This window comes from Manihot esculenta, chromosome 5 (genome assembly GCF_001659605.2).
Source record: "Manihot esculenta cultivar AM560-2 chromosome 5, M.esculenta_v8, whole genome shotgun sequence".
Taxonomy (NCBI): Eukaryota; Viridiplantae; Streptophyta; class Magnoliopsida; order Malpighiales; family Euphorbiaceae; genus Manihot; species Manihot esculenta.
In genome coordinates this window covers 5,002,607-5,143,954 of record NC_035165.2, presented here as the reverse complement: position 1 = coordinate 5,143,954, position 141,348 = coordinate 5,002,607, and the positions used below count along the sequence as shown (strand labels likewise).

The following is a 141,348-nucleotide window of genomic DNA, read 5'->3' as shown; positions in this document are numbered from 1 at the left end:
AATTAATTGCAGTTTAGTGTTAAATGAACTCTGTATTTGCCTATTTCAATTACTTTGACAAAAAAAAAAGAAATTAATCTTCATATTTGCCTTTGTCAATGAAGAATTATACCATGTTTGATTAGGATTTTGAGTCCCTAATTTATTTCTACATCTTCTCTTATTTAGATTTTATTTGATTCAAATATATTATTTTTTATAAATTACTTTTCAGAAAATAACTTAATTAGATTGGAACAAATAAAATATTTCCCATCCGAAAAAAAAAATCATTGAATTTCTAGAAAATCAATAAAAAATACCAACCATACAAAAAACAAATTTCACACTTTTTGAAAATTTTAAATTCCTTAGCTGAGTTTCTCCTTAGTCTTTTTCATTTTTTCATTTTTTCATTTTCTCTACCACCTTTGAAATTAGTTTTTCAGTGGTAATTATTCTAGTTTTGAAATTAATTTTTCAGTGGTAATTATTCTAGTGTTTTAGTCTCTCCCTAATTATTTTGTTGACTTCGTCAGCCACCTTTCATTTGTTAGAGGAGGGATAAACGAGATCCTTCACCTCTAAGGCTACATGGAGCAGTCGAAGCCTAACTGGCCACTATGAGTCCCAACCATTCACCGTCTCCACAACCTCTGAGTGGTTAAAATAGGTGCAGAAACCAAGCCCACGGCTCAGAAAGAAACAACGCAAGGCAGAGGAGGGTGAGGCCGTCCCATCTATCTCATAGATAGGGGGCAGCCAAAGATAATAGGCTAGCTTCTGAAATCTAGGTATCCCACCTTTGTAGTGAGCCAATCGATCCATAAAGCTTTGAGTATGCGACCCTCAGGTAAGCCGAAAAGATAAAAGGCAATCCAAAGAAATCCCAACCAAAGCATCTTGGGTCGCAACACTGGGACATGCAGGTCCTTTTCAAGAAATCTCAACTTTAAAATGAAATCATACAAAACAACTACTTATTTACAACTCAATCCCAAAGATAAAGGTGGGGAGAGGCCCACTCTCCATAGAATTAGGTTGTCACTTGCCCTGATAGGATACACAAACTATTGTTACCCGTTGAGAAAAAAAATATTATGAGAGTTTAAAAATTATTTTTACATATAAATAACCCCTAAAATATTTTAAATATCATATTCAGAACTCAATTAATAGAATAAATAAAGAGTGATATTAAAGATATATGAACCCACTAAAAGAATATATGAGTAACTGTCTTACTCTAAAACAATAGCATATCAATTGGATAAATGAAAATTTTTGTTGTTATGCTGAGAGAGAGGATTTTAAACAAGTGTCAGAGTTTTCACCTATCTAAATCTAAACTGTAGTCAACTCAGTCCGATAAATGATATTTTCAGTACTTAAATAGTAATAAACGACAATAGCAACAATACAAAGTTAAAGAAGAGAAAATGTTTGTGCATTCAAACTTGATTATTGACAACTTTGAACTCTAATTAGCTAAATCTTGATAGTGATCGATTTGATTTTCATAGGCGTTTACGTTGCAACTACATATGTTTTTTACGGTGATCACTTTTTTTATAGGCACACTAAATACCACTTAACTAATATATTACAATCTTCAACTTGAGTCCTTATGTGAATTTAGTATGGGAGATGCAAACAACATCATTGATGAGGTTGAATATTACATTTGCTCTTTTAATTAGTAAGGAAGCATAAAAACATAGTAAGAGATGGAGAAATACTCAAATCCTTGAATTTCTAATACATTCATGTTTGTAAATATGAAGATGATGGTAAGATACTAATTACAAATGTTTGTCACTGTTCACTTAGTCACATGGTAAGTGGTTGGATAAATTTATCAATTTTTTAAAATTTTAGATTTTAAATATGATATTTAAAATAGTTTAGGGGTTATTTATCTGCAAAAATAATTTAAAAGGTTAATTTGGATATTGACCTATAATTTAGGAGCTAAAATGTAAAAATTTAAGACTCGTATGATCTCATCATCATCGATTTGGGTTTGTGATTTTACTTTGTTTGCTTGAATTTTGTGATCGTCACCTTCCCTTGCCTAATGGTTTGGTTTGGAGGCTGTTCACATGGTGCTGTTGCAATAGAGGCAGTGTCTGTTTCAAAGACTCTTTATATTTCTGATTCTAGAATTTTTATGTTGTTTGAGTCCAGTGATTTAATATGATTTGTTAGGTTTGGCCTGTTTTGTTGGTTTGATTTGATTTGATGTGTTTATTGAATTGATTGCTTCGATTTGACTTTTTTGCTGTGTTTTAGGCTTTTCTTTGAATTTTGTTATTTCTTAATCTTATGAGTATTGTGAAATGTAATTTTTCAATATTTGTATAAAAAAATTCTAAAGAGAGAAATTTAAATTTGCTTCTAATATATATATTTTATCATATAAAATTATAATATTCTTCTTCTAGATAGTTTTAAGTGACACTGTTAACGTTAGATATTTTTATCTTGAATAAAAGTCATGAATATAGAACAAATATCTTGATATTAAAATCTAAAATTTTAGTTTATCAATATTCCACGTAATTTGTGATTTTATTATTTACACAGTAATAATAATCATAATAATAAAGAAAAAAAAATACTTTTTTGGTAGAAAAAAAAGTCTCTATTAGCACTAAAGTGACTGATAAATATATATATATTTTTTAGACAGCAGCGTGTAGCAACCCTTGTTTTAACAAGAAGTTAATACTTTTTTTAGCGTTAAAATCAATCGCTGTCAAATCCATATTTTCCTTTAATTATTTTTATAAATATAATTTAATAAATAATTATATTATGTATGAAATCTAAAAATTTAATTTATTGTCTATAATTTAGATAATAAATTTTTTTAAAATTAATAAAAAGTAATTATGTCATTATAAATTAACATATATATGTTATAATAATTCAGTAGTTTTAACGATTTATATTAAAATATAATTACTTTTTTATAAAATTAAATAAAATAATAGGTATTTTTTAATTATATTTATAAAAAAATAAAAATTATTACTGCATAGTAAAATTTAAAAGTAATATTTTACTGGGAAATAAAATTTAAAGAGGTCATTGTGCTCTTGACTTGACATTAAAACAGGACCTAAAAAGGAGTATAGGTTTAGAGCCCATCATAGCACTCTAAAGCAAATTGATTCAACCTCACTCGCTCTAATTTGGTGATATGAGAGCAGGCTGTACTGGTTATGCGAGTAGATCTACTTAAAATTGGCATAGCCTATGACATAATAAAAAGTAGCAGAGCAGATCCAGTCACCTTATAACTTTAGCAGTATGCGTATCGAATGAATTAAATGGCTATTTAATAGAGAGGGGTATTCTAATATGTCCGTATATACAGGACTGAGTGACAGAGACAAGTGTCACAATAGCAGAGTGGTGGTTATGCGTCACTAAAAGATCAAAGATAAAAAAAATAAAAGAGTAGAGGGGATATTTTCATATTAAATTTATTTTCGTTCGGTAAATTTTATTTTTTAAATTTTTGAATTTTTAAATATTAATATTAAAATATAAAATAAAATTAAAAATAAAAAAGGGCAATGAGAGACAACTATTTCATTAGTCCACAATAATTCATTAGTAGCAATAATCAATTAAAAGATTGTGCTTGTGAAATTATAAATTTAAAACATGACGAAAGTTCAATAAAAATATTAAAGAAAAACAATAGTTCAAAAAATTTTAATATAATTTAGGCTCAATTTATTTTGCATAAAATATTTTTAAAAAGTATTTTCTGCATTTTTTTATTTTAGAGCATTTAAAAGAATGAAAATATTATAATAAATAAAATAAAACAACTTATTATTTAAAGAGGAAATATTTTTTGAATTTTAAATATCTTATTGATACTATTTAATTTTCCATATATAAATATTGTTAACACTTTTTATTTTCTAATTTTGTAATAAAAACTAAATCAAACCTTAGATTTCTATAAAAAAAATTAAATACTTATTTGAATGAAGAAAAATATTGCTATTTTCAAATAATAATGCTTGATGTAAATAGAGTTTTATAAAAAAAAATGAAATCATCCATTTATAGACTTAGTTCAGTAGAAAATGTATTTGAGTAAATTTGAAAGATTTTAGCTTTAATTTCTTAAATTTCTAATCCCATTTCAAAAAAAAATTAAATTATTTATTTAAATGAGCTTAGAAATTTTAATTTAATAAAAAATAAGAAAATTGAATTTTATTTTTGAGTTAAATTGAGTGTAAATACAAGGTAAATTGAATATATATATATATATATATATATATATATATATATATATAGAGAGAGAGAGAGAGAGAGAGAGAGAGAGAGAGAGAGAGAGAGAGTAAAGTTATGTATATATATATATATACTTAAGTGCGGTTTTGGCTGTAATCCAGTCATGATTTGGAAGGATTGGTGGGGTTTTTAGGTGAATAAGTGGATATCCAAAAATATATAAAAAAAAAGTGAAAGTAATTGCTGAGTAGGACCAGTTGAAAATTTTTTAAATCTTATCATGATAAGCTTTACCAATTTTATAAGATATTTACGTCTGCTTATAAATGGGCATATATAACCCCACATGTTTATCTTTTTTAAACATATAAATAAAAGAATGCAACTATGCAGTGATAAGCCATCAAGCTGGACTGAATGGCGTGATTGAATTGAAATCCCCAGTTAAGCCTATGGAAATAGAAAGGGAAAAAATTAATGGGATTCCAAGTCTAACCAACAACATACACACTTTTGACGATTTACATGCAATCAGGGAAACTGTGGGAGTAATATATTTTTAGGCAATGATGTTGATTGGCTGTGTCGTCTCTCCGACAAAAGTCATTGCTTTCTACAACTTGCAAGATTTGTGCTTTCAGCTGTGTCACTTCCATTATTTTTGCATTACGTAATTATCCGATATAAGCCAAATATGGCCTCTCTTTTTCCTCCATTCCTACGTGGTCTAGCTGCCCAACTACGAAAATCCATTGCCCATTTTCAGAGATGGGGAGAAAATAAGACAGAAAAAAAAACAAACATTGAAAAAAATGATGAAGATGATGATGAAGTTGACGCCAAGTTTTCTAATAAATCATTATATATAATGCAGTCAATATCTGTGTTTCATACGATACAAGAAATGTAATTTTGTAGCATCAAATTTGGCAATTAATTCTCACCATTAAAAAATTTAGTCTTGCCATAATGATCATATTGCAAAATTGAATAAATAAACTTATAATATTATTTAAAAATTATTAAAAATTACAGACAACTTTTAAAATAAAAAACATTTTTTTTTTATAAAGCCTTAATATAATAATTCCAAGTGTTGTTTTAATCCGACTGAAACTGCATTTAATTGAAAGACCAAACCTGCCAACAGTACACTCATAACAGCAGTGGAATATTAACAGCATTTATCAAATTTGTTTTTTTTTTAAAAAAAAATGAATTTATGCATTAAAAAAAATTAAGTGGGTTGGTCAGTTTGGCTATTGGCGTTTATATATATAGATAAATATATAGGGAAAATAATAATTTAAGAAGATGTTAAAATCCAAAAGCCAAAAAAAGCTTGGTCACCTTTGAGTCAGGAGACAGAGGCGAGTGGGGTTAGTCAGGGAGAGGTGAGCTAATATCCAGTAGAAAAGGTAAGGTTTTCAATTAAAAAGGGGCGGCCTCAGGGAGATTGAGAAGAGCCATCAGCCGAAAAATTTCAGAAAAAAACAATTAATCCCGGCTGTGTGGAAAAATGGTGGACTCAAAATGGGCATATGCATCCTGTGTCCACGTGCATTGTACCAAATTGGTGTTTTAATTCCTCCTCCACCTCATCTCATGTGATTTCATTCCTCACATCTAAAAATTCTTCACTTTCTTCGCTCTTTCGTAATTACCACCTATTTATTATTCCCACCCATCAACTTGCTTTGTATCTGTGCACTGCTGCTGCATGCATGCTAGTTAGAGCATATTGTTGGAAAACTAAGTGGAATTAATGTCTCACATTAGGAATCTATCAGATAAATAATCACTGATGCAAGCTCATATTAACAATGAATTAATATTATGAGCTTATAATCCAAACACTTTTTCAGAATTTTACATACTAAGAGAAATAATTCTCATTCAGGCTTTCATACAAAATTTTACCACACATTTATACTATAACTTTACATAGATTCAGTCTAAATAAGTATTTTCTGTATTAATGTTTGATTTTGATTGCAAGTTTTAGCCATTCATAAATTATATAGTGGACGCTTCACCCAAACATCGTGAGATCGAGGTCATATGATCAGTTACTTAATCCTCTTTGCTTTTTGTTTGATTTTATTCTGGAATAAACAACCTACACCAGATAGAACTAAACAAATTAGTACCCAATAATCATATGATGTAATAATATAATGGTTTGAGTTTGGTATTCTCAATCATGCTTCATATCTCAAATTCTCATTGGACACGAAATATATATATAATTGTATATGCATGAGACCATCACCAGCCACCAGGTGCATTATTACTACGCATGAGTTCCACTTTCCAGGAATCAAATTCTAATCCATGCGTCCAAAAAGCAAAGGAAAAAGATCTGCCTGTCGACAAAGGATCCATGCATCTAAAACCCCAAGTTCTTAAATATATAATCAACACAAATGAATGAAAAAAATGCATAATAGACCACCCCAGATGTGCACGTTTGAAACTTGTCTAAATCAAGACAGCTAGCTAAAACAATATAGCCACTCTAATCTTAATTTCGTGAAAGAGACTTTGTTTTTATTAGTCAATGATGATTAAGCATTCGTGATGCTTAACTTTCACTTTCCTCTGTTTCATGACTGTATCCAACCATGTCACGCTTCTTTTGCTCCCTCTTCCAAACTTGTTGCTTCTCACGCTTTTCCTTTTCATTTCCGTCATTTTATTTTAATTTCTCCTGTGCATGTGGGCCTTACTGATTCAGAACATCTCAGCCGTTCGTTTCTTCATTCCTTGTTCTATTTATACCCTGATGCTCTCGCCTTGCAGTTGCACCTCCTCACTGCCAACACACTCATCTTTCATTACAAGTTCCTCCACTTCTCTTCTTCCTTTAAACCTGGCCCTTCATATCTTGCTCCTTTAATTTTCTTTGCATTTCAGATCAATATTTGCTCTTCAGTGACACTGCATCAATGGCTTGTCTTCATATTTTCAAAGAGGTCAGTGAAATTTCTCCAAGCTATTCCATCTCACTCATCTCCTTGTATATCTATTTCAGTTATTATTCCTCCTCTTGGGTAATAATCAGGCTCGTCATAGTTGGCTGAGGGCTGCCAACTTCTCACATTCATAACATATTATGCATAAATAAATTCAAAGCTAATTACATGATAAAAAAGAGGAGACGCGTGCCTTTTTCATCTCTAAATGTTGAAAACTCGTTGGATCAAATTTACAGGACAAGGTAGACGGGAAGATGAAAAAGAAAGAGGCAGTTTACACCCAAGATGGAAGCGTGGATGGACATGGTCATCCAGCAATCCGGGATAGAACGGGAACATGGTTCGCCGGAATTCTAATACTAGGTAATTAATCATACATGTCTCCTCCATTTATTTTCCACGTATATTTATATATGCATTTTCAAGAAAAACTTGTCTCTCCCAAAACATAAATTAATAGATTCTTTCATGAAAAGATACGGATGGGCAGACCTAAGAATTTCTACCGAGAGAGAAATCGGTTAAACTTGCGATTGTTATGTATCCTTGCAGCGTTTTAGTGCAATAAATGAAAAATAGTTAAGGGTAAAGTAAAAGACTTATTGAAAAGAAATTTCTACTCAGTACTCATTAAGCTTGACCAAGGCATTCTTTTAGTTTATATGACGAAATATCACGCTTTATTTCCTTTCTGTCAGATCAATCAGTCTTTCTTCTTTTTTTTTTTTTTCTAGAAAAATATCAATCAGTCAATTGGATTAATAAAAACCCTATCCATATTGATATATACCCATCAAAATCTTTATTTTTTGAAAAAATATACATAATTATATATATAGAAAAATATCCTTAGTCAGCTTTCCATTGTGAGACTATAAATATATAAATATATAGCTAATTAAAAGGCGATATTTATTACACTAAAGTATTAGTTTGATAATAAATATATCAAAATAAATTTGAGAGATCTCAATTTTTGCTCTTTCAATTTTTTTATTTTTAATTAAAAACAAAAAAGCGATATTTATTTAAATTAAATTTATATAAATTGCTAATATAAATGAATATTAAATTTATTAAAAATTATATTCATAATTTAAATGTATAGATAATTTTTTTTTATATATTTAAAAACTTCTACCACATGCAAAACTTTTTCTTAGTTTAGGTTATTGAAGATGTTATCAATAATAGATATTTTTAAGCCAGACATTAAAGCTTAAAAGTGAATATTTAATTGAATAAAGCAATAGATATTTGATATAAGTCTATTCCTTTTTTCTACACAAATTCTTGTTTTTTTTTTCAAATTCGTCCTGCCTTGAGCAAATACGTGCACTGATTTAATACGCTAATGATAAATAAATTTTTTAAAAAAAAGATAAGTACTATTTAAATTATGATTAATTTATTTATTTTTCAATAAATAATATTTATTAAGGTGGTTTATGTGATGGGCCATCTCCTTCCTAAATTCACTAATATGAGAGATATGATGTATTTAAATTAAGAGCAATTCTCCTGTCTATATTCAGTGAATCAAAAGATATGCAAAATAGACGGATGCATGTTCAGCCAACTTTTTTCCTTTAAAAAAAGCATAATAATAAATTTAGCCATAAAATATTTGGATAAATTATAATTTAATTTTTATAATTTAAATAATAATTTTTGAATAAATAATACGATAATGTATATTAAAATTACAAGATCAAGTAGCTGACTTGTAAAAATACATGGATTAATTTATAAGTTCTATAAAATTATAGAAATTAAATTGTAAAGTTTAAACTTTTTTTTTTTTTTTTTGTAAATTACTATATCACCTAGGATTCCCTTATGTGAAACTAAAAGATAATTGATTGTTAGTGGTGAATAATGGGAGCTAATGTGGGATTTGCAGTGAATCAAGGGCTAGCCACGTTGGCATTCTTTGGAGTGGGAGTGAACTTAGTTCTGTTTCTGACAAGAGTGTTGGGCCAAGACAATGCAGCTGCAGCAAACAATGTGAGCAAATGGACTGGAACTGTTTATATCTTCTCTCTCCTGGGAGCCTTCCTCAGTGACTCCTACTGGGGCAGGTACAAGACCTGTGCCATCTTCCAGGCCATCTTTGTCGTCGTAAGTTAAAGGACTTTATAAATATTCCTCATGTTTCATGGAAACTAAGCAATTTTTTTAATGGTGTACTGTTCTGATTTAAATATTTAATGACAGGGTCTGGTCTCCTTGTCTCTGTCATCTTACATATTCTTACTCAAGCCCAGAGGGTGTGGCAATGATCAATTTCCATGTGAATCCCACTCAAGTTTCCAGATTGCTCTGTTCTATCTCTCCATCTACCTTGTTGCGCTAGGAAATGGAGGGTACCAGCCCAATATAGCTACATTGGGGGCTGATCAGTTTGATGAAGAACACCCTGAAGAAGGGCACTCGAAGATTGCCTTCTTCAGCTACTTTTATTTGGCTTTGAATCTTGGGTCTCTTTTTTCAAACACTATATTGGGCTATTTTGAGGACCATGGGATGTGGGCACTGGGATTTTGGGCGTCTACAGGCTCTGCTGTTTTGGCTTTGGTCTTGTTTCTCATTGGGACTCCCAGGTATAGGCACTTCAAACCTCAAGGCAATCCTCTCTCTCGGTTTTGTCAAGTGGTGGTTGCTGCAACTAGAAAGTGGAAATTTGAGATGGTTCAAAATCCCGAGGATATGTTTGAAGTAGATGAAAAGAAGTGTTCCAACGATGGCGACAGAAAGATAATCCACACCGATGGCTTCAGGTAAATAATTTTATATGCTCCTGCGATTCTGTGATTATTATTCTTCTTCATATGCTGATGAGTTTGCTAAATCTTGGCAGATTCTTGGACAGAGCAGCCCTTGTCACACCCAACGATTTCTCTGATAAGGAGAATTACATTCTTAATCCATGGCGTCTTTGCACAGTTACACAAGTGGAAGAAGTCAAGTGCATATTGAGACTCCTCCCAATCTGGCTATGCACAATTCTATACTCAGTAGTATTCACTCAAATGGCATCCCTCTTCGTTGAACAAGGCGCCGCTATGAAAACTACCATCTCAGGCTTCCACATTCCTCCAGCAAGCATGTCCAGTTTTGACATAATCAGCGTCGCAGTATTCATATTCATCTACAGGAGAGTTCTGGACCCCCTTTTTGCCAGGCTAAGAAAAGATCCAAGAGGCCTCACCGAGCTTCAGAGAATGGGAATCGGCCTAGTTATCGCAATAATAGCAATGATCTCTGCAGGGGTGGTAGAGTTATTCAGATTAAAGCATGCACAAAAAGGAAAAACTTGTACAAGCTGCAAGAGCGCGAGTTCTTTAAGCATTTTCTGGCAAATTCCACAGTATGTACTGATAGGAGCATCAGAGGTATTCATGTACGTAGGACAATTAGAATTTTTCAACGGACAAGCACCAGATGGATTGAAAAGCTTCGGCAGTGCACTTTGCATGACATCCATATCTCTGGGGAACTACGTGAGCAGCTTGCTGGTCACAGTCGTGATGAAAATTTCTGCGACAGATGACATGCCAGGATGGATTCCAGGAAACCTGAACAAAGGTCACCTAGACAGATTTTACTTTCTTCTGGCAGCTTTGACGAGCGCAGATTTCATAGTATATATTATATGCGCAAAATGGTACAGGTATATCAAGTTTGAGGGCAAGTGTGATGCCATTGCTGATAACAACGTCGACGATCAAGAAGCCGACCATAGAGTTTGATTGCTGATTAGTAGTGCTTAATTTCATTTTTCATTTATATAGCATGCATCGTAGCAATGAAACTGGAGGACTTGATTTTCACTTGTCTCCAAGTTGAGCATGAGGGTTTCCAAAATGTTCATTTGTATCTTAGCAATGAAACTTAGAGGACTTGATTTGAATTTTAATTAATTGATTAATCACGACCTCATCTATATTGTTTAATTATAATAACAAGATTGAATTTTAATTATCGGAAAAATAGAAAATATAACCGTCTTCATATATATATATATATATATAAATTTAAAAAAAAACATATTTAAATTTTCGGAATTACATTATAATAATTAATGAATTGTATTTGTAATTTATACATGGTTCTAAATTAACCATATAACATTTTCTAAGAAAAGGCCAATGCTTATTTAAATGTGGTAAATCATTAATTGAAAATATAAATATATGGCTAATGAGATCTACGTATTTATATTTTCTGTATATAATATATCCACTCTAAGTAAAATTTTCTCTAATTCTTTTACGAGTCTTTGTATTGTTTATGTGGTCTCTAAAATTTAATATAAATATATGCAACTATAATTTATACATTTTTTCCCTATATATTTTTTTTGCCATGCAAACAATGATAAGATTACAAAGGTGGTAAAGATTATAAAAGTTGAGACGATTCCAAAAAATTATAAAAATAAATAAACTCTGAAAAGTTATAAAGAAACTAATCCAAAGGCAACAAATTATGTAAAGAAAGTTTAGCAACTAATTTAATAAAACGATTAACCAAACGAGGCACTAGAGAAAACTTGAGATGCGTAAACCTATAATGAAAGTGACTGTAGAGCTAATGTCCCAAGGAAGAAAAGGAAGATTACCTACTAAGAGCTGCATGAAGTATAGAGGAATTTGTCTCACACTCAATAGCCCAATAACTTGCAGCCGATGCCCACAACACATCGTCAACAGATGAACACTAAAGTTTTTTAGTAAATCTAAAAAGGATAGTGTTCATACTATCAAATGCAATAACAATTATAACCGTTAAAGAAAATTGATTATTTCAAATTAAATCGCAATTAAGTTTAATAAAACCATAATAAGGAGGATGTCAAACCGAGTCCAAAGGCACGCCAAAGGAGTTGGCTTGAGAAGAGGAGTGATAAAAAAATATGCCACTAAGTTGAAATTGATGAAGATCAAAAGATATCTAGCGAGAGATAGCATGAGGATCAGACTGTAATTTGTTAAAAATATAGATGTTCTTTACTTTCTAAATATGCCACAATGTAAGAATAACCACTGTTCAAGAGATAAGGACCATAAGAATGTGAAAGCGAGGAGTCTAACAAATCCTCCCACCATTGAACAAAAGTAGGAAAACTTGAAGGAGAAGTCTTATAGTCTGATAGATTTAGAAACCAAACTGTCGTGGAAAAATTAGATAAGAAAAATAAATATTCAATGGTTTTATATTAAAATTGACACATTGAAAAAAGAGAGGAAGGCACTAGATGTCGATCAAGCAAATTAGCTAAGATAGGTAAAGCTCCATGAAAACTACGCTAGAGAAAAACACGCAACTTAGGTGTGACCTGAGCAGTCTAAATGCTTTTCCATATATGGCTAGAGGAATTCAAAGATCGATCAAAAGTAAAAGCACAGTTTATCAGAAGACGATAACCTGATTGAATTGCATACTGCCCATTGGACGTAAAATGACAAATCCAGTAATTACTTATACCAAGTGGAACAACTGGAACGAACAAGATAACTGGTACAAAAAAAGCGTTAAAAAGTGTATGCACCAGTCATTGATACCAAGATAAAGATGGATGATCAATTAGATTAGCCACCTTAGTAATGCTAAGAGGGCAAAAATTAGGTTATGGAGCAATAAAATGGGTGTTAGTGAACCCAGAGATCGTGCAAACCAAAACATGCAGCGGAACAAAAATTTTAATATCTAAATTACCTCCTGGAACCCAAGTGATCCATTTAATTCGAAAAAAAGGATTTGAATTTTAACCTTTTAGAAGTTTTTGAAATATTTAGTGGACTCTAGGTGCTGCTTTTCATGAACACCCTTTGCTAGTATCAACACGAATACTTGCCGTCTAGAGCGCTAGCTCTTGGAACGGTTAGGACTTCTATGTTTCTCTTTTTCTTTTTCTGAAGTGTGCGTGAGGTCTCAACTCTCTTACTCTTAGAAAACGTGTTTCTATTACGTGGTCTAACAAAAAAATAGTTATCGATATATTTATCCAATTGAAATTGGAATGGATAGAGAAATTGTTGTTATCCCAATCCATATCAAATATAGATTGTTTTATTAATATTATTATTTTAAACATTATTATCTAATAATAATAATAATAATAATAATGTCTAGTCCAATAATATATTTTTTGTATGCGACCCGATAGACCCGCATTAATTGGCAGTAGACTTAATATTTATTAAAGCCTATAAGTCATAAGCGGTTTTTAGTAAGACATTATAACTACACAATTAATATAATAATTGATTGCGCAATTAGAACCTTATAGTAAAATATGTATTAATCCATTTGTTATATGATATCTAGTTTGAACATATGTCATATTCAGTGTCATATATATATTGTTAAAACTTATGATTACTCCAAGTAGACTGATAAAATCAAATATCATTGATTACGCTATCAATTTATTTGAGCACGACAATGTATTTCTCAGTCTGACTTATCGAAGGACCTAGAAGATATTTCTCTCAGAGAAAGGGAAAAATTCTATTTTGATTGTTCAATATCCTCTATATAATTTCTATCATACTCAATCATAATCTTTATAATTATCCGATTAAAAACAACGTTTGATTATATCAAAAAATAATAATAGTTCTTATGTTGAAAATTATGACAATCTCAAGTCCAAAGATTAATTTATAACTATTATGAGATTCATTAATGATACTAATCCATATAGTGATCTTAACATGTATCTATCAAATACTTTATTCTCTAACAAATATTATGATATTGATTTGCATCACCATGCACATATCATCTCATGATTATCAATTAATATGCATACTATTTATATATATTATTATCTCTATAATAATAAGAACCATAGATATAAATCATTATTATGTAACATGTAAACAAATAACAATGATGACAAAATCTCTTTATTAATAACAAAATGAGTAAAAATAAAGGTCCAAATTAATGGTTTAGGACACATACACTAATAATGGAATGCCAAAGGAATCCAAGGATCATATTAGAGAGAAGTGGATATACATCTCCAATATGCAAACTAGTTCAAAGGCGAATAACATCTTGCCCCATAAGCAAACTTTGGCACATCCAAGAACTACCTCTCTTAGGAGACGCATGCCAAAAAGACGAACGAGGAAAGTAAATGCCCTTTAGTAAACAAGCCTATAAACTACCCTGGTTATGGAGCAGTCGCTAACACTATTTTGCTAAACAAGTAAGATTAAAATTTTCAAAATCTCTAAAGCCAAATCTGCCATGAAACATGGAAATACAAGACCGTTATCAACTAACCCAATGTAGCTTATGGCGATGGACATCATTGCCCCAACAAAAATTAGAAATCAAACTGTTCAATTTTGATGACACCTATTTAGGAAACAAGAAAATAGATATTGAGTTAGAGGGAATAGCAGATAAAACATATTGAATCATAGTGACACGACCAACCTGAAAGAGTAGTTTATGTTTTCAAAATTGAGTTTTCAATTGAATCTTGTCCAGAATAACTGAAAGAACCTATTAGCAAGAATGACCCAAGAGAACGGGAAGGCTCGGATATTGACAAGATGAGGAAACCTCTTGCATACCAATTCACCGTAAAATTGTACATTTCAGATTAGAAAGCGTATGTTTGCTAAAGAAAATATGAGACTTTTGTTAATTAATAATTTGTCCTGTGGCTAAAGTATAAGACTGGAGAATTCCAAATAGAGTACTTGTTTATTGTCTAAAAGCACATACAAGTAATAAAGTATCATCAATGAAAAGAACATCAAGGATAGGAGGAGCAGAACAAGCAACCTTAATACCCTTGAGAAGCCCATGAGCATGAGCCGAAGATAATAAATAAGATAAAAAGCTGAGAGAAAGAGAGAAATAAATAAGAAGACAACGAGTCCCATTATCATATACTCCGAGAATGCTGAAAAGGAGCAGTAGGAGTACTATTGACCAAAACTGAAAAATTAACAATGATAACGCACTGCATGATCATACGACCTAATAGGAGCAAAGCCAATCTGAGTAAGGACTTTGCGAAGAAAACACCAATTCACTTGATCACAAGTCTTGTGCATATCCAATTTCAAAGCTAAAGAATGGAGTTTGCTGTTTGGACGCTCGAAGATAGTGAAAAACCTCGTGTAGTTACAATATTATTTCTCTTATTTCATTTCCTCTATTTGATGTACAAATAATAGTTTTTGAGAAATCAATTTCCTTTTTCAACTTTTCTCAATCCTAAGTATACAACATGCTTATTAAATTTAAATTAAAATAATATTTATATTTTTTAACAATGCAAGTTGCGTTTATCGTGGCCCTAAGGCAGATTGTACAAAAGCGCTAATTCAATTCAAAAGTCTATGAGAACAAGTCAAACCAACCACAATCCAACCCAAATTCAAATTTAGACCAAAAATCAACTTACAACTTAAAATACATAACCCAAACGCCAACCCAAAAATTCATTCACCGACCAAATTGACCCAGCATCCCCAAAGCATAAAACCACTGTCGAAGAAAGATAACACCAAATAGAGACAATCAATTGATTAAGGGGCTAAATTCAATTTCAACACTATAATCTCCAGAGAAATAAACATAAACTAAACTTCAAAATTGCATGCAACAACACATAGAAAATTCAAGAGATACGATCGGACAAAGTGGCTCTAAAAGAAAAACAATTGCAAAGGAGGAGGCACATCACAGTTGATCTGTCTAAGGAAATATTATCTACTGATAAGCAGTAAATGTTACACAATAGAGATTCTCCTGCGAATATTAAAACAGAACCATTGCCCCTATAATGGCAACATGTTTAAAATTGCACTCTCAGTCACAAACAACAAAAATCTATAAAAGAAAAAAAAAAAAGAATACAACCATTGCACTCAATAAGAGGGAATTAAGAAAACCAACAAAACTAAAAGAAAGCAAAGAAGAGAGAAAACAACAAACAACGAAACGAAAACGAAAGAAAAAAAAAATCAAAAATAGAAAATTTTCTAGTTTTAAATTACCGCTTCAGCCTCCAATTAGAAGATTCGGCTACCTGTGGTCCACCTGTGGCTGTGCCGGCAATCAAAATCCTTCTTCTATTCTTAGTCTTCTAATCATCAATTTCTCTCTCGTTCGCGAAACATCGAGTGCCTTTCTCAAAAATTAATGTTTATTTATTAATTAGTATGATAATAAATTAATATAAAACAGATTTATATCATAAAAATATGACAGAATGTAAGAATTATTTAGATCTTTTATTTGATAAAAAAGCGTAAGTAATATCTTCTTTTGTTCTATAGTTAATTAATTAATTATTTTTTATTTATAAAAAGCTATTTGTCTTTTTTTACAGCAAATTATATTTATATAATCTTAATTTTACTAAAATTGTTATTCTAATATTACTCAACATTCAATAATTATAAAATATTTAATTTACAAATAATATAATTATAAAAATAAAAAAATTTAATTGTGTAAGATATAATTTATGAGTATTATGATTGAAATTATAATTAATAAAATTATAAATTATAAATTAATTAAAGTTTTATTAGTGATTTAATCAGCGAATTGAGCTGAATTTAAGTCTTTCTGGAGCTTCAAATCTAATCTTCAGTCGAGCTCGAGACGGCCCTTTGATTCGAGTACCTTTTCGCGAATGCTCGCCGCTGGTACCTGAAAAGCCGAAAGGACAGACCCAACTCTCTCGGGGAACCTCCGACCCCCGCCATGTGGAGGAACACGCCGAGTTTCGCCCCCAAGCTGTTATCAAACTTGAAATACTATCATCATGGGTCTCGGTCACCATCGATTTTCAATGCCAACGGCATCGTCTTTGTGCCTCAATTCCTTTCGCGTTGCTCGTCTTCATCCGCTGCCATCCCTCCACATTCGGACTCACTTAAATCTAGGTTTCTGAACCGCAAATCTGATGGAATTCGAGCTTTCTCCCCAACTTCCTCGGCTGCAGCTGTCGATCTCTCACCCTTGACTTCTGCAATGCAATTGGCTCGCCACTACAGCCGCTGCTATTGGGAGCTCTCCAAAGCTCGCCTCAGGTTACCTTTTCCTTTTTTTTTTTGGTTTGAGTTGTAGCTTATTCTTTAGCTTACCTTAGTTTGTCAATTCTTTCTTGTTCTTAAATAGTAGTTTATATGTAATTAATAGAATTCATTTCCCTTTTGCAATCGTTTTGGATGATAACATTTGGAGCTGGCATCATTGTTTTTTTCAGAGATTCTGTATCTTGACTTATTAACCTAAGTGAATAACGTTTGATTCTATCACATTATGCATTAATTCCTGTTGAAAATTCTCCTCTAACTCAGTTTTTGGAACTTATACATGATTCCAGTATGTTAGTTGTTGCAACTTCTGGAACCGGATACATTCTTGGGAGTGGAAATGCTGTTGATTTTGCAGGCATGTGTTGGACTTGTGCTGGTACTATGATGGTTGCAGCATCTGCAAACTCATTAAATCAGGTTCTCTTTGGAGAGATAATATTTGGTTATGTCCATGTTGCCAAACAAATTGCAACTTTTAACACTGTATTGTTTTGCTTATGCTGAATGGCTTGCCCTCCATTATACTGTTTTCTTTCCTTTAATAAATTTTTGTTTATTGTTTGCATTCATTCTTCTGGTTTTCAAGCAATTTATAACTGAAGAAATGAATCTCACTGGCTTTATAAACTATCCATCTGATTAAAGGTTTAGATATCTGTATATTAAAATAGGATAGTGAAATAAGAAACTTAAAACATCATAAGTTGGTGGTATGAGGCTGCGAATGCATTTGGCTGTTTTTTGAAGTCAATAACTTAAGGTGATCCGTGAACTATTTGATATTCCAATCATTTTTTATTTCTCTACAATAATGCTCCTTTTTTTCGGGGGAACAATAAGAATAAGTTGTATTAGAGATTGAGGTGCATGAATGATGAAGTGTTACATCATCAGTAGGTGACTCTAGAGATGATGTGGTTTAGCTATATCCCATTAACAGCTATATATTTAGGTCATTCTCCACGTTGTTGTTGCTGACTCTGGCAGATTGGGAGGCTCAAGTCTAGTCGTTGTGGCCTTCACTGGTGAGGGGTTTACACCTTTCTTGCTCCTGGTGCCTTATGACAAGTGTGCAAGCACATGAATTTTGTGATCTCACTTGCCTGATCCTTGTGGAGGTCTAGAGGTGTTGGCTTGAGGTTCTAGAGCACTTTTTACAACTATGAAAACAAAATTAATATAACTTCTCAGATCCTGTACTTTCTCACACTTTAATTCAACCATATTTAAATAAATGGCCATAGTATGTGGGAACTGCAAACTGTGAAAGTGATAGTATAAAACTAAAAAGGAAAGGAATGAACTTTTGTTTGGAAATTTGGTTGTTTCCTTGTAATAAATTGAGCCAATTTCTCCTGATAATGGCATAGGAAAGGAGGCAACCTAGAAACTTAAGTGAGGAAATTACAGAATGACCATGTTAAAGTTCATAGCATGTGGCACATAGTAAACGATTTCTCATCTTATTAAACAAAACGAAAAAAATAGGGTGTCCCTTATTTGGTTTAAATGAAAATGAACCAAACCGTTGTTAGTTGAATCATTGGATTTAGGTTTCCAAAAGTATTGTTGGTTCAATTTTTAATTTTGAAAGATTTTGGTTTTCTGTTAGGTTTTATTATATTATCATCATTATATTTTGTTCAAATTTTCAGTTTTCTTCCTTAGCTAGTGTGACTTTTGCTTCTGTATAATTTGGTTTATTTGCTTCCCACAAATTTCAAAATGAACCAACTGACACTCACTCCCAAGAAGGATAGGTGGCATACAAGTTAAGAGTTACAGCTAAAAACATTTTTCCCAATGTCATTCTTTAATTATGATGTTACATGCCATCTCTTGCCAGCTTGTTTTTTTATCTTTCTTACTTGATTTTGCTACTTTACACAATTAAATTAAGCCTTCCAAGCTACTTGGAATAGACCATATAAATAATTTCCTTTTCCTACATCTTGAACAAAGACTTGGGACAGCTAAATCTTTTTCCTCTACTTTCCCTTATCAACTTAGATTTGCTGCTTGCTTTCTTTTTTTCCTGCAATTTCAATGTGCTAAACCTTTTTGTACAGGTGCATTTAATTAGGGCAAGGTAGAAGCCAAATATAGCTAAAGGGGAGAGAGAGAGGATTTTTTTTTTTGGGAAATTATAGGCGCTTCACTCATTAATGTCCTAGTTTATCTATTATCAGCAGTTGGTATTTTATAAGTGTTTGATTGCTAATAGCATCTTGTGTTTTATTTGCTTTGCATGTTTTACTCAATTTTGATTTGAACATCTGAGATAATGGTTTATGTATGTGTATTTTTAGGTGTTTGAAATCAGTAATGATGCCAAAATGAAAAGAACAAGGCGAAGACCACTTCCTTCAGGGCGTCTTACAATATCACATGCTGCCACTTGGGCATCTTCTGTTGGTTTAGCTGGCACTGCTTTGTTGGCATGCAAGGTGGCCAAATAAATTCACTTCCTTCTTTTTCCCCATATTGTTTGATTCTGATACTTTGATATCTTATTGGTACCCAATGTTTATTTTGCTGGGAGCTGAGTGACTAATGTAGCCTCCCTGACAAGGTTGTTGCAGGCTAATATGTTGGCAGCTGGGCTTGCAGCTTCCAATCTTTTTCTTTATGCATTTGTCTATACGCCATTGAAGCAGATTCATCCAGTCAACACATGGGTTGGGGCCATTGTCGGTGCCATTCCTCCTCTTTTGGGGTAAATTTGTCCTCCAGTTTCACATGTTTTCCTGTACAGCTTCCAAGTTGGTTTGTATCCCAAAAGGATGGGCCCTGATTAGGGATTCACCAGTTATTTTCATATATATATGTATGTATATTCATGTGATTTCGCAACTCAAAGATGTAGCAAGAAAAATCATGGTTTAATATTAGCCAAATAGCCCTGCATCCTGGCTTATGCTTTTCTTTGCTTGGTTTCAGGTGGGCTGCAGCTTCAGGCCAAGTTTCACTCAATGCGATGATTCTTCCTGCTGCACTCTATTTTTGGCAAATACCCCATTTTATGGCCCTTGCTTATTTGTGTCGCAAGGATTATGCTGATGGAGGGTATGTGCAGATGCTGTGATTTAAAAGTTACTTGGTGGTGCTTTAATTTGTCATTGGTTTATATATAAGCTTATATTATATTATATATGTATGTATAAGCTGCTGTAGAAGATGTTCTCTGATCAACCTGATTGGTTGCTCTGAGACATAATTTCACAATAATGGGTGTATTTCTTGATCAAAGTAACAAGTTAATGACATTGGAATGTTTAATCTGCATTATAATCAACATAGCTAATTTGGAGGGAGGTGGTCTCCTCACACATTCATGTGAATGATGTTGTTAGAATATTTAATACCATCTGCTCAGATTCTCCCTTCTTTTTCATATTAATCTTTTCCTCTTATTTTATTTGTGGTATCTTCAGGTTTAAGATGTTCTCTCTTGCTGATGCTTCTGGTCAAAGAACTGCCTTAGTGGCTCTTAGGAACTGTTTGTATTTAGTTCCATTGGGCTATTTAGCATATGATTGTAAGTTTCTGCCAACTGAAGAACACCTATATATACTTGTTACTCTTTTATTCCTTTTCATGGATTCTTCAAGGATAAGCCTTGATGCAACAATAAGGTCTCCATTTAGAAAGCAAGGGAACTCCCTAGTAACTACAATGTGGAAAGCCTAATGCAGTCTTTTTTTTTTTTTAAAAGAAAAATTTTTATGGTTTCTTCATTCGGTTCCCTTCTGCATGTTCCTCATGTTAAACAGAAAAAGGGAATGAAGCAAGTTATTTATTTACTTCATCTCATCTATATCTTTTCCCCCATTTTTCAGCATGGAGTCATGACTTTTGTTCGTATTGTTAAACTGATGCATGCATGTGAAGTTATTCACATGAGATTTACTTTTTGTTGCTGTGGTTATGCATTATAACAAGATCTTCACATAATCATTAGATATGGTATGGTGCTCTTCTTGTTACATGGCTCTGCTTTGAGCATAAGGAATGACTCCCCAATCTATTGTTCAATATCCCCTGTCCGGCACGGGGAATATACTTGTTTTAGGGGCATTGTTTTGTTAGGAGAGTTATATTTGTTTGTTACGTGCAATTATTCCATGAGCTCTTTGATGATTACTTCTGCACAGTTGACAAGCTTATTGAATCATGTAGAATTCTTGGTCTTTGCACATCAAAAATTTTTGGCCCCTTTAATGAGAATATAATTTTATATCGTACCCTTCCTTTAGTGTAGTACACTTTATTAATTGATATTTACAACTGGAATCTAGTTTCTGAGAACTATCTTTTTGGTATGTCATAACAATATGTACACTAACTTGATGTTAAAACAATGTCAAAGATCATCTCTTTTAATCAGCTAATTTAGTGAATATTGTGTGCAGGGGGTGTGACTTCTGGTTGGTTTTGTCTAGAATCATCTCTTTTGACTCTAGCAATTAGTGCCTCAGCCTTTTCATTCTACCGAGACCGAACAGTACACAAGGCTAGGAGAATGTTTCATGCCAGTCTGCTGTATCTTCCTGTATTTATGTCTGGGCTTTTGTTTCACCGTATCAGTGGGGAGAGTGAGCTTTCATCTTCCTTGGAAGCTCAAGAACTAGACTCTGGAACTGATAATCAGAAGAGCAAAGGAAGGCATACAATTGCTGGTACACAAGCACGTGCGCCTGTAGCCTATGCTTCTGTTGCACCATTTCCTTTTCTGCCAGCACCTTCATATTCTGTTCCCTAATATGTTGCACGTCTTGCTGTTAGTGCTACTTTAATCGAATAAAGTAGGAAGGCAACTCTGATATTGGGGTGCTGGGCCTCTCTCTTTTCAGATGTTTTTCCTCTCCCCGCTTCTTGGATTTTTTTTTTCCCTTGTCAGTTTGGTGATAGTACTCTCTCTTTTTTTTTTTCCGGTTTGATAAAAACTAAGCAATTTTTGAAGATGTGATTTACCATTCATGATCATGTTTTGTGAACTAGTATCGGACTGCAGAAAGGGTTGTTTTCAGCAGAAGAATGTTGGGGGCATCATGCTTCAGTAGAACTTTGTTGGAGGTGGGGTTAGATTTGTGCTCTTGTGATGGTATGGGGCTATGCGCGGTGCAAATGCAACTTCATTACTGTATTTGTCATGTAAATTAAGAAAATAATTCTTAAACCAAATAAATTCCAAGGAAACAGCCCTTGGTCAAGCTGTTATTGAGTGTGATTGTCTCTTGCTCATTTAGGCCTTAAAGTCCTCCTCCTCAGGTCACTTGGGAGATCTCATGTTCCTTTTCTTTAAATTTTCAGTTATATACCCCCGTTTTGATTCTTCTTCTCATGTAAATGGTTTCGGGAATTGGCCACTAGAGGGCCAAAGGCTTGCATAAGCTATTTTGTCTGCCTCTCTGTCATGGCAAGCTTGTATCTTCCAGGAGTTCGATAAGCATGGCCTTGTAATGCAGTACTTATAATTTTAAAAAAGGGAAAAAAAGAAACTGCGGTGATGCTAGACTTTTGATGAACTAAGTGTTCTCGATATATTTGCCATGATGCCTGGTGTTGAGTTTTTGGGCTCTTTGTTTGTGTCATTTTAGTGTTCGAGTAAAGTGATTGAAAGGTCGATATAAATTGTTGGACGTAATTAGCCTGCATTATGCTAATCACAAGTATCATGCATGAAGTAATGGCGGACATAGTCCAGTGGTTAAGCCAGATTAGGTTTTAATAAAGAAAAAAGGTATCAGTACTGAGATTGCATGAAGAGGGGGACAGAGTATGCAATAGTAACCTCGGTCAATGTTAAATGTAATATAGTTTGGTATTTTAAAGAAAGATTATCATAGATATAGTGAAAGAATATTCAAAATAATTTCAAGTTTTTATAATTAAAATTTAATTAAAATTAATACGTAATGGGTGATTTTGGAGTTGGTGGAATAAATTCACAAAAGAAAATGATAAACTAGGTTAGTAACTCGGTTGTAAAAAAAATAGTATTTATAACTAGCAATATGATAAATATACGACGGGCGGAAGGCCCAAAAGCAAAAGGTGGTGGGAAAGTAGTATTGGCCTGGGTTGGAAAAGAAATGGATAAAAGGACACATTATTGTTTTCGGCGCTGAATTCCTCGATGATTTTATATTTCCCCTTGCTATGGATGCAGATTGAACTTTGGATGCTTTTATCATGTCAGGGATGCCGTTTGGTAAAAGTTTCTAAATTGGCTTTGATTTTAAAGGAATTTGTCTCCTCCCTTGGACCTAACTTTAGAATTTGCTCAATTCTTTCTGCATATGAAGCTCTTTAGGTATATTTTTCTGTTGTCTTTCTATTGTATCTTAATATACTTGTTCCCCTTCTGTCTTATTAGGAATAGAAGAATTCTATGAAAAAACTCATGATCTGTTGATCTCCACAAATACTACCGCACCGTCGGCTTCCTTCTGGCCCGTCCGAGTAGAGGAGCTCTCCTCCTTCCCACCTGGAGAGTGGGTTTTAAGGTGGCGTTTTGAGTTTTTTTTTTTTTTTTTTTTTTTTTTTTCTCTAGTTTCTATTTTTGTTTGTTTCTTTCTTTCTTGGTCGGCAAATGTCTGGCTGTTGAGAGAGACCTTTTTATTTATCGTGCCTTCTTGTTGCCAGGGTTTCGAGAATGGGTTTAATTTACTTGCAGGTAAAGGTTATAATCGGCTCCGGCGCTTCAATCTGTCCCGTGTCCAGCGAGACTTGGTCGGAAGGGGCTTGCAGAGTTTTCTAAGAAGGCACGAGTGACGATCTGCCATCTTTGTCTTTTCAGTTTGAGTCGGTTTGAGATCTCCTCGATGTCTCCCTGATGGTTGCGGCTAAAAGGCTTTTGCTTGTTAGATCTTTTTCCTTCGAGCATCGGTACCTAACGAGCTACTGTAGCGAGAATCTCTTCCATTTTACTTCTGTGGCAGACATTGAGCTCAGATGACCAGAGGAACAAAGGAGAAGCGGCGGTTGTGCAAAAGCTGTAACCGGGTTTCATTGGTTGTCATGCAAGTCGGGTTTTTAGAGCTTCAAATATTTGGGTCTGCTTTAGACTTTTTATATGCATTGTATTTGAGACCTTTTATGTTGATATTGGATCTTTTGTATGCAGACTTGGCCTTTTTTCGTACGATCAATAATTTTTATTTACTAACCAAAAAAAAACTCACAACCAGTAGGATGGAGGGCAAAAAAAAAGAAAAGAAGAAAAAAATTTCTCCAAATTCTCTTGTTTGAATATTAAATAAATGAGAGAAATGAAGTGAAATTAAGTGAAAGGAGGAGAATTGATATTTCTCACCTCCTCAATTTTGACTGAGAACATTTCTCTTGAAATTGGTGGGAGACATCTCTCTTCAAAATGATGGAAATTGGAGAGAAATAAAAAGAAATTACAAATCAGTGTTATTTGATTCAAGATACTTCAATACCTTCATTGTTCTTAAGCTTTTCTTTTTTAGTTTATAAGAGTATAATAGTCATTTAATGTATTTTTAGGTAAGAGAGATATTGCATTTCTCTTGTATTTTAAGAGTTTATCTAAACAAAATAAATTAAAATTTTATTATATTATTTGCTCATTATTTCTATTTTTTAATTTCTCTTCATTTCCCTTTCACAACAAAATATGTAGGGTTAAAGTCGGATGAGTTTTTGCATACATGATAATTTTTAAATTTAGAAAATTGCACTTTGTCGAATTGGGAATTTGGGACATAGGGTTGTTTGGATGAAGAAATTCAGTACTATTTTTGTGAGCATACTGCAATGACAGGTTCTGTACTTCACTATCATAAGGCTTTAATTCTTTTATTGGTTTTAATTATCTGATCATTTTTTTTTTGGTCGAGAATTATCTGATCAAAATTGATTTGGAGGGTACACGTTCATTGCATTGGTTTAATTTTCTGGGCTTCTAATCTAAATGCTTGGAGAATAGGAGGCCGTACTTCTGGGTTTCAATTTTTTTTAAAGGTTATATATTTTATTTATTTATTTACGGTGGCATCTGTCAGATTTTGACTGCCTTCGCAATTTGGGGGTTGATTGATGAAACCTGATTGAACCCAAATTGAAGTACTCGAGCCTCCCATATAAGTTGAGGGGTGAAATTGGATGTGGCCTTTTGGCCGAAGGAAGTGAAAACAAAGGGAATGGCAATAATACGACAGAGAGCGGTGGCTACACTGCCGAAGCTGATACAGAGTCTGCGAAAGCCCGCAGTCGAGGGAAGGACTCATGCGTTGCCATCGTTGAGACGCGCTTTCTCTCTCTACGACCAGATCAATCTCATCGACAACGTTCCTCAGGACCAACTCCGCTTTCAAGGGTTTCTTTTTTATATCAAAATTCTTTAGTAACTTTTCATATTTTGATTATTTGCGATCCTCCTAATTTTCTTCTCTCTAAGGTATACTGACACGGGATTCACGGTGAATGGGGTCGAGTACGAAGGTAGCGTGCTTTGCGTTGGCAATTTGCTTCTATCTTGGTCTCCCAACCGCTTATCTCAGATAACTCCTGAAAGGTTCTTTTTTCCCCTCCTTTTGTTTAATATATAAACTGAAATTCAGTTCATAGAAATCAATTACTCTTGGTTATATACATATATATGCTGTCTTATATATATTGTTTGCTCAAAAATGAATTATGATTGGTAATTGTGCACCTTCATCTGACATTTTGTGTGTGCCATGCTGCAGCTTATCTATCTTCCAAATTTTGCGCCCAATACCAGGTGAGAGTTGGGGAGTTTTGGTATTTGATGCTTCCTACATTCAATCTGTGCTGTGTATATCTGCTTCAAATTGCCATCCATTTGATTAGGGTAATTCACTTTGGCTACTAATAAAAGTAACCAATAATATAAGGGAAACTCATATTGCTCTATTTGGATTTTCTTTGTCATTCTACAATAGCAAATTTATAACTGACTGATCAAAGCACTTTGATTTGCTGTTTCCTATGTGAGAATGGTTTAATTCTTTAGATAGTTTCAAAGTTTCCATGTCTTTGCCCTTCAAATTTATGGCTGTACGCATTATTCATCAAGGGGGAATCCTTGGTCATGGATGACAAAGTCCTTCCAAGCTGGCCACAATATGTCTATTTCTGTTGTTTACTTTCACCTGGAATGTGAAAGAAACACAGTCAAGCACTTTGCCTTCGTCAAAATGCTCTCTACCATACTCCTTTCAGGCATGTTTTTTAGGATGTGGAATGATATATGCGAGTTGGGCCCAGAACTGGCCCAGTCAAACTCTAGATCAGGATTGATCAATGGTTCTTGAGCTTGACTCAAACCATTACTGCTCTGGGGTCATTCCTCCCCCTTGAACCATGAACCACCAGACTGGCTCGGCCTCACCATTTTTGGTTCTGACCTGCCTAATTTATTTAAAAATAAATAAATAGATAAAGAGAAACACCCCAAAGTCAACAGTCACTTGATCATTTAAAAGTTCATCTTATTTGCTACTTTTCCATTTAGCCATTTTTCTTGCTTTTTTTTTTTTAAAAAAAGAAATGTATATGAAATGGAATGGCAATTTTACCTTTGTAAAACCATGTATAATTAGTTTTAGGGGAATTTTGGAAAGATGAAAAATTTAGAATTTCTTATAAATATCCACCCAAACCATTTTTTTTTGGACCAACATTGTCTAATTCTCCTAATCTCTCAATTTTCATGGTCTCAATTAGTTTCTCTTATCCTTTCAATTATTTTCAACTTTCATTTTTTTTTTGTCAAAATCTATAATTTTCCTAATTAGTTACCCTGTTCACTCAATATTTCATCCGATTTTTACTCTATCATAGTCAGGCTTCTCTATGTATTTTCTTTTTCCTAATCCAAGCATTTATACAACATTTTAAGTGAAGGTTCTTCAAAACATCCAAAAAGTGACAAGAATAAGGAAATCATTGAGGAAACTCATTTTTTCTTTAATCTGAATTTTAATCAATAGATACCAACAAAGTCCATGACATGCTGCAAAATCAATGACCATTCGTCCAGCCTAGTCAATTTCCTACATAGGAGAGTCAATATGCTGACTTGGATGAAAATGAAACTCCAACACAAATGGAGTGAGGAAATGCTAAAACTCGACATATTCAAAGTGCATTTCCTAAATTTCATTTAGGAAATGAAAGTAAAGTATAGTATGGTCGATTATGCAAATTCAAATGAAGTGGTGGGTATGGAACATTTAAATGTACTTGCAAAACAAGAGGAGATGTATGCATCTCAATTATTAAAAAGATTAAGATCAAGCCTCATTATTTTCCCTAAAATTGTCTTATATATATATATATATTCATTTCCCTTTTTTTTTTATCATAACCTTAATTCATCATTTTTTTTAAACTATTGTAACCCAACACATTTTATTTAAGTTAATGCACATTCTTTTTCTATCAATTATTTTTGTCACCCTCCATTTTGTTTGTACATTAAAAATTTTAATTTGTCCAAAAAAACAATGATTTGGTTGATTGACAATTAGAATCAAAAGCGAACTGGCCTTAATTCATGTCCGCATTGGAATCAAACCTGAACAATGAGGAATGGGTCCCTATGGTCCTGTTCAGGTCCCCCCACCCCGCATCCCCCCCCCCCCCCCAAAAAAAAAAAAAAAAAGCTACTGGAAGTGGCTTGTGGCTGACCCTAGTATTCTCTATACTTAAGACTGAGGAACTATCATTTATATTGCTATTGCATCACTAGATATTAGTTAGAAACTTATTAAATGACTGGTAGGATGGGTAGCTACTTAAAATAGTTAATAACTGAAATATTTACTAAAATTTTGTATTAAAATTTAGAAAGAGTCAGATATTTGTGTTTTAATTTGGAAAGGAAAGTTTGGGTCAATGATATTTATGTTTTTGATTCCTTCTGTTGGAACTTGGAAGGGATGTTCCAAATAAAAATTTCTCAAAGTAGATAGATTTATGCCAACCTTGTGCTGTTGAGAAGCGATCAGTTTATGATCTATCTTCTGAAAGCTAGTTTTAAGGTTATGCATCACTTAACTAGCTGCAGAAAGATATTAAGAATTTTTTTAAGATAACTGTGAGAACAAATGGATAGAAGTTATTCTTATGTGTTTGGACAATTGAGATGGTCTCTAGACTTGCATTTGTACTTGAATATTGATCAAGGACATGGGCCTCTCACTCTCTCTCACACACAAGTGTCTGGTTTTTTGCTTATTATCTTAGGTAGATAAGTTTGTAAAATTTTCCTTGGTGCATGAAACACCCCCAAGAAGATGGTTTTCCTTTTTCTTTTTCCCCTTTTATTAGCTTTCACTTGTGGTTATTTTATTTCAGAGATTTTGATCCTTGGATGTGGAAGGCAGATTCAACAAATTGACCCAGAATTAGGACGCTTCATTCGGTCTACTGGCATGAAATTAGAAGCCATTGACTCGGTAACTTGTTTCGTTTATGGGAATTGGATGTTGTTCATGCTCTATGTTTTTTTGTTGCTTGTGAAAACCTTACAAAACAAATGGTTGCTGAATGAACAAAATGTGTCTGCAATCATAAACATGTCTTCCTATCAAGCGAAAATCGGGTAAGGATTCCATATAAAAATGACAACTTAACATACTTCGTTTATGTTAAAGCTTTGTACACATCAAGACATGTTAAATTATGATAATATAATTAGTGGAAGTGATTTGGTGATTGTTTATTTTCCATTGAATAAGATAATAATTCCTTTGAAAAAAAAAGAGTTAATAATTCTAACAGATCACCAATACTGCATGCCAAATTGCCTTCTTCATATGTTGCCATTTGTTGCTGGCTTCTCTTGGACACTTGGTAATCTATTGTTTGACTTTTGTTGCAGAGGAATGCAGCATCAACTTACAACATACTGAACGAAGAAGGGAGAATTGTGGCTGCTGCGCTTCTCCCATCTGGAGTTTCTTCATAATGTCTAATGTCTGGGATGCTCTTCAGCTGCAACCTTCTCCTGTGGACCTTCTTGATCACATAAATGCATTTCACCTTAATGTCATTGGGATCTTGTTAAAAGAGTTTTCCCCTCCATATCTTGTAGCAACTGACTGATAAGATCCATGACTTGCATATGTATTTGACAGTGCTGTTTGGATGTGTATCCTTTGCATGTCTTGTGTTTAATTGTTTATTATTACTTACTGTGATGAGATCTTATTTTTAATTATTTTGTGAGTTTTTCTTAACAGTTTCCGCCCTCGATCTTGATTTATATGATGGATATTTGTTACTAAATAATGTAATTGTTTCAGTTGTGAGTTTTTTTTTTGGTGTTGAATCAGTTGTGAATTGAATCACTATTGTCTAGCGTAAGAGTTGAAAGTGACAATGGAGGATTGGTGATTGCACTGATAGTGAAATTCCTTGCTTCTACCTGAGCGTTTGCTGTGCTTGATTCGATTGAAAACTGTAGAATATAATGGGGTTTGGGTGAAGTCGGGGCTTAGGAGTAAACTTGCAGAGAGGTTACTATGTCTAATATGATCTTATTGAAAGGATAAGATTGGAGGATTTCCTTCCATTTCATTTCCTGAAAAAGTAGTGTAGGTAAAATGTTTGTTAAAAGTCCGTGCAGATAGTTACGGTTTGCAATTTTATGGTTTTCGATTACAATTCCAAATTAAAGGCTATTGTTGGGTTTGCAATTTTAGGGTTTTCAACTAAGAATTTTCACCATCTATAATTATTGACGCCAAATTAAAGGCTATTATTGGATGAAATGACCGAGTCACAACCCAACTATTTTGTCACGGTCCTTTTGTTCTCGACCCACAATAAGCCGAAATTCAGCGTGGCGCGGCATTTAGTTACTAAGACAAAGCCGGCCTATCAGTGGTTCCTCAATCAAAACCAGCAAGAATCTCGTACAACAGAAGTAGAGTATGGAAAAGAAGAATAACAGTATACATCCACAATCACAGAAGAAGTGCTGGTATTACTTGCAGAAAAATGTTGTACAAGTATTAGAGTCTCTCTTACTCACAATCTCTCTAACTAATTATTTACAGGGGTGAGAAGTTCCAGAAGTCTCTAAACAATAAACAATTACACTAGCTTGCGGATCAAGGCAGATTGGAAGACAGGTTCTGGAGCTATGGTCCCCACTGGAAACTTCTCCTTGAAGATGCTGCCTATCCCTCCTTTTCTGGCGCTGGGCTCCCTACAACTTCTTGGAGGTCCGGGCTTGGCTAGGCTATTCAGTCCCTCATGCATTCACAGCCAGCCCGACCTTGCCTGTGTCCAGCGTCTCTGGGTTCTCGAGTGCCAGTAGGCCTGCGAGCTTGAAGTCCTCCGTGGGCCTGACAGTTCTGCTTGCCTCTAGGCTGTCAATTATTTCACAAGCCTACTGAGTGCCCATAGGCCTACCAGATGTCTATGCTGGATCGGCAGGTCATCACCCATCTTCTGAAATCTGGCTCAGCCTTGGTTGGCCTATTACTTGTCCAAAATATTTTTAGATTTTCGGGGAGAAACAAGATGGCTGTGACATTCTCCTTTAGCTATTCTGGCGATGCCCTCGTCGCATCCTACCAATAAGACAGAACTTCATCCTCATTCTGCCAGAGGTTCAGCTCGTGCTCTCATGTCACTTCAGCATCAGGCAAGTCCTTTCACTTCACCAGATACTCTTTGTAACTCGGATGATTGTCCCTCCTAGGTACCACCTTATGAGCAATTATCTGCTTCACTTAGTTTCCATGAGTGGTGGCTACTGAAGTTGGTACTCTGTTGGATTCTCTCCTTGATGGCTCCCCCTCATCTTAATAGTAAAGTTTCAACAAACTCATAAGATGGGATGAGTCTCAATATGTAGGGAAGCTTCAGCTTATATGCTACCTTACCAACTTTCTTCTCCAGAGGGAAGGGGCCCTCATACCTCCTCAAAAGTCCCTTGTAAACGCGACCATTGTTCTGCACAGTGTGGGGAAGCAACTTTACTAGCACCAAATCCTCTTCTATGTATTCAACATCTCGTCGGCTCACATCTACCCATTTCTTCATCTTTTTGGAGGCTTTGCTAAGGTAAGTTTTGGCTATCTTAGTCTTTCATTCCACCCTTTAACAAAATTATAGGCTCCAAAGCTCCTTCTCCTATAACCAGTAGCCAAAGTAAGGGGGTCAAAGGCTGGATTGGTGCCTGTGGATTCACTTTTCTGCGTATTATAGGAAAACTAGGCAATGTCAAGAAAGTGGATACAATCTTTCTAGTTGGCGCTTACGTAGTGTCAAAGGTACATCTCCAAGAGAGCATTGATTCTCTCGGTTTGCCCATTTGTTTGCGGGTGAAAGCTAGTTGAAAAATTCAGCTCAGTACCCATCATTCTGAACAATTCACCCCAAAACCTTCTAGTAAAACGGGGTCCCAATTGCTCGCAATGCTCCTTGGGAGGCCCCAGTATTTTACCACACTTCGGAAGAATGCCTTAGCTGCACCTTCAACATTAAAGGATACTGGCATGGGCGTAAAAATGACATACTTGCTGAATCTGTCAACCACCGCTATGATATTGCCATAGCCCTCAACCTTTGGCAAGCCAACGATAAATTCCATCGAAATGGACTCCCACGGTTTGTCAGGAATTGGCAATGGCTCTAGCAACCCTGCAGGTTTTTTCTGCTTACCCTTGTCTTGTTGACAAACCAGGAAGGTCTTAACATAACGCTCAACATCATCGTGCATTCTTGGCCAGTAGTAAGTGCGCTCAATCAATGCCTGCGTGCGCGCAGCCTCTGGGTGGCCAACCCATAGCGAGTTATGGCACTCGCAGATGATCTCTTTCCACAGCTCTGCCCAGTCTAGCACATATAAGCACCTACTGGTGGTTCGCAAGACATCCCCATCTGCCACAAATCTCCGCAGTTTTTCAGTCCACACCAGTGCCTGCAACTGCCTAGCCTGCACATCTAAAGCCATCGCCTGCCTTACATGCTCCTCCAATGATAAAATTAGGCTGGCTTGTAGCAGCTAACTCGACTTTACGACTTAGAGCATCCGCAATAAGGTTTATCCTCCCTAGCTTGTATACCATGACAAAGTCAAATTCAGCTAGAAACACTTGCCACCTAGCTTGCTTTGGGGAGAGTTTCTTTTGTGTCAAGAAGTAGCTCGTGGCTACCTTATCTATCTTCACCACAAACCTACTGCCCAACAAATAATGCCTCCAGGTGCATAGACGATGAACCACAACCATCATCTCCTTTTCGTGCACCGTGTACTTCCTTTCCGTCTCATTTAGCTTTATGCTCTTATAGGCCACTGGATGTCCTCCTTGCATCAACACTCCGCCTATGGCAAAATCAAATGCGTATATATGCACCTCAAATGGTTTGCCATAATCTGGCTACACCAGGACTGGCTCCTCTGTGATTTCCCTCTTCAGCTCTTCAAAGGCACACCAACATTGTTCATCCCAATCCCATTTATGATCTTTCTTCAACAAGTCAGTTAGGGGAGCTACAATGGTTGAATAGCCCCAGATGGATCTTCTATAATAGTTAGCGAGGTCCAAGAATGATCTGACTTCAATAACTTTCTTTGGTACCTCCTAATCTTGTATAGCTTCGATTTTTGCCTCGTCCATCCGAATTCTGTCACCACTAATGATGTGACCAAGAAACGACGCCTCCTGCTAAGCAAATGCACACTTCTCCTTCTTCACATATAGCTGGTTCTCCCTCAGCACTTGGAAAACCTGTCTCAAATGCTCAAGGTGCTCTTCCAAAGTCTTGTGCTATACACCACAATGTTATCAAGATATACTACAACAAACTTAACAAGAAATGGTTGGAACACCTTATTCATTAGTATGCAGAAAGTAGCAAGGGCAATAGTATGTCTAAAAGGCATAACATAAAATTCAAATCATGCGTACCTTGTCACACAGGCGGTCTTCGGTTCATCACCTTTGTCTATTTTAACTTGGTAGTACTCTGATCGCAAGTCTATCTTCGAAAACCATCGAGCTTCCCCCAATTGATCAAATAAATCAACAATAAGAGGGATTGGGTATTTGTTCTTGACCATCACCTTGTTGAGTGCACGGTAGTCAATGCACATCCGAAGAGAGCCATCCTTCTTTTTCTGAAAAATCATTGGTGCTGCATAAGGTGCTTTTGATGGCTGTATGAAGCCATCTTTTAGCAATTCTTTCAATTGCTTCCTCAGCTCTTCTAGCTTTGGTGGGGCAAGTCTGTATGACACTCCAGCTGGTGGCTTGGCACTAGACTCTAGTTCAATCACATGGTCAACTTCTCTCCTCAGAGGTAACTTATTCAGTAGTTCAGGGGGCATCACATCGCCAAAGTCATCAAGCACAGGTAGGACTTCCTTAGGCACATCAAGCAATTGGCCCCGGTTTCTTCCCTTAAAGCCACAAGATAAGTCTGCTCCTTTTGCCTAACTCCTTTGGCCAATTGCATCGCCGATCCTGCTCCTCATCAATGGGATAGTGCACACATTCCCTTTCTCCATAATGCACATGGAGTCCACAAATGGCATAGGGATAGCATGCGCACCATCCATAAATTCCATACCCAAAATATAAGTATAATCATCCATAGGCACAATAGAGAAGTCAAGGTTACCTTGCCATTCTCCAATCTTGATAGGTACCTCTCCGACAATGCCATGAACCATGTTGGGCTTTGAATTTACAACCTTCATCTATGCAAGGGTCCTTTCGTACTTGATCCCTAGCCGATTTGCCTCTTCAAGTCTCATAAAATTATTGGAAGCCCCTGTATCCACCAATGCCTTCAATTCATGTTCACCCACCTTCACACTAGCAAAGAGCTGCCCCTTCTTCACTTTCGGGGGTTCTTGCTTAATCATGGTAGCGGCAAGTTGCAAAGATCCCATGCTGACTTCCTCACCCTATTTGCCACCTGATTCCTTTTCTTCCACAAGCGTCAACAGCTTGTTACGTTTAGGACACTCCCTGACCCTGTGAGGGCCTTCACACAAGAAGCACTTGATTGGGGGCCTGTCACCAGCTTTGTATTCAGGCTTCTTAAACTTGAAGCCTCCTTCCTTTCTCTTCCCGTTCTTAGAAAGTCCAGTCTTCTCCTGCAAGTTGTCCCCTCCTTCTCTAGTCTTGTGAGTCTTGGCCTTTCCATTGTCCGGTCTCTTAAGCTCCACAACCGACTCAGGTATAGAGATTGTCGTGGCCAAGTCCTGTGCACCCTCTGTTGCACTTCCATCCTCACCCAGTTCTGGAGACTGTCCATAAAGAAAAAGAGGGCCTCACTATCAGGATAATCTGGAATCTCTAACAACACTTCAGAGAATTCTTTCACATAATCCCGAACACTTCCTCGCTAGGTCAGTCTCCTCAATTTAGCCCTCGCCTCATGTGCAATGTTCTCCGGATAGAACTGCCTCTTCAGTTCCTTTTTAAAGTCCCCCTAGGTGGCAATGGTGCAAAGTCCTTTCTCTATATCAGCATGACGTCTCCACCACCACACCATTGTTGTATCAGCCAAGTACAGTGTTCAGTGTTGCATTGTCCACCTTGACGCCCTCATCGATAATTCCCATCGCTCTAAAATAATGTTCCATGATCCAAAGGAAATTTTCAATCTCTTTAGCATTTCTAGAGCCTTTGAAAGAAGAAGGTTTAGGTACCTCCATTCTCTGTGCAGTGGCCAACATTCCCACATATGTTGACGGGCTGGAAGTATTCCCTTGCACCACAACCTTCTTCACCAAGGCTAGCTCGTCAACGACTTCACTAAGTTTGCCAAGCACTTGGTCCAACTCCTCTCGCAAGTAACGGTTCTCCTCCTTCAGTGTAGCCACCTCTTCTCCAAAGGTGTGGTGAGCAGTCTCGTTGTCACTAGCTAGTTTCTCAATGGCACTGTTCAAGGCAGTTTGCACCTCCTCACGGAACTCCTCAGCAGCCGCAGCAAGTTTCCAAGTGCAAGTCAATTTCCTCAAACTTTTCCTCACCATCGATAAGCTTCAGCTCTACCTTGGCCATTCTCATCTTCAAGTCTTCCAGCTCGCTGGAAGCACGAGAAGGCTCACGAGACTTCCCTCTGACTCCCTTCTTCTTTGTAAAAGGTTGCACCACCACCAGAGGTTGTTCTTCACTGCTACCATAGCTCCCATGACCAGACTGATCAATTGGATCTGCCATCTCAGCTTCTTCACGCTCTGATACCAACTGTCACGGTCCTTTTATTCTTAATCCACAATCAGTCGAAATTCAGCGTGGCACCGTGCGACACTCAGTCACCAAGACCAAGTCAGCCTACCAGTGGTTCCTCAACTAGAACCAGCAAGACTCTCACACAACAGAAATAGAGTATGGAGAAGAAGAAGAAGAATAGTATACACCCACAATCACAGATATAGAGGAAAGAAGAAGTGCTGGTATTGCTTGCAGAAAAGTGTTGTACAAGTATTAGAATCTCTCTTACTCACAATCTCTCTAACCAACTATACAAAGAATACAAGTGTAGCTTTTATATTTACAGGAGAGAAGTTCCAGAAGTTTCTAAACAATAAATAATTACAATAGCTCGGAGACCAAGGCAGATTAGGAGATAGGTTCTGGAGTTGTGGTCCCCACTGGAAGCTTCTCTTAAAAGCTACTGCCTTTCCCTCGTTCTCTGGCATTGGGCTCCCTTGCAGCTTCCTGGAGGTCTGGGCTTGGCTAGACTGTCCAATCCCTCATGCATTTGTAGCCCAGCCTAATCTTGTCTGTATCCAGCGCTCTTGGGTCCTCAAGTGCCAGGCTTGCGAGCTTGAAGTTCCTCGCGAGCCTGGCAGTCCTGCTTGCCTTCAGACTGTCGATTATTTCATAGACCTACTGAGTGCCCATAGGTCTACCGGGTGTCTACTGGGTGTCTATGCTGGCCTGGCAAATCATCACCCATCTTCTTAAATCTGGCTCAGCCTTATACAAAATATTTTTAAATTTTCAGAAAAAAAAAAAAAAAACAGGATGGCTGTGACAATTTGCCTTGGGTTCTCCGGTACGAGCATGCACCAAATTCGCAAATCACATCGCACCAAGCATCGGCTAACGAACTGAATGCATCTGGATTCGAGACATTCAGGCTTAAATTAATAAAATTCGAACAATTTAGTAGCCTAATTGACTAAAATAAAGGATTGGAGTCCTAATTAATTTTCGGGCTAGGTGCAATTTGAAGCGTTTTTGGCAAATTAAATGAAATATGAATGGTCGGTGAGTCTTATTATGCTAAGCTTAGCGGGAGCTGCTCCTCCCTTCTCAAGGAAAATGAGAAGCGTCTGAAACCATAACCTTGTGGGTCTGGTCTGGTCTGATCAATTCTCTCTCTCGCTCACTCGGCGCTCGCTTTATTAATAACAATGGCATCTCTGCTTCACTTATCCACCACAATATCCACTTCTTTTCATCGTTCTTCCAGTTTCTTCTCCAAAGAGCCTCGCTTCCCACTCGGACACGGCGTCGTAAGCGCTTCCTCTTTTTTTTTTTTCCGTCCTTCAAATTTCGAACTGACCAGTTCTCCATTTTGCTAATAAATTTATTTTCGTCTTATGTATGTGTGTTTGTCTATCCACTGGTACTGTATGCTTCCGTCTGTTGTAGAGGTGTAATCTGGTAGAGCCGCTCAAGTTTGAGAATGGTAAACCATGCATCCAACTCCTCAGTCCTAGCGAACAATCATTCCCAAGTTTTTTAGCTTCCAAAAGCCATTTGGGAAACGCTATTCCTAGTAGACATGACACCAGGCTCCGCATCTTCTCTGGCACTGCCAATCCTGCACTCTCTCAGGTATATTTCCCCCTCCCTCACTTCATCGCTCCACAGAAAACACATTCATTTGGTTAATTTTTGCTTCTGAAGAGTGCATTACAAGTTCTGACCGTGTATTAGCTTATCTGATTGTTTTCCCCCAATTTCTTAGGTAGTTTATTTGATGGTTTTGCTAACATTCCATGTATTAGCTCTCAAGGCTTCTTTTTAATTTGTCAAGACAGTTTTCAATTGAATCCTTAGGGTCTACGACATATATTTGTTCAAAAATTTCTTCGATAAACAAAAAATTACAAAAATCCCCCTCTTCCAATAGTTGGTCTTGACAACAATCTGTCTATAGAACTCAACTGTAATTCCGTTTTAATCTTTTGAGCACTTCCATTTAATTTTCGGTTTGTTAGGTTTGTTTGCAAATTTCACAATTATTACACAAATTATAACTTTATATTTACTCAATTTCTGATTTATTGTTGTTTATGCTATGTAGGAAATCGCAAGCTATATGGGTTTGGAACTTGGAAAGATTAAAATAAAGCGGTTCGCTGATGGTGAGATTTATGTTCAATTGCAAGAAAGTGTAAGAGGCTGTGATGTTTATCTTGTGCAACCTACGTGCCCTCCTGCAAATGAGAATCTCATGGAGCTTTTGATAATGATTGATGCTTGCCGGAGGGCATCAGCCAAAAATATTACTGCAGTAATTCCATATTTTGGGTATGCCAGAGCTGATAGGAAGGTAAACACTGTAATGACCTTAATATTTGCAAAATTAGTCAATATAATTTTGTAACTTAGACCATGCAGCGTGGGCCCTCTCTTTCTTTCCTTAGGTTTACGAATATTATTCAACATTTTATTTATTTTATCTTTTGTTGTTTCAGACTCAAGGGCGAGAATCCATTGCAGCCAAACTTGTTGCAAATTTGATCACAGAAGCAGGTGCAAACCGTGTTCTTGCTTGTGATCTTCATTCTGGGCAGTCAATGGGCTATTTTGATATTCCCGTGGATCATGTGTATGGTCAGGTAATGAACCATTGTATCTGTGATTGTGACTGTTACAAAAAATTTCAAAGGTATTGTTGTAGGAGTGTGATGTAAAGTTCAGGTAACCTACACTAAGGCCTAAACAGAGTTAATTTTTTTTTTGAAGTGGTTTCAAGTGGTCTATATAGAGTCATGAGAGGCTGATGTCTTATACCTATCTTTTGACCGTAAATAGAGGTTTTTGTTGCTAATGGTCTTGCTTCCATGTTGATCATATGATTACTCATCTGTATGCTCCACTGAAACAACCGATACCTATTTCTTTGTGCCCCACCAGCCTGTGATACTTGATTACCTTGCAAGCAAGACCATATGTTCTGATGACTTGGTGGTAGTCTCCCCTGATGTTGGTGGTGTAGCAAGAGCACGTGCTTTTGCCAAGAAATTATCAGATGCACCTCTAGCCATTGTAGATAAAAGGAGACACGGGCACAATGTTGCAGAGGTAGAATCTACTTACTGTCTTACACTCTTCTTTCTTATGCTTAATTGAGTGTTTTTTTTCCCTTTAATGGAGTATGCTACTGCTATATGTTCTACCAATTTTTATACGTCTCTGCACTGTTGCATTAGCACTCCATGCTAAGAAATATAGGGATAGAATCTCCATACAATAGGTTTGACATAGCAAAAGAGACGTTCACTACAAGAGCACAATTTCTAAATTAACATAAATAAATGTTTAACGTGGAATGGAAGAAGTGCTATTAGAAGTTGTTCATTTGGACATATTAATTTTAATAATTAAATAAAATTTTGGCATTTAAATGATTGATTGTAAGCTAAAAATTTTAAATGTGATAGTCTTTAAATAAAGATTAGAAATATATTTTCCCCCTTCCTCACCGCTAGCTCAGGCTTTGCCTTTTCACTTCCACATCATCCCATTGTGCTTGTGCAGGAAATGAGGGCATCACGTTACTTTTATTGTATGCATCTGACATTACAAGCCCTCTGACAAGTGATTTTATTGAGTTAGTTGTATGCATTGAAGTTGCAAGATGTGATTGTTTGTTGAATGGCATCTTGCAGGTGATGAATTTGATAGGGGATGTGAAGGGAAAAGTTGCTGTTATGGTTGATGACATGATTGACACAGCTGGTGAGCTTTGCTCAAAATCTAAGTTGCTGCATTGTTCTATAGAAAATGCATGATACAAATATCTCTTAACGTCAAAGGAACAGGTTATAGCTATGATTATCTAACTATATTGAGCATCAAGTTGAGGAATGCCTGGAGAATTTTTCATTGACTTGACCATTGATGACTTTTGTTGGAATATAGACTACATGTATGTGCACATTGCATATATTTTCATAAAATTATGAATTTTATTTGGTTATCTTAACTCTTTCTTATTTTAGTTGTAAATTGTACAAGTATATAGTGAACAATTTTTTATATTAAAACCACCATCACCTAAGTGGCATTGGTCATTTATGTTTATGTGAGTTTGAATCCAGTCATAACTCAATAAGTCGAGGTTCAAGACTTGCCTGGAACTTATTTTGTGTCATTTTTTACCTTGATGAAACCAAAGAGTGGTGTCCCTCAGAGGGGAGGTTCCAGTATTTCACGTTTCTTGGTGGAAGGACCACTAAAAGTAGAGGGAAAATGGTGTTGGGGCCTTTGAAGTATGTCCTGGCCTTGTGCATGGTTTCAAGTAACAAATGGCTGTTATTTATAGGTTTTTGAGGAGTCGGTTACCTGTTATATGGATAATATTTGTTACTACTGTTGCATAATGATGTTGACCGGTATTTGATGTTAAGTAACAGTTGCTGTTTCCCCAATTACGCATTATCTAAGTCATATACAAGTTCTTCCTTTCTCTTCATTTCTGAGTATTTCAGCCATCCAAAGTAGTGGTTTCTATTGTATTCTCTCAATCATATTTCTCCTCATTCTACAAATCTCTCCTTTTAAGCTAAGAATCATCATCTATTCCATTACACAACATATTCTATGAATGTGTTCGTCGAAAAAGTTGAAAAAGATTTGTTGTAATTCTTTTAATAAAAAAATCTGTTAGGTGAATTATTCACTATCTAATAGATTATTGGCTATAAATCAATTAGTGCTAGTGGTCTTTAAGAATAATAGCTTTAATGTATTTATGCATATTATATAGTTGGGTGTCTTAGTTTTACTTGTATCTACCAATATCTGTCTATTTTATGAACTTTGTAATTTTTTTAAAAATCTGCATAGCGCTTGGCTATTACTGTTATGTTACAGCTGTTATATGTTTGTTTCTATTAGCCGTGACCATGACCGCATTTAAAACCGTGATCTTGTGTAGTAAAGGAAAGTGGAAGGAGAGGATGAGAAAATTAAAGGGAACTTTTTTCTTTTTGTTATTAAAAGAGCTGTTGGTCTCACTGTGTTTGACCCTTTTGACGTGTATATTTCTCATCAGTAAGAGAAAAGAGTTTGATACCATGTTTCATGGTTTAACTCATTTGACCACTAATTTTGGTCAGGTTCTGATAAGTTTTTCAGTTTGTCTTTGCTGTTGCTATCATTTAACACCCTAATCCTTGCTTCTTGTTTGTTTGGTGCAGGGACTATCACTAAAGGTGCAGCTTTATTGCATCAGGAGGGAGCAAGGGAGGTCTATGCATGCAGTACACATGCTGTTTTCAGGTATTTGGATCCCTTTGGAACAATATTCTATCGTATATTATGAAAATTTTGGTTTCAGACGGTTCAATGGAGGGTGTTAACTGTCAACTGGAATAAACGACAATCACTGTCTTGCCTTTTATATTTATGCATATTTTCAGTAATTTTTTAGAAATAAGAAAAATCAGTATTAGACCCTTTGGTAGTTGGAATTCTTATTGTGTGTTGGATCCAAAGCTGTTAGGCAAAATCTGTTTGCTATCTAATGTGCAGTTTCAGTTCACTACAGAACTAACTTAAAGTTAGTTAGACTAGATGTTTGACTGTGACCATCAGTTTACAATTACGACCATTAATTGTAGCTGAAGTACTTCAAAATTCTTTCATTTGGCTGAACACAGGTGCTGCCCCTATTATCTTTTGGATAACATTTACAGCATGATCATCCATGCAACTGATGTTGTTTTACATAAGAATTCACTACTTTGCGATTTTATTTGCAGTCCTCCTGCTATAGAGAGATTATCAAGTGGTCTTTTTCAAGAAGTGATCATAACCAACACAATACCAGTGTCGGAGCAGAACTACTTCCCTCAGCTCACTGTCTTGTCAGTGGCAAATCTCCTGGGCGAGACCATATGGCGCGTTCATGATGACTGCTCTGTGAGTAGCATCTTTCAGTAGAATTGGAGTAACATAATAGTGAACTCAATGTAGTTGAACCTTACCCAAATGTGAATTATGAAATTTATTTTATTTGTTTTTGCCCCAAAAACGCAGATGTGTTGCGGTTTCCTCTCTTTTTTATTTCTTCCCTTGAGCAATGCATATGCATGTTAAAATAAGATCATGCAAGCATAATTACTCTTCAGAAATTTGAACGCAAAACCAATGAGTGAAATTACCAGTTCTATTTCAGAAGAGTTCTTATATTTTATTGGTCTATTGTCTTAAACAGGAAAACTTCGAAATTGATACATCTTTCATTAATGGCTGGTGCTCCATGCGCCTTATTGTCCAATTTCTTTCATCTATATAGAGATTTATCTCACTTTGGAACTGATAGCCATAGAATAGAATAGTTTCATTCTGGATTTTTTTTTCTCTCATTGTCAGGGTGGCTTTGAACCCTGTTCGAGCTTGGGCATTGACTGATCAGTTGACAAGTAGTGGTTTGTCTCCCAGCTGCCAACTTTTAGCCGTCCTTGGAAAGTGTAATCAATATACAGCAAAGTCAAAAAAGTATTCTGTAGAGAGACCATGTCTTTAGCCTTTTGTGTGGTGAGCTTGATAAACAGGGGTTGTTGGGCGCGTTTTTGATAGCTTGAGCTAGACTCGTCTTCGAGGCCTTACGTTTTTACTTTTATTCCCCTTATATGATGATCTTGATTATAAAATTATTTCATATCTATACCAAATTTATTCATTACTCACTGCTTTAGTTTCATGAATGCTTTTTGGTACGGTTCCTGTGTATGTAATAGATTTTTGGCTATGGTCTTCTCATTGGATCTGTGAATGATGCATTCAATTGGCTAGCTGATGCTTGCTGCAGTGTGTTGTTCTATCATCGACAGCGGCTGCGGGTTTAGGTGCGTACATGTGCCAATGGACCCAAGGAAAGTGCTCTGGAGCAATTTAAAAAAAAAAAAAAAATCGATGATCACATTTCATCCAAAGTCACAAGTATCATTTTCTTGGTTATAAACCTCTAAATTATATTCTTTAAAAATTAATTAAAAAATTATAATTTATATCTACTATTGAATTTTATTTGCAGGATACTTGTATTTTACTCTATACAAAACGGTCCTGAGGTTATTTATAAAGGCAGGCAATCGAAATCCGCGGTGTTTATTTTATTCTATATAATGTAATTTAAATTTTAATAGTATCCGTAATTAACCTAATGTGATGTGAATGGTGGAGTTGAATTTTACAGTAACTCATCAGCGTTGATTCAAGCAATGAAATATTATCAAATTGAATAAACAATAAAATAAAATGACCAAGTCGAAGCATGAGTGGCTCAATATGTTTCTAACATTGGATATGGTTTCTAAATTACAATAGGCATTGATTTGTGAGAGCCGGAACTTAAAATTTGGGTTTAAGTGTCTTCAGTAACTGAATTAAATAAAGGTTTTTTTTTTTATGAGAAGCTGAATTAAATTGAGATAGGCTAATAGAGTTGGTATATTAATTTATTTTTGTATTATATTAATTAAGATGTCCATTTAATTTATTCAATTTTTTTGACGTTGGAGATTAAATAAACAAAAATAATTTTGTGTTTCACCCAAAATAAATGAAAATAAAAATTAACGAAACAGTGCATAAGAGGATATAAAAACGAAGTATATAATGGTGGTGCAAGCACTGAGATTATGCATTCGATATTCACTAACATATCCAATGTCAATCTGTTAGGCGGAAACGAACGAAGATGATGAAATATGAAGAAGCAATGCCAGGTTTGAAGTGTAGGCAAAGTATTCAGCATTCGTAGTTGTGTTATTGCGGCAACTTCATCTTTTGGCGGGAATAACTTAGACCCCCTGAAACCCCCAATTTTCCCAGGAAAAAAAAGAAACCCTAGCAGTCTATAGGGAAAGAGAGATAATCGAAGCATTTAAATCCGGGAAGAGGAATGGGAAAAGACGAAGAAGAGATGAGGGGAGAGATAGAGGAGAGGCTGATAAACGAAGAGTACAAAATATGGAAAAAGAACACTCCATTCCTTTACGATCTGGTCATCACCCATGCCCTTGAGTGGCCTTCCCTTACGGTCGAGTGGTTACCCGACCGTGAGGAGCCTCCTGGCAAGGACTACTCCGTCCAGAAGATGATTCTTGGTACTCATACCTCCGAGAACGAGCCTAACTACCTCATGCTTGCCCAGGTTCAGCTTCCCCTTGAAGATGCCGAAAACGATGCGCGCCACTACGACGACGATCGCTCTGATTTTGGCGGCTTTGGAGCTGCCACTGGCAAGGTTTCTTCTTTTAATTTCGATTTTTCAGAATTATATATGCCAATGCAAGAAATGAGTTTAAATAAATTCTTGCAAAATCATGCAAGGTTTTTACTTATTTTGAAATGAAAAATTTTGAAGTTAAAAAGAATGAAAACTCTTCATTCCAAATAAAAGAATTCTTAGAAAAGAAATTAATTGAATTGAATTCTCGTGGAATTTTTATTAATCAAATGGGGGTGTTAGTTTAAATAATTACAAAAAAATGCTGTAAAATTATTGTCTTTTGCAGGTGCAAATAATTCAGCAAATCAATCACGATGGAGAAGTTAACAGGGCTCGTTATATGCCTCAAAACCCTTTTATTATTGCCACTAAGACTGTTAGTGCTGAAGTATATGTCTTTGACTATAGCAAGCATCCATCCAAGCCTCCTCTTGACGGTGCTTGTACTCCCGATTTGAGATTGAGAGGCCACAGCACTGAAGGTTATGGTTTGTCTTGGAGTAAGTTTAAACAAGGTCACTTGCTTAGCGGTTCTGATGATGCTCAAATTTGCTTGTGGGACATCAATGCCACTCCTAAGAACAAGGCCCTTGAGGCTATGCAAATATTTAAGGTACCCTTACATTGTACACCCTGTTATTCCCCTCCTGTAAATTTTTAAATAAAAGTTGGAGTTCAATCCTAGGAATTCAATTATGTGGAATTGGTTCTAACTAAAATCAACTCCTACAAAATTTGATAAAATATTAAATGAAACTTACATAACAATTTTTAATAGGCTTTCCTAATTATTATTTTTTATATTTATTAAATAAATGAATAATCAAATACTAATAGTTAATGAATTTTAATTTTGGAAACTATATCAAACATGATTTATATGAAACTCAATTGAATTCTGCATTATAATATATCAAACCAAATAGTGGAATTCATTTCAAATGAATTATATCTGGAATTCAATTGAATTCTACAAAATTCTTATTCATAGAATTGAACCAAACACTACGTAACTTTCACAATTTCACTAGAGTCTAGACATTCTTGCTCCTCTAAGCAATGCCTCTTTTTCACAATTTTGACAGTAATGGGGAAAAAGCCATCACCTTTAATGTTTCATATTAATTTGACAGCTACTTTTATTGCTGGGTTTATAAATCATGATGATTTTTAACTTGTGCTAAAATAGGTTCATGAAGGCGTCGTAGAAGATGTTGCATGGCATATGAGGCATGAATACTTATTTGGCTCTGTTGGGGATGATCAATGCCTTCTTATATGGGATCTGCGGACGCCAACAGTCACCAAGCCTGTCCAATCAGTTGTTGCTCACCAGAGTGAGGTAAGCTTCTAACAATTTTATGATCCTTGCATAGTCTCACAAATAGGATGAACATATTTTATGAATTTTCTTTGGATCGTTGTGATAAGTTGCATGCTTTTTTTTTTTCTTTATCAAGTTCTGTACTATTAATCCTTCATTAGGATCAAGTTCTGTCTCTACTTTCCTGCATGGATTAGAGAAGGTGCAGTTCAGACCACGTGGTGATTCCATTTCCTTGCACAGCAGTACTAGGATACTCTAGGTCCTTTGCACCCTCTGTATTGTTTGTTACCTCAGCTGCTCTGTTATTTTTAATCACAAAATTGGAAAAAAACTTTTTCTTGCCTTAACATTTTCATGCCTACTTAATTCATTTGATTTTTCTTGTGTTAATGTCTACTGCTTGGTCCACTGCATCTTAAGATCTGTTGGTTGGCATGCTCTGTGCAAAATGACATGCTAATCATGTTTACTCATCTCCTTATGCCAGAAGACTGTGTAGTTGTTGTGCATTGCTGTGGCATGATAATTGTGTGGTTATATCTGTTGTATTCCTATTTTCTGTGCAACTTGCAAGCTTTTGTTACTTAGATTGCTGATGAATAAATATTGTTATCTTAACTGTGATTTTCTTTGCTGGCTTTGATATATCAAGAGGCCTAAATTCTTAGGTTGTGCAATTATGTGATTTTTTTTCCCTTTCTGAATGTATCTCAGGTTAACTGCTTAGCTTTTAATCCTTTCAATGAATGGGTTGTTGCAACGGGCTCCACTGATAAAACTGTAAAGTTATTTGATATACGTAAAATCAGCACAGCACTTCATACATTTGACTGTCACAAGTAAGTAGTCTCCCTCTTGGTGCATTTTTTCAATTCTACTATAGACTTCTAAGCACAATATTGCATGCAGATGCATGCATGCCAATATACATAAAACACTGTCTAAATTTTCTATATAAAAACCATGTCAACTCAAATCCTGATTTTTTGTATTCCATGCACTTGATTTTTTATGTGATGTACATCAGGGAGGAGGTTTTCCAAGTTGGGTGGAATCCCAAGAATGAAACCATCTTAGCTTCTTGTTGCCTTGGTAGAAGGCTCATGGTGTGGGATCTTAGCAGGTTTGTCCTTGCATAGACTAGTGAACAGATTAGCTGAGATTTGTAATTGAATAGTTTAACGCCACACGCGTCTTTTGGTTTCAAGTAATATTTGGCTTTTCTTTTTGTTAAGTTGAGGTTTTTTTTGCAGGATTGATGAAGAACAAACACCAGAGGATGCTGAAGATGGCCCCCCAGAGTTGCTGTTTATTCATGGTGGTCACACAAGTAAAATATCAGATTTTTCTTGGAATCCATGTGAAGACTGGGTTGTTGCCAGTGTGGCTGAAGATAACATCCTACAGATATGGCAAATGGCAGAGAATATCTACCATGATGAAGATGACATACCCGGGGATGAATCCACCAAAGGATCCTAGTGCAGTTTCCAATGCTTTGGTAGCCTAGGGAGATGGATAAAACGTCAATTATGAAATGGAGTTCGTTGGACTTTCTCTCTCTCCTTTTACCATGTTGTTTTGTTTTTGAATGTGGCCTCCAAATCTGTTGGCTCCCCCTTTTAGGAGTAGAAGCATATGCGTGAATTGGAAGCGTAGTGACCCATGCATCAAGTAGTATATCCATTTGCATTAACACATTGCCTCGGCGTCCTGCAGTTGCCAAATTAATGATATTTATGTAGTCAAAACATGAGCTACTGTTCATACTTGTGATTTGAAAATTAAGAGTTAGCCGCTGGAAGTTTTACCATTGGAGAGCCTGTTATAAAAAATGTATCTTACACATGCATACCCGGTGAGTGTATGATCATAAAAGTTCTGCCTGTCGCATTTATGCAACTCGGCTTGTAACAATGTTATAGCAGCAGCTCCTTTAGAACAATCAGATCATAGGTACAAAATGAAAAATTGTTCTGGTTCAAACTTAAGTCTCCACTGAAACTCCCTGGTTTGAATTCAATTGATGCTCATGTTGTCTTGACTTTGACACCCCAGTTGATCCTGGGTGTCATCGGAGCCCGTCTTCATGAAGTGAAAGCTCATTATATACCTAGGCATCGGCAGCAGTCGCTGAGGCCTGAAAACCCTGCCCACACGTCATACACCTCGAGAAGCAATTGCAGGAGAGTTTTATGGAAGTTCCACCACTGTTTAATTTTTGTTATTTATTTAATAAGAAAAAACAAGAGATAGTTTACAAATTATAAGAACATTTAACTGGATAAAATTTTGTTACCTCACATTTTGGTCGTTCCCCTTTGGAAGGATATAGACAGAGAAACCAGCGGAAATCTTTAAGCCATTTCTACTTTGATTCCCAGTTTATGTGACAAACTCAAAAATAAACTCGTCGGGATCGAGTTGCCTTTTCTTCTTCAAACACGTACAACCACCAAATAATTAATATTCAATTATACAAAGATTTACTTGAACTTAAAAAATTATGAGTTATTTAGTAAAAAAGCAAAAATTGAGCTTCTTTAACCTCGATAAAATGTACAAGTGACTATTTGGAATTCCCCCCTCCCAAAATTCAAGGCAGGGCATACTTAACCATACAACGAAGATGCTGCTTGACTCTGATGGTAAGTCAAACGATCGTTGAAAAACAAAAATGTGTTGGGAGGGAGGCCATTTTATAGAACAATGGTGGCTTGACTGCAAACCACACATGGGGGATCAGGCTTCTTTCTTTTTTCTTTCCGGAAATTTGACTGCAACAAGACAAACGATGTCCAGAATATTGATTATTAGCCGCTATTTTATGGCGAGATAAATGAACTCCGAGTCTTTCATTCAACTGCTTCATAATGCATAGCAAAACCAAGGGTTGGATTTGAAACTTGGTGGCGGGTGGTGGACGTCAATGTGCCAGTCGACAGCTCACTCTAAAACCGTGAGCGAGAGATTCAGAATTTGTCCAAAATTGCTATGATACCTCAGTATCTATCATGGACATTAACTCCTACAAGTAAATTTCATATCATAGAGAGAGAGAGAGAGAGGCTTGCCTCAGCTGTGATTACCTAAGATGGCTTGGTGAGAGGAAAGGCATGGCAGAGGAGTGTTTTTTGGAGTCCATCCGATTTCAATGGGAACACCGTCGCTACCCTTCTTCTTGTTGGTGTCCTTTTTCGAATAATTCCTGCCTGCCGCTTTCAATCGGACAACCGTTGGCGGAGAAGCAGCTCTTCTAACTGCCATTAACCTTGGATTCGATCATCTCTTCCCGGCCTCTATAATTGAATAATATACCGATAACAATTAAGTCCAAATAACTCCACAAATTGGATGTGCGTAGTAACCTACTGATAATATGAGGCCGGTCAGGTGATTGTTGCGGCTGCCGGCAGCGGCAGAGCGGAGAAAGGTCAGGCCGTTTCCGTATTTACCCTTTCATTCTTTGTATAGAAAAGTTGCATGAGAGTGTTAAATTTGTGCTTATGATACATAAATTATTATACTAAAAAATCAGATTCACTGTCACTGCAAAAAACCCGCACAAGTAAACAAAGAAAGAAATGGCTTTATTTGATTATTCTTGGCAAAGAAAGAAGAAGGTAAAAGAGTTGCATTCTGCTTGCTAGACTAGAGGATCGGAACGAATGGATCACTCATTTTCATTTGCATTTTCTTTAATGTTACATTACAATCACAAATGCATGGACTTCTAATCTCACAACTATTTGCTATCATGGAGGTTTCTGCCTCTGCCTATGGCGGACCTTACCACTACCGATACTGGTCCTGGTATTATTTCTGCTGTTCTAACCAATTAATCTTTAGGCTTACGGTCCATTTATTTGAATCGCTTTTCTTCTCTTGTTCCTTTGTGTCTGCTGCTAGTCTGCTACCACATTTGCTAAGCTATTGAAGCTCTGTGACCTCATGGAGTACTCTTTTATAAGTTTTGAGAAGAATGAATCCTCTCTCTCTAGCAGCCTTGCTGGTGTGTCATATTCTGCAATTCTTCCTGTTGTTTCACACCAAAATTTAATATTGTTATGTAATCATTCAAATTCTGCACTTGCAATATATCCATGCTTGTCTATGACAAGATTGAATGGACTTACCATCGCTAAGCACCAAAACAAGATCACTGTCTATAACTGTGTGAATTCTGTGAGCTATTGTCACCACTGTCCGATCTTTGAACTCTTGGCTAATGATCTTCTGTATCACTGCATCTGTCGCTGAATCAACCGATGCTGTGGCTTCATCCAGCACAAGAATGCTGCTTTTCTTCAGCAGGGCTCTTCCCAGACAGAGCAATTGTCTCTGCCCTACACTCCAGTTTTCTCCATTTTCAACCACTGTCACAAACATATTATTTCTTTTCTTTTTGCCGGAAGATTTATACAAATCTGCTGCATATTAAAGAACTAAACACTAAACAGATGATTGTACCTGGGGCATCCAGCTTTTCAATTTTTGAGCGTACCAAATCACCCAGCTGACTTTTAGCTAGAGCCTGAATTAAATTAAACTTCAAATCAAGCTCTTTCTTAAAAGTTCTGCATATTTGTGATTTGATGTTTCTTCTCACAAATCACCATAAGAATGTAATATTCATCAACAATAATTACCTCCCATACTTCATGATCAGAGTATTGCTCTAGTGGATCAAGATTTCCTCTCACTGTTCCCTCAAACATGGTTGGGTCCTGAGGGATGATGCTAAGCCTTGATCTCAAGTCTTGAAGACCTATCTTGGAAATGTCCACATTGTCAATTAAAATGCTTCCTTCTTTTGCTTCAACGATTCTGAAAATGGCCTGTATGAGGGTTGATTTCCCACTTCCTGTCCTTCCTACAACACCAACCTTTTTCCTACCTGGAAATGTGCAGTTAATGTTTTTAAGGACAGATGGGAGATGTTCGGCATAACGAATCTGCAACACATTCCATTGGGTGTATGAGTAATAAGGAATTAAGGGCATTTGGAGCAATAAATTTACAACAGTAGCAGCTATATTTTTCAGTTTCAAATGTCGAAGGCTTGCTTTGTAGACCAGAAAATCTCTTATAAATTGAAAATTTAGACATCACAGTTTCTGAAATAACTTTGCGCTATAAACTGTGTTAAATTTGGGCCAGCCCTAACTCACCCAAAAACTAGTTCAAGGGGAGGATTGCCAATAACTCTCCCCTTTCCACAACCAAAGTGGGATTCAACACGCCCCCTCACGCCTAGAATTTTTTACTGGTGCGTGGCACATTTATGGGGCGCCCAATATCGGATGGGGAGGCTCTGATACCATGTTAAATTTGGATCAGGCCTAACTCACCCCAAAACTAGCTCAATGGGGAGGATTACCTATGACTCATATAAGCTGCACATTACCCCTTTCCACAACCGATGTGTGATTCAACAAACTGCTAAAACCTTGGTCAAGATTCTTACCTCCAAATCTCTGAAGCATATTGTTCCTATTACTGGCCAATTGTTTGAAGGTCTACAGTCTTCAACCACATGGGGTGCTTCACTTGTTAGATTTGAGTACTGAAGAATTCTTTCTACAGAGATCATTTTGTTTTCTGCATTACATATGTTCCATATAACTGTAGCTTGCAAAACATTCAAATTTATTCCATATGTTACTGCCAGTCCTGCAATGCCTGCAAAATGAAAAATGTCAGTTCAGATAGAACTCAATACTTTCTTGTTGTCAGGTCAGTATGTGTGGAATAGATTTTATTGATTCCTCTTCTATCCCTATTGTCCAACTAAACGAGTGATTTAATCGATCACTCGATTTCATTGCTGTCAATAAATCTTCACTTGTATGTTCATACTCACTTGGATTGATTACTCCTTCGGGAAGAGTCACCAGCAAAACCAATGAGAATGCAAAGACAAAGTTGGATAGTAAGTTCAATCTGAAAGAAAGCCATTCCATTGCTGATACATTATGAAACCATGGCCTTGAGTGGCTGTCTATGAGATCAAGGTTTGCTTCAATAAAACGGTCTTCTTGATCAAAAGCACGAATAGTTGCTGCTCCTGCTAGTGATTCTGCAAAGTGGTGAAGAATTGGAGCTCTCTGTATTCCTGCTAAGCGGGCCAGTTCTCTTGCCGTCGGTATGTAATATCTCTGAAGAAATCAACTGTTAGACAAGTTTCCGTAATAAGACTGCAACTTAGTCCAACTAATCCTGAAATTAATCATTTGGATAATGAACTGGAGCATTCATGTACCATAAAAATAATCAGCTTTGGATAGATTATATGTTAAAGGCAAAAGAAATTGCTTACTTGATACCACATGCAGATTGCAGTTACTGGAATAAAGATTACAAATACTTCCCATGCAACCTGGGACATTACTGCGATGGTTCCTATAATCTGTATGACAGAGAAAGCGCACCAACCTAGTCTCATTGCTATTTCCAAATCCAGTACACTCTGGTCTGTAGATGCCTGCAAAGTATATATAATATATTTTTTATAACAAGTACACCCATGAAAACTTACATGCATGATTATAGGTCTCCAACATCACCTAACATAGCAGAAGCATAACCTTCAACCACTAGGGAATTGAGAATGTTACTTATTTGTCTTTTCCAAAAGTTCAGTTTTCTAGGCCTACTCTCACTTTCAGGATAACTATTGAGTCTGAAATCTGTTTTTGAAGCTATTATTCATATTTTAACTTGCAAATTTAATAGCCTTTTGAACTTTAGGTTTGTTCAGTTTAAGACCATATCACATTGTTCTTGCAAGAAAAGGTTTGTATCTTTCTGTAGCAATGGTCCCTTTTGTTCAGGACTTCTTAAAATCACTTTCTCATGCTCTTCAGGGACTTGGGATAAAAAAACGGCAGGAGATCCAGGCTAATGCTTCTGGCTAGGTTTGTTGTTGTGAAAAGGGAATGTATTATCTTGAAAACTCAAAAAAGCCTTGAGTAAGCCATATTAAGAGGTAGTATCCTTAAATTTGTTATTTAACAAGTTGACTTGTGGAATTTTGGGTTTACATTTAACTGTTGAAAGTAGATCAAATATCATTGGACTGTCTTTTACTTATTTGCTCGTTAAAGTTTCTAGCATCTTCAGCTCAGGCTTCAGGGTGAGGTTTGATAGATAGTAGAGCAGTTATATTTTGTTGCAGGCTTCTTTTTTTTCCTGTACAAGTTGATATTTTCACCCTGATATGCCCTTCATAAAAGGGGAAAATGGAGAAGGAAAAATTGATATATATGTTGAATGAAAATGAAACCTATATATTACTCACCCTGTTCAAAATTCTACCAGTCGGGGTTGAATCAAAGAATGCCATTGGAGACCGGAATACACTGTGCAGCATGTTTGTGAAGAGCTTTTGTGCTGTCGAAAGTCCAACTACTGCAACTAGCATGGCTCTGATCAATACACAAAAGGAACTTCCAACAGCAAGTACTATATAAACAAGTAATATGATTTTCATTCCAATTACTGGTTCACTTTCACTTGTAGGAGGAGAAGCCCATGCCATCCAGTAGTTACTAGCAATCTGTAACACTTGGAATGATGACTGTGCCAAGAGTATGACAGGAACCAGGGCTCCATGTTTCACAGTGGTTAAATATGACCAATAAACTTCTTTTCCAATGCTTCCCTTTTCTCTTTCTTCATCTTGCACCAGTTTTCCTCCTTTTTCTTTTATCTCTGCAGAGAGGTCATGGTCTGAGTCATGTCTTGTGCTTGAAAGTTCTGCATTTGAAGTGGAATCTGTATTGGATTTAGCATCAGATGCTGGGGTCTGAGACATTCTTTTCGAATTTTCAACCTTGAGAACTGACTCTAAGGCTTGGCTATGAGCACCAACTAGAATACCAAACCCTGTGTTTTGATTCAAAAGTTCATCAAAAGTTCCAGCTTGTGCTATTCTTCCATTTTGCATCACCTGTTCAAATTTATATCAGTTATACATATTCCTAAATCCACAACCCTCTGTATTACTGGATTGCATCATTTGAAAGTCCCAAGCCATCCATTAAGCATAAATTAGCACTAATACTTGATCAATTACAGATTTCAGCAATGTCAAAAAATGAATTTATTTTGGAATGAGCGTTCATGATTTTTGCATACAATATGATGTGCGCTATAGTGGTCATTGTTATTCTTAAATGTCTGAAAGATGGCTGTAGAATTGTGTCGTATCTCTCTTACCAGAATGAGGTCTGCTGCGGGAAGAAACTCAACTTGGTGGGTAACATAAAGTATTGTCTTGTCTTTGAGAATCCCCATTAAGCATTCCTGGAAAACGTAAATTCGAACAACATTCAGTGCTGCAAGTAGTAGCTTGAAAACATCATTGTTGAAGAGCAGATAAGATACACTTTATATCACTCATCTCTTCCCTGTTAATTCACAAAGTCAAGGTGGAGGCAGGGAAATTTCGGTCGGAAATGGCCGCAGAGATTTTCTTTTTAAAAAAAATTATAATGATAAATTTATTTATTAAAAACAAAATATATGTTAAAAATGTAATTTTTAAACATAATTTTGATTTATAAGGTTCCATTCCACCAACACAAAATCAAGGTGATCTTAGAATAGCAGTTGCTGTAATTTGGTAATAGTAAGAGTGGAATAGTAAGATACTACTGACCCGAAAGAGTTGGGTGCCTGTATGAGCATCTACCGCACTAAAAGGGTCGTCGAGTAGATATATGTCAGCATCCTGGTACACTGCACGAGCAATTTGTATCCTTTGCTTTTGTCCCCCACTCATATTTATTCCTCTTTCTCCGATCTCTGTTAAGTCACCACAGCTGAACAGTTCAAAATCCTTTGTCAAGGCACATGCTTTAACTGTACTGTAATACTTGGCACTGTCATACGGATTCCCAAACAGAATATTCTCCCTGATATTTCCTGTCAGAATCCATGGAGATTGAGGAACGTAAGCCTTTGTACCACTGATCTTCACAGTCCCTGACTGCTTCTGTATTTCTCCAAGAATACAAGAAAGTAAGCTAGACTTTCCCGATCCTACAGTCCCACAAATTGCCACTTTCATCCCCCTCTTCACTTTCAACTGTATTCCATCAAGAGTTGGTGTGCTCGACTCAGGATCCCAGCTGAATTTTCCAGCATCAATTTCAACATCAATTTCTGTTTGATCTTTTGGAACATACTTGATGGCATCATGTTGAATTTCACCTTCTTGCAGGTAGGAAGCTACTCTATCTGCTGAGACTTTGCCTTGTGCAATCACTGAGAGCAGATCAGGTAAATTGAATATCGGGTCCTGTAACATTCTGAAGGTAGCCAATGCTGATAGAACTCTTCCGGCAGTGAGCTGAATTCCCATTAGCATGCATGATCCAAAGGTCACCACAGATATAAATGTGGGTGATCCCCAGAATACAAAAGCTGAAATTGCTGAAAGTCTAAGAGACTTCCACAAGCAATTGTATTCAATGGTCCTTAAGCTTTCAACCTTGCGGAGGAATTGACTGTCCCATGCTTGAAGTTTCAGAATCTTCATGTTCCGAAGCACTTCTGAAGTGGCTTTCATTCTATTGTCCTTGGCTTCCATGATCTGAGATTGGAATCCTTTTTGAATTCTTGTGATGGGTATATTACAAAACATTACCATTAAAGTTGCAGCTAAGGCTGCCAATGATCCTAAACCTAGGTTTGTCTTCAGAATGTAGATTGCCAAGGAAATCTGTATAGGCAGCATCCATATAATGTTCACATACCACATGAAATCTGTAATTCTTTGGATATCTACGCTCATGTAGTTAATGATCTCGCCACTACTGTGAGTTTGGCGGGATTGGCTTGACAAAAGTAGTCCCTTCTTGTAAATGTGAGATATCAGAGCAGCTCTAAGGCGAAGTCCTAACTGGCGAGCACCGAATATCCACTGCCTCTGTGCTATCGTCTCAATCATCTTGGCACATAGAAAGGCTAGTGCAAGAAGGTAACCCCTCCCTAAGCTCTCGGTTCCTCTCTCAGTTAGAAAATTTACAAAGTCGTCAATGAGATAAGGGCCTACATATGATGCTGCAGCACTGGTAACTGCAAATAATGCATTAATGGCTGCTTTCTTTCGGACAAAGAAGAAGATTGTCTTGTAGATAGAGGGATTTGTGGCTGCATCTTTCTCCTTGACTTGATTTAGGCACTCTTGGAAGACTGGGGAAAGATATTCTGCAGAGTCCTTAGTATCAACATCTGGGATTTCGTCCTGTTCAAGAGGTTTCTTGATACCAGTGGCAAACAATGGATTGAGCCAAGAGAATGTAATCAGCTGGAGAAGATTAGCCTTCCCATACGGAGATTCGCTCCTTCCTTCCAATTGTTTACTAGTCTTTTCATGAAGAAGTGGCTCGGTGATGGCAGTAGATGAATTGAAGACTATGCCTGTCTTCCCATGGATTGAAACACCCAACAGAAAGGTGGATGAGAGGACACCAAGAAAGTCTGCGTAGTCTCGAACTCTAAGACGACCATGGTTTGTAATACTGAAATAGGTGTCTAGAGATGCGCAGATAATGGATTGCAAGAAGCTGCAAAACCACCAGACTCTTAGAAGCCAAGGGAACTTAGCATACTTGTCATGCAGGATCCTGTATACTACAATCAATGTAATTGCTGATGATCCTAGTTGCATGATCTGAGATGAAAATGCAAAAAGTTTAGAGTTGCAGCGGTTCTCCTGACCATTTAGTAGCATCAAGAGCCCTAAAAAGTGCACTCCCAGCAGCAAAATGGAACAAACAATGGTGGCTTTATAAGCAGTGCTGAATTTAACTCCGATGGAGTACTTGTGCATGCTTTGATCTGGACCAATGCTCCTCCTCCTTTGGCATGCTATACCCACACATTTTCGTAGAAAAAGGACTAACAAGATTCCAAGGAACCCAAGGTGTATAGGAATGTTTACATGCTCCCACAAACAGGGCGAGTTCAGCTCTGGCCATGCCATCTTAATCAGAAGCTTAAGTTCTGCACGCATAGGAGAGAGCAGGTTAGAAGCGTAGCCACCTCCAAACTAGAAGCTCAAATTATGCCCACGTAGTAGAGCAAGTCAAGAACATAAATTTTTCGGAAGCCTGAATGTTAACACAGCCACCTTTATGCAAATAAAACAAGAAGAGAAACTGCGCATATATATATTGCAGCAAAAGGAACATCTCTGTATCAGACTTCATATATATGCATCTTAAAAGGGAAAGCAGAATATAAGAGAAAAAAAAATAAAAAGAAAAGGGTACGTCTATGGCGGAGCTTACTTGTAGCAGCATGTGAGTGAAGCCAACCAACTAATTAACTCGAGTGAACCTTGGGACATAGTGTTGAGAGAGAATTAAAGGAGGTGTGTGGGACTGCAACTGAGCATTTTCGCAGAAATGGCAGCTGGGGAGAGCAAATACAACAAATTTGATGATAGTAACTAGGCATAGGATTTTGTTTCTACACGCCTCTGCGACATGTAGAGATCAGTGATTGATTAAGCGGCGATATCACGTGACATGCAAGTGATAGACGGTCATTTTGGCTTTCAGCTTGTCTGGATTTGATGCATGCATTTGAGAAAACAAATGCTCAAAGTATAAACTAGAATTTCACTGTCGAAAGAGGAGGAGAGTGCTTCTGCTTTATTCCCTTTTGTCTATAGAGATTTGTCCTTTTCACTTGCTGCTAAATTTTTATTCAAATTGCCAGTCTTGATGCACATTGTTTCCAAACAGTCGCACCTAATTTTCTTCTTCTTCTTTTTTTTTTTTTTTTTTTTTTTTTTTTGATTTTCCAGTCTGCCAAACACTCCATTTTTCTGCAAGAAGAAAATATTATTATAGCTTGAGTTTAGGATCTCTACCCTTTGATATTCCTCTTAACCACTTAAATTAGACTCCAGTGCCACGCATTGCGGGTCCTTGCATGTTTAGATTTTTTTTATTATTGTTAATTCATTTTAATTTTAGTTGATGACATTTCTATTGTGCTATGAGACAAAATTAGGTGGAAATTAAATCATAACTATACCAATTTAATTAAAAGAAAAAAAAAAACTCCTTTTGTTAATTGTTATACGGAGATTTCTCTTTTTTTTTTTTTAAGTATAAATTGATAATTGGTTGGTCCAAAGGGTATGAGATTGAGATGCATGGATGAATGAAAGTGAAGTGGAGAGTGAGGACTATTGAATATCAAAGTAAATGATCTGAGCTTGAACTCAGATCTGTTTAAGATAGTTCTATCATGGAGGAGTTAATCACTCATGCTGTTAAGCATGAGTGTTCAAACATTGAAAGTTAAGCTTTTCAATAGTAATTCGTGTTCATGTATTGTCCATTTCATATTGGGTACGTCAGATAAATTGTCCTATTAAGTTATATTATTGTTTTTTTAAAAATTTCTAAATCGGCTCATTTATTGCGAACAATAAATAGTTTACTTATTTAATGCTACACTGGATGATCAATGGAAAGTTATTTTGTCCCACTTCCACATGTTATATAAAAGAATGATGTTATACAACCTAAGTTCAAATTACTGGATGATATTGTTGTGTGCTTTAATCTCAAATTGTGATATTACATAATTATCCATACCCATATTATATATATATATATTAAGATATTATGGAGGTCATATTTTATTTATTATCATAAATCATTTGATATTTAAACACCGAGTCAACCTTTTAAACTCATTTTATAAGAAAAATTTATTGATACCATACCACCAAGTTTTCTTTTTGAAGGCAACACATAGTAATGAAATGCATCATGCATGCAGTCAGGCTTCAATTCATCTAACTGTTTCCTCCCAACTTAATTAGTAACCATAACAAAACTCTTTATCAAATGGGTTTCTTGCAAATGTTGGAATTTTATATAATATAGCCTAAGCCAGAGCCTGCCAACGATGGACAATGTATGGCTATGAGATATTCTCTACTACTGGCGGTGTATGTGTTGACAAGAAGCTGAAAAGTTGAAAGCATGCCATACTATTTCCTTGCACATTCATCCATCCATTACAATTTACAAAAGTAAAGAAAAGAAAAAGACAGCAACATATGCACAGTAACACCATGCGTGCGAAGAGACAAGTGATGAGTATGCTTTAATTGGAAGCCACTTTTAGCAGGAAACTCGCCAAATACACTCCTTACCACACAATATCCAGAGTGGGAAACACCTTTAATATTCTCTTTATCTCAGAGATTTGATGTTATTACCTTTTGGTTTTTGGACATAACATTTGTCTTACTGCCTGCTGTGCTATATAAAAAAATAAAATAAGTTGCAGGTCACGTGGATCTCTAGAAAATTGGCATTTTCCTGAAACCTGCAAATAAAATTTATTATTCGCTACTAATATTAGAGTCCATGATTGCATGTCACGTACTTGAGGTGGCCACTGAGATGTACAGTACAGGCAAAAAAAAGGTGGGTAGGCATGGAATTTTTGGACGTGGAATTTTATCACTACAAATTAAAAATGAAGTGGGAAGTGGTGTTGGTGGCCTTGTCAAGCACAAAATAATAATGACCAACGAGAGAAAAGAAACTGTCTGACGTGTATATGATTCATAGGCAACTTCCCAAGCAAATGCATGATTAACAATTATGTGATTTTGAATCCATGAAAGGAAGATCTCATTTGGATTTCACTTTCTGCATATGGCAAAAAGTTAACGACATGGGGAAAGCCAATTCCTTCATCAAGTATTATTTATTTGCGGCAACGGCCAAAAAAATTTCACAGACGCTTGCAGGCAATTCAGCTTATAAACTTTTTAACTTGGAGACAAATCATTCGGCTGGTGGCCACACAAGACAGTTGTCTAATTGAAGGATGGATTAGATTATAATTAATTTAGATAGTGGTTGCAAAGCTAGTCTATGAAATTTTATTAAATGATAGTTAATGTATAGATTTCTAAGAAAAAAATAGCACTGCTGATGCTTTTGGCATGCAGGTGTAGGTGTGACTGTTTTCAATGCTTCGCTCATGTTCAACTAAACTTCGGGCAGCTTTTGTTCTTTAATGAAATACTCGGCATGTGGTGAAATTAGTTCTGTGGTTATTTAATTAATTTCTTTATGTTGTAAACATATGGGGAGTTGTTCAAAATCGAATTTTGTTATTCTGGAGAAAAAAGAAAAGAAAAGAAAAAAGTTGAAAGAGGAGTATTCATTATATGTAGATGGGCAATGATAGAGTCAATAATTCATGTAAAGTGGGGAAATATGGAATGATTTCCATAAGATTGGCTTTTCTGTCAACTTTCTCTAAAATCTGTCACGCCACTAAAATTGGGACAACGGAATCTGAATCATATTGCAGCATATGCAAATGCAAATGCAACCACAACCACGAGTCGGGGAAATTTAAATTTAAATTTAAGTAAAAATAAATAAAGCCCACTCCATCATCTCGGACCTGTATAGGAGACAAATTTTATTAAATCAAGAATACCTTCAAGAAATTTGCATTGGTCTATCTTGAGAATCGAGGGAGTCACTAAGAAAAAAAAAATTACCTACACAATTACGTTCTAATTTCTGGTGAGGTGTGACGATTTAATTTCTATCATTTACAAGTTATAGATAGTTACAAAAAACTTTGAGAATTATATACATATTTCAATCATATTTGAAAAAAAGAAAAACAAAAAAAAACACTAACTTCCATTTGGTTTTGTAATGAGAAAAGTAGCCAAAATTTATAAATCAAGAATACCTTCAAAATTTATTGTTTTGCTCTACAATGGGCTCTTGGATCTTAATATCCTTCTGGGACACATTCAGAATGCCAGACTGCTCCTCTACTTTCTCAATGAGAAGCTTAAGCAATGGGATGGTTGAAAGGGTTTTACATGATCCCACCATAATCAATTTTTTCTGCACAAACAACATAATACTGTTATGGACAAAAGTAATATTACAGGACTAAATATAAATGAAGTGAGATTATTAGCGTTGCCTACCTTCGCACGTGTGAGCGCCACATTAATCCTATGCCAATCACCAAGCAGTGAGGAATTATAATTTCTTGGATTTTCACTGGACCTAACAAAGGATACCAATATGCAATCCTTATCCCTTCCCTGCCAAAAAAAGGAAACAAAGATACCACGCAAGAAATCTTACTTACGCCTGCTAGTTTCAAAGAAATGCATAAGGTGGCGGATCACTTAACAAATTTATTACAAGCCAACTGCAACAGGCAAAAGCTCAAAAAATAAAAGCACCCAGCAGTCGGTTCGGAATTACATTAGTTTCAGGAAGATAAAATCTACCTGGTACTTATCAATTGTATTTATCTCCACAGAGATTTTGGAAATAGTAGTTCTGATGAGATTTGCCTGGGAGTTATAGGGGGTAATGATTCCAATATCTTCACTTTCAATTCCACTTTTAATTAATTCCTGCGTGATCTATATCAAAAACAGAACGAGAATGGATTGTCGTTTAAGTACAGCTTCAGGGTAGAAATATCGCTCACAACACAAGAGATCACTGGAAAGAAAAATATTGTTTGTTCTTAGGTAACAGGCATTATTACACCATTAGGGAGCGCACGTATAATACCTCTGCGAGTATGTAAGCCTCCACTGGGTTATTCACAGTCTTCGAATCTTTTGCCTCAAAAGCTGGCAACTTATCTAATTTTTAAACAAAAAATGACCAGTTGAAGCAGAGCCAAACGAAAGAAATTAAGTCCGCAAAAAAGATAAAGGAAAATGGCAAAAACTTGTACAAACCTGTGTTAACAAATACAATGGGCCTGTGTGGATTCAAAACCTGAAACCACATTAAACGAACGTTCAATACCAAAAACATCACTTTCCTAACAGATTTTACAAAATTTCACTTGGAACTTCTCCTCATCCAGACAAAAAAAAAGGGAGTGATATTACGGGAAACTTCTGCATATAAAAAACACAACTAAGAAAATCTAAGCAAACACGAGAGGGTTTAGTATTGCAAAAACTGGAGCATATAGCATGAAAACCTGTAACCAGCCAGTTCCCATGTTGGAATAGCTCATTAAAGCGCACGCTCTACTGCACATAACCACATCAAGATACAAATTGTGTAGATTAACAAACACAGATACATAGTGAAGCCCACCCTAATTTTAGAATCTGAATGACTTTCATGCCTTTGTCAGACAACATATGCACTCATGCTCGTTAATAAATCTTAAATTTTCTAACAAAAAAGAAGCATAAGAAATGAAAGAAGGAATCATGTACAAAGGGGTAGTGTTATTGCAGGAGGAGATATGTCGGGGCCAGAAAATTCAACTGACAATTATTCTCGCATCTAACATACACGAGATGATTTTATTACAGTAGACAATAACTGAAGTTCCCAAATTTTAAGGTTATTTTTCTGGCCACAATGATATTTGCTTAAGACAAAATTTCAAAAGACCTGCTTACCTCATTTAGCCATGACGAACAAGATTTTAATCTTGAAAAATTAAGTTTGCCATTAGCTATTTCAGAGGAGCCACAACGCAATCTATCACCGTATATCAAAGCATTTGATAGTTCCATAATGCCTTGACACATTCGATACTGCATATAAAGAACTTTCAGTAATTTACCAATCCCAAGAGTATAAGAATAGGAGGGAAAATGGGGCGATTCAGAAATTAGAGAAACCTGGCTTTGCAAGGCTGAAATTGCCTGAGGATGTGCTTCAGAGAGCCTGCAAAACAAACTTATCCCCATTCCATTCTCTCGAGCCTCTGTACTCTAGAAATTAATTAGGAGACGAGTTTCAATGAGGTTAAAATTTGAAGCAGCAAAATCCAATTGGATCCAAAGACACGCATTTCATACCTGGACAAGTGGAGGCAATTGATAATGATCACCAACAAGAACAAACTTTGAAGTAAACATCAAGGGTCCAAGGGATATCTGCTAGGGACACAAATCAGAATTTTACCTATGTTATTAACTTTCTTCACACAACACATTACTCCAACTCACATGCAAATAGCTTGAATAACAAGAGGAATGCCATTTTTTTTTGTGAATCAACTAGCAATTATCAAATATTTCTATTAATCAGCTCACATTCATAAAAGTAAACTAAACATAAACAGTTTTTTAAAAAGAAGAAAGAAAGAAAGAAAAGGAACTGCATATTTTACAAAACCTGAAAAAGGAAAAAGTTACTTCCACCATATTTACTACTAAGTTTACTAACTTGTGCAACCTACAATATAAGTCTGCCCAATCATTTCAATTCCTGGTCCATCAGAAATACTGTTGATTACAGCACATCCAGAAAGAATACTTACTGGGAGAGTGATCTGCCCAGCTTCATCCATGATACATATGTCAAATTTCTTGTTTGCAAGCAAGGGACTAGTAACCCCCAAACAAGTTACTGCAACAACTTTGACTTGGTCAAATCTTAGGCTAATTTCTTCAATGCTCTGTATGTCCATTGCTGTAATTCAATCTTTGGTTACAAATGGAGAAAAAATAATCTAATTGCTGAAAGCAAATAATCCTTTCATCTTACCTGAAAAGCAATTGGCCCTAACTTCTTCATTAACAGCTTCATGTCTTCCAATACGTAGAAAATCAATACCCTGAAAATCATTATTTCAGTAACCATGAGCACAGCAGCAGTAATTTAGTGTGATGATGCTACTTTGTATTGAAACAATTTTTAGATTTCTAATTTGAACACCATGAATAGAATTCAAAAGCTGAAAACCGAGAGATGGGAAAGCTTTTAATTCTAACACCTATAAGGGATTCAAACAAACAGGCTTGACACAACATCAACCCAAAATTTAAGGCTTAGATATACGGAGACTTCCCACTTATATCTCATGTCTTTCCTATGAGTAACTATTTGCACTTTCAATTCAGACGCAACTCACAGTTGCTCTCCCAAAGTAAGGCAGCCGAGGGATGCCTTTTGTTAATTGATCATGTGGTAATAAGTGGAAACTGGAAAATCATTCCCAAACATTTTAAAGCTGTGTTTAAAGGATGATAATTGTTACTTTTTCTTTCGCCCATAGTTCTATTGATATTCTTTTCTTCATTGAGTTACTGAAGCTCCCATTCTACAAGACTGCAAGCAGTGGACAAGTTTTTGGCCTCTGTAACACCTAAAATCCAAACCCAATATGGCAATATCTATAATTCAAATTGCACATCTGCATGTTATTTTCTTGACCATCTGAAACATAAAATACACTTGAAGGTTGTAGGAGTCCAGAAATTTATAAATATAGGGAAAGCGCATATTCTATGTGATTAATGAAATGCATAAAGGATAAGAGATGACCTGTGCTTTCAATTTGATTAGTAAATTATCAACAGCAGAGTTTGTGTAGGATGTAAGCAAAATGGATGCACCTCTCATCAACAAGGCCTTGACAGCATAAACCATAGTAGATGTCTTGCCTGTCCCAGGCATTCCAAGTATTAAAGCATAATCCTTAGCAGTAAGTATCTGAAACCGTGAATTTATAGCATTACTCAAAAATAGCCTCATTTTCAAAGATTTCATTAGCATCAATTAGGTGACATGCAATGAGGCAAAAGGAAAAACAAAATAAAAAGTTGTGCCTGACCTTAAGAATTGCTCGACGCTGATCACCATTTAAACTCTTCACTGACCAAATATAAGATATTGCTGGATCTTGGCTAAATACACACCCGCTATCAAATCTAGGAGGCTGAAAGAAGAAGGGAAAATCAGAAACATAACCAGAGAAAGGAGTGATTAGGATGGAACAAAAAGGACAGAAAATCACGATTTTGGAAAGAAACCAAGATAAAATTTAATGATCACCTCAAGGTCAACAACTATCTTCCTAAGATGAGAACTCTGCTCAGCCTGAAGAAAAAGTTGTACAAGGTTGGACCTTCAGAAACAGATATGAGCATGAATTAGCCATGGTATGATACATCAACCTAATTGTTGACCTTCTACTAGTATAAGTGCAATAAAATTTATTTTACAGTAGTAAGATATGAGTCCAAAAATTACCTCATAACTGAAAATGAAGTCATGGTTTCATCCTTATCAATCCGCCACACCTCCTGAAGGAGATCATTTGCTTCTGGAACAGAATTACTACTGGGAAGTCTTAAGCGCTTAGACAAGGAAACCTATGAGGCATGGGCATCACAGAAAAGAGAAAACCCTAGTTTACAACTACTTTTTTACTCATTTGAAAATGACAGTTCAAGAACTGGAGTTGCTACTAATGTTTCATTCTATGATATAGAACCACTACAATGCAATCCAAACACTAAAGGCCATGCTTATGCTTGCACTCTACAGTAGATAGCAAAAGAGAGAAGCAAATGTTTCACTTACAGAAACATGAAACTGACCAATATCTGTTATGACTCCACTTGCAACAGTCTGATGACCAGATTCAGTACTAAGAATCTAAAGAAAAAAGAAAACAATTAATTGTTAACAAAACAAATAAATTTGAAAGTAAAGTTATTCTCTTTAGATAAAATGCTCAATGAATGAAAGAATGTTCAAAAGTGTTGGCATCTCTTTAGTTGCCAATTGTCTATCTGTCAAATTTGAGGAGATTAATTGGGGAACATAAATTGTCATAATTAACATTCTCTCAGTACAACAAAATCAAGGTTGAATACACATGGACATAAGCACTTACCCATGCAATAAAATGAGGCCTGGACATTGGCAATTATAAAGTTCATGAAAAAAAAAATAAAAACAAATCAAATAAAATTGTTGAGATATAAACCACCACAAGGCCATAAGTTTTAGTTCCAACTTAAACTTTCTTTATGGAATAGAATATAAATACTACAAAAGCTGACATTTTAGTAATTACAGAAGGATAGCTTAGTAACTTGGGCAATCACACTCAGTGTGAGTTGTAGACAATGAAGAAGTAAATGTAGGGAAAGAAGGTGATAAGAAATCACGTAGCTCCAGCAAAGGCAAAAATAATTAAGAAAATTGGGTTGCACATGAATAAATGTAAATAAAGAGAAAACAGGTCAACAGCAGTAGATTAGTGCAGTTCCAGTCTCCCACTTTGTACTGTATGATATTACAGTTAATGCAGAAAACAAGCTCTAGGTTCTTATGCAATGGATCTCATAACTGTAGAATAATAAACCGAAGCCACAGAAAAAATTTACTTGGCAGTTTCAGACTTAATCAAATAAAAAATCAGATCATCCCTAACTGTGAAGGTAAAAAAAAGGAAGAAAAGGAAGAGAAACCAGATACACGAGAGATCAAGAAATGTATCTTAACGCCATGCATTACTTACTAAATAACTGGATTCACCCTGTGATTTCCTATGTATAATTTTTGAAAGTTGTGTAAAAAAATGCATCCTGATTTAGAGAGAACAAAGGGATGGTCATCTAACCCTTGAAGCTATATAATAAATATTATAAAAGAAAGATAAATGAATGTAAAATTCTTGAGAATTCTTCCGGAAATCTAAAATGGCAGCAAGGCCATAACACCAGTAATAAGCATTTTGTGTCAAAAGCCTCTTTTTTTTTTTCCTTTTATTTGACAAGAAACGCCTTAGAAATAATCCTTAGGAGGCTAAGCCACCCATTATTCCTAGGTTCGAATGAATTCAAATACCTTACGCTCATTTTATGTCACTTGTTTAGTATTTAGCTCTAGTTTATGTAATTCAATAAATATGCATTGCACAAATAAGTTTAACAAATGAAAAGTGTCGTACCACATAGTCTCCAATTTTAAGTGTACAATCTAAACCATGCCTTGGTGGAGATGGTGCATCCACAGAATCTCCATTAGAGACACAGACATTGTGAGAAGGCACCATCTGAGGCACAAAACGATAGATGAATCGATTATCCTTGAGAGACTTTTGATGTGAAAGCCCATTTGAAGAATCAAGAACAATAGAAGAAATGCAATTAGTGGAGCGATCACTCTTGATGCCATTTGAATGCCATATTTCACTTTTTACAAGCTGCGCAGATATAAAGGTAAAAACAATGTCATTTACCATGCACTGAATTTCAGGGTCTCACGACCTAAACTAAATGTATAAAATGACCTCACTTGTGTCTCTTTAGCCTCTAAGTCAATTAACCGATCCCACTGTTGGAGGAAAGCACAATGAGCAGCACTCAAATGGTGAACACGTGAATCATACAAATCACCCAGCCCACTACTTTCTTTGCTTCCACCATGCACCTGGAACATTAGAAGAAGAAACAAAAGATAAAAATTAGTAAACTGCCTGAGAGCAGTTCACATCCCCCAACTTAAAAGACCAAATGTACCTTGTGATAGATGGTACAAACAGCAAGGTGACGGCAATTTCTGCACATGCTTGGACTCTAGTATAGGAAAATTCAAAAAGATAAAAATTGAAGTATTTGTGAACACGTGACTTCTATTAATATACTAGTGTGTGTAATAGTCATACCTGTAGCACTGGGGGCAATTGTTGTATTTTTGATGCCTTGAGTATGTCACTTGCAAGCTCATTACGACGCATAATTAGCCCAACCACATCAGACCTTCGCACCATAATTCCCTTCAGAAAACATAAAAGAAAAAAAAATTCACTTACATATATAGAATAATAGAAGGCGCAAATGTAAATAATTAACTAATTTTATACCTGTGTCTGATCTGACTGGAGATAATGTAAAATGCCAGAATCGATATGTTTTAGGTACCTGAGACATGACAAGTAGAAAGCAAATAAAGGATGATCGCTAAATCATTGTCCAAATTTGGAAGCCTAAACAGATGTCCACCCCCTCCCCTGTGGAAACGGATAAAAACCTACCTTTCAGACATAAGGAGAGTGTACAAGATGACTTGAGCACAGTGTTCCACGGATGACTGCACAATGACAGGTACAAGCAAAAAGGCAAATAAAACTACAATATAGAATAGTTCTTGCATGTTTTGTCAACTAAGTTATGGTAAATTGGCAATCCTTAGTATCATGGAAATATATCTAACATAATTTTTAGCACAAACGGGAAACTTGCCTGTCCATTGGGAACTTTTCCAGTTTTAAACTCTAGTGGCAAAATCTTCTCATTGACTTCATTTCCAGATGACTCTACTTTTACTCTAACAGAAGCATCGATTATTCCCTTCAAGCCATATTTTGGGGCCCATGCCATCTCCTCAATATCAATGACCTACATTTAACATTTGATCAATTTTGATAATTGTATAACAATGTTTACGTTGAAGCAAACAAGGGTTTAACAGTAATATCTTCACTGTGTTGTTAGAAATGCCACTGATCCAAAAAGTTCACTCAGAGTCTATGCAGAGAAAATACGGCTAACAAGTGTATATTGTCAGTAATATATGGAACAATGATCAATCTATATGCACATTACGTGATATTGTTGGATGCATAAAAACAAAGCACAAAAAATGATATAAACATACAAGAGTGTAGTTCTAACCTCAGATATTTTTAGGTTTTTCAATCCATAATCAGAACCAAAATCAACAATAGGGGCTTTTGAATCCTGCCAACAACTTATAAAACATTAGCAAGAATGGACAGAAAGAAGAAGTTTCTACATAAAAGAATGTGTATATATCATCGTCAGACATCCTTTGCTTGCCAAAAAATATAAGTGTGTATATATATCAATGTCAGACATGCACATCATCTCCAGCATACCGAGCTTCATAAAAAGAGAAGACATATTCGACAAACAGATGCAGACAGCACTTAAATGGGAATAAGGTGAAGAAAATAAAGGTTTATATGACAATAATATACATAAATAAGTTCATATTTCACATTTCACACAAGATTCATGATAGACTGCAACAATTAAAATAATAAACTCAGAGTTCACGATGACCAAAATAGAGATGACAAAAGGGTGGCTTCATGCAATGCATTCCCAATATATGAATCAAACCAAACCAATAATCCTGCAAGGCAGTAATATACCTGTGAACCTTTGAATAGGATGATCCAGTTTAATATTTTTGGAATAGCCTCAACCAAGGTCTTCAACATATCATTTTCATTGACTGCAAAATTCCACAAGATTGTGACTGGGACTTTCAAACAAGATAACCTAAAACAACCAATACTCCTGTTATCATGAAATATGAGATGGAAATTTTTTATTCAATATGGTGCAATATCTAATATAACAGCATTTATAGTTTGATGTCTGATAAATTGATACTCTTTCTGCCTTCTTTTCTTTTTTTTCCATGAGTAGTGAATAATTGGCGTATCAAGCCTTGAGCTAACCAAAAGAATCGCCCAGGTTCCTGATAAATCTCCCAAGTTCCACAGTTTTTTAGACTTGAACCCAGGTCTCAGTTAGAACCCCAAGCTTTCACCCACTAACATGTCCTTCAGCAATAAACCTTGATAAAATCACCAAAGTGAGGCTCAAAATAATAGTTAATCAACATTAATATAAATTCCCACCTCCACATGCATACAAGGTCTCAATATTTTTCTGAAGAGCTACTTTTGCATATCCCTCCAAATATTTTGCAGTAGGCTTCTCATCCATAAGTCCAGCCTGAAAAAGGCAAGAGATATCACACTCCTGAAAATTTATGAGTTCCAAACTAGAGAAATTAACACTCTACTAAAAATGTCTAACAATTAAGGGAAATTTTTTAATCATGAAACCTGAAATATTTGGTGCAGCAAGGTACCGATTAATGCTGCATCTGACTGCTCACTGCATTTTAGCCTCTCATCCAGTACACTGCGTCTGGCACAACTGAAACTTGCAGCAACCTGAGATTGTTTTCATTTATCAGGAAATCTATGGTGAAATTAGCAAAATCAGATCAATATAAATATTTGTAAACAATGCCCAGCACATTCACAATTATGAAAGACACTCAACATCATTTTAGTCAAAAGTAATTGAATTACCCGAGTTCCAGAGACTAGAATGTCAGGGTGAACAATCAAAAGATTATTGTCATGGTCCACTTCACAATTTCCTTGGTCATCAAATTCACCAATCACATTTACAGTATCTCCCGGTGCAATGACACTGTAAAACCTGATAGAAATTGGAATAGTATAGTATTCTTGTTGTGAGATCAACAGACCAAAGGGAAAAAGAAAATTAGATTCAAGTCCAAACATGATTGGAAAGAACATAAAAAAAATAAATTAAAAGCAGCATAAAAATAGCATGCTCAAGACAAAAAAAGATATAAAATGATAGAGCTTGAATGATGGTGCCATATAGTAAGAATATGACAGCAGCAAACCATCTGATATTAAGTTGTTTAACTAAAATATGAATTTAAAAAAATTTAGGATCTATGTTTCACTAATTAAAATAGCAACTCTTAAGAACTAAAGAAAAAGCGGAACTCGCAACACACATAGCAGAAGTAACAAATGGTCCAAGCAAGGAACGAACTGCTTATTGAAGAAAACATGATGTCATGCAGAAACCATTTAGTTCTCTTCACCCTATATGAAATACGAACAAAAAGAGTTCTTTATATTAATCGGGCATCCAAGATGCCCTCAGCTTACATTTAATTCAATCAGCTTGTTTGGAGAGCTATGGGGCAAATTCTATTCCTATGACTCAGTTAACTGGATCATCCCAACTGCTTCAGGAATAAGGCTTGGTTGAGTCTACTTTAATGAACTTGTTAAAATTTTAAAATGGAGTTTTTGAAATTTAATGGGCTTCTTTGCCACATTTTTCATGTTGAATAGCTGGCACTGTTAGTAATGGTATTTGTAATATGAAATCCAACAATGTCAAATCGGTAGTTACTCCTTCCAACCTGTGTAGCTTTCACATTGCACTTTGACATACGTGGACATTCAAAAGGAAATCTTCATCTTGCTAGGGATGGGATCAATAAATGGTAGCAGCAGCGGTCAATGCCACCAAGAGAGGAAGTATGAGCAATGCATCCTAATTGATGTTGGCATTAGATTTTGGTTTTACACAAATCTGTAGAATTTGATTCAATGACACTATCTTGACCATAAAACTCAACATTCAGTTAGCACTTGTGAGGAGTTGCTAATTCAAGTTATCATTGCCGAGTTCAGCATGCTTATCATCAATATAAACACTATGCAGGCAGGCTTGTGAACTTCTGTTTGAAGCATGACTTTTTATCCTGATTTGTGAAGGTTGTGGAGTCCTCATTAATTGATTTATTTCATGCACAAGGCTTTAGGGCTTAGGCCAATGCGCCCAAACCATAACAAATTACGATTTATTTTTTTAAGAGAGAGAGAGAGAAGCTACTTACCACTCTCCATGCAAGTAGACAGACCTTTCTTCTCCAGTCTGCTCATTCAACAAGCGAAGAACCTAGAAAATCATTTGATCATGCTTAGTAGCTTGCCTATTGACAGAAGTAATGAAATTAATTTGACTAACCCATACAAAAACAAAGGTGAGAAGAAAAGAAAGAAAACAGCACACACACACACCTTATATGGGCAATGAGCACCAGAGGAATCAGCAGGCCTGTGCTTCTCAGACACCTAAAGGAAAGATATATGGGAACATAAACAGGCAATTTTTTACTTCCATTACAGAGCCAGTAACAAAATTATTTTCAGTATAGAACTTAAGCATACCTCCAATATGAGAAATTTATGATTTGATGTTGACCTAGTTAACTTTTCCTGAGGAACTGGCGCCTCTCTTGGTACCAGAGGACTAGATTTGAGAGCCATCTCAGTGCCATTTATTTGTTGATCTGTAGGTGAATATGCTTTATTGCCAATCAATACTGAATCTTCGACAGAAATTACATCTTCTACTTGATCTAAAAGTTCAAGCAAGGCCTAAGAAGATACAATAATAAACTGATATCAGAAACATACAAATGTAAAATGAATATATGCATGATTAAATCATTTGAAGTTGCAACTTAGCAGGGAAAAGATCATGCAAAATGTTTTGGTTCAAAGCAATTAAATTTGTTTAACATTGGAACAAAATGGTCCAAAGCAAACCTTTTTATGCTGTCTCAAAATCGGTTGGTTGGATGGTTCATCGCACTGAACATCATTAGCAGGCTGCAGTTAATAGCAGAAATTACAAAAAGATGACATGACTTCCATCTAGTAAGTGCATTACAAGAGAAAATTTTTCTTACAAAAGTAAGTTCAACAAATTTTTCATAATTATCCAATAATTCAAACAGAATCAGAGTTAAATTAGTAAGCATAGTTAGGCACAATCACCCTTTCGTGGCAGTAGGACAGAGATGGTGGAGTCCTGAAAGGACTTTGTCGGGTAGCAAGGGAGCCATTCATATCAGACACGCTTACATGGATTGCCATGTCCTGAAATGGGTTTACCCTTTTCAAATTGTCTCCATTGGCAGGTAATAAAGTTGTTTCAGTGGCCTCCTGTATTGATGAAGATAACTGCTTGTCAACCTTTCCAGCTATGTGAGAAGTCTGTACCATTAATCATCACTAAGCCAACAAAAAGACAAATTTATAACAAGTAATATAAGCAAAACTAAGCACATGAACATGCCGTGTTTAATGAACAAGGGCGCATGCTTAAAGAGTTAATCTTTGAAGTATCCGCCCAGAATTTAGTAACTTCTGGCAAGTGCTTCGACACAGCCTGCAGTCTTTCATTCACTGGAGATATCCGCCACGTGATCTCTTCACCTCCATCATCTTGACTTTGCTTTATTAACTGTTTTCAAATAGTTTCACATAACCCATTTGAATAGTGATCATATGTACGATAAAAAAAAACAAAAGGAACTCATGGGCACAATTAGTATAGCTCAAGCAGCGACAAAAGCGATAATCCTGCTTATAAAGAAACGGAATGTGGAAGGTGTATGCTAAAAATTACCATTCCAGGTGAGAACTTGAAGCGGTGGAGATCGAGAGAAACTGACTTGGAAATTTCGGGTGAGATATCAGCGGGACAGTCCTTGGCGGCATCCATGTCATTGGTCATGACATTCTCAGAAGGAAGATCTTGTAAAGCATTTTTCGCATCAAAAATCCGTGCATTTGATCCATTAGCAATATCAGGATGTATTGGAGGCGAAGTAATTGGGGCTTTAAGGACTGGTAAAGTGGAAGCAGCGGAATTTGGAGCAATCCCATTTGCAGGGCCGTGAACTGTTTGGGGGGCTGCATTACATGGATTAAGAGTAGCAGATGAGTGAGGGGGCTGTTTGGGATTATCGGGAGCAACATGAGGATTCTGGGCAATGGTGGAAGAGGCAGAACTGGGGAGTTGTGGATGAGAAGATGTGCAACTTTGAGAGGCTGAAAGAGCGTTTTGCGTGTGGCGCTGGAAGAAATGTTGAATGCCATGCTTGACAGGCTGCTGCGAGCGTTGTTGATTTGAATTGGATTTCTTTGTAGCTGGTGTTGAGTACTTCAATTTCTTTCTTGGACCCATTTCGTGCTAGGGTTTTTCTCTACCATCTATATGAGCAGATGAGAGAGGAAGAGAGATTCTACTTAGCAAACAGTGCTTTCTTATTTCCCGCCTAAACTCGGTTGGTGGCCATGTTTTCAAGGAAGGCAAGTCGAACCGAACTTGAGTATAAAACCGAACCTTATCAAATCGATTTTTTTGGTTTAGATAAATTCATCGGTTTTTGCATTTTCTCCTGAAACAGCGATCCAAAGATAACAGACCAGAACTATTACTCCACCTTTGTTATTAGAAACTCAAAATTTTCAAATATTAAACTTCAAACAAATTCAAACCCTATTTATTTGTGGGAAATAGCTTTTATTTTTATTGTATTTTATTATAAAATTTTGGTTTTATTTTCTTGGAAAATAAGAAAATTGCGGTTAATAAAATGGGTTTTATAATAAAAAAATTTTTAAAAAATATTTATTTATATCTTTTATAATTAAAAAAATAATATGATGCACTAAAATTTTATTTTACTTTTAAATTTCTTGATATGTGTTATTCATTTATGTTAATATGATTTATTAATAAATCTTTTGAAGAATAGTTTAATTTTAATTATGAAAAGTTACCAAATAAATTTAATTATATAAATTTTTTTTTCTTTGAAAAACATATGTTACAGCTCAGACCTATATTTTCTATGTTAAACTTTATAAACGTAAAATATTTTTTATACTATTTTATAAAACTTTTCTTAATAGAGAATTGTAAGTATAAGAACTCGAATCTAACTTGATATCTATCGAGTGATATATTTTTTATCATTAGATATGTACATGGAAACCATTTTTAATTTTTTTTTTATGGAAATTTATTTTTTAAAAAATTATAAAGATCTTTCTAAACGAAAATGCCCAAATGTTTATCTAATAAATCTTCCAGATATTTTAACAATTAAACAAATCCTCAATTGAAATTAGAATGGTCTAGTAGGGGAAGTAAACCTAGTTCAACAACATTCAAACCCAATCAAACGAGTCCCTAAACACAGTTAAAAAGAAAACAGAGTATTTTCCAAGAATTGTACTAAAAATTGCTTAATGCTTAATGAAATCTCGAAGCAAACGATGAAAGAACTATATTGAGGATGACCACGTGAGGAGTTACAAACTGACAATGCATAAGACAAGGAAAAAGGGAGAGAGCCAGAAGTGGGTAAACAGAACAATGTAACAGAAAAGCAAGAGAGCAAAATTTTCAAACTCGGCTCAGCCATTAAATTGATGATGCAAACAGTTAACTATTTAATATTCAACAGAAGTCGCATTGTATATTATTAGGTAAGTAACAATCTTGGAATGTTTTGCTAGATTAAGTAATTAGGCCTTAAGGCTACACAATGCATAATAAACAGGGTTGCATTAGGCAAATGCTGAATAATTTGGGAATTCAAGAGACCCAGAAATTTTTCATAACCACGTGCCCCTGCAACAACTTTTTCAAATTACTTTTGCAAGTCTTCCATTTCTTGAATTAATTCTGAAGTGCATCTGGGGAAGCAGCATCTTATAAAATCTACTCGGGATCAGCTTATTTGTACGTTGCCCCTCTTTCATTTGTGGCTGCAGGGTGTTGCTAACAGGCCTGGTTTTCTTTCTTTGGAAATTCAAGGCTTTGAGTTCCTTCGACATAAATTCTTTTTTCTGTTAGATTAGACTTGGATCAGATACTTCGCTGGGAAAGCAAGTAGATTCAACTGTTGATTAATAATCAACCTCTGTAATTTCACTACAATAAAACTTTTATGAGTAGACAGCAAGGGGATTTAACTGTTATAAAAGCTCAAACAAAATTGACTCAAACTTATCATGCAACTAATTCACTAACATATTTTCTGTTTTTGTTTTCTTTTCTTTTGTCGAAGATATTTTCAGTTTGGTTCACTAAATTACATTTGGATTTGAACATACTGATATTACCCTTTGATCTAAAATGAACACTATAACACTTCGAAGTACGGAGCATAGGCTGCACGCACTTTTAGTTTTTTCCCACCTTTTTTAATAAAAAAGAAAGGGAACTTTGTTGAATCATAAAGTAACAAAATACCTTCCCAAACATTTTTGCACTATCTTGCACTAAAAACAGGTTCCGCATCTAAGCTTGGTTGTGTTCTTCGAGTGTATTTGAGCAACAATGCTTCTGAAGAAAGACCAGGTACCTTCAGATCCCTAAAAAATCATTTTCACCCAGGAAAATTATCTCTTTTAATGTCAGATCAAGAGAGATAGCAAAAAGTGAAATAAAATGAAACATAATTGAACCTGATGTACGGATGTAAATCCTTCCATTCCCATTTTGGTCGCTCTCTAAAGAGAATGGAGAACCGCTCAGCAGGAGTCAAGGGCAACGAAGAAACGCTGAAGGCTCGAACCCATGTCTCAACACCAAGCTTCTCCGTCAAGACTTCACCTTCCAACATATCAAAACTTGCCTGTATGCCATCTGGAATCTTTTTCAACCATTCTACCATAAAATTTTCCATCTTCCTTTTCCCTTCTCTCAATATTTCTCTTCCAAAATGCACACATACTTTCCTCCCATCTAACTTCCACACATAACTTGTACACACATCCCCATCCATCTTACTGCCATAAACATCCAAACAATGGAGGGCAAGCTTTTGCGGAAATCCATCTGACGCAAGCACCCTCACAACTTCATCTTCATTGAGTGCATGTAATGACCAGTCATTCAATACTGAATTGTGCAAAAGCATCCTTAGGATCATGTCCATATATTTTTCCTCCACAATTCTCCAATACCCATCAATCTCTACAGCTGAAAGAGCACGCAATCCAGCCCTCAATTCATCATTACTTGCCTGAACCCTTTCAACAAGATCATCCCATGTATATAATCCAGTTTTACTTTTTCCCATGTCCCAATCATCCATTTCCAGGACCTCCTCAGTCCTATAAGGGTTCTCTGATAGAAGTAACTTAAGTTTGTCAAGCCTGGGAGAAACTTCATTAAGCTCCATGTTACCAGGCGCAACCTTAATGACGGGTGCAAGCTGCTGCAGATCATAAACTTTGCTATCACAAACTAGTGAATTTTGAGACGGCGCAAATTGATCTGATGGGGGTATGAGGAATGAAGAATTAGAAGTTCCAACAAATTTGATGGCATAAGTTTTTGACCGAGTGCAAAGCACTGCACCTTCATCTGGCTGACCTCTTAAAGTTACTCTAAAAACAATAAAACCTTTAATTGAATGAAAAGAAGTCGAATACTAAATGAATTGTCAAATAAAAACAGAAAATATAGATTACCTTTGTTGGAGTACATCTGGGAGGAGTTTCTCATCAACCTCAAGAAGCATCAGATCATCGTGAGAACCAAAGTGAGGGTGATAGGCAATAGCAATTAAAGAATCGGGTTGAAGGTTTAACACTGCTTCTGCTCCACTGCAACCCATGACTGCAACAAAAATGGAAATCAGAAACACAACAACTTTCTAAATGCGAATAACAGTGACCCAAAAACTTAAGAGACAAAAAACAATATCATGGTACATAGTATACGAATTGCTCACATGACCAAATAATGAATTCATCAGTAGCCATACTGAGGCAGGCATTACAACAGTCCTCTGAAGACCATGGAAACTAATTGTCAAAATAATTGAGTCAGCAGAATGACGCACTACATTTTCTTCATCAATGCACTATGGGATTTGTAACAATTTTCACGATTCACCTTCGATTCATGCAATTCTCAATCGATTCTTGGCTACTTATGTTTCACTTATTGCTTTGTATCATTAGGCTAACGATTCAAAAGGAATCGTATGATTTATATCATGAATTGTAGGATTCTAACACCTAAGCTATCGAAGAGCTTCTCTTTCTTTTTAGTTTAAAAAATTGTTATTAAGATGGCTAAGAAATAATGATGTCTCGTGAGCATCATAAGCAAGTATTTAATATAATTGCAAGTTTGAGAATTATTGAAATTTGAGAAATAGAGAAACAGAGTGTGTAGAAGCAGGAACATAAGCAACAACTACTAAAAAAGGAAGTGCTGAAACAGTTTGATCAATTTTAGTTACTCGGTTCTCAAAGCCACCCTTGTTGGGTTGATTGATAATTTGTGATTAAGATGAATAACACTGAATTAAAAAGAAAATGGATTAATCGGTGATGAAATTCCTAGCTAGAGAACATACTATGGTATGTTGTTTCTTACTAGAAGAACAAAGTGATTCTACTTGTGAACTGAAAGAAAATGATTTCCTACTATAATTTGATCATATCTTGCGTATAGAGAAAGTAGAAGGAAGACACATAACGATATCCTTTATTATAGACTCGTACATGAATTCGCTCATGTGGTTTAACCTCAATTATTTCACCTAACATCTCCAAACTTCACAGTATATCACACAAAACTTCACCTACTATATTTTGTTTATTTATAATGATAAAGAAAGTTGACTACAATTTGATTATTGTTCCAACTCTCAACTAATTAATGGCCAAGCAAAAACTAGAAATGATCCTGGTTAAACAAGTACGCTTTTATGCCTTTATTGTTAAATTGCATACATCTGCATTACTGTTAGAAACACCGCTTTTAAAATAGTAAAAATAAAATACTATTGGAAAATAAATAAATGGCACATAATAATTTTACCTGGTTCACCTTTAATTTTAAGTTATGTCCATAGGTCGAATTTTGAATAATTCTTCCACTGTAAAAATAGTAGGTAGAGAGAGAGAGATTACAAGTGAGATCTATAAAAAAATAATGGCACTCAAAATGTTTTTCAAAATATTTTTCTCTATTTTTGTTACTCTCCAAATAAACTCTTCCACTCTAATATTTTTCTCTCTCAAAGCTACAAGCTTTGGAAATACTCAAATCACTCAAAGGAGATTTGTTTCAACTTCAACGGATGTCAATTGCCTTGTGCTCTTGCCTATTTATAGGCAAGAGTATTGCCCAAGCATTAAATACAAATCAAGAAAAAGATTTGCCTCATTTGGTGGCAAGATGGCCATGTTAGTGGTTTTTGTTGTGTGGCTGAAAAATTTCTCTCTTTTTTTAACTTCATAATCATTACCGTGGGCTTTTCATATTTGAGGAACCCACCTAACAATTCTCCCCTCCCGACTACATAGAGGGCTCCACTACTCCAGCTACTAGCCGATAGTACTCAAACTTTTTCCTTAGTAAAATCTTAGTTAACATGTCTAATTCATTTTCTTCTATATGAATATTTTCAAGCAGTAGTTGCTTCGTCTCCAACACACTCCTGATCCAGTAATATCTCAAATCAATATGCTTCAAACTTGAATGGAAAGAGGCATTCTTCACAAGGTGAATAGCACTCCGACTGTCACAAAATAACTGATATTTTTCCTGTTGGAGTCCAAATTCATTCAAGAACTTTTCATCCATAGCAACTCTTTACATACTTCAGTCTTCATTAGTGGAAAGAGCAACACACTTTTGTAACCTTGATTGCCACGACACGACTCTCCCTGCAAATATAAGCAAATATCCTGATGCAGACTTTCTCGAGTCAACATTACCGGCCATATCTATATCTGTGTAACCAACTAACATAGGATCACTACTCCCAAAACATAAACACAATTTGAAAGTGCCTCGAATATATCTCAGAATCTATTTCACTGCAGTTCAATGTTTCCTTCCTGGATTTAAAAAAAACCGACTCACTACTCCGACTGCGTAAGCAATATCTGATCATGTGCATACCATGGCATACATTAAGCTTCCAACTGCTAAAGCATAAGGAACCTTGTCCATTTCCTCTCTCCTCATCTGAAGGACTCTGCTTTCAACTGAGATGAACATGGTTAGCAAGAGGACAACTAACAGCTTTAGTATGCTCCATGTTGAACTTCTGAAATACTTTTTCTATGTACTTCTCTTATGACAACCATAATCTCTTGGTGCTTCTATCTCCGGTTATCTTCATGCCAAGAATTTGCTTTGTTGGCCCCAAGTCTTTCATGGCAAAAGACTCACTCAGTTGCTTCTTTAAACCGTTAATTTTGGAGACATTCTAGCCAACTATCAACATATCATTCACATAAAACAAAAAGATGATGAAATCACTATCAGAGAATTTTTGAACAAATACACAGTAGTGGTCTGCAATAGTCTTCTTATAAACTTGCTTCCCCATGACAGACTCGAACTTCTTGTACCACTATCTCGGTGCCTACTTCAAGCCATACAAACTTTTCTTTAGCTTGCAAACATAGTCCTCTTTTCCTTTTTTCTTAAAACCCTCTAGCTGCTCCATGTATATCTCTTTTTATCTTTACATCCATCTATTCAATCTTAAGGTCAAGAGTAGCGACAACATCTAGCACTGTTCAGATGGATGTCATCTTCACCATATCTCTTCAAAATCAATGCCTTTCTTTGGTTGAAACCCTTCGCAACTAATCTGACTTTGAATCAAGGATAGAGACTGTGCTCATCATGTTTGATCTTGAACACCCATTTATTCTTCAAAACTTTCTTTTCTTTGGGCAGCTTCACCAATTCAAATATTTTGTTCTCATGCAAAGACTTCAACTCGTCTTGCATGGCCTCAATCCACTTTTGCTTGTATTCATCCTCCATAACTTATTCAAAACTTTCTGATTCTCCCCCGTCAGTCAGCAACACGTACTGATCTCTAGAGTATCTGGTAGAGGGTTCTCCTTTATGGAACTAGAGAAGCTACAAGTATTGATGGTTGCATATGATCGTCATCCTTATCGTCTGATTTATCTTCATCTTTAATGGGATCATTATCTGCTTCAGGTTAATTTTCCTCAACTCCATCTCCAACTTATCTTAGCACCTCTGTTGGAGGAATCAACTCTAGGTCTATTAAGTCACCATCAGGTTCTAGGACAACTTTTTGCCCCTTGCCAATATCCTTGAAGGTCTCATTTTCAACAAACACTGCATCACGACTCCTTACAAGCCTTTTCTAAACCGGATCATAGAATCGGCAGTCAAGTTGATCTTGACTATACCCAATGAATACACACTGTCATGTTTTAACATCAAGCTTTGACCTTTCATCCTTAGGAACATGAATAAAGACTTTGCATCCAAATACCTGCAGATGATCATAGGAGACTTTCTTTTCTAACCAGACTCTCTTTGGAGTTTCATACTGCAGAGGAACACAGGGTGAGCAATTCAATACATAAACTGCTGTCAGTAGAGTTTCACTCTAGAATAACTTATGCAGCTTTGAATATGAGAGTAAGCATCTAAGTCTCTCCGCCAAAGTCCTATTCATCCTCTCAGCCAAACCATTCAATTGCAGCGTCTTTGGAGGTGTTGTTTGATGTCGAATGTCATGCTCGTTGCAGTAAGCATGAAATGATCCAGTACTCTCCGCCATTTTCTATCCAAACACACTTGACTTTCTTCCCAATTTGTCTTTCAACCGAGGTATGGAACTACTTGAAGATATCCAAAACTTTATCCTTCGACTTTAAAGTGTATGACCCATCTTCCTAGAATTATCATTAATGAAAGTCACAAAGTACGGAGCACTACCAAGTGGCTTTAGGAATGGCCTACACAGATATGAATGTACCAGATCTAACACATTCTTCATTCTGGAAGGAGAAAAACTCTTGAAAACGACTTTGCTCTGCTTTCCTACAAGACAATCACTATACTTCTTCAGATGCATCTCATTCACCCTAGATAGCACATACTTCTTTATTAGCTTTGCCATCCCTTTCTCACCAATATGGCCAAGCCTCTTGTATCATAGTTCATCTGCACTTTCTTTCTCCACTATATTGATAGCGTCACTAAAGAGCTTTACCTGCATCACATATAGCTTTAGTGCTTCGAGCCTCTAGCCACCACTAGTGAGTCTTTGGTAAGCTTCTATTTGCCATTTGAGAATGTGTTGCAAAAACCTTCATCATCAAGTCTCCTCAGCCGCATATCTGGAATATGCTTGACATCTTTTAGAACTAATTTCGTCTCATTTCCTGTCATAAAACAGACATCTCCTTTGCCAACGACTCTCGATAGATTGTCATTTCACATTTTAACACCACCAAAATTCCTGGCATGTAAGATGAGAATAATTCCCTTCAAGAAGTTGCATGAATAGTTGCACCACTGTCAATTACCTAGCTGTTTTTATTAATTGCCAAGTTGATCAAATCTTCATCATAGACGATGTTAAATTCACTTAGAGCACTTGCACGTTCATTATTATTGTTGTCATCTGTCTTTGCTCCTTTGCCTTTCTCCTTTCTGCCCCTTGAACTTCCGATAAAATCTTTGAATGCGTCCCTTCTTCTTGCAGTGATGGCACTCTACATTGGCATACTTGTTTGACTTCCCTCTGCTTTTGTCTCTGGGCTTTGGACTCCTAGATTAGCTTCTTTATCTGGATTCTGTAACTAGAACCTCTAATTGAGAAGAAGAGATTGAACTTTGTGATCTCCATCACATCTCTTCGTTTAAAAAATTCCACTCTTCACATAATCTGCACTTGGTATACCATTTGGTGCAGAGTTTGACTGAAATTTTCAAAGTCTCCCAGGACTCTAGTAAGGAAGTAAGCAGCGTAAGAACGAGCATCTCATTTTCAATTAGCATGCCCATTCTTGACAACTGGTCCACGTACCCTTGCATCTCATTTAGGCATCTCATTTAGGTGATCTGCTACAGAAGTGTCTTCCCAATATTTCAAGTATATCAGCTTAGTCTAATAAAATAATTTATTATATAGTTCTATACATATATAGTTCTGCAATTAGTTATAAAGAATGCAATGAGATATGCTAGTTGGTCCTTTGTTTCAATGAAACAGGATGCTTGATTCATTTTTATAGCAGTGCTTAAGGAAGTGCTTTGTTTCTCTCTTTCATTAAGAAACACTATTTATATTATTGTTTTATAAATGAACTTCTTTGTTTAGATGCCACTGCCTCAAATAGTATAACAACATTGCAATTGCATACCAAAATTATATTTCAACTCTTCTGAAACAAAATAAAGAGAACATTAATAAGGAGAAAATACTACAAGCTGGAATAATACAACCCAGAACCCAACAACATAAACCTGAACCCAACAACATAAACCTAAACCCAAATCAAAAGGACAACAGTAAAATTCATCGAGGAAACAGAATTAAGATATTAGCGTGTGTAAGATTGAAAAGGTTCAGCAACAACAGAAAGAATAAAAATTGCAGTATATATTATCTCCATATTACGAGAGGGGAAAAACTTTTTCAAATTCAGATACTAAATGGAAAAATTGAGATGAAGAACAGTAACGTACCGGAGAAAGAAAAAATTAAAAACGGAAGGGAATTCGTGCAGCTGAAAATTCCTTTTTCAAATCCGAATAGAGTTTGCTAATGAATCAAATCTCTAAATATAGGCATTTCCATGGTCGACCTTTCATCAAAATAAAATATAAAATAAAGAATCGACACATCAGATGAAATAAACATACAGAAATAGAAAGGGAACCCGAGAGAGGAGAGAAAGATAGAAGCAACAGGAGCCATGGTACCATAGTCAAGAACGAAGAAACAGAAGGAATAAATAAAGGATGAGGAAAATGGTTTACCGAATAAGCAGCTCGAAAAACCGGTTGAGTGAAGAAACGAACGAGGAAGAAGCTGGTGGAGGGAGAAGCAAAGGCGAAGGAAAATTTGGGCTGCAGCTGCGGTGGACTGTCGTCTAGGTTATCAGTTTAATTCCAAAACGATATTCGCATTTCCTTGGCGCCTTCTTTATAAAAAATTGGCGGGCTACGAACGCTTTCACTTAATTTCTTAAAAAAATCTGAAATAACATATCAATGAAGTCGCTTTGGCCGAGTGGTTAAGGCGTGTGCCTGCTAAGTACATGGGGTTTCCCCGCGAGAGTTCGAATCTCTCAGGCGACGAAATCATTTTTCTTTTGATATCTATCTGTGTTTAATTAATACTTAAATTTTATATTTTAAAAGTTTTATATATATATATATATATATATAAACTTTTTAAATGTATTCATAGGAAATATATTAATTTTTATTAAATATTTAGAGAAATTTTAGAAAAATTTTTAAAAATAAAATAAATTTAAATAAAAATATAATAATTCATTTATATATTATTATAGTCTAAAAAAATAATTTTAAGATAAATAAAAATAATAAAAATAAAAAATAACTTAATTATCGCATTAATTACGTCTAATGAAAACTTAAGGAGAATTTTATAAGTACACCCCTATTGTTGCTTTCCATGAATCAATGCTTTTTTTTATATATAAGTACACCCCTATTGTTGCTTTCACATGATTCAACGATTTTTTTTATTTAAGTACACCCCTATTGTTGCTTTCACATGATTCAACGATTTTTTTTATTTAAGTACACCCCTATTCTTTATCCCATAAAATTTGTCCATTTTATTTTTTAATATATATATCTTAATTTTTTAAATGTATTCATCGTAATTATATTAATTTTTATTAAATATTTTAAGAAAATTATTAAATATAAATTTATCTATTTATATATTATTATAGTTTAAAAAAATAATTTTAAAATAAATAAAAAATAAAATAAATAAAAAAATAAATTACTTATGGCATTAATTACGTCTAATGAAAACTGAAGGAGAATTTTAGTACTACACTCTAATACTCTATTGAGTTGTTTGAATTTAAACCTCGTATTTGTTTTTTAAACAGAAATTAGAAATTGAAAAAATAAAATTTAAAATTTTTTATATTTATTATTTATTATTGAATTAAATCTATAAATGCAGGTATATCTTATTTTTTAATATTATATTACCTTTTAATTAAAATGGCTGCATAATTAATTTTATAAAAATAATCGAGTTACTAAAAGTTGATAACCGCCGGACTTTATGCGCCTCCGAAGGAGACCGGACCTATGAAAGTAGTATTGACCCAAAACTCATACAACCTCCTTGATAGACCGATCCATTACCTTCAATCTGGATCCATATTCGTGGGACGGATCGGATCACTCACAAATTCGAATTTGTCAGAAGGAAGCTCAGCCTTGGTGAGGTGATAAGAGGAAGGATAACAGACCAAGTCACTTCACAATCCTATCTGCATGCACACCAAAAGGAATTAAATGGCCGACTGATGTAGAAAGAATGTCTGATATTTTCGTACGTACAGACCTACGTAACAGAAATAGGTGACACTGTAGCAGAAAGGTTGTTAGACATCTCTAGTAGGCAAAAAAAAAAAATGAATAAAAGAAAATGAATACCCTTCTCTCTAACCAACTTTACACAATTATTGTAAATTTTATTTTCTGAATATCATAACATTGAACGAAAATTAGGAAAAAAATTTTAATAAATTATTTAATTATAAAACATCACTTATTTACAAATAAAAAACTCTTAAAATTGTAGATAAAAAACGGATGATATGTCCCTTCGAATTTTTTTTTTTTTTTTATGAGTGTCATTTTATGCTTATAACGTTTTATTATTTTTTATTTGCCTTAACTAACTGGAATATTTATAAAATATTAATTAAATTTATCAAATTTTATATAAATATTTTAATTAAAAGGTAATATTATTTTTTATCTTTAATTTTATTAAAATTTAATATATTTGTTGCTATTATCAAAATATTAAACGAGAAAAAAGAAATAATTTAGAAATCGCCTGAACATCGCTACCATTTCTGCCAAACAAAACAAAGCAACGCATGAAACATCCGATAGAAATAATTTCACCCACAGCCATTTGCAATCACTCGAAAACCAACATGAGAAGGTTTAAATTATAAATAAAATAGATTTTACGTAGCTAAAAGCAAAGTGACAGAATCGATGGAAATATAGATTATCAAACTTAATAGTGCAGTCGTAAATTGCTATCACCGAGATGCAATACACCTTTCACATTATAAAAATAAAATCACTATCAATCGAGGAGTAAATGAATATGACAAATTTCCTAGAGCAGCCATCAAAATTAATTTCTCTAATTAAATTCAAATAAAATTTCTATAAATAAAATTAGACTCATAACAATTAAATAAAATTATACACTCAAACGAAAAAAACGAAATTAAGAAGATAAATTCTTTTGGATTGAGCAGCCATCAAAATCAATTTATCTCTAATCAATTTTAAATTAATTTCCACGAATAAAATTAAATTCATAATAATTAAATAAAACTATACACTCGAACTGTAATCAATTTCAAATGAATTTTCATAAATAAAATCAGACCCACAATAATTAAATAAAACTATACACTCGAACTAAAAAAGATAAACATTCATTTTCATTGATGAAAATATGAATTATTAGACATAACACTGGAGTTTTAATTTGTCATTGTCAAGATGGAAGAGACTTTTCAAATTGCAAAAATGATATCACCAACAGTAAACGAAGAAGATAAAGCAGCCATCTAAATCAATTCATCTTTAATTAAATTCATATGAAATTTCAACAAATAAAATTGGACCCATAATAATTAAATAAAATTATACACTCAGAAGAAAAAAAAAAAAAAAAAAACAGGAGAAATATCCCTTTCCATCCACAAAACGAGACCACCTTCGTCTCTTTCTTTCACTCTCTTTTCTTTTATTTTCTATTTAATCCCCAATGCCATGATATTCAAAACTTCTTAAATGACCATAAGCATAAATTTGGTTGTACTGTCGTTTTAGTTTGCCACGTCTTCCAATAAACGCGAACAAATAATGGTGGAAGGAAAAAAACAGCATAATAAATATCACTCAATAAGTCAAACTTGTTCAGCCTAACTTTGACTGTTCAGGCCGCCATGTTAATGGCATTATTAAGGAGCGGCTCAAATCAAATTTTAAACTCTAAAAATGAGTCGATTTATTTATTTACATATATTTTTTAATTTTATAAATTAAAAAAATAAATTAAAGAATCAAATTTTCATTTTAGTATTTATAAGTATGAAGTCTATAAACTGATTCAACTAATTAATTTTTTATATTACTTTTATTTAATTAAACTGATTGAATTAATTAATTTATATATTATTATAATATAAATAATAATTTTGAAATCATTATAAAATAAATAAATAAATATAATTTATGAAATAAAGAAAATAGTAAATATTTAATTATTATATATAAAAAATAACCGTTAATATATATCTATATCTTTAAGTTTTTTATTTATAAATATAATATGTAATTTAATAATTATTAAAATAAAAATATTAATATTATTCTACTTGAAATTATATAAAGGGAAAATTACTTCTTAGTCCCTGAGATTTAACGTAATTAACACTTCTATCCCTCTATTTTGGCGACCCAACACTTAAGTCCCTCACTTTCTCTTCCGTCCAAATTCGTAGTCCTTCCGTCTATTTAAACCGTTTGGTCAAATAGTCAAAGGTGAGAGGTGATAATTTTTTCCAAAAATACCCTTCTCTCAATATGAAATTCCTATTTTTCTTCTCGAGTTGAAGAAGAAGAAGAAGAAGAAGAATAAGAAGTTGCAGAAAGGGTAGGAAAAAGAAGAAGAAGAAATTGTAAAAATGGTAGGAAGAAGAAGAAGTTGCAGAAAGAGTAGGAAGAAGAAGAAGAAGAAGAAGAAGAATAAAGAATAAGAAGAAGAAGAAGTTGCAGAAAGGGTAGGAAGAAGAAGAAGAAGAAGAAGAAGAAGAAGAGGCATTTGGGTTAATGAGGGTTAATTTTGTCAATTCAAACGGCTATTTTTGACAGAAGGATCACGAATTTGGACAGAAAAAAAAGTGAGAAACTTAAGTGTTGGGTCGCCAAAATAGAGGGACAGAAGTGTTAATTATGTTAAATCTCATGGACTAAAAAGTAATTTTCCCTTATATAAATCAACAAAAAATAAAATATTGGTATTTAATAATTACTCTTTTAATTTGCACTTATCATTATGAAAATTTCTATATAAAATAATATTTTAAACCTAAAATTGAATTTTAATTTCCTAAATCACCTAATATGAGTTATACAATCAAATAAATTAAAAAAAGCTCATATCAAATTATTCGTACTAATTTATTTCAAATATGTTTCTAACGTTAAGATTTCATTTGTTTTATAAAAAATATTTTTTAATTAAAAAAATATTTTTTATATTTTCAAATTTTTGTTAATTTTTTTATATATAAATTTATTAATAAATTTTATTTTTTAAATTAAAATTAAGTAATAAAAAATAAATTATATTAGTAACAAATATTTTTCAAATAGTAATTATTTTTTTTGTAAATAAATGGAATCTAAATAAAAATAAAATGCTAAATATTAATATAACATCCAAAATAAAAAAAATATTTCACAATTTAAAAAGTTTTCTAATATTATACCATTTAAGAATTTCTATTTTATATGTAGATAGAAATATTACATTAGTAGCAATTCAATGAAATTATTAAAACTAATTTACAATTTAGTTTTTCCCATGCCAATCCGATTCAACGCGGCATTTATGGGCGTGCAAATGTTGCCGTAAAATCAATCTGAAGCGCCGGCTGTAATTTGTGGCGGTACTTGGAAAAGGAAAAGATAAAAAGAAAAAAGAAAATTGGTGGCCGTTGGAAGTTGGCCCACAAATTAAATTTTACATTAATCGCACAACGCCCATTCACTTCCATAGTCTTGTCACCGTTGCCTACTGTGCTATAAAAGGTTTCTATCTCATGTTTTTTAATGAGTTCATGTGATGCAATTAAGAATGTGCAGTGTCATAATCCACGTACACATGCATTTTCCATCGTCAATCCTTAATACTTTGTTTGGATATGTGAATATAGTGGATAACAAATAATAATAAAGAAAAATTACTTTCAACATTTAAAATAGAGGCAGAAAATATTTTATTTTTAAAATCGAGAGAAAGTAAGAAAATCAAAGTGCATTACTTTGTAAATTAACACGCATATCCCATAATTTTTTATTTAATTTTTTAAATTCTATATTTTATTTGTAGCTTTTTGAGTTTGGAGATTCTAGCAGTATATTATATTTATAGATTTGTATTATTAAAAGTTAAAAAAATATTTTAAAATTTTTATGAATGTTATTATTACATGGTTAATTTTATAGATTTTTTAATAAATTTGGTTAAATAATAAAAATATAATTTACTAAATTTTGATGGGTCCGAGAATGTGTTATTAATTCTTTATGATGATTTTTATTGTATGAATTTGGTGGTATAATAAAAAAAATCTACAAAGGTAAAACAATAATTTAATAAAGTATTGTTATCGTACTTTTCTCCTTTTTATTTTAATTCTATCCATCCAAAAAAATGGATGGAAAATATTTTTTTTTATTATTATTTTTTTCCTTCCTCCCTAATGATGTATCCAAAAATACTGTAATTTAAATAGGGGTAAATGGGATATAAGTCTACTTTCTAATATACAGTAATTTTAAATGCACTATATATTATATTGTATTTAGCCAATGCCCATAGAGTATATATAAAAGAGGGTTACATGAAAATTAATAAAAAAACCTAAAAATCAGTCTAAATTAAAAAGATAAAAATTAAAATTAAATAAACAAATAAAAAAATCAACAATTCAAATCAGAAAAAATAAATTCAACCAAAAAAATAAATAAATATGCAATTCAAACAATATTGACTTTATCGAGTTACACTCTAATAATTATTAACATTTTAGTATAATTGACTAAATAGAAATAAGCGCAAGATTTAAACACTAAATAAATAAAATAACTAAACATTAAATTGACTCGAAAAGAAAAAAAAAAACCCAAATCAGAATAATACAACATGTACCGAGTTAAAGTAAATTTTTGTAACAAAATAAAAGTATTAATGATTCGAGCAGTACTATAAAAGAGAGGATGTTGCAGAATTCAGCTTAATGCTATATGGGAGGAGAAATGGCCGAATATAGTAATATGGTCTTGAAATTCTAAAGTCACTAAAAGCACACCCTTCTCGAAGTCAAAAAGGAAACCCTCAAAGTAAATTTGGTTCAACAAGCAAATTCAGCAAAGCAAAGCAAACAAATAAAATAAAGCCATCCACAGTCAGTAAGAAAACCAATGACAGAAGCCTCACAACAAACATGCTACTACAAATCTCTGGAACTGGGAAAGAAAACTAACACCGAAATTTATTAATTAAACTTTGAAGTTTTTATCTCAAAACTTCCTAATCCATTATCATTTTATCATTAATAAAAATTATTATTTAATTTATATATTATCGAGAAATTTATTAGTTAATTTTTTTATTTTAAATATATTAAAATATTTATAATATTTTAAAAGTGTATTAATTAATTATTTTGTTAATTTTAATTAATAAATATTTTATTATTTAATTTTTATAATTTTAAAAAAAATTTTAATTAATTTTTTAAAATTTTAAAAATTTATTAATTAATCTCTTTAGAGATATTTTATTTTTTTATAATATTTAATTATTAAAATTAATAAAATAATTAATTAGTAATTTTTTAAAATATTAAAAAAATTTAATATATTTTTTAAAATAAATTAATTAATATTTTTTATAATATAAAAAATAAAAAAAAATTTTAATATTATTACTACTTTTTAAGTTTTTTTCCCCGACGCATCTCATTTTTATCTTACTGTGTTATACGTTCCTTTTGTATATCAAGTCATATCATACAAGAATTTCATCAAAGCACGAGGTAGGCATTTTGGGGTTGCGGCCTAAATGCTGGCTCTTAATCAGCAAAAAACGAACTTGAACACGCAAATCGAATGAGGGAAGTTTAATTAAGAGCTTCTTTTCCGCAAAACAGTTGCGCATCGCTAGATTATTGAATGCCTCTGTTTTATTTCATCCTAATAAATATTAAAAAAATAATAATAATAAATTTAAATTGAATTTCAACTTTCACATAAACTTTTACTTGTGACTTTTAATAAATAATTTTATTTTTTAAACTATTTATTATTATAAAACGGTACTTTTAAATATTAAAATAGAATGATTCATGTATCATTTTTCTTTTACTTAAAAATTTTAAATTTAAATTCTATATATAAAATATATTTAAAGTTTAAAAAGAAATATTTTATGTTTTTTTTTGAGGGAAATGCGTTGTTTTATTAATTTAGATCAGCTAACAAAACAACATTTAGAAAGTTGGGTGGAACACCTCTCCACGCACCAACAGAAACAGGATTTCTAGTAGCCTGAGCTAAGCAATGGGCAGCCGAATTAGCTATTCTTGGAACTGCAGCAACTCCACAATTACCACGCCAAGACCTTACAAGAGTTTTGATATCATTAATAACAGCACCGAAAGACGTTAAATCCAGCAAAAAAGCAGACTCAATCGCATGAACAACATCCAAAGAATCACCTTCACAGCACACATGTGTCCAACCTTCAGCTTGAATCCAACTAAGAGCTTTAATCGAGATAAACTCAAATTAATTAAATTCATGAATTTTGAATATTAAATTATTTATATAAAAAAAAATATTACGAGGCGGTGCGTTTGGAGCACACGATAAATACAGATTGAAGAGCACAAACTTGGGATGATAAATGGAAGACACGTTTAAGAACTGCAGCCAGCAGAATGGTCCTGGTAGATGGCAACTAATGAACTAACACCAACTCCCTATCATTCTGCATTTATGCTTCCTTAAAAAAGGAAAATAATTTAATAATAATTTTTTTACTCTTTATACTCATTACGATTTTATATTTTTAATTTAATGCACCGATTTGTTTTATTAGTAATAATCCGTTTCTTATACAAGTAAGAAATTTATATATACATTCTATAAAAAAAAAGGAGAAATTTAGGTATACATCTCTGCCGACTATTTAATACAATTAAGTGCACCAGTGAGAGCATCGCCAGCTCTCTCTCTCTATATATATGAGTAAGTAAGTACGAGTTTGAGATAAAATACAGCAAGCAACAATGGCTTCTATGCCTGGAATTCTCACTGACTGGCCATGGAAGCCGCTCGGGAGCTTTAAGGTCTGGTTCACAATTCTCTCATTTTCTCAGTAGCGTCAACTTTTAATTTATGCATGAAAGGATCAATTTGCACGTATTTTAATAACAAAGGCTTTGGTGGTTTATATATTTGGAATGCAGCATGTGATATTAGCACCCTGGGCCATTCAAAACACTTACTCTTACGTGGTTAGAGGAGAAAATGGCCTCGCACCCGCTCTCGTTTTCCCATTTTTGTTGTTGAGAATGATCCACAACCAGTTATGGATCAGCCTTTCTCGCTACCGGACAGCCAAAGGGAATAATCTGATCGTCGACAAAGCCATTGAATTTGATCAAGTTGATAGAGAAAGAAACTGGTCCGTACTCATTAATTAATTAATTAATTAACGGTTTTTTTTCTTTAAAAAAAATAAAATTTGAATGTCTCGTCTTTTTGTTGCACTATCGGCAGGGATGATCAAATATTGTTCAACGGAATCCTTTTCTATATCGGCGCCATGCTAATTCCAGGGGCCAAGGATTTGCCTCTGTGGAGAAACGACGGCGTAATAATAACGATGTTGCTTCATGCGGGACCTGTGGAGTTTCTTTACTATTGGTTACATCGGCTTCTCCACCACCACTATCTCTACTCCCGCTACCATTCCCACCACCATTCCTCCATCGCCACCGAGCCTATCACCTGTAAGATTTTTATGGCTTCTTTTATTGCGATTCCGTGTATTTCATATTGTTTAAACAATATTTTCAGCATTTTTAAAATGAAAATTCATTTTTCTTAATTGAAAATAGTGTTAAAATTAAAATTAACTTTACTCCAATTGTATATTAGCAAAAGATAATGAGAAATATTTTTCTTCAAATATATTTTATATATTAAATTATTTTTTACCAAACTAACAAAGAAATGTCTTGATGTATATTTGATTTGGACAAAAGAGCGATGAATGAGGCAAATCTGATTATTATAACAGAGTATATATAAATTTGATATGTAGACAAAAATATGAATAGGAGATACTGAAATTTCATTTTCGATGCTTAGAAACATTAACAATCAATTCCCCTATCCCCACTCTTATTTAATTCAAATGACAAGGCACGTACATCCAACGTGACTGGTTTCGCATTCCATCCCTTACCTACCAAACAGTTTTTTTTTTTTTTTTTTTTTTTTTTTAATGTTGTATATTGACAATAGTACATTTGAATATTTTTGAATAAATTACTGTGGAGGTTTTGGTTGGCCAAAGGTTAAAAATTTTTTGAAATAAAAATATTAAATTTATTTTTAAACTATAAAGTGGGTTAGAAATATTAAATTTTATATTTCAATTTAAATTTGTCCATTTTTATATATAATAGTTTTATTTTGATATTTTAATAATAATTTAAAAATAAATATAAATAAAAAAATAAAATTTAATATTTTTAATTTTGCTACATGATTCATCAGTTAATAAAAAAGAAAAAGAAAGCAGTGGTGCAACAAATAAAGAATTTTGTAATCTATTGGAAGAATGCTCAACCTGCGGTTGTGCAGTTAGTTTGTAATTAATTTATTTATTGTCCTTCTAAGACATGTTTAATTTATTTTTCTTATTCTAATTCGAGTACTCCACTAGGTTTTCGATCTGACCTAAATTTGATAATTGCCTTGAATAAAGTCAAAATAAAATCTCAATCTTTTCATTAATATATAATGAGGCCATATTTCACTAATATTAAAATATGATAATATCAGTAATTTTAATAATTTTTTATGGCAGCTAGGGAATTTATTTAAAATATGAGTTTGGTTAATTAAGTAAATTTGGATTGGATACAGCTGTGATTCACCCATTTGCGGAACACATAGCATACTTCGTGCTATTTGCAATACCAATGTTGACAACGTTGTTTAATGGAACGGCAAGCGTGGTAAGCTTAACTATTTATGTTCTTTACATCGACTTCATGAACAATATGGGCCACTGCAACTTCGAGCTCATCCCCAAATGGCTATTTTCAATTTTCCCTCCTCTCAAGTACTTCATGTACACCCCATCGTAAGTATCCTCATCTTCACAAATAAGTGACTTTCTTTTAATTTTTTTTATCTAAGTAAGTTTTTTCATTACTGCATGTAGGTTCCATTCTCTTCATCACACTCAGTTCCGAACCAATTACTCGCTTTTCATGCCCATTTACGATTACATCTATGGCACAGTAGACAAATCTTCTGATACCCTTTACGAAAATTCACTCAAAAGAAAAGAGGAAGTCCCTGACGTCGTGCATCTTACCCATATTACCACTCCCCAGTCAATCTATCATCTACGCTTGGGATTTCCCTACTTGGCCTCCAGCCCCGAGACACCAAAATGGTACCTCTGCTTAATGTGGCCTGTCACAATGTGGACCATGATGTTCACTTGGATTTATGGTCGCACATTTGTATTTGAGAGGCATCGCCTTGACAAACTCCGATTACAAACCTGGGCCATATCCAAATACAACATCCAGGTAAGAATTAGTATTATATATATTTCGCAATTTTGTTCTTACTGTCTTCTCCAAAGTCCATTAATGTTGGGTTTGGATCGTGTGTACTTTGTTGCAGTATTTAATGCAATGGCAAAATCAATCTATTAATCAAATTATTGAAGAAGCTATACTTGAAGCTGACGAAAAAGGCGTTAAAGTGTTGAGCCTTGGTCTCTTGAATCAGGCAAGCTAGTTATCATGTTACATATACAATTAGCTCCTTGTTTTTTTTTTTTGGTTATCATTTTTTAAAAGCTGCAAACATTTGATAATTTAAATTGCAGGGGGAAGAGCTGAATAAATATGGTGAACTTTATGTCCGTAAGCATCCTACGCTGAAAACAAAGGTGGTGGATGGAAGTAGTCTAGCAATTGCTGTTGTGCTTAGTAGCATACCTAAAGGAACCACCCAAGTTCTTCTTAGGGGACGGCCCAATAAGGTCGCCTGTGCCATTGCCTTGTCCCTGAGCCAGAGGGGAATCCAGGTACAAAATTAAGTAATTACAACACACATATATATATATACTAGCCTAATTTTGTAGCCTTGGAACGTCTAAGCTTGAAAATTACAGCCTTGGAATTGAATTGTCTTTAGGTAGCAACTACCCACAAGGAAGACTTTGAGAAGTTGAAGGCATCATTTGGCCGCGAGTCTACCAATAATCTAGTTCTTTCAAAAAAATATACTGTGAAGGTATGTAAATTTTCTGATTTCGGCTTGGCGGCTAAAAGTACTTTAGTTATTCTAATCGTACTAGGTAAAAAATTTAATTACAAGTAGAAAAGATGGGTTGATTGAATTTGTGCAGACATGGCTAGTGGACGATGCATTGAGTGAAGAGGAGCAAATGAAAGCAACAAAAGGAACAGTATTTATTCCCTTGTCCCAATTTCCACCAAAGAAAAAGAGAAAGGACTGCTTTTACCATAGCACCCCAGCATTGGTGGCACCCGCTTCTCTTGAGAACGTGGACTCTTGTGAGGCAAGTACAACAACTAATATATCGGAAAAATTCTACCATATATGTTTGTCTAATTTAATTTAAAATTAAAAGAAATTTTATTTGAAATATAATAAAATCCACATATTAATATGAAAATTTTTAATTATATAACACACTTTTTCATTTGAGATTATAGAAAATAATTAATTTAATGTGCATTTTATCTATGATGTAAATTTTTTTTATCAGAATTGGTTGCCAAGAAGGGTGATGAGCGCATGGCGAGTAGCTGGAATAGTGCATGCCTTAGAAGGATGGAATGTGCATGAGTGCGGCAACTCCATTTTCGATGTTGACAAAGTTTGGCAAGCAGCTGTTCGACATGGCTTTCAACCTCTGGCTATTACAACTGCTTTTCGCTCTAATTAAACTATAGTTTGTGAATTTACGCTACTGCGCTCTGTATCTTGGCACAATATAAACTTATATGATTTAATATATATTAAAAAAACTAGTTTATGAATTTAGTGCTACTGTCGATTGCCGATATATATACTTATTATATGATTTATGGTATATTTAAATTCTTCAAATGGTAAAAATTAAGAGTGTCATCTCATCAAATTTAAGAAAAACAAACAATGCCAACAAACCAAACAAGTACAAACAATAATCAAGATAAAGTTTAAGTTTCTAAAAAGCAAGGTGTTTGCATACTCAAAAAGTATTATATAATTCGACTTTGTTTAGTTTAAAATTATTTATTTTTTTAAAAAGTATATTTTTTTTAGGGTTAACTTTTATAAAATTTACGTATAAAGATGCATGATAAAAGTATATTAATTTAAAAAATAATTTTTTAAGAAGTAAATTTATTTTAAGTTATAAAAAATAATAATATCCTTAATATAATTTAAAGTTTAATAAATTAAATGATAAATTAATAACTTTCATTTAGCTTAGAAAATACAACTTATCAAATATCATTTAGATATATTAAAGAAGTAAAATATTTTAATAGTGCAATCAAATAAAAAAATTAATTTTTTAAAAAATTTTACTCTAATTTTTTTCTCCAACCAATAACATATAAATAATAGAATCCGTTAAAATCTGGTCCGACCAGATTTAAAAGGGACGAGTTAACTTTTTATCTGGTTCGACCAGAGAGCAGAAAATTTGATATATAAAGTATGAAGTTCAAACTATCAACAATCTTAACTTTATCAATACTTTAAATGAGCAGACCGACTACTTTTAGACCTATATCACAACACCGAACACAATCCAATATAGTCTGAAGATAAATACAAGACTTGATTGATCTCTTCAAAATTTGGAGAGGACGAGAATATCTCTTCAAAACTCATATTACAAAGAAACTTTAGATGTAGGCGTAGCTGAGTTCAATGACTGAAAAAAATTCATTTTTTTATAGGTCGGATGAGTCGAGCACGACTTCATGAAATCAGAGTAAGGCGTCGACTTCCAACGCGATGGTCGACTCTCTAACCCTCTCCGAGGTATTAAATATGCAAGCGAAGAACTGACTAACCTGACGTACACGATAGACAGGATATGGACTAAACCTGCTAGTCATTTATGAGTCATCTGACACACACCTGTTAAAAGCTGTTCATACTTGATCTGATGAACTTAACGTCGAATGCCATTAGAATGCCTCTCCATTATATATATTTCACTGATCTAGTCCCAAAAAGGGGACGGCCTATTCGAGAAGTTAATTTCTCTCTTATATTTATAGAGGAACTCTCAAAATATAAGCGTTCTAGAAATTTCTTTTGAATATTTTATTATTATTTACTTTTTCTTTATGTTAATAAATTTTAAATAATTTTTAATTTAATTTGAGTGTCGAAGAGTTTTCACCAAGATATCTCTAGTAGATCTGACTATCTTCTTATATTTTGTAAATCTCATTCTTCAAAATTAAATATGGAGAAACTTTTATTAAATTAATTACGGATCAATAATCAATCCATCGAATTGAGTTTCACTTCAAATGTCCGTAATCGGTCACTCCACTGAATTTCAAATCACCACCGACCAAACAAGGGTTTCATATTAAATCATTAGCTTATGATGAGTGAATTGCAATTAGAGAAGGAAAGCTTCAATCAGAAAGTAAATCATGAAAATCGTTAAAAATCAATATATTCACTGATCTAAAAAGAGAAGATCAGAAATGGCGAAATTCAAAAGGAAAAGAGAAAGGAAAAAGGGAAAAAGACATAAATAGTAAGAGAAAAGCATCAAATTAATGAAAGAAAAGGACAAGACCAAGGTAGTCTTTATTATATTGGTTTAAAAATTTTAACTTGCTATTTTAATTTTTTGAGTTGAAGCACAATAAAGTCATTAGGTTCACTTTCCTCAAATGTGTAGCATATGATTTGGATCTATGCATTATTTTCAACTACTTTTTTTAAATTGTACTAAATAATGAAAAAATTGAATATTTACATTATTTTATATTTTAATTTAAACATTTAAATTTGATATGAATTGACTTAACATTTATATTAAATATAATTTGAATAATTTTAAAATAAAAGGATTACCATTGGGAGATTGAAAGCACAATCTGAGAAGACAAATACATGGAAGCTGTGGGGAGGAGAATAGCAGTTGGCAACAATTAATGAAGTAATGACAACTCCCCAACGTTCTGCATAGGTTTCTCAAATCAAATATATCCCATTAATAGTTGTTGTTGTGATATTTTCCAACTCATGAATTCTTAATCATTTTATATTAACATCAAATTAAATTAATTTAGATCGATTGACATGAGTGATCCGAATTCAAATTATTTCGTACAGGTGCTGTTTCGTGGGCCTCACCCCTCGAGACTCATTCTTCAAGAATAGGGTCTGCTCGGACAGGAAGATTTTATTGGTTGGAAATAACTGGATATGTGTGTAGTGATGGACCTATTTCCTTGCCTTATTTTTGTTTGGTTCTGGTATTCTTTTATCCTTATCTTGTCCATGAGTTATTGAGACTCTTTGAATGCTAAGTTGTTGTGGTTTTAACCTTGCACTTATGCAATTAAGTTTTTCAAATTTTTTCGCTTAGTAATTATTTTTCAGGTTAAAAATTATAAATTATTTTTTAAAAATTGCTACTTTCCGTTCTTTAAAAAATTAACCGATTATTATATTAAAAAAATTACTTTTTAATCTCTCAAATATAATATAATTAATAAATTTATTTTTTTATTTTTTAAATTCAATATTTTCGTTCTTAAAATTTAATTTCGTTAAAATTTAATGTTAAGTCAACGATTTCCTTTAATTAAAGGAAAGAGAATAAATATAATTTTAAAATTTTTTTTATAAATAATAAAATAAAAAAAATTATTATTTAATTCTTATAATAAGAAAAAATTTACTATTTAATCCTTTAATTTTAAAAAATATATTAAAATATTTATGATATTTTAAAAAGTGTACTAATTAGTTCCTCTATTAATTTTATCACTAAATATTTTACTATTTAATCTCTATAATTTAGAAAAAATTATTAGTTGATCATTCAAATTATTAAAAAATTTATTAATTAAGTATTTTAAATTTTATTTTATAATATTTAATAATTAAAGTTAAAAAAATCTACCTAGTAAATTTTTTAAAATATCAAAGACATTTTAATGAATTTTTTAATGGTGCGCAGTGATCAATAGCGAGTGACGTCATAAAAGTAATTTCTATTTATTTTTAATATTTTATTTTTAATAATTTAAATTTTATATATTTTGATTTTTATTATTTTGATTGAATTTAAATTTTAAATTTATTGAAATTTTTATTTATTTATAAAAATTGAGTTTAAGATTTTTTCTTGAATTTTGATAAAATTAAATTTCAGTTAATAAAGTGTTGAATTCAAAAAATAAAGAAACAAATCTATTAATTATATAGTATTTTATGGACGAAAACATATTTCTTTTAAAATTCTTTAAAAAAGACTTATAATTTTATAAAAATTAAATTTTAAATATTAAAATATTAAGATTTAAAAAAGTAATTCGGTCATTTTAATTGTCACTGATGATATTTTTTACAGAATGACTTCTAATTTTAATCAAATTAAATTTTAGGATAAAAATATTATATTTTAAAAATAAAGAGATAAATTCATTAATTATACTATATTTCAATAATTAAAAAATAATTTTTTCCATTAAAAAATATTCAAAACGAGAAAAGGCTGTTTCTTTCTTTTTCTTTAAAAATTAAAAATTGAATATTTCATCTTTTTGTTGCAGTATTGGCTGGGATGATATGATAGTTGAATCGGTTATTCCGGGGGCCAACAATTTGCTTATGTGGAGAAGTCGATGGCATAGACGTGTGGAGATTTTTTATTTGTGGTTACATCGGCTGTTTTTACCACTATTATTTGTAGGTAATTTTTATTAAAATCATTCAATTTTTAATATATTTTAAATTCAATGACTTAATTTTAATTTGTTTTTAAAAAATTTTCAAATTTCAGTTTAATTTACGTTAAACTCTCTCTCTCATCTATAATTATAGAGTTCTAGATTAACATGATTTTTTAAAATAATTTTTTCTCTCCTATATTGTTTATTTTCTATTTTTATTGTTTCCGTCTACAAAAAAAAAAAAAATCTTTCTTTCCTTCTTCTCTCTTTCTTAAAAATATACAATTTTATTTTTACAAAATATAATAAAATAAATAAATTTATAATCATCTAAAATTATTACAATTACTCATAAAAAAGTGTAAAAAAAATTAAAGGTAATTAGAATATAATATTTCTTTTTGTTCTGATCGAATACTTTCTATGCATTAATTTAAAAAAAGTAACATCAATTTTCAATAATCATCACTTATAATATTATTTTTTTAATAAAATTAAAGGAATATATGTATAAATTCTATTTTTATTCTAATTTTTATAATTTATTATATGAAAGTATTTTAAATTATAAATATTAAAATTTTATTCCATACAAAATAGAATAATAATTATCTAGAATTCATTTTACTATAAATATGTATAAAATTCTTTTAATGAGCTTATTCATTAACTTATTACTATATTATTTTTTTTAAATATAAAAGTATTAAATTACATTTAAAATAAATTAATAAACAATATGTACAACTTTTCTTTTTATTTGTAATCTAATATTCAAAAGTATTTTTAAATTTTAAATGCTAAATTTTGTCTTATATAAAATATAATAATAGTTACCTAAATTCCTTTTAATGTATAAAATTATCTAAATTAATTTATTCATTAATATTTGACACAAAATTGTATCTAATTGATATTTTTATTATTAGAAAATTTTTTGGTGTGAATTAAAAATAAAAATATAAAATAAATTATTAAAATAAAATAATAAATAATCTATAAATTATGTGGTAAATACGTATAGAAAAAAAAGTAAAATAAAAGAGAAAAAGAATTTATATTGATAAGCAATAAGAATTTATTTAGAAGAGGAGCACAACAGAGCAAAGCACTACTGATGAACAAAGGAACCACTGCTAAACACACCTGGACAAACACAGAAACGTTACCGTTTTTTATCTATTAGTAATTGTTTAAAATTAACGACAGATAGGTAAAGGGAGAAAGCCATGACGAAGACTAGCTTGCCAAACTTTGTCGATACAGAAGAGACTGTCACCACACTCATTCACCTTCCAATCTTCCAGGGCATGAACAATTCCAGCAACACGGCAGGCACTCATCGCCCTTCTTGGCAACCAATCCTATATATACACGTAATACACTAAGTTCTTCAAAAGAAAATCGAATCCTTAATTAGAAAGACGTGGAAGGATAACTATCACAAACCTCACAAGAGTCCAAGTGCCAAAGAGAAGAAGGAGCCAGCATTGCTGGTGTGTTGTGGTAGAAGCAATCTTTACGTAGGCGTTTTGGAGGAAATTGCGTCATGGGTATAAATGTTGTCCCTTTAGGTGCCTTTAGCTGTTCTTTATCAGTTAATTCTTCTCCGATCAACCATATCTGCAACATCAGATACACTTTTATTTTTCTAAGTCCCTAGCAGTAATTAAGTTTTAATTGTTTCCAAAAAAAAAATTACTTAATTAATATACCTTTTGATCATAACTTGACGTAACTACCACGTGATCATGAAGCTTTATCATCCTGCTCTCATTTTCCTGTGAAACAGCAATCTGATCCATCCCCAAGGGAATCAATTGGTTTAAAACTTTTGATTTATTAAAAGAAAAAATTTGGGTCTATATATGGAAATGTAAAGCCATATGTCAATTACCTGGACGCCCTTCTCGCCTAAGGCCGAGGCAACGGCCTTTGCTACCTTGGTGATATTGCCTTTAAACAGCACTTGGGTAGTTTCTTTGGGGATATTATTGAGAATAATAGCCGCAGCTAAGCTGCTCCCATCCACCAACTTTACTTTTAGCTTAGGGTACTTTTCAATATAAAGCTCCCCGCATCTGTTCAGCTCTTCTCCCTGCAAACTCAGATATTGCTTTTTCATATACATGGTATTTGAAACTAGCTAGATCAATCCATCCATCTTCAATTTCAAGAAGTCTCTAGTAGAATATATTTTCTTAGCGCATTAATCATACACAGTGAGAAAATTAAAAAAACTTGCCTGGTTCAGAAGGCCTAGGCTCAACACCTTAGTGCCTCTCCTATCCGCTTCCAGTATAGCTTCTTCCACAAAATTATTTATGGCCGCTCTTTGCCGTTTTAGAAAGTACTAGAAAAAAAAAAAGGTTTACTTAGCAGGTTAATTATTGGATAGATATATATTAAATTTAATTACAGGAGAGAATAATTACTTGTATTTTGTATCTGGGTATCAGCCAAGTTTGTGATTGAAACTGGTTATCGAGGGTGTTACTCTCCACGATAAATGTACGGCCAAAGAGAGAGGTTAACAACATGAAGAAATATGTGAACGGGGTGAGAATCCAGAGAAACCATGCGGAAGTTTGAGGGGTTGCGGCCAAGGACGTAAATCCTAAACGGAGATGGTAAATAGAGTCTGGAGTTGTGAAATGAGTTAAATGGACGTGAGTAGGGGAGTCTGCAGGCTTTTTGAGCGCAGTTTCATGCACCTCATCTGAAGTCTTGTCCATGGTGTCGTAGATGTAGTCGTAGAAGGGCATGAAAAGTGAGTAGTTGGTCCGGAACTTGGTATGATGCAGCGAGTGAAATCTGGCAATAAAAATAACGTCACTATTTGCAGCTAATAAAATTGAAGGCAATATAAAGTAGAAAGAGACTTACGAGGCTGTATAGAAGAGATATTTGAGAGGAGGAAGAACAGAGAAGAGGCTTTTTGGAATGATCTCAAAATTGCAGTGTCCCAAGTTGTTCATGAAGTCGACGTAAAAAACATAACCGAAAACTACTACTATGGAGGCTGTTCTCGTCAACGCCAAACCAATTGACGGTATTGTAAATAAAATGACATATACCACGATTTCAGCGAATGGATGGATTACAGCTGCCACGACAAGTTAATGTTTACATAAGAATTTTCCATTAAATAGTTAATTAAGCAATATATTCAAATTAAGTACCAGTAATAGGCTGAGTGACGATAGAGGAATGATGATGGGAGTGATAGCGAGAATAGAGGTAGTGATGGTGCAGAGCTCTGTGAAACCAGTAATAGAGAAACTCCACAGGACCTGCATGAAGCAAAGTCGCCAAAACTGCACCATCTGTTCTCCATATGGGTATGTGAGACGCCCCTGGAAGTAACATATTCGCACTGTATAACACTATCGCAAGCAATATAATTTGGTCATCCCTGCCAAAACAAACCATTATTAATAATTCACAGAGAGAGAGAGAGAGAGAGAGATATGTGAAGACATGCAGGAATTGATAAGCAGCAGCAACCAATTGCTTTCTCTATCAACTTGGTCGAAGTCAATGGTCTTGTCAAGAATCCTATTGTTGCCTTTGGCAGTTCTATAACGAGAATAAGAAATCCACAGCTGGTTATGCAGCATCCTAGCCAGGATTGAGGGGAAAATAATGAAGTTGACGAGGTCCCTTTCCTTCTCTTCTTTCACCATGAATGAGTAAATACTATGTGTCACGAATGGACCCAGAAGCAAATACTGCACCAAGCATTATCAGTTATCAGGCTTATTTCACCTTCATCTAGTAATTAATTAATTAATAATTCCTACATGAATAACACAAACTTACCTTGAAGTTTCCAAGAGACTTCCATGGCCACTCGGTGAGAATTCCTGGCTTCAAAGCCATGTAATTTTTGCGAATGTGGATGAGGAGAGGACTGATCGATTGAGTGGCTTTATATAAACCCACAAGAAATCACTATAAAAATTTTCAAGATTACCAACGGATTTTTCCGTTGGTAATCCTGTAAAAATCCGTTGGTAAACGAATTACCAACGGATTACTAACGGATTACGATCCGTTGTTAAAAAGCTCGTTGGTAAATTTTTACCAACGGTTTTGAAGTCCGTTAGTATTACTAACGGATTTACTAACGGAATTTCCGTTAATAATACTAACGGATTTACTAACGGATTTTAAATCCGTTAGTAAATTGAGAGAAAAATAATTTACTAACCGATTTTAAATCCGTTGGTAAATTCGTTAGTAAATCTATTGAAAATTTAAATACTTTTAAAATAATTATTATTTTAATTAAATAATAAATTTTATTATTAATATTATTTTTTATTTATTATTTCAATTAAATAATAAATTTTATTATTAATATTATTTTTTATTAATTCAATAAGATTTAAAATTATATTATTATTGTTACTAAGTTTGTAATTTATGTCCAATATTTATTAGAAATATATAGAAAGTAGAAATAAGAGAAAAGTAGATGAGAGAAAATGATAAAAAAAAGAAAGAAAAAAGAGAAAAAAGATGATAGAAAAATAAAAATTATGAAAAAGAAGGAAGAATGAGAGTAGAGTAAAAAGATGATAGAAAAATGAGAAAAAAAGAGGAAATGATTAGAGAAGAAAATAATAGAAAAAGTATAGATAAAAAGAAAATGATAGAAGAAAATAATATGAGAGGAAATAATATGAATGATAATTATAGAGAAAATTAAGAATAAGAGAAGAAAAGGAAGAAAATAATGGAAAGAAAATAGAGAAAGTGAAAGGAAAATTATGGAGGAAAATAAAGAAAATAATTGAAGAGGGAAGAGAATGAGATAAAAAAGGATAAGAGATGAAAGGAAAATAAAAATGAGATAAGAATGTGAAATGAAAGAAAGTAATAGAAAAAGAAAGAAAATGAGGGAAAGGGAAAGAAAATGGAAGAAGTAAAAATGATAAAATGAATGAATGATAAAAGGAGAAAAGTTTGTATTATATTTATAAAAGTAGATCACTAACGGATTCAAATCCGTTAATAAATTCTGAAAAAAAAAGCGGGTTTTTTCCCTCCAAAAATTACTAACGGATTTGAATCCGTTAGTAAATCCGTTAGTATTACTAACGGATTTTCAAATCTGTTAGTAAATCCGTTAGTATTACTAACGGATATTTATCCGTTATTAATCCGTTAGTATTACTAACGGTTTACCAACGGATTTGAAATCCGTTAGTAAATTTTTACATAAAATTTTTTATATTAAAATTTACTTGAAAATCCGTTAATAAATCCGTTGAAATTACTAACGGATATTCATCGGTTAGTAATCCGTTAATATTACTAACGGTTTACCAACGGATTTTAAATCCGTTGGTAAATTTTTATATTAAGATTTACCAACGGATTTTTAAATCCGTTAGTAAATCCGTTAAAATTACTAACGGATTTTCATTCGTTAGTAAAATCTGTTGGTAAATCACAACTTTTTTGTAGTGAATGGTGTTCATGTTTTGACGTCCACTCTTCGGATTTCATACGGGATATTGTGAATTTATATATTTTTTGCCATCAAAAATAAAATCTAAAGGTTATTGCTTTTTAATGGTTATTATTATTATTATTATTATTATTATTATTATTATTTTCTATTTGTGTCAAGTTTTAGTGAAGGAAAATTAATTATAAAATCAATTTGATAATTTCTATATCAAAAATTACTTAAATTAATTAAACTGATTTTTAAAAAAAATTTTAAACAACTAACATTTATTTCGGGAAAAAAAATCATCAAATCATGTTCATTATCAGTTATACTTAAAATCATGTTAATTATCGATTTACGTTATTACAAATAAAATTTTTATTTTATCTCTTCAAATTTTAAGTCATAGTGAAATAAAATTAACATTTTAAATAAAATATTATAAAATCAAGTTATTGGTAAAAAAAAAAAAAAAAACCCAAAGGGCCATGGCCCTCCCTCCCTTCCTCCGTCACTGTCCAAAACAGACCTTATTCGCGGATTGAATTATATTTGAATGAGCAAGTGTGAGAGGAATTATAATTTAAAATTTTTTAAAATTATTATTATTTATTTAATCATAAAATAAAAGTATTAAATAAACAAATTATATTTCTCTAATAATAAATTCAGTTAGAAACTTTTAGAATAGTTTTTTTTATAAATAGTTTAATAAAAAATTTAGTGTCATTTATTTTGTTTTGTCTATCTATTATTCTATAATATATTTAAAAGTGGAAGTGGGAGAGGAGAATAATAATTAGAATTGCTAATCGTGTTGTTGATAGTTTAATATTATTATAATAAAAAATAAAAATAAAAATATTTTTTAAGTATTATAGATATTAATAAATAAAATAACTCTATTTCTTATTTATAAAATTAATAAATTAACTATAAATTTATATTTTGATTAATCAAATTAATATTATTATTTTATTAATTAATTTGTAATATTATATTAAAATTCATATAATTGTTTATAATTTTTGAAGAATATTAAACTACTCATCTTAATGGTCATTGATATATAAATATTTATAATTTATAATTAATATATATTTTTACATTAAAAATTAAAAATTAAATTTAATTAATTGATTTAAATATTTATTATTTACTTATTTATAAAAATTATATAAATTTAAAATTCATATTTTTAAATTAATTTTTTGTTTTATTGTTATGCAATTAAAATAAAAAGGTTCTTTCGTCTTGTAAAGAAAAAATAAATTAATGATTTTAATATGTGATGTAAATTAAATATGTTTTTAAAAATAAACTAAAGAAAATGTTATTTTCCTTTTAAATTGATTTGTGTTAAAATTTAATTTAAAAAATTAAAAAATTTATGAAAAATTCCTTTCATGATTTTAATATGTATGTAACAGTACATAAGTTTTTTTAAAAATAAAAAATAAAAAAAGAAGCCTTTTCCTTTTAAATTGTTTTTTTAACTGATTAAAAATAAAAAAAAATAAAACTAATAAAATTTTAACTCTGTTTATTTTTTAGAATTATAATATATCACATTTAAAATAAAAATAAAATATAATGTATAATTTATCTATAATCTTATTATACCATTTATTAATTTACCATTTATATAATTTAGCATTATAATAAATTTTTAGTATAATTAAAATAGAAAGATGATTTTTATTTATTAGCAACTTAAAATTTGTATACTAAATGTGATTTTATGTTTTCTTAACTTTTAATTTATTAAACCTAATTTATATTTAATAAAATTCTTTTTATTTTCAATGTCTTATAAAAAAAATTACTTATGTAATTGAAATCAATGATTTGAATAAAGACACTGAAGCTAATAAAATTGAAGTCAATGTAAAGTAAAGAGACTCTTACGAGCCGTATAAAAGCGATATTTGAGATTGGAATGATCTGGAAATTGCAGTGGCCCAAAATTGCAGTGGCCCAAGTTGTTGGTGAAGTCGATGTAAAAGATATAATCGAAAACTACCATATCTAGGCTTTTTGTCAAATTAAGGGTGAAAAAATAATTATTTGTGAAATTGGAGTTATACAAAAATTATTTATGGATTTGGTGTTGGATTGCTAGGTAGCAGGCGAAAAGATTATCCGATGCTTATTTGACAGGTATCCACACCATTCTAAATGGCGCCAGCCATTATTTATTTTTTTTAGAATAGTTTGACTCCACTCTCTAAGTGACGTAAAATTATTATTTATTTATTTTTATTTTTTATTTATTAAAATATTATAATTATATTAATTAACTAATATATGAGTGTATAAATATTTAAAATTATAAAAATTAAATTTATTTTTATTTGACTATTATTATGTAATATTTTGGAGAGTTATAAAATATATTATTATATGATTTGATAACCGTCGGACTTCTCTCACTCTAAGAAAGGCTAAACTCGAAGAAGTGAAATAAGTCTAAGGTTTCAGAGACCCACTTCATTTAGCCGGTCCAGCATCTTCGGTCTTGATCCAAACAGACATGGAAGCAAATCGGGCCACCTGCGAGTCCGATCTAGCACGAGGAGTCCAACCCGGTGATGTGACTTGAAGAAGGACAGCAGACCCAGTCAATTCGCAGCACTCTCCGCATGCGTGCCAGGGAAATTAAATAAATTCTAATGCTAGACGTTAAGCACGCTTCTCAATCTAAACTTACATAATTAATATAAATCTGTTATTTTGGATTTCAGAATATTATGATTAAATATATAAAAGATTTGATAATATTTAATTATGGTATTATTATATTAATTTATTAAAAAATAATATAAAAAATTTATTATAATAAAAAATATAATATAAATAAAATTATTAAATTATCATTATATAAAAATAATATATTAATTAATTAATATAATTATAATATTTTAATAATTAAAAATAAATAAATTATGATTTGACTTTTTACAAATATATAATAAAATAAAAAAAAAATAAATAAATAATGACCAGCACCACCAGTTGTGCTGTGTCTTTATTTTTTTAATTATTAATATATTATAATAAAATATTTATATTATATTATTTATATTATATTTTTATAATAATAAATATTTTTTATAATTTTAATATATTAATATTTAATAAATTTTATTATTAACTTTTAAATAAAAAATTATTATAATATATAATTTTGTAATTATAAAATTAATATTATACTATGATTAAATATATAAAAATAATTTAATAATATTTTATATGTTTATTTAATAATAAAATTTTTTATTATTTTAATAAATTAATATATTATTAAATAGTGTCAGTAATTTTTTAATTATATAATAATATTATTTTATAATTTTATAAATTATTAAAATTTTATAAAAAAATAAATAAAAAATAAAAAAAATAAATAATGACCTGCCATGTAAAGGGGCGCTAGATCTCTTTGAAAAAAAAAAATAAATAATAGCTGACGTGATTTAGAATGGCGGAGCCTTTGGCGTTTGTTAAATAGACTCTTTCCATACGTCAATATCACACATAAAAAATGGTATGAATATACAATGATTTCAGCGAATGGATGGATTACAATTGTCATGTGTTAAATTAATGCTTACGTAAGTGATGTAAAATTAAAACAATTACATTCTTTTCACTTTATGAGTTAGTCCTCAAATTCAGTATAAATAATTGGCTGAGTCACAGTAAAAGAATGATAGAGGTGGCTGTCCTTTTATTTGACGTATGTCATGAGGTTTTCCAGAAAAAGTAAATTTAATCATAAAAGGTTAGTATTCCTCAACTTAATCCGGTGAAAAGTGTATTTTTATAGTATTGTGAAATAAAAGGTTCAACTCTTTACCGCTATTTAAAAAAAAAAAAATATCATAAAAAGTTAACCACTCGTTAGAGGAAAATAATCATTTAAATTGTAAAAATTGAAGTGAGAAGATAGAGTGACACATGGCAACAGGGAGAAATTAATTTCAAAATTAATATTCTAATAAATTATAATTATAATTTTTTATGGAAAAATGTTTTTATAACTGTACTCTGTATCCCGTTAAAAATTAACGTTCCAGCACATAAAATTTAACTTTTTAGATTAAAAAATAATATTTTAATTAGAATAATATTTAAACGAATTTAGCGGCTGAATTTATATATTACTATATTCTTTAAAGTTTTATTAATATTAAAATTATTAATGTTTAAAATTAAATTAACTCTTAAAATAATAAATAAATAATTAAATTATTGAAACATCATAATTTCATCCTTAAAATTAAATAGATTAAGTTAATAATTTTATATATTAGATAATTTCATTATTTATTATGCTTAACTAAAATTTAATTATTTTAAATTTCATATTAAATAATAATCATGCAGTAAATACTTATTATATTATTATTGTAACATCCCTATTCGGTTATTTAATTAACCAAATAAAAAAATCATATTTTATAACAGTTCTTTTATTTTTTCTTTAATTTATATAATATAATTTATGATATTTTTTTTATCGAAAATCCTGCAGAATTTCCTGGATTTAATTCCACCTATGAATAGTAATATCACACTTATATAAACTTCAATCTTAATCCCCAAACTTTTTCTAATATCAACACAATTTCAACTCCCTAAACTTCTTCTAATATCAACACAATTTCAACTCAGATCAAATATTTCATAAACCATCTCATTTATTTTAACACAAAAACTTATACTAATAATCAATATTTACACCAAAAATTAAAATCTTCAAATATATCTAATTTACAATCATATACAACTTCTCTAAATCTTTATGTACATGTCATATTTTCAAAATCAATTTTATATAAAATTTATAAAATATATCTCAAAATAATTAATGATGTAACTTTAGTTGGTTTGATGTCGATCTTGATCTACTACTCCTTAGATCTACAACCTGCGCGAGAAAAAATGAATTTCTACGCGCTAAACAAATTACTTAGTGGTTCTTAACCTTTTTTTTTTAAAATAAAACATTTAAATTAAAATTCATTTATTAAAAATAAATAAAAATAAACTATATTACAAATAATTTAAAATAATTCTAAATCATATTATTATTTCATATATGTACAGATTTAAATTTCATAGTTTTTTTTTCATGTATAAAATTTTATTTTCTCTTAATATATTTATTTATTATTTTTATTTTCTTTTTAGGCCCTATAAATTTAAGTGGGACTGTTAAGTCAAATAAGAAAGGTATATCTGTAGGGCACAAAGTACCAAATCACTCTATGACTCAAAAGAGTCTATAACTGTGGCGGTAGAGTATATGAAACGTACCTGTAGGGTACCAATCAATGAAACTGTAGTGCAGGACTGCAAGATCTGTATATGACATGCCATATCCTTAAACTAATCCACAATTTTCACTAAATTTACTTGGACCAAACTTTAAATAATTTATACATTTAAATATCGAGACAAAAATTTCAATATAGTGTAACTTTAAATTATTCAAATCATAATATTTTATCATATTACAATTATGCTTTTATACATTGTCATATCATGTAAATCTATTAATTTAATTCAACTACATAAATTATAAATTTATAATTTAATCCTTAATTAATTAACTATTATTATTTTTATTATTATTATTTTTCTAATATAATATCTTTTTCTATTTATCACGATACACCATAACTCATTTCTCTTTTTCTTTTAATTTTTATTTTTATCTAACAATTTTCTTTCAACCCTAATTTAACTAATTTACAACATTTAATATATAAAAAGTATTATTCCTTATTTAGACTAATAATTTTTTTTCTTATTACTATATCTTAGCCAAATTACATCCCTATCAAAGAAAATAAAGATATTCTACTTGATCCATAACTTGAGTTTTGGTCAAAATATATATTAATTTTAAAATTTTCTATTTATTAAGTTTATCATTTCTTCAAACTTTAATCATGCAATATAACTAAAATATTATTCACTTGATCTAGTTCTATTAAGGTAGTAAAATTTTCAAATAAAACATAATTAACAAATTATTAAATTTATTCAAATAAAGTTGAGCACAAACCTTAAACCTTCCAAAATCTTCCACAAACTTAAAATTTTCTAATATTCATTTCCTTTCCCTTTAGAGTTTCCACTCTTGCCTTCCACTTCTTTTTCATGAAAAATAAACAAATAAATCATATTAATACAATATTACTCATAAATATTCACATAAAAATGATAAGAAACATTTCTACATCAAAACTCCGAACATATCTTTAAATTTTTCAATACTTGTTACAATTCACTCTCCCTCAACCTTAATTTTCTCTTTGATTTCTCTTCTTTTCTTCAAATTCTATCTTAGAGAGGTGTTGGGAGAAAATGGATAATTGATTGGAGATGAAAATTTGAAGAAATTCGATGTAAAAAAGAAAATAGGGAGAATGAGAATTTCTTTTTGATTCACGGCAGAAGAATGAAAAAAAAAGGAGAAATGGATTACTTCTTCTAGCTTCTTATTGTAACAGCCCGGAAACCGAACTGCTACCGGCACTAGGATCCAGATCGGCTTAAGGCCGCCGGAACCCGTAGTAAGCCTGCTGTGAACTCTATGTACCTGTGAAATCCCATACATGATCATACATTTTCTGTAAATATTAAAACTGTTCTCTGTTCCAAGGCTTAATGTAATACCCGGCTAGACTCCGGTATCGGAATTCCTACCGTCCGGTGGAATCTCGGATGTCGGAGACCTCTAGAAGGGTAGAATCATGTTTTATAAAAATGTTTTCATGTTTTTAATGGTTTTAAAGTATGAAACTAAATGAGTTTTTACATAAAAAGTCCTTGGAGGAAAACCCAGGTTCGGCCGCCGAAAGTCAGGTTCGGCCGCCGAACATTGCATGGATGCGGAGGCACATTCGGCCCCCGAACGTGGCCTGGCCAGCCACCTATAAATGGGGCACTTAGTCGAAATGGGCGAGCTTTCTCCCATTTTCGGCCACAGCAAGCTTCCGACCTTCCCTTTGCAACTCTAGTGTTCTTCCTCCAAATCTCTTCCATTTTTCTTGAGTTTTAAACTCACATTTCAAGTTTTGAACGTTTAAACCAAGTTTTGGAGCTTTGGGAACTCAGGAGCTCATTTTCGTGGATCTCCAAGTTTAGGTCGTCTCCCTCTCGATCTTCAAGAGGTAAGGGCCGATCCTAAGCTCCTCATGCGTTTTAAGTAAGTTTTATGCTAGATCTAAGGGTAGAAATGCATGTTAGGTTATATGTTGAGTTTATGAGTTATTTTGATGATTTGAGCAATGTATGTTGTTTTTTTGTGTGTTTGAAGTGTTGTAGTTGGGGTATATGATAGTTTGAGACCCCTAGGTGTAATGTATGTGTGGTATGCATGTTGTAGAACGAGATTATGCATGATTGGAGGCTTTGGGAGGCAAGAGGTTCGGTTGAACCAAGTTTCTGCCCTTCTGGCAGAAACCAGGTTCGGCCGCCGAAGGTAGTTTCGGCCGCCGAACCCCCTTTGTGGAGACAGCATTCGGCTGCCGAAGTTGCCCCCGAAAAGAGACATTCGTCTCTGTCTGGGACTTTCGGCCGCCGAAGGTGCCGCCGAACCTACCTGAGTTTCGTCTCTGTCTGGGACTTTCGGCCGCCGAAGGTGTCGCCGAAAGTGCCCTGTTCAGCCACTTCACGCATACCTCTATGTGATATTTTCAGGATGTTTTAGGGGGGTTTTTGGGGAATATATTAGAGTTATGTTTATGTATGTTTGGTCCCTCATTGGAGTCCACCTGTGTAGGTTCGGACCCGAGGAACCAAGGACCCCAGCAGTGAGCCAGCTGCTACAGAGTTTGTCAGAGTCAGCCAGAGGTGAGTGGAACTAAACTTAACCTTTTAAATTAAGAAATGAAATGCTTTTATCATGCTTCATGCATCATGATCATATTATAGGTTGTTTGCATTAGAATTCACGACTATGCCGCATTGTATTGTTGTGATAGATGATAGTGGATGGACATTAGGATGATTAATTAGCCTTCTATATACGAAGTCCTGTGGTGCCCATAATAGGGCCGGGCAATACGAAGACCTGTGGTGCCCATAATAGGGCCGGGCAATAACTCCGAGTACGAAGTCCTGTGGTGCCCATAATAGGGCCGGGCAATACGAAGTCCTGTGGTGCCCATAATAGGGCCGGGCATGGAGTTGAGGGATTTTTGAATCAGTCCATCCGTGGTGTGATTTATTTGTGCAGTGACGCATTTCATGATAGCATGTTTTAACTATTCTTTTTACAGTTCTACTCACTGGGCATCTAGCTCACCCCTCTCCCCTAACCCCCAGGCTTGCAGGTACGGGATAGATAGAGAAGGCAAGACGAGATAAAGTCATATGTATGGAATAGTTAGTTGTGGACATGACAATTGTATTATGATGAAATGTAAAAATATTCAGAATGTTATGTAATGAGGTTATTGAGGATAGAGTTGTGCTTGACCATAATGTATTGTTAATCCCTTTTGTATATACATGATCTTATGTTATGATGCTTATGTAAACTAACTCAACACAGGTTGTTTTGCCTTTAAGGCTTGATGAGATCCCACAAAGGGACTATGTTATGAATATGTTCAGAGTATGCACAGGTTGAGTTAGTTGATGACAGTATGTATGAGGAAAAGTTTTAATTTTTATGCATGTTGTTGATCATGTATGGGATTATACAGGTTTACAGGTTTTATGTCAGGCTTGCTACGGGTCCCGGCGGCCTTAAGTCGACCCGGATCCTAGCGCCGGTAGCGGTCCGGATTTCCGGGGCGTTACACTTAACCTGTGCATACCCTATCTCTGTACTGTAAAACCCCTGCTAGAGCTCTCATCTTTGCTCTAAGCGGGTCAACTCATATACTGGTAAGCCTGGTTTTTCATATACAATAAACTCATTTACATAAAAGATCAAAAAGGGATTACAACACATAAGGTCAAGCATCATCTATCCAACATACATTATCTTTTACAATTACATGTCCACACTAGCTATTACATAACTCTGCTCTTTATCTGTACCCTGCTGACTTCTCTGGACTCTGAACTCTGACCCTGCAAAACTGGGGTGAAGGGAGAGGGTGAGCTATACTAGCCCAGTGAGTAGTACATATAAAACATGTTATAAAACATGATCTCATGAAATGCATCATAACACAAGTAAATCACATAATCTCAGACGGACTAATTCAAAATTCCCCCACATTGCCCGGCCCGCGAAGGAGCTCCTCAGGTCTTCATTCAGCACCCTATGGTACCGTGTGCCCGGCCCTTTCAGGGCTCCTCAGGTCTTCATTTAGGGGGCTAATGAATCCAAGCTACGCCCGCTCTGTACATGCACTGATTAATGCAACATCTCCGTGCTCACTAATGCAATACTATAAACATGGCATAAATGATGCATGAAACATGCTAAAAATATTTGAGTGCTCATTGAAAGATTTAGTTCAGTTCCACTCACCTCGGGCTAACTCTGTCCTGACTCTGCAGGTTCTGAAACAGTGTTTACTGCTGAACTCCTTGGTTCCTCTGGTCCGTTCCTACACAGGTGGACTTAAATGAGGGACCAAACTAACTCAAGAACATCTCTAAGAAACTCCCCAAAACCCTCTAAAACATCATAGAACAATCACATAAAACATGCAAAAGAAAGCTGGACAGGGCACTTTCGGCGGCAGGTTTGGCAGCCGAAACTCCCCTCCAGAGACGAAACTCATGCATGTTCGGCGGCACCTTCGGCAGCCGAAAGTCTCGTCCAGAGACGAAACTCAACCTTCGGCGGCACTTTCGGCGGCCGAACCTTGCCTCCAGAGACGAAAGTCCAAATGTTCGGGGGCAAGCTTTGGCAGCCGAAACTACCTCCACAAGGGGTTCGGCGGCCAAACCTTCCTTCGGCGGCCGAACCTTCCTTCGGCAGCCGAACCTGGTTTTGCCCGCTGGGCAGAACCTTGCTCTGCTTCATGCAAACCTTTCCTCCAAAACTTACCCAACATGCCTATCAACTACTCCCATGTAATACCCGGCTAGATTCAAACATCAGAATTCCTATAGTCTGGGGGAATTCGAGGATGTCAGAGGTATCTAGAAGGGTAAGAGAAAGGTTTTCTTAACTGTTTTACATATTTTAAAGGTTTAGAATGGAAAAGGACTTAAGTTTTGAAGAGAAAAGACCAAAGGAACAAAGTGCGGGTTCGGCCGCTGAAAGTGATGTTCGACCGCCGAAAGTGCCTTAGGTTTGGCCCCCGAAACTCCAAGTTCGGCCGCCGAATGTTGCATGGTTTTGCATGCAGGTTTGGCCGCCGAAGCTGAGGCGGTCAGCCGCCTATAAAGAGCCCTCAGTCGGTGAAATGGATCAGATTTGCTTCCTTTTCACTTCTAGAGGTGAGTTCTTGTTCCCCTTGGATGGTTTTCATGGTTTTTCATCAAATCTTTCAAAGTTAAGTGAGCTTTATGTTGTTTTTTTGAAGGTTTTATACTTTGAGTAAAGTTTTGGAAAGTTTGGAGCTTAGATCCTCCATAGCTCTACGTTTGGGATCACACCAGCCTTTGGTCTATAAGAGGTAAGGGTTGATCCTTTGTTTTTATGATGTTTTACATGAGTTTTATAAAGGGAAAAGAGAGTCTATGAGTAGATATGCATGTTTAGGGTTTTTTTTTTTGGTGTTTTCTTGATATAAGTATGTATATGTGTTGTTTTGTAGTGTTTGTTGGGGTTGTAAGTTAGTTTTGGACCCCTATGTCCATATACTTGCGTATATGGGTGTTGAGGAGTTATGATATGCATGTGGAAGTGTTGGAGTGGTTTGGGAGGCTGGTTGCTGTCGTGGATGAGTTCTGGATGAACTCAGGTTCGGCAGCCGAAGGTACATTCGGCCGCCGAACCCTTAAAGAGGTGGCTTCGGCTGCCTAAGCTTGCTGAGCTTGTCCCCGAAAGTTTGGACTTTCGGCTCTGGAGGAGAGGTTCGGCCGCCGAAGGTGCCGCCGAACATGCATGAGGTTCGGCTCTGGAGGGAGCATTCGGCAGCCGAAGGTGCCGCCGAAGGTACTCTGTCCAGCCTTCCTTTGCTTGTTTTGCATGCATATTTTGAGATGTTCTAGAGGGGTTTTGGGGAGTTGTTTATCAGTTGTATAGAGTATGTTTGGTGCCTCATTTGCGTCCTCCATTGTAGGATTGGACCCGAGGAACCGAGGTGTTTAGCAGTAATAGCTGCTTCAGAGTTAGAGGTAGCCCAGAGTTAGCCAAGCAGAGGCTACAGGTGAGTGGAACTAAACTTCATGTTTTAACTTGAGAAATGACACAGTTCTAGCATGATCCATGCATCATAAAATGCCATGTTATGTATTGAGTTGTGTTGCATTAGAATTCACGAATATGATGCATTGCATAAGATGATATTTGTGTGGATGAATGTTGGATGATCCTTAGCCCTTGATATGAGATCAGAGACTATGAGTTGAGATATGGCATGTAACAGCCCGCTTACCGGACCGCCACCGGCACTAGGATCCAGATCGGCTTAAGGCCGCCGGGACCCGTAGTAAGCCTACTGTGAACTCTGTGTACCTGATACATCCCATACATGATCAACCTTACACTTAAAACTGAACTGTTACTTTCTTTTTTTTTTCTAACTTTTCTTTTCTTGAAACTTTTCTCTTTCTTTTCTATAAAACTTTCTCATACACTAAGCTGGAACTATGCATGCTCTGTCTGTATGCACTCAGAGAGTGATACCTACGATGGTACCATACAGTAACTACAGAGATAGAAAAACTACCATGCACCAAGCTTAGCTAAACATAAAATGATCATGTGCAAAGGGATAAACATACACTAGGGCCAAGCACAATTCTATAGCTCCATACATAACTTGCTATTACATCATTACTATACATTACATAAACTCTGTACTGTACATCATTATCAGAATAATCATGTCCACTATTCTATTCTATTACATATACTTTTACCCTTGCTTTCTCTTTCTCTTTCTCTTCTCTGAGGCCCTGAAAAATGGGGTTAGGGAGAGGGATGAGCTACTAAAGCCCAATGAGCGGAATCTATAAAAAATCACATTTAAAACATGCTATCATATGATGCATCACTGCACAAACATTTCACATCTCGGATTGGACATGATCCCAAAACTCCCTCTGTCAGTGCCCGGCCCCCAAAGGAGCTCACACAGGTCTTTCACTAACTACTCATGGTGCCCGACCCTATAAGGGCTCTCACAGGACTCATCCAAGGTAAATGCCCGGCCCCAAAGGAGCTCACACAGGACATACAATAATGACAGACTTATGGGCTATTGAGATCGCCTCGGTCCAATCCACATATACAAGTAATAATGCAATGCATCAACTTAGTGAATACTAATGCAAAGCATCCTACATAAACATGGCATTAATGATGCATGAATCATGCTAAAACAGTTCTTAACTTTTAAAATAAAGTTCTGTTCCACTCACCTCTGTCAACTGCTGAGCAGTCTCTGTAACTCTAACTCTGTGGGCCTCCTTGGTCTCTCGGGTCCGCACCTACACAGGTGGACTCAAATGAGGACCAAACTTACTTAAACATAACTCTTAATATCTCCCCAAAACCCCTCTAAAACATCATAGGCATGCATGGAAAAATGGGCAAAAGAAGGCTGGACTGGGCACTTTCGGCGGCACTTTCGGCGGCCGAAAGTCTCGTCCAGAGACGAAACTCATGCACTTTCGGCGGCCGAACTCCCTCTTTCGACGGCCGAAAGCCCCTTTCTCACCCAAAAGCCAAGCTTTCGGGGGCAAAGTTTGGCAGCCGAAACTGCCTCCACAAGGGGTTCGGCGGCCGAACCTTGCTTCGGCGGCCGAACCTGGATTCTCCAGAAAGGCAGAATCCGAGCACAACTTATGCTCTCAGCCTCCAAAATCATATCAAACACCCATAACATGCATACCAACACTTCTCAACTAACACACAACATATCTCATGCATATAGGGGCCTAAAAACTAGCTCAAACCCCAAAAACAACAACAAAACGCATATGATCAACATATGCTCAAACTCATGCTTATACCCCAAAACATGCCATAAAACTCTCTTAAAACTTCTAAAACTTGCTTTAAACATAAGGGGAGGTGAGGATCCATGCTTACCTCTTGAAGACCTAGAGGATTGATGATCCAAGCTTGGAGATGGGGAAAAACTCAATCAAAATCTCCAAGTGCTCAACTTTGCTTCCTTTTGCTCAAAACTCTAAAACAAAGCTCAAATCAAGTTAAAACATGCAAGATTTGAGGAAAACATGAAAAATCACACCAAGGAGAGCTTGAACCTACCTTTGACCCAAAAACAGAGTGTTTAACACTCAAGTCTCGGGCAAAGGGGCTTTTGTAGTGGCCAACCGACTCTTCCTTCGGTGGCCTAACGTGCATGCGAAACCATGCAACTTTCGGCGGCCGAACTTCACCTTCGGCGGCCGAACTTGGCTTTTTGTCCCCTTGGCCTTTTCATTTCAAAACTCAATTTTCTTAACTCAAAACATGCAAACATGATAAAAACACTTAAAAAAAACATCTTAAAAACCTTTCTTATACCCTTAGGGCAAGCTCCGACATCCTCGAATCCCGACTTCCAACGGACAATCCGCCGGAACGTAGGAATTCCGATACCGGGGTCTAGCCGGGTATTACATTCTCCCCCCCTTAAGAACATTCGTCCCCGAATGTTCCTCTCTAACTCAAAACAGAGTACAAACAGAACAGAACATAAAGCACATAAAGAACAAAAGAAGCTAACACTCACCTCAAAAGAGATGGGGGTACTGTTGGAGCATAGACTCCCGTGTCTCCCAGGTGCACTCTTCGATGTTATGGTGGTTCCAGAGGACTTTCACCATCGGGATCTCCTTGTTCCTTAGCTTTCTGATCTGGGTGTCAATGATCCGCACTGGTTGTTCTACATACGTGAGATCACCTAGGATCTCCACATCTGGTTCGCTGAGAACCTTACTCGGATCTGACACAAACTTCCTTAGCATCGAAACATGGAAGACTGGATGGATTCTTTCCATAGACATAGGCAAATCAAGCTTATACGACACATTTCCGACCTTCTGCAAAATCTCAAAAGGTCCAATGTACCGCGGAGCCAGCTTACCTTTCCTCCCAAAACGAACCACCCCTTTCATTGGAGACACCTTCAACAAGACCAGATCCCCCTCCTCAAACTCTATGTGCTTTCTGCGAACGTCTGCATAGCTCTTCTGCCAACTAACAGCAGTCTTGAGTCTCTCTCTGATGATGGGCACCACTCTATTCGTGATCTCTACTAACTCAGGCCCTGCTAGGGACCTTTCTCCAACCTCTTCCCAACAAACTGGTGACCTGCACTTCCTCCCATAAAAAGCTTCATATGGGGCCATCCCTATGCTAGCATGATGGCTATTGTTGTAGGCAAACTCCACTAAGGGAAGATGCTGCCTCCAAGATCCGCCAAAATCTAGCACACACATTCGAAGCATATCTTCTATGGTCTGGATGGTCCTCTCTGACTGTCCGTCAGTCTGTGGATGGAAAGCAGTGCTGAAGTCTAATCTTGTGCCCATAGCCTCTTGCAGACTTCGCCAAAACCTGGAGGTAAACTGGGGTCCTCTGTCAGACACTATAGAAACAGGAGCCCCATGCAACCTCACAACTTCCTCAACATATACCTGCGCTAGCTTGTCCACAGAGTAGCCACTCCTGACAGGAATGAAGTGAGCAGATTTAGTCAGTCTATCCACAATCACCCATATGGAGTCTAGTCTGTTAGACGTCACCGGTAACCCCACTACAAAATCCATAGCTATGTTCTCCCATTTCCATTCTGGTATCGGCAGTGGGTTAAGCATTCCAGCCGGCTTCTGGTGCTCTAGCTTCACCCTTTGACATATCTCGCAGGCTGACACAAACTGTGCCACTTCTCGCTTCATTGCTGGCCACCAATAAACTTTCTTCAGATCTTGATACATCTTGGTGGCTCCAGGGTGAATGCTATATCTCGCATTATGAGCTTCTCTCATAATGTCTCCTTTCAAACTAATGTCATCTGGTACACATAGTCTATGCCCGTATCGGAGAATCCCTTGGTCGTCGAATCTGAACTCTTTGCTCTTGCCTGACTGAACAGTCCTGGCAATCTTGACCAATACTGGCTCCTCATGTTGTTTCTGAGCCACCTGCTCCAGAAACACGGGTGTAACTTTCATCTGTGCAATCAAAGCACCTGTACCAGTTAACTCTAACTGTAGCCCTTCCTCAACTAATCTGTAGAAGTCCTTCACCACCGGCCTCCTCTCTGCTGTAATGTGAGATAAACTGCCTAGTGATTTCCGGCTTAAGGCATCGGCTACAACATTTGCCTTTCCCGGATGATACTGGATTCTGCAATCATAATCACTAAGCAATTCCACCCACCGTCTCTGCCTCAAATTTAACTCCCTCTGACTCAGGATGTGCTGTAGGCTCTTATGATCTGTAAAGATCTCACATTTCACCCCATAGAGGTAATGCCTCCACATCTTGAGTGCAAAGATAACAGCTGCCATCTCAAGATCGTGTGTTGGATAGTTTAGCTCGTGCTTCTTCAGCTGTCTAGAAGCATAAGCTATTACTCTGTCATTCTGCATTAACACACAACCTAATCCCACTCGGGACGCATCACAGAACACTGTGAAGTCTTCATCACTAGTAGGCAGAGCTAACACCGGTGCTGAAGTTAATCTTCTCTTTAACTCTTCAAAGCTCTCTTCACATTGGTCAGACCATGTGAATCTCTGGTTCTTTCTGGTTAATCTGGTCATAGGAGCCGCTATCTTGGAGAAGTCCTGAACGAACCTCCTGTAGTAGCCTGCCAAACCCAAGAAACTCTTGACCTCTGTCACTGTGGTGGGTCTAGGCCAATTGGCTACAGCTTCTATCTTCTTGGGGTCCACTGCTATACCTTGATCTGACACTACATGCCCCAAGAATGAAATGCTCCTTAGCCAGAACTCACACTTGGAGAACTTGGCATATAAACCATGCTCTCTCAAGGTCTGCAGGACTATCCTCAGATGATGGGCATGCTCCTCTGCATTCCTGGAATACACCAAGATATCATCTATGAAGACAATAACAAAGTGATCCAGGTACTCTCTGAAAACTCGGTTCATGAGATCCATGAATGCTGCAGGGGCGTTAGTCAACCCGAACGGCATCACTAAGAACTCATAATGCCCATATCTAGTCCTGAAAGCTGTCTTAGGTACATCCTCTTCCCTGATTCTCAGCTGATGATAGCCCGATCTCAGATCTATCTTAGAAAAACAACCTGCTCCTGCTAGCTGGTCGAATAGATCATCGATCCTGGGTAGAGGATACTTATTCTTGGTAGTGACTTTGTTCAACTGCCTGTAGTCGATACAAAGTCTAAGGGATCCATCCTTTTTCTTGACAAACAACACTGGAGCACCCCAGGGTGAGGTACTTGGACGGATGAAACCCTTATCTACCAACTCCTGTAGCTGCTTTTTCAACTCTTTTAGCTCTGCTGGTGCCATCCTGTAGGGAGGAATAGAGATCGGTCTGGTACCAGGCACTAACTCTATCTCGAACTCTATTTCCCTATCAGGTGGTAGTCCTGGAAGCTCATCTGGAAACACATCTGGGAACTCTCTGACTACGGGCACTGAACTGGGGTCCCTAATCTGACTGTCTAGCTCTCTCACATGTGCTAGATATCCCTGACATCCCCTCCTGAGCAATCTACGAGCCTGTAGGGCTGATATCAGACCTCTAGGCGTGCCCCTCCTGTCTCCTCTGAAGACAAACTCAGATCCATCCTCATCTCTGAACTTAACTACCTTGTCTCTGCAGTCCAAGGTAGCACCATATGCAGATAGCCAATCCATCCCTAGAATGACGTCAAAATCTGTCAACTCTAGAACCACAAGGTCAGCTGGAAGGCATCTACCATCTATAAATACTGGACTATGTCGACAGACTGTCTCTGCCAACGATGGATCACACTTAGGGCCACTGACCCATAGGGGACACTCTAACCCAGACGTCATCAAACCCACTCTCTCTATGGCTCGGGGAGCAACAAAGGAATGCGAAGCACCAGGGTCTAACAAAGCATACACCTCAGAACACCCAATGAGGAGATTACCTGACACCACGGTGTTAGAAGTGTTTGCCTCCTGCTGTGTCATCGTGAAAATCCGCGCCGGAGCTGACGGACCTCCACCTCTGGGACCTGCAGATGAAGAGGCTGACCCTCTCCCTCTGCCTCTGCCCTGTGTCATAACTGAAACTGGTGGCTGTGGCATGCTAGCTGGAGCTGTCTGCTGGGATGGTGCCGTGAAAGATGCCTGAGGGCACTCACGAGCCATGTGTCCCTCCTGGCTGCACCTGTAACATCCTGTAATCCCAAAGCGACAAACTCCTCTGTGCGCTTTACCGCACCTACTACACACTGGCACCTCTGAGCCTGAACTCATGCCACTGCCTAATCCCAGACCTGCTTTAATCTTATTCCAGAACTTATTCTTCCTCGACTTCTGCGTGGAACCACTCCACTTCTTACCACTGGAAGTTGCTGCACCCTGTGAAGAGGGATCTGACTTACCCCTACCTGGGGTCTTAGAACCTGAAGATTGTGCCGGCTGCTGTTTCACTGTACCCTGTATAATGGCACTAGCCTCCATCCTCCGTGCTAAATCCACCACGGTGTGGAAACTCTCCCTCTCGGCTGCATGGATCAAAGAGGAATACCTGGAATGCAGTTTCATAGCATACCTCCTGGCCTTTTTCTGTTCCGTATCATAGGCCTGTCCTGCATACCGCAGCAACTCCAGAAACCTGTCAGTAAACTCATCAATACTCATATCCTCTGTCTGCTTGAGCTGCTCAAACTCTATCATTTTTAGCTCTTTCGAACTATCTGGGAATGCCCATCCGGCAAACTCATTAGCAAACTCCTCCCAAGACATGTTATCCAACCTAGGGTCCACATAGACGCCAAACCATTCCTTCGCCTTCTTACATTTTAAAGTGAACCCTGCCATCTGAATGGCTCTGGTATCATCTGCCCCTAACTCATCTGCTATCATCTTGACTGCTTTCATGTACTCAAACGGATCATCTCCGGATTGATACTTAGGAGCATCTAACTTTAGGTAATCAGTCATCTTTACCTTGCTCCTCACAGATGGGCCAGGTTGAGGTGTTTGGATAACTGGGGCTTCTGGTTGTACCACTGGTGGTGGTGGGGGAGGTGCAAAACTTTCTGGTGTAGAGTATGCTGGACTGGGGTAAAAAGGTGAGGGTGGATACATGGGATATGGTGGATATGGGGGGTAATACGGTGGATAAGGCATATATGTGGGATATGGGTGAAAACTAGGATAATCCGATGTACCTCCCATCGAATATCCTGGGCCCTGTGGGTAGGGCTGATAGTGGGGTGGATAACCATACCCCGAGGCCTGACCGCCTCCCTGTGATGATCCCACATCCTCCTCTGTAGTGCCAACACCTAACCCTCCATCCCTTCTTGGATCCACATCCATCTCTTCCCTTGTATCACTCGATCTTCTTCTCTGTTCTGTCTCCCTCCTGCTTTCATCAAAAGACCTTCTAGGGTCCCTTGATGATCTTTCTCTGCCTGCCCTTTGGGACATAGCTCTTGGCAAAGCAGGGGGACGCCCTTCCATACCCTCATTCTCGGGCGGAGCTCCAGTCAATCTCGCTGATCGACGGGTTCCTCTCATCTTAGCTTCTGAAAACATAACATGAACTTTAGCATCATAGGATCCATGTAACAACATGAACCCTCAACTCATAGCATAGCATATCATAGCATATCATTAAATGCACATGCATAAAATCATGGCATTACACATCAAGACAGGACTCAACATCCTATCCTAGTGGACATGATCTTCCTATTGTGCTTGCCCTCTCAAACAACCCCTTTCCGATGTGAGATATCTCTAAATCCCTGAGCATCTTAGCTCAGCACACCGTACTCTAGAGGCTCTATGCTCTGATACCAATCTGTAACAGCCCGCTTACCGGACAGCCACCGGCACTAGGATCCAGATCGGCTTAAGGCCGCCGGGACCCGTAGTAAGCCTACTGTGAACTCTGTGTACCTGATACATCCCATACATGATCAACCTTACACTTAAAACTGAACTGTTACTTTCTTTTTTTTTTCTAACTTTTCTTTTCTTGAAACTTTTCTCTTTCTTTTCTATAAAACTTTCTCATACACTAAGCTGGAACTATGCATGCTCTGTCTGTATGCACTCAGAGAGTGATACCTACGATGGTACCATACAGTAACTACAGAGATAGAAAAACTACCATGCACCAAGCTTAGCTAAACATAAAATGATCATGTGCAAAGGGATAAACATACACTAGGGCCAAGCACAATTCTATAGCTCCATACATAACTTGCTATTACATCATTACTATACATTACATAAACTCTGTACTGTACATCATTATCAGAATAATCATGTCCACTATTCTATTCTATTACATATACTTTTACCCTTGCTTTCTCTTTCTCTTTCTCTTCTCTGAGGCCTTGAAAAATGGGGTTAGGGAGAGGGATGAGCTACTAAAGCCCAGTGAGCGGAATCTATAAAAAATCACATTTAAAACATGCTATCATATGATGCATCACTGCACAAACATTTCACATCTCGGATTGGACATGATCCCAAAACTCCCTCTGTCAGTGCCCGGCCCCCAAAGGAGCTCACACAGGTCTTTCATTAACTACTCATGGTGCCCGACCCTATAAGGGCTCTCACAGGACTCATCCAAGGTAAATGCCCGGCCCCAAAGGAGCTCACACAGGACATACAATAATGACAGACTTATGGGCTATTGAGATCGCCTCGGTCCAATCCACATATACAAGTAATAATGCAATGCATCAACTTAGTGAATACTAATGCAAAGCATCCTACATAAACATGGCATTAATGATGCATGAATCATGCTAAAACAGTTCTTAACTTTTAAAATAAAGTTCTGTTCCACTCACCTCTGTCAACTGTTGAGCAGTCTCTGTAACTCTAACTCTGTGGGCCTCCTTGGTCTCTCGGGTCCGCACCTACACAGGTGGACTCAAATGAGGACCAAACTTACTTAAACATAACTCTTAATATCTCCCCAAAACCCCTCTAAAACATCATAGGCATGCATGGAAAAATGGGCAAAAGAAGGCTGGACTGGGCACTTTCGGCGGCACTTTCGGCGGCCGAAAGTCTCGTCCAGAGACGAAACTCATGCACTTTCGGCGGCCGAACTCCCTCTTTCGACGGCCGAAAGCCCCTTTCTCACCCAAAAGCCAAGCTTTCGGGGGCAAAGTTTGGCAGCCGAAACTGCCTCCACAAGGGGTTCGGCGGCCGAACCTTGCTTCGGCGGCCGAACCTGGATTCTCCAGAAAGGCAGAATCCGAGCACAACTTATGCTCTCAGCCTCCAAAATCATATCAAACACCCATAACATGCATACCAACACTTCTCAACTAACACACAACATATCTCATGCATATAGGGGCCTAAAAACTAGCTCAAACCCCAAAAACAACAACAAAACGCATATGATCAACATATGCTCAAACTCATGCTTATACCCCAAAACATGCCATAAAACTCTCTTAAAACTTCTAAAACTTGCTTTAAACATAAGGGGAGGTGAGGATCCATGCTTACCTCTTGAAGACCTAGAGGATTGATGATCCAAGCTTGGAGATGGGGAAAAACTCAATCAAAATCTCCAAGTGCTCAACTTTGCTTCCTTTTGCTCAAAACTCTAAAACAAAGCTCAAATCAAGTTAAAACATGCAAGATTTGAGGAAAACATGAAAAATCACACCAAGGAGAGCTTGAACCTACCTTTGACCCAAAAACAGAGTGTTTAACACTCAAGTCTCGGGCAAAGGGGCTTTTGTAGTGGCCAACCGACTCTTCCTTTGGCGGCCTAACGTGCATGCGAAACCATGCAACTTTCGGCGGCCGAACTTCACCTTCGGCGGCCGAACCTGGCTTTTTGTCCCCTTGGCCTTTTCATTTCAAAACTCAATTTTCTTAACTCAAAACATGCAAACATGATAAAAACACTTAAAAAAAACATCTTAAAAACCTTTCTTATACCCTTAGGGCAAGCTCCGACATCCTCGAATCCCGACTTCCAACGGACAATCCGCCGGAACGTAGGAATTCCGATACCGGGGTCTAGCCGGGTATTACATGGCATGAGATAGCCATACCAGGTCACTCCTAGATAGTCCAGGTCGCTCCTAGTACTATGAGATAGATAGACAGCCTGTTAGATCAGAGATAAGAGAAGTCCAGGTGATGACCTAGTCTACTTGGCACAGTGGGACATGTTATGATATGAGACAGATCAGAGAAGTCCAGGTGATGACCTAGTCTCCTTGGCACAGTGGGACATATTATGACATGTTGTAGAGGGCTATTGGTGACAAGTTCATCCGTGAGATGATATGTTTGTGCTGTGATGCATTTCATGAAAGCATGTAATTAATGAATTGTTTTATTGTTCCTCCTCACTGGGCTATAGAGCTCATCCCACTCCCTTAATCCCAGTTTTGCAGGATTTGAGATAGCTATGGGAAGTCAGAGTCAGCAAGTGTAAAGGAAGATATGCATGAATGTATGTTTGTAATAGCATAGTGGACATGATGTAATTAACAGATTAATTGTAATGTAATGTATAGATATGTACTGTCATATACTGGATAGACTTGTGTTTTCCCTAGTGTCTTTGCTTTAGTGTGATGTATGATTAATCCCTTGTACATGAATCTTGTTTTACGTTTCTTGATGAGAAATGTGTGTATCAGGCTTAATGTATGGCTTTGATGAGATACCAGTGAATTGTGTTACAGAGTAAAAGGGTTTCAATCCCTTGACCCACAGCAGATAGTAGTCACTGGTATAGGCCCTGAGGGCCATTTCAGATTTGCATATCTGAGTAGCAATAGTTAAGCCTGGAGAGTTTTACAGGATTGTTGAGTATTTTTTATCATGTATGGGATTTATCAGGTACACAGAGAGTATAGTCGGCTTACTACGGGTCCCGGCGGCCTTAAGCCGATCTGGATCCTAGTGCCAGTGATGGTTCGGGCCGTTACATAGGGGTACCGATTTTCGGGCTGTTACAGATTGGTATCAGAGCATAGGGCCTCAAGAGTACGGTGTGTTGAGCATCTTTGTTCAAGGACTAGAGATATCCCACATCAGAAAGAGGCGTTGTCTTGTATAGGAGGGTAAGCACAATAAGTAAAATCATGTCCACTAGGGTAGGAGGTGGATTCCTGTCTTGCATGATAATGTGAAAGGCCATGATGAGCTGCATGTGCATTATTGATATGTGGTATATATGTTGTGGATTCATGTGTTCTCACATGGATCATTTGATGTTTTGTGTGATGTTGTGCTTTTCAGAAACAGGATGAGAGGAACTCGTCGATCTGCTAGATTGACTGGAGCTCCGCCGGAGAATGAGGACTTGGATGCCCATCTCCCCGTTCTGCAAAGGGCAACATCAGATAGATTAAGCAGAAAAGGTACATCAAGGGACCCTAGAAGGTCTGTTGATGAGAGTAGAAGGGGAGTCATTCAGAGTGGTATGTCAGGGGATATGAGGGAAGTAGGGGAGGATGAGCATAGTAGAGATGGTAGTTTGGGCATGAGTATGGTAGGAGGAGATATGGGTGAGTCCCAAGGAGGCACTCAGGCCTCGAGATTTATTCCACCTCAGTATTCACCCTACCCGTGGGGGGCAGAGTACCTGGTGAGTGGTACATCGGAGTTTCCTAGGTATAACCCATATCCCACCTTTATGCCTTATCCATCCTTTTATCCGCCATATCCACAGTATACCATGTTTCCACCCTTCTTTGGTTATCCAAGTTCAGCAAACCCTAACCTGGGGAATGTTGCACCTCCTTCACCACCAGTAGAACCAGTAGCCCCAGTTGTGCAAACATCTCAGCCTAGCTCATCTGGAGAAAGTGAGGTAAAGATGACAGACTATTTGAGGTTGGATGTTCCCAAGTTTGAGACTGGTGATGACCCTTTTGAGTATCTCAGAACGGTCAAGATGATAACTGATGAGTTGGGAACTAGTGAGAGTAGAGCCATTCAGATGGCAAGGGTCACATTGAAATGTGAGAAGGCAAGGGAATGGTTCAACCAGTATGTGGACCCGAGGGTAGAAAGCTTATCCTGGGAGCAGTTTACTACCGAGTTTGCAGGATGGGCATTTCCAGATAGCGCAAGGGAGCGTAAGGAGAGTGAATCTGAGTAGCTAAGACAGACAGAAAACATGAGTGTAGAAAATGACCCAGGGGCTAGTGATCGTTTTCCTTTGGGTGAGACTGCTGTAAAGAGTAAAAAGAAAGTTAGAGGCTTGAAAGGGTCAAAGAAAAGAGAGTTCTGGAATAGCGATGGCTCGAGTTCTGGTTGGGATAGTTCTAGATGTATGAGGTGCGGTAGGAGGCACAAAGGAGTCTGTCTAGTAGGGACAACAACATGTTTCAGGTGCAGACAGGAGGGGCACATAGCACGTGAGTGTTCCACCGCGACTTTGATAACACAGTCCCAGCAGACAGTCTTAGACAGAGTGGCTCAGCCAGGAGCTCTAGCCATGGCGCTGGGCAGAGGCAGAGGGAGCGAGATCACTCCTTCTTCCACAGGTTCCCCAGGTGAAGGTCCATCAGTACCAGCACGGATCTTCGCTTTGACACAGCCGGAGGCTCACACATCGGACATGGCAGTGACATGTACTTTTCACTTCCATCTGTTTTGATGTGTCTGCTATTAGAGGCTCTGATGTTTCGCTTTCCTTAGTGCTTTGAGAGCCATCGAGAGTAGGGGTTTGATAGCTTCTGGGATTAGAATGTCCTCTTTGGGTCAATAGACTCAAGTGTGATCCATCAGTGGCAAAGTCAGTCTGCCAGTTGAGTTCAGTGCGAGTTATGAGTAGATGCCTTCCAGCTGACCTAGTGGTTCTAGAGTGATTGTTTGATGTCATTCTAGGGGTGGATGGGCTAGCTACTCATAGTACTGCCTTAGATAGTAGAGACAGAGTAGTCAGGCTTAGAGATCAGGGTGGATCACAGGTAGTTTGTTGAGGGGACAGTGTAGATGTAATACCCGGCTAGACTCCGGTATCGGAATTCCTACCGTCCGGTGGAATCTCGGATGTCGGAAGCCTCTAGTAGGGTAGAAACATGTTTTCATAAAATGTTTTAAGGTATTTCATGGTTTTAAGTATGAAAATTTAAATGAGTTTTTGCATGAAAAGTCCTTGGAGGAAAACCCAGGTTCGGCCGCCGAAAGTCAAATTCGGCCGCTGAACATGCATGCGTTTTGGAGGCACGTTAGGCCCCCGAAAGCATGAGTGAGGGAAGACCAGGTTCGGCCGCCGAAAGTCAAGTTCGGCCGCCGAACATGGCATGCATGCGGAGGCACTTTCGGCCCCCGAACGTGGCCTGGCCAGCCACTATAAAAGGGTCCCTTAGCCGAAAACGGGCGAGTTTTTCCCCATTTTCGGCCAAGGTGAGTTTTTCGCCGCCCCTCACCGATCTTGAGCTCTTTCCTTCCCATCTTACTCGATTTTCATGAGTTTTTACCTGGTTTTGAAGATTTTTAAGCTTTAAGACAAGTTTGGAGCTTTGGGAACTCAGGAGCTCATTTGCTTGGATCTCCAAGTTTAGGTCGTCTCACTCTCGATCTTCAAGAGGTAAGAGCCGATCTTAAGCTCCTTATGTGTTTTAAGTAAGTTTTATGAAGTTTTATGGGGTAGAAATGCATGTTTAAGTTAGTTGAGCTATGTTAGGTTTTTTGTGATTTTTTTTGAGCAATGTGGCATGTTTGAGTATGTTTGAAGTGTTGTAGTTGGGGTATATGTTTGTTTGAGGCCCCTAGGAGCTTGTATGCATGTTTTAGAACAAGTTTATGCATGATTTGAGCTTAGGAGGCGAAATGTGCTTAGGGGAGCTGAGTTTCTGCCATTCGGGAGAAACTCAGGTTCGGCCGCCGAAGGGACTTTCGGCCTCCGAACCCCCTTGTGGAGGCAGGCCTTTCGGCTGCCGAAGTTGCCCCCGAAAGGAGACTTTCGTCTCTGTCTGGGACTTTCGGCCGCCGAAGGTGCCGCCGAACATGCATGAGTTTCGTCTCTGTCTGGGAGTTTCGGCCGCCGAAGGTGCCGCCGAACCTGCCTGACTTTCGGCTCTGGAGGGACTTTCGGCCGCCGAACCTGCCGCCGAAAGTGCCCTGTCCAGCCATTTCTTACATGTTTTTATGTAATTGTTTCATGATGTTTTAGGGGGTTTTTGGGGAGTATATTAGAGTTATGTTTATGTATGTTTGGTCCCTCATTGGAGTCCACCTGTGTAGGTTCGGACCCGAGGAACCGAGGACCCCAGCAGTGAGCCAGCTGCTACAGAGTTTGTCAGAGCTAGCCAGAGGTGAGTGGAATAAACCTTAAGTTTTAAAATAAATGAAATATGAATTTTTGAGCATGTTCCATGCATCATGAATGCCATGAGATATAGTAGGTTGTTGCATTAGTATTCACGAATATGTTGCATTGCATTTATGATGTTGATGTGGATTGGTCATTGGATGATCCTTTAGTCCTCATATGATATGATGATGTTATGGCATGATATGGTATGGAAGTCCAGGTTGTACCCATTCTACGTCCCTGGCACGATGTAAGAGAAAGTCCAGGTTGTACCCATTCTACGTCCCTGGCACAGTTGGACTGTATGATATGATATGTTAAGGGAAAGACCGGTTGTACCCATTCTACGTCCCGGCACAGTTGGACTATGTAGAGGACTATAGGTGACAATACCATCCGAGATGTGATTTGTTGTGATGTGTTGCATTTCATGAAAGCATGAAATTTTAATATGTGATTTCACTATTATGCTCACTGGGCTTTGTAGCTCACCCCTCTCCCCTAACCCCAGATGTGCAGGTACAGGGTAGACCAGGAGGTTAGCCAGAGTTTTGAAGCATGTTTATGTAATAGCTAGATTGTGGACATGACAATTGTATTATGATGTAATGTAAGAGATTACAGTATGTTATGTAATGAGGTATATTGAGGTTATAGATGTGCTTGACCCTATGAGTATTTTATCCCTTTTGATACATGATCTATAGAAATGTTTTATAATGTTCATGAAAGCCAACTCATCTCATGTTGTATCGCCCGTTGGGGCATTGATGAGATCCCACAGAGGGATCATGATTATGATCATGACCATGTACATGTATGTTCAGGTTGAGTTGGATGTTTAAAGGAAAAGTTTTAAATTTTTATGCATGTTTTATGCATGTTGTTGATCATGTATGGGATTATACAGGTTTACAGGTTATATGTCAGGCTTGCTACGGGTCCCGGCGGCCTTAAGCCGATCTGGATCCTAGCGCCGGTAGCGGTCCGATTTTCGGGTCGTTACAGAATGGTATCAGAGCCCTAGGTTCATATGGTCGGACCTAGAGTGTCGGGCTCATAGAGGTTATAGGAGGTCAAGCACAATAGGAAGATCATGTCCACTAGGATAGGATGTGGAGTCCTGTCTTGTATGATGATGTGAAATGCCATGACTTTGTGCATGTGCATTAATGATATGCTATGCTATGTGATGTATATGATGAGGGTTCATGTGTGCCCACATGAACCATATGATGCTAATGCTTGCTTGATGTGTACTGTTTTTCAGAAAACAGGATGAGAGGAACTCGTCGATCTGCACGATTGACTGGAGTGCCACCTGAGGATGAGGGCACGAGCGCCCGTCCTCCTACATTGCCTAGGGCAATGTCTTGTAGAGCCAACAGAGAAAGAGTGTCAAGGGACCCTAGAAGGTCTTTTGATGTTAGCAGAAGGGGGACAGATAGAGGAGGAAGTTCTTCAGATGTGAGGGAGGTTATGGAAGAGGATCAGAGGAGGGATGGGAACCTGGATGTGAGCATGGAGGAAGAGGGGACAGGGGAGTCTCAAGGAGGCGTTCAGGCCTCGGGGTATGGTTTTCCACCCCATTATCCACCCTTCCCACAGGGTTCAGGGTATCCGATGGGAGGTACATCGGATTACTCCAGCTTTAACCCCTACCCTACCTACATGCCTTATCCACCTTTCTATCCACCTTACCCACAGTACCCAGCTTATCCACCCTCACCCTTCTATCCAAACCCGGCAAACCCCACCTCGGGGAATGCTGCACCTCCACCTCCACCACCTACAGAACCAGCAGCCCCAGTTACTCAACCTCCTAGACCTAGCTCAGCTGATGGGAGCAAGGTAAAGATGACAGACTACCTCAAGTTGGATGCTCCCAAATACAAGTCAGGGGATGACCCCTTTGAGTATCTGAGAGTGGTGAAGACAATAACTGATGAGCTAGGGGCAAGTGACAGCAGGGCCATTCAGATGGCAGGGTTCACTTTAAAGTGCAAAAAGGCACGGGAGTGGTTCAAGTGTTATGTGGACCAGAGACTAGAAGGTATGACATGGGAGGAATTTGCGAATGAGTTCGCTGGATGGGCTTTTCCAGACAGTTCCAGAGAACTGAAGATGATTGAGTTTGAGCAACTGAGGCAGTCAGAGCACATGGGTGTAGAGGAGTTCACGGATAAATTCTTGGAGCTATTGCCTTTTTCAGGGCAAGCTCTAGATACAGATACGAAGAAAGCCAAGAGGTATGTTATGAAGCTGCATTCCAGGTACTCCTCGTTGATTCAGTCAGCTGAGAGAGAAAGTTTCCACACTGTGGTGGATATGGCTCGAAGAATGGAGGCAAGTGCTATAGTTGAGGGGTCAGTGAAGCAGTCAGTGACCCAGTCTTCAGGGGTTAAGACCCCAGGCAGAGGAGGACCAGGTTTCTCTTCTCAGAGCTCAGGTAAGAAGAAGTGGGATAGTACCACCAGGAAGCCGAAGAAGAATAAGTTTTGGAACAAGTTGAAATCCGGTCTGGGATTTGGCGGTGGCTCGAGCTCAGGCTCAGATGGTACAAAATGTCAGAGATGTGGAAGACCACACAGGGGAGTGTGTCGAACTGGGACTAATACATGTTTCAGATGTGGACAGGAGGGACACATGGCTCGGGATTGTCCTAGAGCGCCTTTTATGGGCCAGCCCCAGCAGACAACTTCTGGTAGTGTGGCACAGCCAGCAGTTCCAGCCACAACTCAGGGCAGTGGCAGAGGTAGAGGGAGAGGGGCAGCCTCTTCTTCTGGTTCCCGAGGTGAAGGTCCATCAGCTCCAGCCAGGATCTTCACCATGACTCAGCAGGAGGCTAACACATCCAACACCGTGGTGTCAGGTAATCTCGTCATTGGGTGTTCTGATGTGTATGCATTAATGGACCCGGGTGCATCTCATTCATTTATTGCTCCGAGAGCCGTTGAGAGGTTGGGTCTGATAGTCTCTGGGTTAGAGTGTCCCCTATGGGTCAGTGGACCCAAGTGTGACCCGTCAGTGGCAGTGTCAGTCTGCCAGTACAGTCCAGTTTTTGTTGAGGGAAGATGCCTCTCCGCCGACCTCGTGGTTCTAGATTTGACAGACTTTGACGTCATTCTAGGGATGGATTGGCTATCTACCCATGGTGCTACCTTGGACTGCAGAGAGAAGGTAGTCAAGTTTAGAGATCAGGACGGGTCAGAGGTCGTCTTCAGAGGAGACAAGAGGGGCACACCTAGAGGTCTGATATCAGCTCTTCAGGCTCGTAGGTTGCTTAGGAAGGGATGTCAGGGGTACTTAGCTCATGTGAGAGAGCTAGACAGTCAGGTCAGGGAGCCGGCCTCGGTGCCAGTTGTCAGGGAGTTTCAGGATGTTTTTCCGGATGAGCTTCCAGGTTTACCACCTGCTAGGGAGATAGAGTTCGAGATAGAGTTGGTGCCTGGAACTAGACCGATCTCTATCCCTCCCTACAGGATGGCCCCAGCAGAGTTAAAAGAGTTGAAAGAGCAGTTGCAAGAGTTGGTAGAAAAGGGTTTCATCCGACAGAGTACCTCACCTTGGGGTGCTCCGGTCTTGTTTGTGAGGAAGAAGGATGGATCCCTTAGACTTTGTATCGACTACAGACAGTTGAACAAAGTCACTACCAAGAATAGGTACCCTCTGCCAAGGATCGATGATCTATTCGACCAGCTAGCAGGAGCGGGTTGTTTCTCCAAAATAGATCTAAGATCGGGGTACCATCAGCTAAGGATAAGGGATGAAGACGTGCCGAAGACAGCTTTCAGGACCAGATATGGGCATTTTGAGTTCCTTGTGATGCCGTTCGGGTTAACTAACGCCCCTGCAGCATTCATGGACCTCATGAACAGAGCGTTTAGCCAATACCTGGATCACTTTGTTATTGTCTTCATAGACGATATCTTGGTGTATTCCAGGAATGCAGAGGAGCATGCCCATCATCTGCGGTTGGTCTTGCAGACCTTGAGGGAACATGGCTTGTATGCCAAGTTCTCTAAATGTGAATTCTGGCTGAGGAGCATTTCGTTCTTGGGGCATGTAGTGTCAGAGAATGGGATAGAGGTAGACCCCAAGAAGACAGAAACTGTGGCTAACTGGCCTAGACCCACTTCAGTGACGGAGATTAGGAGTTTCTTGGGTTTGGCAGGTTACTACAGGAGGTTCATTCAGGACTTCTCAAAAATAGCAGCTCCTCTGACCAGACTAACCAGGAAGAATCAGAAATTTCTGTGGACCGACCAGTGCGAGGAGAGTTTTGAAGAGCTTAAGAAGAGGTTGACTTCAGCACCAATTTTAGCTCTGTCATCTAGTGATGAGGACTTTACAGTCTTTTGTGATGCGTCCCGTGTGGGACTGGGTTGTGTGCTTATGCAGAATGAGAGGGTGATTGCTTATGCTTCTAGGCAGCTGAAGAAGCACGAGTTGAATTACCCCACACATGACCTAGAGATGGCAGCAGTAATCTTTGCACTCAAGATGTGCAGGCACTACCTCTACGGGGTAAAATGTGAGATCTTCACAGATCATAAAAGCCTGCAGTACATCCTGAGTCAAAGAGATTTGAACTTGAGACAGAGAAGATGGGTGGAGCTGCTGAGTGACTATGATTGCAAGATTCAGTACCATCCGGGTAAGGCGAATGTTGTGGCAGACGCCTTAAGCCGGAAATCACTCGGTAGTCTATCCCACATATCGGCAGAGAGGAGGCCAGTGGTGAAGGAGCTCTATAAGCTCATTGAGGAAGGTCTACAGATGGAGTTGTCTGGTACAGGTGCCTTGGTGGCCCAGATGAGAGTAGCACCCGTGTTTCTGGAGCAGGTGGCTCAGAAACAGCATGAGGACCCGGAGTTAGTGAAGATTGCCAAGACTGTTCAGTCAGGCAATGATAGTGAGTTCAGATTCGACAGCAAGGGGATCCTCCACTATGGGAGCAGACTATGTGTACCAGATGACATAGGGCTAAAAGGAGACATTATGAGAGAGGCTCATAATGCAAGATACAGCATTCACCCCGGAGCCACCAAGATGTATCAAGATCTAAAGAAGGTTTATTGGTGGCCAGCTATGAAGAAAGAAGTGGCACAGTTCGTGTCAGCCTGCGAAGTGTGTCAGAGGGTGAAGCTGGAACATCAGAAGCCGGCTGGAATGCTTAACCCGCTACCTATTCCAGAATGGAAATGGGAAAATATAGCTATGGACTTCGTAGTGGGGTTACCGGCGACGTCCAACAGATTGGACTCCATATGGGTGATTGTGGACAGACTCACCAAATCTGCTCACTTCATTCCTGTCAGGAGTGGCTATTCTGTGGACAAGTTGGCGCAGGTGTATGTTGATGAGATCGTCAGGCTGCATGGGGTTCCTGTTTCGATAGTGTCAGATAGAGGGCCCCAGTTCACCTCCAGATTTTGGCGGAGTCTGCAGAATGCCATGGGTACTAGGTTGGATTTCAGTACTGCCTTCCACCCCCAGACGGACGGACAGTCCGAAAGGACCATCTAGACTATCGAGGATATGCTCAGAATGTGTGTGCTGGACTTTGGCGGTTCTTGGAGGCAGCATCTACCTTTGGTGGAGTTTGCCTACAACAACAGCCATCATGCTAGCATCGGGATGGCTCCATATGAAGCTTTGTACGGAAGGAAGTGCAGATCACCTGTTTGCTGGGAGGAAGTTGGAGAAAAGGCCTTGGCAGGGCCTGAGTTAGTAGAGATCACCAGCAGGGTGGTACCCATAATCAGAGAGAGAATCAAGACTGCTGCCAGCAGACAGAAGAGCTATGCAGACATTCGCATAAGACAGTTAGAGTTTCAGGAGGGGGATCTGGTATTGCTCAAGGTGTCTCCAATGAAGGGAGTGGTTCGCTTCGGGAAGAAAGGTAAACTAGCACCACGATACATCGGACCCTTTGAAATCTTGCAAAAGATTGGGAATGTGTCGTACAAGCTGGGTTTACCTGCTTCAATGGAAAGAATCCATCCGGTTTTCCATGTTTCAATGTTGAGGAAGTTTGTGTCAGATCCGAGCAAGGTTCTTAGTGAGCCTGATGTGGAGGTCCAAGAGGATCTCACCTATGTTGAACAGCCAGTACGGATCATAGACACCCAGATCAGAAAGTTAAGAAACAAGGAAATCCCGATGGTGAAAGTCCTGTGGAACCACCACAATTTGGAAGAATGCACTTGGGAGACACGGGAGTCTATGCTCCAGCAATATCCTCATCTCTTTTAAGGTTAGATCTCTATGTGTTTATGTGCTATGTATGTATGTTATGTTTTATGCCATGCTATGTGTGCTAGTTGAGGTACATTCGGGGACGAATGTTCTTAAGGGGGGGGAGAATGTAATACCCGGCTAGACTCCAGTATCAGAATTCCTACCGTCCGGTGGAATCTCGGATGTCGGAAGCCTCTAGTAGGGTAGAAACATGTTTTCATAAAATGTTTTAAGGTATTTCATGGTTTTAAGTATGAAAATTTAAATGAGTTTTTGCATGAAAAGTCCTTGGAGGAAAACCCAGGTTCGGCCGCCGAAAGTCAAGTTCGGCCGCCGAACATGCATGCGTTTTGGAGGCACGTTAGGCCCCCGAAAGCATGAGTGAGGGAAGACCAGGTTCGGCCGCCGAAAGTCAAGTTCGGCCGCCGAACATGGCATGCATGTGGAGGCACTTTCGGCCCCCGAACGTGGCCTGGCCAGCCACTATAAAAGGGTCCCTTAGCCGAAAACGGGCGAGTTTTTCCCCATTTTCGGCCAAGGTGAGTTTTCCGCCGCCCCTCACCGATCTTGAGCTCTTTCCTTCCCATCTTACTCGATTTTCATGAGTTTTCAACCTGGTTTTGAAGATTTTTAAGCTTTAAGACAAGTTTGGAGCTTTGGGAACTCAGGAGCTCATTTGCTTGGATCTCCAAGTTTAGGTCGTCTCACTCTCGATCTTCAAGAGGTAAGAGCCGATCTTAAGCTCCTTATGTGTTTTAAGTAAGTTTTATGAAGTTTTATGGGGTAGAAATGCATGTTTAAGTTAGTTGAGCTATGTTAGGTTTTATGTGATTTTTTTTGAGCAATGTGGCATGTTTGAGTATGTTTGAAGTGTTGTAGTTGGGGTATATGTTTGTTTGAGGCCCCTAGGAGCTTGTATGCATGTTTTAGAACAAGTTTATGCATGATTTGAGCTTAGGAGGCGAAATGTGCTTAGGGGAGCTGAGTTTCTGCCATTCGGGAGAAACTCAGGTTCGGCCGCCGAAGGGACTTTCGGCCGCCGAACCCCCTTGTGGAGGAAGGCCTTTCGGCTGCCGAAGTTGCCCCCGAAACGAGACTTTCGTCTCTGTCTGTGTAATACCCGGCTCGAGTCCGACATCGGAATTCCTGTAGTCCGGTGGAATCTCGGGTGTCGGAACCCTCGAGAAGGGTAATGCATATGTTTTCCAAGGTATTTTCACTTGTTTTCATATTTTGAAGTGTTAAAAGATTTGAGTTTTGAAAGAAAAGCAACAAGGGAGAAATGCAAAGGTTCGGCCGCCGAAGGTCACTTTCGGCCGCCGAACATTGCATGGTTGCGGCTTCACGTTCGGCTGCCGAAGGTGGTCTGGCCAGCCACCTATAAAAGGGCCAAGGGTCGGTGGAAGGAGGTTATTTCTCCTCCACTTGCAGCCAGAGGTGAGTTTCAGCCTCTCCCACGTTGACTTTCATGTTTTCCATGATTTTCATCAAATCTTTCAAGAGTTTTAAGAGTTTTGGTGCTTTATGAAGGTTTTGAGCAAAAGAACCAAGTTTTGAAGCTTGGAGCTTTGGAAGAGCTTTTCTTCATATCTCCACGTTAGGATCCTTCATCCTCAAGTTTTGTAAGAGGTAAGTGAAGATCCTGAGCTTCTTTGATGATTTTGAAGGTTTTTTATGAAGTTTGTATGGGTAGTATGCATGTTTAGGTTTAGGTGAGGTTTTTGGTGATTTGTGGTGTTCAAACATGTTGAAGTGTTATGTGCTCTGTTTGTTTGGGGTTTTAGGGTAGTTTTAGACCCCTTTGTGCATATATATGTGTATATGCTAGTTGGGAGTAGTTGATATGCATGTTGGTAGGTTTTTGGGCAAAGTTTGCATGACACAGAGCAGGGTTCTGTCCTTCGGGCAAAACCAGGTTCGGCCGCCGAAGGAAGGTTCGGCCGCCGAACCCCTTGTGGAAGTAGTTTCGGCTGCCAAAGGTTGCCCCCGAAAGCTAGGCTTTCGGTTTAGAAAGAGACTTTCGGCCGCCGAAAGAGGGAGTTCGGCCGCCGAAAGGGTGTGAGTTTCGTCTCTGGACGAGACCTTCGGCCGCCGAAGGTGCCGCCGAACATGCATGAGTTTCGTCTCTGGAGAGGGGTTTCGGCCGCCGAATCTGCCGTCGAAAGTGCCCTGTCCAGCTTTCTTTTGCATGTTGTATGTGATGGTTTAGGATTGTTTAGAGGGGTTTTGGGGAGTTTCTTAGAGATGTTCTTGAGTGAGTTTAGTCCCTCAGTTGAGTCCACCTGTGTAGGTACGGACCAGAGGAATCAGGGAGGTCAGCAGTGAGTCCAGTGTCAGAACCTGCAGAGTCAGTTCAGAGATAACGACATGTGAGTGGAATTTAACTTAATGTTTTAATATGAGAACTGAATCTTTTATCATGCTTCATGCATCATGACTATGCTATAGGGTGAGTGCATTAGTGTACACGAATATGACGCATTGCATCTATCCTTGTACTTGGCATTGCTCCTTGTACATTGCTTATGTGAGACGGCACGGACTTCGTGAGGATTCATTAGCCCTTAGAGGAAAGACCTGGAACAGCCCTACGGGGACCAGGCACAAAGACCTGGAACAGCCCTACGGAGACCAGGCACATGGTACTCCGGTACCCCAGATGAGATAGAGGGAGTTTTGATCCGTCCGGCCGAGGTGATGTGATTATGTGTTGCATTCCATGAGAGCATGTTTTATCACCTGTTATTTACCTATTCTACTCACTGGGCTATAGTAGCTCATCCCTCTCCCCTAACTCCAGTTGTGCAGGTTCAGAGGTCAGAGAGAACTCAGCAGGGTACAGGAAGAGTAATAGCTAGTGTGGACATGAACATGTATAGAGATAATGTATATGTACAGTGTATAGAATAGTGCTTGACTTATAAGACTTGTAATCCCTTTGTGGAGTCACATGATCAGTTTATGTATGTTTCTGTTTGTTGTATGTTTATGAGCAAAACCAGGCTTAACATTCTGAGTTTGATCCGCCTAGAGCCATGAGGAGCTCTAGTAGGGATTAGTAGAGAACAGAGAGAGTGCATGCACAGGTTAAGCCTTAAAATGAAGAAAAGTTTTATGTTTTTACAGCAAATGTATGATCATGTATGGGATTTCACAGGTATACAGACAGGATAGCAGGCTTACTACGGGTCCCGGCGACCTTAAGTCGATCTGGATCCTAGTGCCGGTGGCAGTTCGGTTTCCGGGCTGTTACAGATTGGTATCAGAGCCCTAGGTTCATATGGTCGGACCTATAGAGAGAGAGTTGGGCTCATAGAGAGGTTTATCAGGTCAAGCACCATAGGAAAAACATGTCCACGAGGATAGGATGTTATGCTGATGTGCAATGCCCTGAGTTATGCATGTGCATGTTTTTGATGTGTTGCTGATGTGTTATGTGATTTGTTGTTTCCCAGAGAGTGAAGATGCGAGGAACTCGTCGATCCGCGAGATTGACTGGAGTCCCACCTGTAAGTGAGGGTACAGCTGCTCGTCCACCTGCCTTGCCAAGGGCAAGATCGCACAGGTCAAGCAGGGAAGGAACGTCACGAGATCCTAGAAGATCTTCTGACGAGAGCAGGAGAGGAGTAAGCAGAGGGGGAAGGTCAGTAGAAGAAAGAGGTGTGATGGAAGAAGATCAGAGTAGAGATGTAAGCATGGGTGTAGGAAGGTCAGAAGAAGGTATGGGGGAGTCCCAGGGAGGCGTGCAGGCCTCGGGGTTTGGCTATCCACCCTTTCCTCAGGGTCCAGAGTATCCGATGGGAGGCACGTCGGATTACTCCAGCTTTGCCCCATATCCACCCTACATGCCCTATATGCCCTATCCTTCCTTTTATCCACCATATCACATGTATCCACCCCCACCTGTTCATCCAAGTCCAGTACAGCCTGTAGTGAGGGAACCAGTTCCTCCACCACCACCTCCTGAACCAGTAGCCCCTGTTGTGGAAGCACAGCAACCCAGTTCTTCAGGGGGAAGTAAGGTGAAGATGACCGAGTACTTAAAGTTGGATGCTCCTAAATTCAATACAGGAGATGATCCCTTTGAGTATCTCAGTGCAGTCAGAATGATAACAAGTGAGTTGGGAGCAGATGATGGTAGAGCCATTGAGATGGCAGGGTTCACGTTAAAGTGTAAGAAAGCTAGAGAATGGTTCAAGAACTATGTGGACCCGAGACTTGAGAGTATGACATGGGAAGAGTTCGCCAACGAATTTGCTGGATGGGCTTTTCCTGACAGTTCCAGGGAACTAAAGGTTGTGGAGTTTGAGCAGTTGCGACAGACGGAGGAGATGAGCGTTGATGCATATACAGATAAGTTCCTGGAATTGTTGCCATATGTCGGTCAGGCATATGATACAGATCAGAAGAAGGCAAAGAGATATGCCACAAGGCTTCATCCCAAGTATTTCTCTTTGATTCTTCATGCGGAGAAGGAAAGTTTCCACTCTATTGTGGATGCTGCTAGAAAGATGGAGGCCAGTGCTATAAGTCAAGGTGTAGTCAAGGCACAGTCTTCTGGTGTTAAACCAGGTTTCTCCTCACAGGGTACAGCAAGTGCAAGTAAGAAGAGATGGGAGAAATTCAGAGGAAAGAGAGGCAAGTTTTGGAACAGGCTTAAGTCGGGTCTGGGAATGAGTAGTGGCTCCAGTTCTGGCGCAGATTTTCCAGTGTGCAAGAGGTGTGGCAAACAGCATAGAGGAGCTTGTCAGTTGGGATCCACAGCCTGCTATAGATGTGGGCAGGAGGGACATTACGCACGAGAATGTCCTCAGGCGACTTTGGTTGCACCATCCCAGCAGATGAGTGCGGGCAGTGTAGTACAGCCAGTAGCTTCAACCATTCCACCAAGCAGTGGCAGAGGAAGAGGAAGAGGGGCAGCCTCTTCATCAGGGATGGGTTCCCGAGGTGCAGGTCCGTCAGCCCCAGCACGGATTTTCACCCTGACTCAGCAGGAGGCAGACACGTCAAACACGGTGGTGTCAGGTAATCTCATCATTGGGTGTTCAGAGGTGTATGCTTTAATGGACCCCGGTGCTTCTCACTCTTTCATTTCTTCTAGAGCTGCAGAGAGGTTGGGTCTAATGGTGTCTGAGTTAGAGTGTCCTCTATGGGTCAGTGGACCCAAATGTGATCCATCTTTGGCAGAGTCAGTCTGTCGGTTCAGTCCAGTGTGCATAGAGGGTAGATACCTTCCAGCTGACCTGGTGGTTCTAGAGTTGACAGATTTTGATGTCATTCTAGGGATGGACTGGTTATCTACGTATGATGCTACCCTGAACTGTAGAGATAAGGTAGTCAGTGTCAGAGACCAGGATGGGTCAGAGTGTGTCTTCAGAGGAGACAGGAGAGGGACACCTAGGGGTTTGATATCAGCCCTCCAGGCTCGTAGAATGTTAAGGAAGGGGTGTCAGGGGTTCCTAGCTTATGTGAGAGAGCTAGACAGTCAGGTTAGGGAACCATCCTCAGTACCAGTTGTTAGAGACTTCCCCGATTTGTTTCCTGAAGAGCTTCCAGGACTACCACCGGATAGGGAAATAGAGTTCGAGATTGAGTTGATGCCCAATGTCAGA

General features: G+C 36.2%; 10 protein-coding genes and 1 non-coding gene across 28 annotated transcripts; 7 read left to right on the top strand and 4 right to left on the bottom strand.

Moving 5' to 3' along the window:
• The first annotated feature begins 7,038 nt into the window (after positions 1-7,038).
• Positions 7,039-11,139, top strand: LOC110615634 (protein NRT1/ PTR FAMILY 7.2). The gene is made up of 5 exons (XM_021757622.2): positions 7,039-7,217; positions 7,457-7,583; positions 9,124-9,341; positions 9,438-10,000; positions 10,081-11,139. Exons 1-5 carry the CDS (start codon positions 7,191-7,193, stop codon positions 10,970-10,972), a joined length of 1,827 nt encoding a protein of 608 aa, XP_021613314.1. The 5' UTR covers positions 7,039-7,190; the 3' UTR covers positions 10,973-11,139.
• Positions 11,140-16,823: 5,684 nt separating this feature from the next.
• On the top strand, positions 16,824-24,436 carry LOC110615641 (protoheme IX farnesyltransferase, mitochondrial). Its single transcript, XM_021757631.2, has 9 exons — positions 16,824-17,299; positions 17,596-17,725; positions 19,618-19,755; positions 19,891-20,024; positions 20,249-20,374; positions 20,743-20,846; positions 21,721-23,522; positions 23,688-23,817; positions 23,957-24,436. The coding sequence occupies exons 1-7, from the start codon at positions 16,971-16,973 to the stop codon at positions 22,068-22,070; spliced, it is 1,311 nt and encodes a 436-aa protein (XP_021613323.1). The 5' UTR covers positions 16,824-16,970; the 3' UTR covers positions 22,071-23,522; positions 23,688-23,817; positions 23,957-24,436.
• Positions 24,437-25,072: 636 nt separating this feature from the next.
• On the top strand, positions 25,073-29,549 carry LOC110615505 (NADH dehydrogenase [ubiquinone] 1 alpha subcomplex assembly factor 3). The gene is made up of 6 exons (XM_021757380.1): positions 25,073-25,100; positions 25,342-25,655; positions 25,737-25,853; positions 26,029-26,063; positions 28,664-28,764; positions 29,190-29,549. The coding sequence occupies exons 2-6, from the start codon at positions 25,480-25,482 to the stop codon at positions 29,274-29,276; spliced, it is 516 nt and encodes a 171-aa protein (XP_021613072.1). The 5' UTR covers positions 25,073-25,100; positions 25,342-25,479; the 3' UTR covers positions 29,277-29,549.
• A 6,999-nt stretch (positions 29,550-36,548) lies between these two features.
• On the top strand, positions 36,549-42,217 carry LOC110615715 (ribose-phosphate pyrophosphokinase 1). The gene is made up of 9 exons (XM_021757757.2): positions 36,549-36,803; positions 36,943-37,128; positions 37,601-37,849; positions 37,995-38,138; positions 38,437-38,604; positions 39,192-39,261; positions 40,725-40,806; positions 41,289-41,448; positions 41,902-42,217. Exons 1-9 carry the CDS (start codon positions 36,702-36,704, stop codon positions 41,938-41,940), a joined length of 1,200 nt encoding a protein of 399 aa, XP_021613449.1. The 5' UTR covers positions 36,549-36,701; the 3' UTR covers positions 41,941-42,217.
• A 942-nt stretch (positions 42,218-43,159) lies between these two features.
• LOC110615280 (WD-40 repeat-containing protein MSI1) lies at positions 43,160-46,944 on the top strand. Its single transcript, XM_021757081.2, has 6 exons — positions 43,160-43,780; positions 44,052-44,378; positions 44,955-45,107; positions 45,807-45,931; positions 46,120-46,215; positions 46,346-46,944. Exons 1-6 carry the CDS (start codon positions 43,436-43,438, stop codon positions 46,572-46,574), a joined length of 1,275 nt encoding a protein of 424 aa, XP_021612773.1. The 5' UTR covers positions 43,160-43,435; the 3' UTR covers positions 46,575-46,944.
• Positions 46,945-48,661: 1,717 nt separating this feature from the next.
• On the bottom strand, positions 48,662-56,867 carry LOC110615279 (putative ABC transporter C family member 15). 2 transcript variants are annotated; one of them, XM_021757079.2, is made up of 11 exons: positions 56,393-56,867; positions 53,755-56,105; positions 53,313-53,399; positions 52,393-53,043; positions 51,412-51,576; positions 50,956-51,250; positions 50,560-50,774; positions 49,742-50,047; positions 49,563-49,626; positions 49,229-49,468; positions 48,662-49,128 (listed from the first exon to the last, which is right to left on the bottom strand). In XM_021757079.2, the coding sequence occupies exons 2-11, from the start codon at positions 56,083-56,085 to the stop codon at positions 48,998-49,000; spliced, it is 4,485 nt and encodes a 1,494-aa protein (XP_021612771.1). In that variant the 5' UTR covers positions 56,086-56,105; positions 56,393-56,867; the 3' UTR covers positions 48,662-48,997. The 2 variants fall into 2 exon arrangements, with proteins under 2 accessions (XP_021612771.1, XP_021612770.1); XM_021757078.2 differs by lacking the exon at positions 56,393-56,867 and having other exon boundaries at positions 53,755-56,260.
• Positions 56,868-59,549: 2,682 nt separating this feature from the next.
• LOC110614735 (DNA replication ATP-dependent helicase/nuclease JHS1) lies at positions 59,550-72,684 on the bottom strand. Of its 12 annotated transcripts, none has more exons than XM_021756374.2 (34): positions 71,986-72,679; positions 71,653-71,820; positions 71,352-71,570; positions 71,121-71,165; positions 70,740-70,949; positions 70,590-70,643; positions 70,406-70,467; positions 69,045-69,177; positions 68,793-68,903; positions 68,583-68,679; positions 68,088-68,170; positions 67,585-67,650; positions 67,153-67,308; positions 66,945-67,000; positions 66,774-66,831; positions 66,576-66,686; positions 66,430-66,486; positions 66,206-66,340; positions 65,859-66,113; positions 64,481-64,555; positions 64,148-64,269; positions 63,950-64,022; positions 63,729-63,833; positions 63,440-63,607; positions 62,660-62,729; positions 62,433-62,584; positions 61,969-62,049; positions 61,789-61,881; positions 61,564-61,701; positions 60,880-60,919; positions 60,707-60,780; positions 60,415-60,552; positions 60,103-60,222; positions 59,550-60,016 (listed from the first exon to the last, which is right to left on the bottom strand). In XM_021756374.2, exons 1-34 carry the CDS (start codon positions 72,544-72,546, stop codon positions 59,858-59,860), a joined length of 4,245 nt encoding a protein of 1,414 aa, XP_021612066.1. In that variant the 5' UTR covers positions 72,547-72,679; the 3' UTR covers positions 59,550-59,857. The 12 variants fall into 12 exon arrangements, 7 of the variants coding, with proteins under 7 accessions (XP_021612066.1, XP_021612064.1, XP_021612067.1 ...); XM_021756372.2 differs by having other exon boundaries at positions 71,121-71,183; positions 71,986-72,678; XM_021756375.2 differs by having other exon boundaries at positions 71,121-71,183; positions 71,352-71,519; positions 71,986-72,677.
• A 1,941-nt stretch (positions 72,685-74,625) lies between these two features.
• On the bottom strand, positions 74,626-82,320 carry LOC110615747 (sister chromatid cohesion protein DCC1). Of its 6 annotated transcripts, XM_021757815.2 has the most exons (7): positions 82,171-82,320; positions 81,877-81,995; positions 77,215-77,272; positions 76,115-76,187; positions 75,852-75,999; positions 74,841-75,767; positions 74,626-74,747 (listed from the first exon to the last, which is right to left on the bottom strand). In XM_021757815.2, exons 4-7 carry the CDS (start codon positions 76,143-76,145, stop codon positions 74,645-74,647), a joined length of 1,209 nt encoding a protein of 402 aa, XP_021613507.1. In that variant the 5' UTR covers positions 76,146-76,187; positions 77,215-77,272; positions 81,877-81,995; positions 82,171-82,320; the 3' UTR covers positions 74,626-74,644. The 6 variants fall into 6 exon arrangements, with proteins under 6 accessions (XP_021613507.1, XP_021613513.1, XP_021613510.1 ...); XM_021757821.2 differs by lacking the exon at positions 76,115-76,187; XM_021757818.2 differs by lacking the exon at positions 81,877-81,995 and having other exon boundaries at positions 82,171-82,315.
• An 89-nt stretch (positions 82,321-82,409) lies between these two features.
• TRNAS-GCU lies at positions 82,410-82,491 on the top strand. Its single transcript has one exon. It is a non-coding gene; the product is annotated as a tRNA-Ser (tRNA).
• A 7,940-nt stretch (positions 82,492-90,431) lies between these two features.
• LOC110614983 (very-long-chain aldehyde decarbonylase CER1) lies at positions 90,432-94,570 on the top strand. The gene is made up of 10 exons (XM_021756682.2): positions 90,432-90,587; positions 90,708-90,925; positions 91,021-91,253; positions 92,398-92,617; positions 92,699-93,074; positions 93,172-93,279; positions 93,380-93,580; positions 93,691-93,789; positions 93,905-94,078; positions 94,289-94,570. The coding sequence occupies exons 1-10, from the start codon at positions 90,528-90,530 to the stop codon at positions 94,466-94,468; spliced, it is 1,869 nt and encodes a 622-aa protein (XP_021612374.1). The 5' UTR covers positions 90,432-90,527; the 3' UTR covers positions 94,469-94,570.
• A 4,912-nt stretch (positions 94,571-99,482) lies between these two features.
• On the bottom strand, positions 99,483-102,396 carry LOC110614939 (very-long-chain aldehyde decarbonylase CER1). The gene is made up of 10 exons (XM_021756631.2): positions 102,273-102,396; positions 101,958-102,181; positions 101,633-101,865; positions 101,337-101,556; positions 100,886-101,264; positions 100,696-100,803; positions 100,348-100,548; positions 100,166-100,246; positions 99,900-100,073; positions 99,483-99,814 (listed from the first exon to the last, which is right to left on the bottom strand). Exons 1-10 carry the CDS (start codon positions 102,330-102,332, stop codon positions 99,650-99,652), a joined length of 1,845 nt encoding a protein of 614 aa, XP_021612323.1. The 5' UTR covers positions 102,333-102,396; the 3' UTR covers positions 99,483-99,649.
• Positions 102,397-141,348: the final 38,952 nt, after the last annotated feature.

What these genes read in the sequence shown, in the direction of transcription:
- LOC110615634 (XM_021757622.2), top strand. Translation starts at nt 7,191, where the DNA reads ATGGCTTGTCTTCATATTTTCAAAGAG. An exon ending in CGCCGGAATTCTAATACTAG is followed by an intron (nt 7,584 to 9,123) that starts GTAATTAATCAT and finishes TGGGATTTGCAG; the next exon opens with TGAATCAAGGGCTAGCCACG. An exon ending in ATCCACACCGATGGCTTCAG is followed by an intron (nt 10,001 to 10,080) that starts GTAAATAATTTT and finishes AAATCTTGGCAG; the next exon opens with ATTCTTGGACAGAGCAGCCC.
- LOC110615641 (XM_021757631.2), top strand. Translation starts at nt 16,971, where the DNA reads ATGTGGAGGAACACGCCGAGTTTCGCCCCCAAGCTGTTATCAAACTTG. An exon ending in CTGCTTTGTTGGCATGCAAG is followed by an intron (nt 19,756 to 19,890) that starts GTGGCCAAATAA and finishes AGGTTGTTGCAG; the next exon opens with GCTAATATGTTGGCAGCTGG. An exon ending in GCCATTCCTCCTCTTTTGGG is followed by an intron (nt 20,025 to 20,248) that starts GTAAATTTGTCC and finishes GCTTGGTTTCAG; the next exon opens with GTGGGCTGCAGCTTCAGGCC.
- LOC110615505 (XM_021757380.1), top strand. Translation starts at nt 25,480, where the DNA reads ATGGCAATAATACGACAGAGAGCGGTGGCTACACTGCCGAAGCTGATA. An exon ending in TCTCAGATAACTCCTGAAAG is followed by an intron (nt 25,854 to 26,028) that starts GTTCTTTTTTCC and finishes GCCATGCTGCAG; the next exon opens with CTTATCTATCTTCCAAATTT. An exon ending in AATTAGAAGCCATTGACTCG is followed by an intron (nt 28,765 to 29,189) that starts GTAACTTGTTTC and finishes CTTTTGTTGCAG; the next exon opens with AGGAATGCAGCATCAACTTA.
- LOC110615715 (XM_021757757.2), top strand. Translation starts at nt 36,702, where the DNA reads ATGGCATCTCTGCTTCACTTATCCACCACAATATCCACTTCTTTTCAT. An exon ending in CCAATCCTGCACTCTCTCAG is followed by an intron (nt 37,129 to 37,600) that starts GTATATTTCCCC and finishes TATGCTATGTAG; the next exon opens with GAAATCGCAAGCTATATGGG. An exon ending in GCGTTCATGATGACTGCTCT is followed by an intron (nt 41,449 to 41,901) that starts GTGAGTAGCATC and finishes TCTCATTGTCAG; the next exon opens with GGTGGCTTTGAACCCTGTTC.
- LOC110615280 (XM_021757081.2), top strand. Translation starts at nt 43,436, where the DNA reads ATGGGAAAAGACGAAGAAGAGATGAGGGGAGAGATAGAGGAGAGGCTG. An exon ending in TTGGAGCTGCCACTGGCAAG is followed by an intron (nt 43,781 to 44,051) that starts GTTTCTTCTTTT and finishes TGTCTTTTGCAG; the next exon opens with GTGCAAATAATTCAGCAAAT. An exon ending in CATACATTTGACTGTCACAA is followed by an intron (nt 45,932 to 46,119) that starts GTAAGTAGTCTC and finishes GATGTACATCAG; the next exon opens with GGAGGAGGTTTTCCAAGTTG.
- LOC110615279 (XM_021757078.2), bottom strand. Translation starts at nt 56,115, where the DNA reads ATGCGTGCAGAACTTAAGCTTCTGATTAAGATGGCATGGCCAGAGCTG. An exon ending in CTGATCATGAAGTATGGGAG is followed by an intron (nt 49,627 to 49,741) that starts GTAATTATTGTT and finishes AATTTAATTCAG; the next exon opens with GCTCTAGCTAAAAGTCAGCT. An exon ending in TGTTTTGGTGCTTAGCGATG is followed by an intron (nt 49,129 to 49,228) that starts GTAAGTCCATTC and finishes GTGAAACAACAG; the next exon opens with GAAGAATTGCAGAATATGAC.
- LOC110614735 (XM_021756372.2), bottom strand. Translation starts at nt 72,546, where the DNA reads ATGGGTCCAAGAAAGAAATTGAAGTACTCAACACCAGCTACAAAGAAA. An exon ending in TTTTGAGACAGCATAAAAAG is followed by an intron (nt 70,950 to 71,120) that starts GTTTGCTTTGGA and finishes GTATCTTCTTAG; the next exon opens with GCCTTGCTTGAACTTTTAGA. An exon ending in TTGGTCAGTTTCATGTTTCT is followed by an intron (nt 64,270 to 64,480) that starts GTAAGTGAAACA and finishes CATGCCTCATAG; the next exon opens with GTTTCCTTGTCTAAGCGCTT.
- LOC110615747 (XM_021757815.2), bottom strand. Translation starts at nt 76,145, where the DNA reads ATGGCTACTGATGAATTCATTATTTGGTCAT. An exon ending in CCAGATGTACTCCAACAAAG is followed by an intron (nt 75,768 to 75,851) that starts GTAATCTATATT and finishes TATTGTTTTTAG; the next exon opens with AGTAACTTTAAGAGGTCAGC. An exon ending in GATTTACATCCGTACATCAG is followed by an intron (nt 74,748 to 74,840) that starts GTTCAATTATGT and finishes ATGATTTTTTAG; the next exon opens with GGATCTGAAGGTACCTGGTC.
- LOC110614983 (XM_021756682.2), top strand. Translation starts at nt 90,528, where the DNA reads ATGGCTTCTATGCCTGGAATTCTCACTGACTGGCCATGGAAGCCGCTC. An exon ending in AGCCGCTCGGGAGCTTTAAG is followed by an intron (nt 90,588 to 90,707) that starts GTCTGGTTCACA and finishes TTTGGAATGCAG; the next exon opens with CATGTGATATTAGCACCCTG. An exon ending in TATCCAAATACAACATCCAG is followed by an intron (nt 93,075 to 93,171) that starts GTAAGAATTAGT and finishes ACTTTGTTGCAG; the next exon opens with TATTTAATGCAATGGCAAAA.
- LOC110614939 (XM_021756631.2), bottom strand. Translation starts at nt 102,332, where the DNA reads ATGGCTTTGAAGCCAGGAATTCTCACCGAGTGGCCATGGAAGTCTCTT. An exon ending in TATCTCTTCTATACAGCCTC is followed by an intron (nt 101,265 to 101,336) that starts GTAAGTCTCTTT and finishes TTTTATTGCCAG; the next exon opens with ATTTCACTCGCTGCATCATA. An exon ending in GCCTAGGCCTTCTGAACCAG is followed by an intron (nt 100,549 to 100,695) that starts GCAAGTTTTTTT and finishes CTGAGTTTGCAG; the next exon opens with GGAGAAGAGCTGAACAGATG.